This window comes from Salmo salar, chromosome 02, assembly GCF_965601325.2.
Source record: "Salmo salar chromosome 02, fSalSal1, whole genome shotgun sequence".
In the NCBI taxonomy this organism is placed as follows: domain Eukaryota; kingdom Metazoa; phylum Chordata; class Actinopteri; order Salmoniformes; family Salmonidae; genus Salmo; species Salmo salar.
The window spans coordinates 87146704-87265669 of NC_138292.1; the positions used below are offsets into that span (position 1 = coordinate 87146704).

At 41.3% G+C, this 118966-nt stretch overlaps 5 protein-coding genes and 1 long non-coding RNA gene across 7 annotated transcripts; 3 read left to right on the forward strand and 3 right to left on the reverse strand.

Moving 5' to 3' along the window:
* Positions 1-943: 943 nt before the first annotated feature.
* LOC106593838 (uncharacterized) lies at positions 944-21189 on the forward strand. The gene is made up of 2 exons (XM_082967946.1): positions 944-1578; positions 16543-21189. Exons 1-2 carry the CDS (start codon positions 1161-1163, stop codon positions 17766-17768), a joined length of 1644 nt encoding a protein of 547 aa, XP_082824072.1. The 5' UTR covers positions 944-1160; the 3' UTR covers positions 17769-21189.
* A 1845-nt stretch (positions 21190-23034) lies between these two features.
* LOC106593822 (uncharacterized) lies at positions 23035-32631 on the forward strand. Its single transcript, XM_045711564.2, has 3 exons — positions 23035-23687; positions 26685-31293; positions 31892-32631. The coding sequence occupies exons 1-2, from the start codon at positions 23255-23257 to the stop codon at positions 27284-27286; spliced, it is 1035 nt and encodes a 344-aa protein (XP_045567520.1). The 5' UTR covers positions 23035-23254; the 3' UTR covers positions 27287-31293; positions 31892-32631.
* A 301-nt stretch (positions 32632-32932) lies between these two features.
* LOC145862994 (uncharacterized) lies at positions 32933-37953 on the forward strand. Its single transcript, XR_014382308.1, has 2 exons — positions 32933-33605; positions 36273-37953. It is a non-coding gene; the product is annotated as an uncharacterized LOC145862994 (long non-coding RNA).
* On the reverse strand, positions 35478-57678 carry LOC145862983 (uncharacterized). Its single transcript, XM_082967953.1, has 2 exons — positions 57003-57678; positions 35478-37036 (listed from the first exon to the last, which is right to left on the reverse strand). The coding sequence occupies exons 1-2, from the start codon at positions 57430-57432 to the stop codon at positions 36222-36224; spliced, it is 1245 nt and encodes a 414-aa protein (XP_082824079.1). The 5' UTR covers positions 57433-57678; the 3' UTR covers positions 35478-36221.
* Positions 57679-60498: 2820 nt separating this feature from the next.
* LOC123732442 (uncharacterized) lies at positions 60499-65802 on the reverse strand. Of its 2 annotated transcripts, XM_082968001.1 has the most exons (3): positions 65153-65802; positions 61496-61640; positions 60499-61193 (listed from the first exon to the last, which is right to left on the reverse strand). In XM_082968001.1, the coding sequence occupies exons 1-2, from the start codon at positions 65475-65477 to the stop codon at positions 61531-61533; spliced, it is 435 nt and encodes a 144-aa protein (XP_082824127.1). In that variant the 5' UTR covers positions 65478-65802; the 3' UTR covers positions 60499-61193; positions 61496-61530. The 2 variants fall into 2 exon arrangements, with proteins under 2 accessions (XP_082824127.1, XP_045567537.1); XM_045711581.2 differs by lacking the exon at positions 61496-61640 and having other exon boundaries at positions 65153-65796.
* A 4151-nt stretch (positions 65803-69953) lies between these two features.
* Positions 69954-111402, reverse strand: LOC106593831 (uncharacterized). The gene is made up of 6 exons (XM_082969602.1): positions 109958-111402; positions 96939-98035; positions 89232-89266; positions 88461-89044; positions 77463-78263; positions 69954-71970 (listed from the first exon to the last, which is right to left on the reverse strand). Exons 1-6 carry the CDS (start codon positions 110382-110384, stop codon positions 71450-71452), a joined length of 3465 nt encoding a protein of 1154 aa, XP_082825728.1. The 5' UTR covers positions 110385-111402; the 3' UTR covers positions 69954-71449.
* Between the last annotated feature and the right edge of the window lie 7564 nt (positions 111403-118966).

Genomic DNA, 118966 nt, shown 5'->3' on the forward strand with positions numbered 1-118966 from the left:
CCAGATCAGAGGCAGTAGGGATGACCAGGGATGTTCTCTGTTTAGTGAGTCTGCCAGACCATAGGCAGTAGGGATGACCAGGGATGTTCTCTGTTTAGTGAGTCTGCCAGATCAGAGGCAGTAGGGATGACCAGGGATGCTCTCTGTTTAGTGAGTCTGCCAGGTCAGAGGCAGTAGGGATGACCAGGGATGTTCTCTGTTTAGTGAGTCTGCCAGATCAGAGGCAGTAGGGATGACCAGGGATGTTCTCTGTTTAGTGAGTCTGCCAGACCATAGGCAGTAGGGATGACCAGGGATGTTCTCTGTTTAGTGAGTCTGCCAGATCAGAGGCAGAAGGGATGACCAGGGATGTTCTCTGTTTAGTGAGTCCGTCAGTTCAGAGGCAGTAGAGATGATCCTGTTAAGCACTTAAAATGTAACGAGTACTTTTGGGTGTCAGGAGTAAATTTATGGAGTAAAAAGTACATACTTTTTCTTAGAAATGTAGTGCCGTAAAAGTAAAAGTTGTCAAAAAAATAAATAGTAAAGTAAAGTACAGATACCCAAAAAAACGACGTAAGTAGTATTTTAAAGTATTTTTACTTAAGTACATGTACACCTCTGTGTGTGGCTGATGCTAGCATACGACAGAGTAAATCAATATGACGTTGATAAATAGTGCATTGTGGGCGGTTTAGAAGATATTCGGAAATAAGTTAATAAATAAGTAATAACGCAAAAACATAACTGTTTATACTCATAGGAAACCAGATCGTGACTACAACTAAGCTACTAAGTAATTAACCACAGTGGGTAAAAACGAATGCTTCCTACCCTTTAACTTTTTGTCTGAAAATTAAATTATACATTTTACTCAACTGCGTTACCCACTCCAGTTAGCAGATGGCGGTCTGGGAATTTAAGGTAATGCTGCAAGTGTGACGTATAATGTAGTGGACGGAACGTTTCTTTCAACAGCAACAACAGTTAGTCAGCCACCTCGGTAGCTTGCTAGACAAAATAGCCGAACCAATAAAGCTCTTTAGACGCTTTCGTAGAGCCACTTTGTTTTAAACACACTTCTGTCGTCTAGTTAGTTATCCCATTATTACTTTGTTGTTTTTAGTCCGCTAGCGGGCTGGTTAAGTTAGCATTAGCCTAGCTAGCTAACATCCCCGACCATGAGTTCACTAAGCTACTCTCCTCCTGCTAAAGAAGAGGAGATCTCCTGGACGGAGAAAGAAGTTCTCCTGAAAGAGGAGGAAGAGGAGGCTGTTACAATACAAAAACAAGTAGAGGGCGAGGCTGTTACAGTGAAAGAAGAAGAGAAAGACATTTCAGTGAAAGAAGAGGAAGACTCGTTCAGAGTGAAAGAGGAGGAGGATGTTACAGTAAAAGAAGAGAAAGACGAGGATGCCGTTTTTGGAGTGAAAGAGGAGGAGGGGGAGATGACTGTTACATCGAAAAAGGAGGAGGAAGAAGTAGAGGAAACTGGATATCTGGACCCGGTTTCCCAAACGCATCTTAAGGCGTCCAATGGTTCTAACGATGAAGTTTCCTGTAAGATGGTTTTGAGAAACCGTTCCCTGATTAACACTAGTAAGTACTGTCTTAAATACAGAGGCACAAACTCTGCAGTTGTTTAACTGATGTTTGGTGTTAAAGGGGAAATCTGCAATTGCTACATCCATATTTGGACTTTTAAATTATTTATATATAGCCATTGATTCTTGAAGAATATCAAATAACATTTTCCAAATCATATTTATTTATAAAGCCCTTCTTACATCAGCTGATATCTCAAAGTGCTGTACAGAAACCCAGCCTAAAACCCCAAACAGCAAGCAATGCAGGTGTAGAAGCACGGAATAGAATACAACACATGAGCTTAGTTTAACTGTTGTACCCCAAATAAGCTTTTTTTACTCCAATGTTTAGAAACAATGTAAATCAACACTGTATAGCCTCAACATGGTTAAAACTATAATGTTGATATCATGGATGGTCAGTCCTTGCATCCGTAGGTCTGTCTATGAATTTGAGACTAGTTACATTTCTCCAGCCCCATCCCTCATCTTATTACCAAAACAGTGGTGGAATGACAGCTTTGTTATTGTTTGGACTGCATATTGGTTGGTTGATTGATGTGGCTTTTTTAAAAGGGCAACCTAGGATTTAAACAGCAACAAAATGGCAGCCCAGAGACTTGGTTTGGTAAACAGCTGGGGGATGGGGGCTGGAGAAATGTAACCACTCTCAAATTCATAGAGAAAGATATTGTAGCAACCTTAAGCCAAAACCTAGAGACCTCGTTAAGAAGTTCAGACATCTTGGTGTAACAGTTATAAGGTGTTGACTTGACAGTCAGTGGACCCAGGTTTGAGTCCAGCTCAGGGCTACCCCCTGAATTCACTACACTATGAATACAAAGACTGGCTATCCATGATGTCATAATGATAGTTTAACCAGATTTCTAGGCTATATAGTATATTCTAGAATTCATCCATGATGTCATAATGATAGTTTAAGCAGATTGAGGCTATACAGTGTTTGTTTATGAACAGTGGCGTTATACGAGCTCATGTTTTGGTTTCTGATGGGGGTAATACAGTCGAAACATTTGAGGCATTTATAAGTTATATTCTTCAAGAATCAATAGCTATATAGTAAATGGGTCTTTCTATAACTGACCCCATTCAGTCGACTTTCCACATTTTCTTACGTTACAGCCTTATTCTAAAATGGATTAAATCAATCCCCCCCCCGGGCCCCCCGTATCAATCTACATACAATACCCTAAAAAATACCTGATATATCACATTAACAGTATTCAGACCCTTTACTCAATACTTTGTTTTGAAGCCCCTTTGGCAGCGATTACAGCCTTGAGTTTTCTAGCCCTGAGTCTCTACTTTTATCCAATGTTAAAAACACAATTTCTAATGTTGCTACATAAGACAGAATCTAGCCGGTCGGTCACCTGTGATCCGTTACAGAAAGCTGGGTGTATTTCGCACGTCACTATTTCACAGGAGAGGCATTTGAACATAAAAAAACTACACTTTTTTTTTTTTAATGTCTCTTTTTGGCAGAAATTCCTCCTTGAACATGTGAACTTTCATGTACTTTTATAATTTCTATTCTTCAGGAATCAATGGCTATAATGGCTGACCCCATTTAGTCGATTGTTCGATCGATAGGCTGTTGGTCGAACAGTCTCAAATATATACGTATGTACGTACAGTCACTGTGGCGACGACGTCGTCCATGCACTTATTAATGAAGCCGTTGACTGATGTGGTAAACTCCTCAATGCCACCGGATGAATCCCTGAACATATTCCAGTCTGTTTTAGTGAAACAGTCCTGTAGCTGAGCATCCGCTTCATCGGACCACTTCCTTATTGAGCTGGTACTTCCTGTTTCAGGGTTTGCTTGTAGCAGGAATCAGGAGGATAGAGTTATGTTGATATTTACCAGATGGAGGGTGAGGGAGAGCTTTGTATGTGTCCCTATGTGTGGAGTAAAAGTGATCTAGATTTCCCCTCTAATCCCCCCTGATCTTACCAGACTCTGCTGTTCTGATCTAGTTTTTCCCTCTAGTCCCCCCTGATCTTACCAGACTCTGCTGTTCTGATCTAGTTTTTCCCTCTAGTCCCCCCTGATCTTACCAGACTCTGCTGTTCTGATCTATTTTTCCCTCTAGTCCCCCCTGATCTTACCAGACTCTGCTGTTCTGATCTAGTTTTTCCCTCTAGTTCCCCCTGATCTTACCAGACTCTGCTGTTCTGATGTAGTTTTTCCCTCTAGTCCCCCCTGATCTTACCAGACTCTGCTGTTCTGATCTAGTTTTCCCTCTAGTCCCCCTGATCTTACCAGACTCTGCTGTTCTGATCTAGTTTTTCCCTCTAGTTCCCCCTGATCTTACCAGACTCTGCTGTTCTGATCTAGTTTTTCCCTCTAGTCCCCCCTGATCTTACCAGACTCTGCTGTTCTGATCTAGTTTTCCCTCTAGTCCCCCTGATCTTACCAGACTCTGCTGTTCTGATCTAGTTTTTCCCTCTAGTCCCCCCTGATCTTACCAGACTCTGCTGTTCTGATCTAGTTTTTCCCTCTAGTCCCCCCTGATCTTACCAGACTCTGCTGTTCTGATCTAGTTTTTCCCTCTAGTCCCCCCTGATCTAACAGACTCTGCTGTTCTGATCTAGTTTTTCCCTCTAGTCCCCCTGATCTTACCAGACTCTGCTGTTCTGATCTAGTTTTCCCTCTAGTCCCCCTGATCTTACCAGATTCTGCTGTTCTGATCTAGTTTTCCCTCTAGTCCCCCCTGATCTTCCAGACTCTGCTGTTCTGATCTAGTTTTTCCCTCTAAGTCCCCCTGATCTTACCAGACTCTGCTGTTCTGATCTAGTTTTTCCCTCTAGTCCCCCCTGATCTTACCAGACTGCTGTTCTGATCTAGTTTTTCCCTCTAGTCCCCCCTGATCTTACCAGACTCTGCTGTTCTGATCTAGTTTTTCCCTCTAGTCCCCCTGATCTTACCAGACTCTGCTGTTCTGATCTAGTTTTCCCTCTAGTCCCCCCTGATCTTACCAGACTCTGCTGTTCTGATCTAGTTTTTCCCTCTAGTCCCCCCTGATCTTACCAGACTCTGCTGTTCTGATCTAGTTTTTCCCTCTAGTCCCCCCTGATCTTACCAGACTCTGCTGTTCTGATCTAGTTTTTCCCTCTAGTCCCCCCTGATCTTACCAGACTCTGCTGTTCTGATCTAGTTTTCCCTCTAGTCCCCCTGATCTTACCAGACTCTGCTGTTCTGATCTAGTTTTTCCCTCTAGTCCCCCCTGATCTTACCAGACTCTGCTGTTCTGATCTAGTTTTTCCCTCTAGTCCCCCCTGATCTTACCAGACTCTGCTGTTCTGATCTAGTTTTTCCCTCTAGTTCCCCCTGATCTTACCAGACTCTGCTGTTCTGATGTAGTTTTTCCCTCTAGTCCCCCCTGATCTTACCAGACTCTGCTGTTCTGATCTAGTTTTCCCTCTAGTCCCCCTGATCTTACCAGACTCTGCTGTTCTGATCTAGTTTTTCCCTCTAGTTCCCCCTGATCTTACCAGACTCTGCTGTTCTGATCTAGTTTTTCCCTCTAGTCCCCCCTGATCTTACCAGACTCTGCTGTTCTGATCTAGTTTTCCCTCTAGTCCCCCTGATCTTACCAGACTCTGCTGTTCTGATCTAGTTTTTCCCTCTAGTCCCCCCTGATCTTACCAGACTCTGCTGTTCTGATCTAGTTTTTCCCTCTAGTCCCCCCTGATCTTACCAGACTCTGCTGTTCTGATCTAGTTTTTCCCTCTAGTCCCCCCTGATCTAACAGACTCTGCTGTTCTGATCTAGTTTTTCCCTCTAGTCCCCCTGATCTTACCAGACTCTGCTGTTCTGATCTAGTTTTCCCTCTAGTCCCCCTGATCTTACCAGATTCTGCTGTTCTGATCTAGTTTTCCCTCTAGTCCCCCCTGATCTTCCAGACTCTGCTGTTCTGATCTAGTTTTTCCCTCTAAGTCCCCCTGATCTTACCAGACTCTGCTGTTCTGATCTAGTTTTTCCCTCTAGTCCCCCCTGATCTTACCAGACTGCTGTTCTGATCTAGTTTTTCCCTCTAGTCCCCCCTGATCTTACCAGACTCTGCTGTTCTGATCTAGTTTTTCCCTCTAGTCCCCCTGATCTTACCAGACTCTGCTGTTCTGATCTAGTTTTCCCTCTAGTCCCCCCTGATCTTACCAGACTCTGCTGTTCTGATCTAGTTTTTCCCTCTAGTCCCCCCTGATCTTACCAGACTCTGCTGTTCTGATCTAGTTTTTCCCTCTAGTCCCCCCTGATCTTACCAGACTCTGCTGTTCTGATCTAGTTTTTCCCTCTAGTCCCCCCTGATCTTACCAGACTCTGCTGTTCTGATCTAGTTTTCCCTCTAGTCCCCCTGATCTTACCAGACTCTGCTGTTCTGATCTAGTTTTTCCCTCTAGTCCCCCCTGATCTTACCAGACTCTGCTGTTCTGATCTAGTTTTTCCCTCTAGTCCCCCCTGATCTTACCAGACTCTGCTGTTCTGATCTAGTTTTCCCTCTAGTCCCCCTGATCTTACCAGACTCTGCTGTTCTGATCTAGTTTTTCCCTCTAGTCCCCCCTGATCTTACCAGACTCTGCTGTTCTGATCTAGTTTTTCCCTCTAGTCCCCCCTGATCTTACCAGACTGCTGTTCTGATCTAGTTTTCCCTCTAGTCCCCCTGATCTTACCAGACTCTGCTGTTCTGATCTAGTTTTTCCCTCTAGTCCCCCCTGATCTTACCAGACTCTGCTGTTCTGATCTAGTTTTTCCCTCTAGTCCCCCTGATCTTACCAGACTCTGCTGTTCTGATCTAGTTTTTCCCTCTAGTCCCCCCTGATCTTACCAGACTCTGCTGTTCTGATCTAGTTTTTCCCTCTAGTCCCCCCTGATCTTACCAGACTCTGCTGTTCTGATCTAGTTTTTCCCTCTAGTTCCCCCTGATCTTACCAGATTCTGCTGTTCTGTCCTGTTGATATATAGAAAAACCAGCTAGACGTATATTATCCTTGTTCAGCCATGACTCTGAGAAGTAGCTATATTATATTAGTATATTACAGTTCTGAATGTCCCGTTGATAGGAGAGTCTCAAGCGGACCTCGTCCAGTTTATTCTCCAGTGATTGCACATTCGCCAATAGAATTGAGGGTAGAGGCCATTTATTCACTCTAGTCTCATCAGGGTGCCCCCTGCGCTGGCCTCTATAGCGCCTTCTTCGAGTGTCGGGGATTTGGGCCTGGTCCGTGACAATCAATATGTCTTTCGCCTTTGACTTACTGAAGTAGAGTTCCTCATCCAAATCAAGGTTAGTGAAAACTGTTCTGATGTCTAGAAGCTCCTTTCGTCATAGGAAACGTTGGTGGAAACATTATGTACAAAAAAAAGTTGGGATCAGCGTAAACATTTTTTTTTAAATTGCACAATTGGTCAGGTGCCCATAAAACGTCTGCTTTCCAATGCAGCGCCATTCTAGGTAACATTCTAAATAGCATTCTAGATAACATTCTAAATAGCATTCTAGATAACATTCGAAATAACATTCTAGATAATATTCTAAATAACATTCTAGATAACATTCTAGATACCATTCTAGATAACATTCTAAATAACATTAGCATGAATTAGCCTACGTGAACAAGAAGCACAACATATTTTCAGAGATGTGAGATAATTAACTTCTCTGTAATATAGTAAAGCTTTGAAATTGTGACATTACGTACTTTCGAGGAAAATAGGTCGATTTTCTTGACTGGTTTTTAGAAGGGATTTTGTGACTATTAGCTTAGCAACCACGTGACGCAGCATGACAACGTGGACTCAATTGGTCTACTGTCTGTGGGACGGGTGTTAGTCGTTTGGAAACTTTCGGGAAAAGTTTTTCCTTTAAAACATTTTTGTTTACTAGCCTGTTAAATTTGTATCCCGTAACGCGGTTAGCCTCAATACTGTGCTTGTGGATATTTAAATGCCTTTCGTTTGTTTCGGTTTGCATCGGCTTTACGAGCTGTGCTGGCTGGAATTGCATCGAGTACCAGCGTTAGCCTACGTTGCTACCATCATGCCGCCCAAAGTTAAAGAAGGTTGGAGTAATGGAGAGGACAGTGTTTAACTATGACAGGTACGTGATCTTTTACATCAACATAAATATGTCCACAAGCAATCGTTACAGCAACAGGAAAATAGCTTCAACAGCCTTGTCCAAATACTGGTGGACTCAACTAACAACAGAAGGGACGATCTGACCAGAGAGGTCCAAGACCTTAAGAACAGTTTGCAGTTCTCCCAGGGAGAGGTTCATGTCCTGAAAGAGACTTGCAGCAAGATGGCAACAAACTGTAAGTCCCCGTGAGATGACATCATCACTGTCTGTGAATTATTATTACAGATGACTGGGGAAACAGACTATCTAGAGCACGTGTCAAACACAAGGACCACCGGCCCAATCCGGCCCGTGACACGTCTATCTGGCCCATGCACTTATTTGGGTTGGCAATTCAGTTTGGCCTGCTTCCATACTGCCCGGGATGGACTGCACTACAAGTCCCAGCAAGAACTGCCAACGTGCTACACGCCAAACATCAGTGGAATGCCACAGACACACCCCTCTTCCCAGATCCACACACGAACCAGCCAGTGTGCTGTATCATATATACAGTTGAAGTCGGAAGTTTACATACACTTGGGTTGGTAGGACATCTACTTTGTGCATGACACAAGTCATTTTTCCAACAATTGTTTACAGACAGATTATTTCACTTATAATTCACTGTATCACAATACCAGTGGGCCAGAAGTTTACTAAGTTGACTGTGCCTTTAAACAGCTTGGAAAATTCCAGAAAACGATGTCATGGCTTTAGAAGGTTCTGATAGACTAATTGACATCATTTGAATCAATTGGAGGTGTACCTGTGGATGTATTTAAAGGCCTACCTTCAACCTCAGTGCCGCTTAGCTTGACATCATGGGAAAATCAAAAGAAATCAGTCAAGACTTCAGAAAAAGAATTGTACACCTCCACAAGTCTGGTTCATCCTTGGGAGCAATTTCCAAACGCCTGAAGGTACCACGTTCATCTGTACAAACAATAGTACGCAAGTATAAACACCATGGGGCGACGCAGCCGTCATACCACTCAGGAAGGAGATGCGTTCTGTCTCCCAGAGATGAACGTACTTTGGTGCGAGAAGTGCAAATCAATCCCAGAACAACAGCAAAGGACCTTGTGAAGATGCTAGAGGAAACAGGTACAAAAGTATTTATATCCACAGTAAAACGAGGCCTATATCAATATAACGTGAAAGGCCGCTCAGCAAGGAAGAAGCCACTGCTCCAAAACTGCCATAGAAAGCCAGACTTTGCAACTGCACATGGGGACAAAGATTGTACTTTTTGGAGAAATGTCCTCTGGTCTGATGAAAACAAAATAGAACTGACCATCGTTATGTTTGGAGGAGAAAGGGGGAGGCTTGCAAGCCGAAGAATACCATCCCAACCGTGAAGCACAGGGGTGGCAGCATCATGTTGTGGGGGTGCTCTGCTGCAGGAGGGACTGGTGAACTTCACAAAATAGATGGCATCATGAGAACAATGACCCCAAGCATACTTCCAAAGTTGTGGGAAAATGGCTTAAGGACAACAAATTCAAGGTATTGGAGTGGCCATCGCAAAGCCCTGACCTCAATTCCACAGAAAATATGTGGGCAGAACTGACAAAGCGTGAGCGAGCAAGGAGGCCTAGAAACCTGACTCAGTTACACCAGCTCTGTCAGGAGGAGTGTGCCAAAATTCACCCAACCTATTGTGGGAAGCTTGTGGAAGGCTAACTAAAATGTTTAAATGTATTTGGCTAAGGTGCATGTAAACTTCAGACTTCAACTGTATATATATGTACATACACCATATGACTGTTATCTACCAGACCGAAAGTTTAAACATGTTGTAGGCTTAACAGTGAATAACAAAAAAAACAAAACTAAACTATTTTATTTTACATATTAAACCTCTTTTTTTAGGCACTACTTCTATATACTGTAGACTTCCATTCATTTATTAAACTGGTATCGGACTACCTTCAGACCAGTCTTGTCAGGCTTCTGGGCCTCCTAGAGCAAAACAACCGACATATACAGTACCAGTCAAAACTTTGGACACACCTACTCAGTTTAGGGTTTTTCTTTATTTTTTACTATTTTCTACATTGTAGAATAATATTGAAGACATCAAAACTATGAAATAACACAAATGCAGTCATGTAGTAACCCAAAAAGTTTTTAACAAATCAAAATACATTTGAGATTCTTCAAAGTTGCCACCCTTTGCATTGATGACAGCTTTGCGCACTCTTGGCATTCTCTCAACCAGCTTCACGAGGTAGTCACCTGGAATGCATTTCAATTAACAGGTGTGCCTTGTGTTAAAAGCTAATTTGTGGAATTTCTTTCCTTCTTAATGTGTTTGAGCCAATCAGTTGTGTTGTGACAAGGTAGAGGTGGTATACAGAAGATAACCCTATTTGGTGAAAGACCAAGTCAATATGGCAAGAACAGCTCAAATAGGCAAAGAGAAACGACATTCCATCATGCGCTATGATGAAACTGGCTCTCATGAGGACCGCCACAGGAAAGGAAGACCCAGAGTTACCTCTGCTGCAGAGGATAAGTTCATTAGAGTTACCAGCCTCAGAAATTGCAGCACAAATTAATGCTTCAGAGTTCAAATAACAGACACATCTGAACATCAACTGTTCAGAGGAGACTGTGTCAATTTTATTTATTTATTTATTTATTTTTTATGTCACCTTTATTTAACCAGGTAGGCAAGTTGAGAACAAGTTCTCATTTACAATTGCGACCTGGCCAAGATAAAGCAAGCAGTTTGACACATACAACAACACAGAGTTACACATGGAGTAAAACAAACATACAGTCAATAATATAGTAGAAAAATAAGTCTATATACAAAGTGAGCAAATGAGGTGAGATAAGGGAGGTAAAGGCAAAAAAAGGCCATGGTGGCAAAGTAAATACAATATAGCAAGTAAAACACTGGAATGGTAGATTTGCAGTGGAAGAAAGTGCAAAGTAGAAATACAAATAATGGGGTGCAAAGGAGCAAAATAAATAAATACAGTAGGGGAAGAGGTAGTTGTTTGGGCTAAATTGTAGATGGGCTATGTACAGGTGCAGTAATCTGTGAGCTGCTCCGACAGCTGGTGCTTAAAGCTAGTGAGGGAGATAAGTGTTTCCAGTTTTAGAGATTTTTGTAGTTCGTTCCAGTCATTGGCAGCAGAGAACTGGAAGGAGAGGCGGCCGAAGGAGGAATTGGCTTTGGGGGTGACCAGAGAGATTTACCTGCTGGAGCGCGTGCTACAGGTGGGTGCTGCTATGGTGACCAGCGAGCTGAGATAAGGGGGAACTTTACCTAGCAGGGTCTTGTAGATGACCTGGAGCCAGTGGGATTGGCGACGAGTATGAAGCGAGGGCCAGCCAACGAGAGCGTACAGGTCGCAGTGGTGGGTAGTATATGGGACTTTGGTGACAAAACGGATGGCACTGTGATAGACTACATCCAATTTATTTAGTAGGGTATTCGAGGCTATTTTGTAAATGACATCGCCGAAGTCGAGGATCGGTAGGATGGTCAGTTTTATGAGGGTATGTTTGGCAGCATGAGTGAAAGATGCTTTGCTGCGAAATAGGAAGCCAACTCTAGATTTAATTTTGGATTGGAGATGTTTGATGTGAGTCTGGAAGGAGAGTTTACAGTCTAACCAGACACCTAGGTATTTGTAGTTGTCCACATATTCTAAGTCAGAACCGTCCAGAGAAGTGATGCTGGATGGGCGGGCAGGAGCAGGCAGCGATCGGTTAAAGAGCATGCATTTAGTTTTACTTGTATTTAAGAGCAGTTGGAGGCCACGGAAGGAGAGTTGTATGGCATTGAAGCTCATCTGGAGGTTTGTTAACACAGTGTCCAAAGGAGGGCCAGAAGTAAACAGAATGGTGTCGTCTGCGTAGAGGTGGATCAGAGACTCACCAGCAGCAAGAGCGACATCATTGATTTATACAGAGAAAAGAGTCGGCCCAGGAATTGAACCCTGTGGCAGCCCCATGGAGACTGCCAGAAGCCCGGACAACAGGCCCTCCAATTTGACACACTGAACTCTATCAGAGAAGTAGTTGGTGAACCAGGCGAGGCAATCATTTGAGAAACCAAGGCTGTTGAGTCTGCCGATGAGGATGTGGTGATTGACAGAGTCGAAAGCCTTGGCCAGGTCAATGAATACGGCGTCACAATATTGTTTCTTATCGATGGCGGTTAAGATATCGTTTAGGACCTTGAGCGTGGCTGAGGTGCACCCATGACCAGCTCTGAAACCAGATTGCATAGCAGAGAATGTGCGGTGGGATTCGAAATGGTCGCTAATCTGTTTGTTGACTTGGCTTTCGAAGACTTTAGAGAGGCAGGGTAGGATAGATATAGGTCTGTAGCAGTTTGGGTCAAGAGTGTCTTCCCCCCCCCCCCCATTGAAGAGGGGGATGACCGCAGCTGCTTTCCAATCTTTGGGAATCTCAGACGACACAAAAGAGAGGTTGAACAGGCTAGTAATAGGGGTTGCAACAATTTCGGCATATAATTTTAGAAAGAAAGGGTCCAGATTGCCTAGCCCGGCTGATTTGTAGGGGTCCAGATTTTTCAGCTCTTTCAGAACATCAGCTGACTGGATTTGGGAGAAGGAGAAATGGGGAAGGCTTGGGCGAGTTGCTGTGGGGGGGGGGTGCAGTGCTGTTGACCGGGGTAGGGGTAGCCAGGTGGAAAGCATGGCCAGCCGTAGAAAAATGCTTATTGAAATTCTCAATTATAGTGGATTTATCGGTGGTGACAGAGTTTCCTATCCTCAGTGCAGTGGGCAGCTGGGAGGAGGTGCTCTTATTCTCCAAGGACTTTACAGTGTCCCAGAACATTTTTGAGTTTGTGTTGCAGGAAGCAAATTTCTGCTTGAAAAAGCTAGCCTTGGCTTTTCTAACTGCCTGTGTATATTGGTTTCTAACTTCCCTGAAAAGTTGCATATCATGGGGGGCTGTTCGATGCTAATGCTGAACGCCACAGGATGTTTTTGTGTTGGTTAACCTGTTAGGGCTAGGGGGCAGTATTGACACGGCCGGATAAAAAACGTACCCGATTTAATCTGGTTACTACTCCTGCCCAGTAACTAGAATATGCATATAATTATTGGCTTTGGATAGAAAACACCCTAAAGTTTCTAAAACTGTTTGAATGGTGTCTGTGAGAATAACAGAACTCATATGGCAGGCAAAAACCTGAGAAGATTCTGAACAGGAAGGGGCCTGTCTGACAAGTTGTTGTTCATCTTGGCTCTTTTTATTGAAGACTGAGTATCTTTGCTGTAACGTGACACTTCCTACGGCTCCCATAGGCTCTCAGAGCCCGGGAAAAAGCTGAATGATATCGAGGCAGCCCCAGGCTGAAACACATTATCGCGTTTAGATAGTGGCCGGTCAGAGTACTCTGAGACTCAGGCTCGTGCACGAGGGCACGAGATGTTTTTATTTTCTCTCTCTTTGTACGTATACATGCTTTCCCGGTCGGAATATTATCGCTTTTTTACGAGAAAAATTGCATAAAAATTGATTTTAAACAGCGGTTGACATGCTTCGAAGTACGGTAATGGAATATTTAGACATTTTTTGTCACGAAATGCGCCATGCTCGTCACCCTTATTTACCCTTTCGGATAGTGTCTTGAACGCACTAACAAAACGCCGCTATTTGGATATAACAATGGATTATTTGGGACCAAACCAACATTTGTTATTGAAGTAGAAGTCCTGGGAGTGCATTCTGACGAAGAACAGCAAAGGTAATAACATTTTTCTTATAGTAAATCTGACTTTGGTGAGTGCTAAACTTGCTGGGTGTCTAAATAGCTAGCCCTGTGATGCCGGGCTATCTACTGAGAATATTGCAAAATGTGCTTTCACCGAAAAGCTATTTTAAAATCGGACATAGCGAGTGCATAGAGGAGTTCTGTATCTATAAAATAATTGTTATGTTTTTTGTGAACGTTTATCGTGAGTAATTTAGTAAATTCACCGGCAGTATTCGGTGGGAATGCTAGTCACATGCTAGTCACATGCTAATGTAAAAAGCTGGTTTTTGATATAAATATGAACTTGATTGAACAAAACATGCATGTATTGTATAACATAATGTCCTAGGGTTGTCATCTGATGAAGATCGTCAAAGGTTAGTGCTGCATTTAGCTGTGGTTTGGGTTTATGTGACATTATATGCTAGCTTGAAAAATGGGTGTCTGATTATTTCTGGCTGGGTACTCTGCTGACATAATCTAATGTTTTGCTTTCGTTGTAAAGCCTTTTTGAAATCGGACAGTGTGGTTAGATTAACGAGAGTCTTGTCTTTAAGATGGTGTAAAATAGTCATATGTTTGAAAAATTGAAGTTTTTGCATTTTTGAGGTATTTGAATATCGCGCCACGGGATTACACTGGCTGTTGAGTAGGTGGGACGCAAGCGTCCCACCTAGCCCATAGAGGTTAAAGGCAGTCAGGTCTGGAGAGAACCAAGGGCTATATCTGTTCCTGGTTCTGAATTTCTTGAATGGGGCATGCTTATTTAAGATGGTGAGGAAGGCATTTTTTTTTTAAATAATCAGTCATCCTCTACTGAAGGGATGAGGTCAATATCCTTCCAGGATACCCGGGCCAGGTCGATTAGAAAGGCCTGCTCGCTGAAGTGTTTCAGGGAGCGTTTGACAGTGATGAGTGGAGGTCGTTTGACCGCTGACCCATTACGGATGCAGGCAATGAGGCAGTGATCGCTGAGATCATGGTTGAAAACAGCAGAGGTGTATTTAGAGGGCAAGTTGGTTAGGATGATATCTGTGAGGGTGCCCGTGTTTACGGCTTTGGGGTGGTACCTGGTAGGTTCATTGATCATTTGTGTGAGATTGAGGGCATCAAGCTTAGATTGTAGGATGGCTGGGGTGTTACGCATGTCCCAGTTTAGGTCACCTAGCAGCATGAGCTCTGAAGATAGATGGGGGGCAATCCGTTCACACATGGTGTCCAGAGCTCAGCTGGGGGCAGAGGGTGGTCTATAGCAGTGAGAGACTTGTTATTTAGAGAGGTGGATTTTTAAAAGAAGAATTGTTTGGGTCCAGACCTGGATAGTAGGACAGAACTCTGCAGGCTATCTCTGCAGTAGATTGCAACACCGCCCCCTTTGGCCGTTCTATCTTGTCTGAAAATGTTGTAATTAGGGATGGAGATTTCAGAGTTCAGAGAATCAGGCCTTCATGGACGAATTTCTGAAAAGAAACCACTACTAAAGGACACCAATAAGAAGAAGAGACTTGCTTGGTCCAAGAGACACGAGCAATGGACATTAGACCAGTGGAAATCAATCTTTTGGTCTGATGAGTCCAAATTTGAGATTTTTGTTTCCATTCGCTGTGTCTTTGTGAGATGCAGAATAGGTGAATGGATGATCTACTCATATGTAGTTACCACCGGGAAGCATGTAGGAGGAGGTGTGATGGTGTGGGGGTGCTTTGCTGGTGACACTGTCTGTGATTTATTTAGAATTCAAGGCACACTTAACCAGCATGGCTACCACAGCATTCTGAAGTGATACGCCATCCCATCTGGTTTGCGCTTAGTGGGTCTATCATTTTGTTTTCCAACAGGACAATGACCCAACACACCTCCTGTCTGTGTAAGGGCTATTTGACCAAGAATGAGAGTGATGGAGTGCTGCATCAGATGACCTGGCCTCCACAATCACCTGACCTCAACCCAATTGAGATGGTTTGGGATGAGTTGGACTGCAGAGTGAAGGAAAAGCAGCCAACAAGTGCTCAGCATATGTGGGAACTCTTTCAGGACTGTTGGAAGAGCATTCCAGGTGAAGCTGGTTGAGAGAATGCCAACAGTGTGCAAAGCTGTCATGAAGGCAAAGGGTGGCTACTTTGAAGAATCTAAAAGATATTTTGATTTGTTTAAGTTTTTTGGTTACTGCATGATTCCATATGTGTTATTTCATAGTTTTGATATCTTCACTATTGTTCTATAATGTAGAGAATAGTAAAAAATAAAGAAAAGCCCGTAACTGTGTAGGTGTGTCTCCAACTTTTGACTGGTACTGTATATATATCTATTTATTATTATATACATGGCTTAATGCATCATTACATTAGCCATTTAGCCCCAATATGAAACTCAACTAGTCCCTCACTGTTTAACTATAATAACATGAGTTGTGTCCTTTAGACTGTTAGTCCATAATCAACTGACAAGTGGTACTGTTGTGCTACTCTTGTGGTACTGTACGTGTTGGTGAGAGGGATCATATTAGAGGTTTCAATGGGGTTCAGGTCTGGAGATTGGGCTGGCCATGACAGGGTCTTGATCTGGTGGTCCTCCAGCCATACCTTGATTGACCTGGCTGTGTGGCATGGAGCATTGTCCTGCTGGAAAAAACAATCCTCAGAGTTTTGGGGAACATTGTCAGATCAGAAGGAAGCAAGTTTTCTTCCAGAACAACCTTGTATGTGGCTTGATTCATGCGTCCTTAACAAAGACATATCTGCCCGATTCCAGCCTTGCTGAAGCACCCCCAGATTATCACCGATCCTCCACCAAATTTCACAGTGGGTGCGAGACCTGGAGAGGCATACAAGCCACAGTTCTCGCACCCACTGAAATTTGGTGGGGGATTGGTGATGATCTGGGGGTGCTTCAGCAAGGCTGGGATCGGGTGTATTTGTCTTAAGACAATTGTCAAACACATTTGTAAAAGCATTTAAACATTCATTACAGATGTAAATTGTTGTACAACATCATGGGCATCACCTTTTTAGCTGAAATAAACAGTGGATTTCTGCTGTTGTGGCCCTTTAACCATCTGTCTGACTTTGTTGTTCACACAGGAGAGAGACGTGACTATCGTGGATCCTCTGGGGAGCCTCAGCAACATCATGAAGCTGACGAGGCAGAGAAGAGTCTATCCACATCAGAACCCCTCAAGAAACAGCAGCAGAGATCCACAGGGAAGAAATCTCACCGCTGCTCTGACTGTGGGAAGACCTTTTCAAGATTATTTACATTACAATCACACCAGAGAATTCACACTGGAGAGAAACCTTTCAGCTGCGATCAATGTGGGAAGAGTTTTATTACATCTGGCTGTCTGACTATACACCAGAGAACACACACAGGAGAGAAACCTTATAGCTGTGATCAATGTAAAATGAGTTTTGTTACTTCTAGCTGTCTGACTATACACCAGAGAACACACACAGGAGAGAAACCTTATAGCTGTAATCAATGTGGGAAAAGTTTTGTTTCATCTAGCCGTCTGACAATACACCAGAGAACACACACAGGAGAGAAATTTTATAACTGTGATCAATGTGGGAAGAGTTTTGTTTCATCTAGCCATCTGACTATACACCAGAGAATACACACAGGAGAGAAATCTTACCACTGCTCTGATTGTGGAAAGAGTTTTTCTATCTCAGGAAATTTTAAATCACACCAGAGAACACACACAGGAGAGAAACCTTATAGCTGTAATCAATGTGGGAAGAGTTTTGCTCAATCAAGCAACCTGATAGCACACCTGAGAATACACACTGGAGAGAAACCTCACTGCTGCTCTGAGTGTGGGAAGACCTTCTCAAAATTATATACATTACAATCACACCAGAGAATTCACACTGGAGAGAAACCTTATAGCTGCTCTGACTGTGGAAAGATCTTTTCAAAATTATATACATTACTATCACACCAGAGAACACACACAGGAGAGAGGCCTCATAGCTGTAAGCAATGTGGGAAGAGTTTTATTCGCTCAAGCTGCCTGATGGTACATCTGAGAAAACACACAGGAGAAAAATCCTTTAGCTGTGATCAATGTGGGAAGTGTTTTACAACATCTAGCCAGCTGACTGTACACCAGAGAATACACACAGGAGAGAAATGTTATAGCTGTGATCAATGTGGGAAGAGTTTTGTTTCATCTAGCCAGCTGTCTGCACACCAGAAAACACACACAGGAGAGAAACCGTATAGCTGTAATCAATGTGGGAAGAGATACTCTGGTAAAAGGTCTCTGATTAGACATCAGAAAATACATGAAGGAGTTGTTTCATGACATCAATGAAATAATGTCACAATGTAGAATGTTTTTAACATTGTAGAAGGAGTATTTTAATTAATAATGTGACAATTTAGAACCCTAATATTTTGCCCCTGTTCTATTGATTTCAGTGTGATATGGATATTAGCCTCATCAGGGGAAAAATCCAGGCTCTGAAATGAAAGTACTATTTGTGATTAACAAGAAAAAGTGTTGCGTTACACTTACTGTGTTGGCGACCCACTTGAATCAAAATGCAACACTTCAAAATGTAGCTAGCTGTTTTCTACAAATTGACCTCTAACCAGGGATGTACACATTATTCCCAGATTCCGTGTGTTTTTTTGAGCTGTTAGTTTTATCAGGACGTGCAACCTCATCTCCCCCTCTTGTGCAATTGATTTCAACGTGATATTGATGTGAGTGATGCTACAGTGAGGGGGAAAAGTATTTGATCCCCTGCTGATTTTGTACGTTTGCCCACTGACAAAGAAATGATCAGTCTATAATTTTAATGATAGGTTTATTTGAACAGTGAGAGACAGAAAAACGCATGTCAAAAATGTTATAAAATTATTTGCATTTTAATGAGGGAAATAAGTATTTGACTACTCTGCAATACATGACTTAGTACTTGGTGGCAAAACCCTTGTTGGCAATCACAGAGGTCAGACGTTTCTTGTAGTTGGCCACCAGGTTTGCACACATCTCAGGAGGGATTTTGTCCCACTCCTCTTTGCAGAGCTTCTCCAAGTCATTAAGGTTTCGAGGCTGACGTTTGGCAACTCGAACCTTCAGCTCCCTCCACAGATTTTCTATGGGATTAAGGTCTGGAGACTGGCTAGGCCACTCCAGGACCTTAATGTGCTTCTTCTTGAGCCACTCCTTTGATGCCTTAGCCGTGTGTTTTGGGTCATTGTCATGCTGGAATACCCATCCACGACCCATTTTCAATGCCCTGGCTGAGGGAAGGAGGTTCTCACCCAAGATTTGACGGTACATGGCCCTGTCCATCGTCCCTTTGATGCGGTGAAGTTGTCCTGTCCCCTTAGCAGAAAAACACCCCCAAAGCATAATGTTTCCACCTCCATGTTTGACGGTGGGGATGGTGTTCTTGGGGTCATAGGCAGCATTCCTCCTCCTCCAAACACGTTGAGTTGATGCCAAAGAGCTCCATTTTGGTCTCATCTGACCACAACACTTTCACCCAGTTGTCCTCTGAATCATTCAGATGTTCATTGGCAAACTTCAGACGGGCATGTATATGTGCTTTCTTGAGCAGGGGGACCTTGTGGGCGCTGCAGGATTTCAGTCCTTCACGGCGTAGTGTATTACCAATTGTTTTGCCTTGAGATCATTGACAAGATCCTCCCGTGTCGTTCTGGGCTGATTCCTCACTGTTCTCATGATCATTGCAACTCCACGAGGTGAGATCTTGCATGGAGCCCCAGGCCAAGGGAGATTGACAGTTCTTTTGTGTTTCTTCCATTTGCGAATAATCACACCAATTGTTGTCACCTTCTCACCAAGCTGCTTGGCGATGGTCTTGTAGCCCATTCCAGCCTTATGTAGGTCTACAATCTTTTCCCTGACATCCTTGGAGAGCTCTTTGGTCTTGGCCATGGTGGAGAGTTTGGAATCTGATTGATTGCTTCTGTTGACAGGTGTCTTTTATACAGGTAACAAGCTGAGATTAGGAGCACTCCCTTTAAGACTGTGCTCCTAATCTCAGCTCGTTACCTCAATAAAAGACACCTGGGTGCCAGAAATCTTTCTGATTGAGAGGGGGTCAAATACTTATTTCCCTCATTAAAATGCAAATCAATTTATAAAAAAATGTACGTGCTTATTTCAGGATTCTTTTGTTGTTATTCTGTCTCTCACTGTTCAAATAAACCTACCATTAAAATTATAGACTGATCATTTATTTGTCAGTGGGCAAACGTACAAAATCAGCAGGGGATCAAATACTTTGTTTACCTAACTGTAAATATCTGTTGCGTTTCCCTTCGTTCTGGGGACCCCAACATTTAAATGCAGCACTCCAAAATGTTGCTGACTGTCTTCTGCAGGTTGTCCTCTAACCAGTGAGGTAAAATATATCTCCCATTTCCATGTTTTATTTTGTTTTTGTTAGTTTCAACAGCACGTACAACCTGATTTCCCCCCTAAAAGATATCAGTGATTTATTGCCTCTTGTTGTTTCTGTCAAAACAAGTGTTTTAGATTCTTGTTTTTTATTTATTTATTTAACCTTTATTTAACCTTTTATTTAACTAGGCAGGTCAGTTAAGAACACATTTTTATTTACAATGACGGCCTTGGAACAGGGGCAGAAAGACAGATTTTTACCTTGTCGCCTCGGGGATTCAATTTTGCAACCTTTCGGTTAGTTGTCCCCCCACTCTGACCACTAGGCTACCTGCCCCCCCCCCCCACTCTGACCACTAGGCTACCTGCTCCCCCAAACTGGTTGTGCAGTTTATAAGGTGCTCGTTTTAAAAAATACAATTAATATGATTATTGTTTCAGATGTTTGTGTAGATAGTACATTTTTATGTTTAGGTTTTCAATATATCACAAACTGTTTCTGCATATTGGTTATTGATTTGGACCCATTAAAACTGTTTTGACATTGGGCCCACATAGCAAAATGTCATTGAAAAGATGACTATGTCCGACGTCCAACATTCAGTTTTGGTTGAGAGTGAAAATTGAAAATACAGATATTTATTTAGGTCGTTGAAAATAAGTATTTTTCATGTCTTTGAAAAGACTATATTATGACGTCAAGACTACGTTCGGTTTTGGTTATACATTGAAAATACCTATATTTCAAGTTGTTGTTTCAAACAACTTAAAAACAACTTAATTTCAACCTACTTGCAGCCTATAAAACTGGACGCAGTATACAAAATTGGTCTATGAACAGTTTTATTAACAATCATACATCACTCCCAATATTTACACACAGTATTTCTTTATAACATTCAATTGATACTTGTCTTTATTCCACTACTGAATAAGCAGGTCTCAAATCACCTCATATTTCAAACATACAGCCTGACAAAATATACATGTTTAATTATTCCATGCCTCACCATTAAGTGAATTATTGCCAATACATAAGGGGTGTACATTTGGTTTTGATATTTAATAATATTTCAATGTAATGTAACATTTAGTAATCACAATTATTTATGCAACCAACTGACTATTTCTTGGTACAATTATGTTATTTACTAACAACGAAGAAGCTTATATTTTGGACTGGATATCTGTTCTTACTATTTTATTCAATGCCATTTTCTTAGAATGCTCATTAGTCTTTCAGGTTTTATTATGTTTGTGTTTTTATTAGTCTTTTCCTGTGAAGCCATTGTGTTGCATCCATCTCTGAAATGTGCTGTATAAATAAAACTTGATTTGATTTAAACATATTGCAAAACAAATTAACCAATCCAGTGCCGGGGTAGTGCAGCGGCAGCTAAACTCAACAAAAAATGAAACGTCCTCTCACTGTCAACTGCGTTTATTTTCAGCAAACTTAACATGTGTAAATATTTGTATGAACATAACAAGATTCAACAACTGAGCCATAAACTGAACAAGTTCCACAGACATGTGACTAACATAAATACAATAATGTGTCCCTGAACAAAGGGGTGGGGGGGTCAAAATCAAAAGTAACAGTCATTATCTGGTGTGGCCACCAGCTGCATTAAGTACATCTCCTCCTCATGGACTGCACCAGATTTGCCAGTTCTTGCTGTGAGATGTTACCCCATTCTTCCACCAAGGCACCTGCAAGTTCCCGGACATTTCTGGGGGGAATAGCCCTAGCCCTCACCCTCCGATCCAACAGGTCCCAGACGTGCTCAATGGGATTGAGATCTGGGCTCTTCGCTGGCCATGGCAGAACACTGACATTCCTGTCTTGCAGGAAGTCACGCACAGAACGAGCAGTATGGCTGGTGGCATTGTCATGCTGGAGCGTCATGTCAGGATGAGCCTGCAGGAAGGGTACCACATGAGGGAGGAGGATGTCTTCCCTGTAATGACAACAAGCTCAGTCCGATGATGCTGTGACACACCGCCCCAGACCATGACGGTCCCTCCATCTCCAAATCGATCCCGCTCTGGAGTACAGGTCTCGGTGTAACGCTCATTCCTTCGACGATAAACGCGAATCTGACCATCACCCCTGGTGAGACAAAACCGCAACTCATTAGTGAAGATCACTTTTTGCCAGTCCTGTCTGGTCCAGCGACGGTGGGTTTGTGCCCATAGGCGACGTAGTTGCCGATGATGTCTGGTGAGACGTAGTTGCCGATGATGTCTCTCTCAGCCTGTTGTGGACAGTCTGAGCACTGTTAGAGGGATGGTGCGTTCCTGGTGTAACTCGGGCAGTTGTTGCCATCCTGTACCTGTTGCCATCCTATACTTGGAATGTATCCTGCCGAGCGGAAGGATAACATATTGGAGTGATCCAATAGCTCACATAACCATGATTACATAAGTAACCATTGTTGCTAGTTTACAGACATGGCAGAAGACATGGCAGACGCGAGGGGCAAACGACCCAGCAGCAGTAATAGAGTCCGGGCCAAGAGGAGAGAGTGAACCTCAGATTTCCCTACATCACAGTACAGAGAACAAAGGGAGTTGAAGTGATTCAAAACCCAACCCAGAATTAGCATTTATTCTGCTGAGAAGGTAAGACATAACTTAGCTAGATAATATATCTGACTAGGTATAAAGTGAAATGTTCCTTTAGTTGTAAATATGTATGCAAGTGCTATATTTTGGATTACTTGTTTTGATTGTGTTACAGCCATGCATAGTTCATATTAGCTAGCTATTAGCTTGTTAACTAACTGCAACATTGGACTGTTTTATTTGAATATACATTGTCGATTCACTAGTTAGTCGTAACTATCTAATTGATGTGTATAAAATGACTTGACCTTGTGTTATATTTATGTTTGTGCTCTGAAAACCACGCTGATATTGGCTAACTCTTTCAGTTCGAGTGTACTGCCACAGAATAGCCGTAAAGCTCAGTTCAGATGTATTTTTCCCCCCAACCATTGTCCATTGTATAAGACTGGTTGTGTTGTGGTTACTGTATATTATTTAAATGGGGAGAAAAAAGTTATTTTCCCTTATACATTTTACTCAACTGCTTTACCCACTCCAGTCAGCAGATGGCGATGTGTCTTTCAGGCCATGCTGCTAGTGTGACGTATAATCTAGTCGACGGGACGCTTCTTGAAAAACTGAAGCCACCTCGGTAGCTTGCTAGCCAACGAAGTCGGCACATTCAAGCTCTTTAGACAATTTCGTTGTTTATATGCCGCTATGTTTTAAACACACTTCTATGCGTAAAAATAAAACACTCAGTTACCCCATTTAATTTCATATTGACGTTAGTCAGCTAGCTGGCTGGTTAAGTTAGCAATAGTCTAGTCGCTAATGCTAGCTAGCTAACATCTCCGACCATGAGCTCTCTAAACTACTCTCCTCCTGCTAAAAAAGAGGAGGTCTGCTGGACGGAGAAAGAAACTCTCTTGAAAGAGGAGGAAGAGGAGGCTGTTACCGTCAAAAAAGACGTAGAGAGTGAGGCTGATACAGTGAAAGAGGAAGAAGCTTACAGAGTGAAAGAAGAGGAGGAGGATGTTACTGTGAAAGAGGAGGATGGAGTTTTTGGGGTGGAAGAGGGGGAGATGACTGTCACAGTGAAAGAAGAAGAAGACTGTTTTGGCGTGACGGAGATGACTGTCGCAGTGAAAGAAGAGGAAGACTGTTTTGGCGTGACAGAGATGACTGTCGCAGTGAAAGAAGAGGAAGACGTTTTTGGCGTGAAAGAGATGACGGTCACATTGGAAGAAGAGGAAGAGCAGGCTGGAGATCTGATGAACACCGGTACATACAGTAAGTACTATGTTAAACAGCGGTGTTGTGTTTTTTTTTTTGTAGCGCTCCTGTCAATATTGAGTAAGGACGCTCACCCATAGAATTATAAAGCTGAACCAACCAACCAAAACTATTAATCAATTTTAGCAGCACCCAATTACATCAGACCTTACCTTCCATTCCGTCCAGCCCTGGACTACACTAGCTAGTCATTCCACATTACATAAAGCTTCCACTCAACATTCCATAGCAGTCAAAGATGTAGCTACACATTTTTTTAAATAATGTACATTTGGTTTAAATAATGCAAAAACAAAGTGTTGGAGAAGAAAGTAAAAGTGCAATATGTGCCATGTAAAAAAGCTAACGTTTAAGTTCCTTGCTCAGAACATGAGAACATATGAAAGCTGGTGGTTCCTTTTAACATGAGTCTTCAATATTCCCAGGTAAGATGTTTTAGGTTGTAGTTATATTATTATAGGAATTATAGGACTATTTCTCTCTATACGATTTGTATTTCATATACCTTTGACTATTGGATGTTCTTATAGGCACTTTAGTATTGCCAGTGTAACAGTATAGCTTCCGTCCCTCTCCTCGCTCCTACCTGGGCTCGAACCAGGAACACATCGACAACAGCCACCCTCGAAGCAGCGTTACCCATGTAGAGCAAGGGGAACAACTACTCCAAGTCTCAGAGCGAGTGACGTTTGAAACGCTATTAGCGCACACCCGGCCAACTAGTTAGCCATTTCACATCGGTTACACCAGCCTCATCTTGGGAGTTGATAGGCTTGAAGTCATAAACAGCGCAATGCATTGCGAAGGGCTGCTGGCAAAACGCACGAAAATGCTATTTTGAATGAATGCTTACGAGCCTGCTGCTGCCTACCATCGCTCAGTCAGACTGCTCTATCAAATCATAGACTTAATTATAACATAATAACACACAGAAATACGAGCCTTAGGTCATTAATATGGTCGAATCCGGAAACTATCATCTCGAAAACAAAACGTTTATTCTTTCAGTGAAATACGGAACCGTTCTGTATTTTATCTAACGGGTGGCATCCATAAGTCTAAATATTCCTGTTACATTGCACCTTCAATGTTATTTCATAATTACGTAAAATTCTGGCAAATTAGTTCGCAACGAGCCAGGCGGCCCAAACTGTTGCATATACCCTGACTGCTTTCAATGAACGAAAAATGACACAATTTCACCTGGTTAATATTGCCTGCTAACCTGGATTTCTTTTAGCTAAATATGCAGGTTTAAAAATATATACTTCTGTGTATTGATTTTAAGAAAGGCATTGATGTTTATGGTTAGGTACAGTTGTGCAACGATTGTGCTTTTTTCGCAAATGCGCTTTTGTTAAATCATCCCCCGTTTGGCGAAGTTGGCTGTCTTTGTTAGGAAGAAATAGTCTTCACACAGTTCGCAACGAGCCAGGCGGCCCAAACTGCTGCATATACCCTGACTCTGTTTGCAAGAGGTGACACATTTTCCCTAGTTAAAATAAATTCATGTTAGCAGGCAATATTAACTAAATATGCAGGTTTAAAAATATATACTTGTGTATTGATTTTAAGAAAGGCATTGATGTTTATGGTTGGAGCAACGTGTACCTAAGTGATTATATGCAACGCAGGACAGGCTAGATAAACTAGTAATATCATCAACCATGTGTAGTTAACTAGTGATTATGATTGATTGATTGATTGTTTTTTATAAGTTTAATGCTAGCTAGCAACTTACCTTGGCTTCTTACTGCATTCGTGTAACAGGCAAGCTCCTTGTGGAGTGCAATGTAAAGCAGGTGGTTAGAGCGTTGGACTAGTTAACCATAAGGTTGCAAGATTGAATCCCTGAGCAGACAAGGTAAATATCTGTCGTTCTGCCCCTGAACAAGGCAGTTAACCCACCGTTCCTAGGCCATCATTGAAAATAAGAATGTGTTCTTAATTGACTTGCCTAGTTAAATAAAGGTTAAAAAAAACAATTGGCCCTAATTAATCGGCCATTCCAATTAATCGGTCGACCTCTAGTTTCAGTGGATCATTATCAACTGGGCAGACAACGGTTGTAAATGATTTAGCATAGGCTCTATGGGGCCTCCTTAGTGGGACAGGGGTCTAAGGCATCACTAGAGACCCGGGTTCGATCCCAAGCTGTGTCACCGGGAGACCCATGACGACGGCGCACAATTGGCCCAGCGTCGTCCGGGTTAGGGGAGAGTTTGGCCAGCCAGGATTTCCTTTTCCCATCGTGCTCTAGCGACTCCTTGTGATGGGCCCGGGCGCCTGCAGGCTGACTTTGGTCGCCAGTTGGACAATGTTTCCTTCGACACATTGGTGCGGCTGTATTCCGGGTTAAGCGAGCATTGTGTCAAGAAGCAGTTGCGGCTTGGCAGGGTCGTGTTTCGGAGGACGCATGGCTCTCGACCTTCGCCTCTCCCGAGTCCGTACGGGAGTTGCAGCGATGGGACAAGACTGTAACTACCAATTGAAAATCACTAAATTGGGGAGAAAAATTTGTAAAAAGTACAACAAGCAAACAAATAAGAAGAATATTATTCCTCATCACGACCCCTCCCCAAATGTATTATAATTATTTTTTAAATCCTGAACCAACACAATTACGCTTGACCCCCCCACCCCTGACTTTGCTGATAGCTACTTTATTGAGGAAAGGTGTACTTCGAATACTTGTGATGTGTGGTAGTCCCACCTAGCTATGAATGCACTAACTGTAAGTGGCTCTGGATAAGAGCGTCTGCTAAATGACTCAAATGTAAATGTCAAATTGGCTGGATGTCCTTTGGGTGGTGGACCATTCTTGATACACAGGGGAAACTGTTGAGCATGAAAAACCCAGCACCGTTGCAGTTCTGGCCTTGGGTTATTGAGGGATCTAGTCTAAATTAAACCTCATAGGAAGACAGTTTTATGATGTGGCGATTTCATTTAGGTCTTTGTTTAGTATTTAACTAAATGCTCTGTCTTTGGCAGGAGAGGGACCAGACTCTTACTCAGACAGTGGGAAGAGTCCTTCAGGGGAACCAGACCCAGAGACGTCCAAACCAGCAAGACCACACCACTGCTCCCACTGTGGAAAGAGTTTTACTAAGTTACGGAACCTAAAAGAGCATGAGAGGACACACACAGGAGAAAATACTTTTCAATGCTCCCAGTGTGAAAAGAGTTTTAAAGAGTTAGGGAACCTGAAAATACACAAGAGAACACACTCGGAAGAGAAGCCTTACCACTGCTCCCAATGTGGAATGACATTTAGGTGGTTACAAGGCCTGAAAAGACATGAGAGAATACACACAGGAGAAAAGCCCTACCACTGTTCCCAATGTGAAAATAGTTTTAGGTGGTTAGAAGGCCTGAAAAGGCATGAGAGAATACACACAGGAGAAAATCCCTTCCAATGCTCCCACTGTGGAAGGAGTTTTACTCAGTTAGCGAGCCTGAAATCACATCAGAGGATACATACACAGGAGGAGAAGACATTCCACTGCTCTAATTGTGGAAAGACATTTTCCCGGGCAGAGGACCTGAAATCACATGAGAGAATAGAGAGGCTGTGTTCTGACTTATGTTTTTGACTGAGAATTTGTGTTTTTGTTCTTGCCACATGAAATCATATTGTTTACATGAAATCATACTAAAAAATAGGCCTGTTTTTTCATCTCGAGACATGATCATGTCTAAATTCAGATTAATTATTTGTAGCTATGTATTTCATTTTCTTTGAGCTTTGATTAATTTCATACAAGTATAGTATGAGCCATGTTGTTCATAATATTATTTTGATATTGCTAATTGTAAATTATATAAGTAAGTACATAGCCTTGCACATGGCATATCTTGTCCAAAATGGCTCATAGTAGCAGGAGCCAATCTCCTGTTTCTGTTGTGTGAGGCAGCTTGATATACAGTACCAGTCAAAAGTTTGGACACACCTAGTCATTCAAGGGTTTTTCTTTATTTTCTACATTGTAGAATAATAGTGAAGACATCAAAACTATGAAATAACACATGGAATCATGTAGTAACCAAAAACGTGCTAAACAAATCAAAATATGTTATATTTTGGATTCTTCAAAGTAGCAATGTTTGCAAACACAGCAAGGGGTTTAAACATTTACATAAAGAGGGCTTGCATTTGCGTCACAAATTACCTAGCAACCGCACCAGGCGCCATGTTGGAACACCAGTCAGTCTGTTGGAAGTCCTCCAATCATGACTGGCTGCGTTTCGCTATCACCGGAAATCTTCGGGAAGACTGCCCATTATTTCGTTTTTTTCTAAGGGCCCCAGAGAACGTAGGCAGTGGGAGAACCTATTCAAGTAAGTAAATATATTTTGGAAAATGTTAGCTTGCACACAAATTCCTATAGCTAACTGAAATGAGCTGCTAACGTATTGTTCACTAGTGTTAGGTTCTGACAAACGGAGGGAAAAAAACAAACGGACAACTAGTCAAAAAGCTCAAACCAAGTTTATGTACCCACTGGGTCAAACAGCTGTTTACACAGGCACATAGAATTATACTCTTCTTCCAGCTGGACCTTTGACCTCCTTGCATCTCTGGACAGCCAATTACATCTCTGTTGCTAGGCAGGAACTTAAGTGGTGACTGTTCCTTCTCACTTCATCTGACCTCGGCCTACATTCCTCACCCTAATCCACAGCTATACAACCTTATCAGTGACTGAAAAAATGACCGTTGCCCTTCTCTCCATAGGATACATGAGATTTAACATGACTGAAATGACTGCAAAATAGAGGTCGACCGATTTATGATTTTTCAACTACAATACCGATTATTGGAGAACCAAAAAAAGCTGATACCTATTAAATCGGCCAATTTCTTTTATTTTTTATATATATTATGTTTGTAATAATGACAATTACAACAATACTGAATGAACAATGAACACTTTTATTTTAACTTTATATAATACAAATAAAATCAATTTAGTCTCAAATAAATAATGAAACATGTTCAATATGTTTTAAATAATGCAAAAACACAGTGTTGGAGAAGAAAGTAAAAGTGCAATATGTGTCATGTAAAAAAGCTAACGTTTAAGTTCCTTGCTCAGAACATGAGAACATATGAAAGCTGGTGGTTCAATATTCCCAGTTCTTCAATATTCCCAGTTAAGAAGTTTTAGGTTGTAGTTATTATAGGAATTATAGGACTATTTCTCTCTATACCATTTGTATTTCATATACCTTTGACTATTGGATATTCTTACAGGCACTTTAGTATTGCCAGCCTAATCTTGGGAGTTGATAGGCTTGAAGTCATAAACAAAGCTGTGCTTCAAGCATTGCTAAGAGCTGCTGGCAAACGCAGTAAAGTGCTGTTTGAATGAATGCTTACGAGCCTACTGCTATCTACCACTGCTCAGTCAGACTGCTCTATCAAATCATAGACTTAATTATAATAAACACACAGAAATACGAGCATTTGGTCATTAATATGGTAAAATCTGGAAACTATAATTTCGAAAACAAAACGTTTATTCTTTCAGTGAAATACAGAACCATTCCGTATTTTATCAAACGGGTGGAAACCCTAAGTCTAAATATTGTTACATTGCACAACCTTAAATGTTATGTCATAGTTATTTAATATTCTGGCAAATTAATTACGGTCTTTGTTAGGAACAAATGGTCGTCACGCAGTTCGCAACGAGCCAGGCGGCCCAAACGGCTGCATATACCCTGACTCTGCTTGCACTGAATGCAAGAGAAGTGACAATTTCCCTAGTTAATATTGCCTACTAACATGAATTTCTTTTAACTAAATATGCAGGTTTAAAAAATATATACTTCTGTGTATTGATGTTTATGGTTAGGTACATTTGTGCAACGATTGTGCTTTGTTCGCGAATGTGCTTTTGTTAAATCATCACCCGTTTGGCAAAATTGAAGAAGGCTGTGATTCGATTATAAATTAACAGGCACTACATTGATTATATGCAACGCAGGACAAGCTCGTTAACCTAGTAATATCATCAACCATGTGTAGTTAACTAGTGATTATGTGAAGATTGTTTTTTATAAGATAAGTTTAATGCTAGCTAGCAACTTACCTTGGCTCCTTGCAGCCACAAGGTCCTTTTGATGCTGCACTCGCGTAACAGGTGGTCAGCCTGCCACGCTGTCTCCTCGTGGAGTGCAATGTAATCGGCCATAATCTGCTTCCAAGTAGGCCGTTATGAAAACTTGAAATCGGCCCTAATTAATCGGCCGACCTCTACTGCAAAACTTAACAAAGAACTGCAGTTACTTTCAGATTGGGTGGCAAGGAATAAGTTGGTCCTAAATATTTCAAAAACTAAAAGCTTATTTGGGATAAATCATTCCCTAAATCTCAACTAAATCTTGTAATGCATAATGTGGAAATTGAGCAAGTTGAGGTGACTAAACAGCTTGGAGTAACTCTGGATTTTAAACTGTCATGGTCAAAACATATTGATACAACAGTGATGCTCTGCCTTCTTAACAACACTATCAACAAGGCAGGTCCTACAGGCTGTAGTTTTGTTGCACCTGGACTACTGTTCAGTCGTGTGGTCAGGTGCCACAAAAAAGGACTTCGGAAAATTGCAATTGGCTCAGAACAGGGCGGCACGGCTGGCCCTTGGATGTACACAGAGAGCTAACTTTAATAATATGCATGTCATTCTCTCCTGGCTCAAAGTGGAGGGGAGAACGACTTCATCACTACTTGTATTTATGAGAGGTATTGACATGTTTAAAGCACCGAGCTGTCTGTTTGAACTACTGGCACACAGCTCGGACATCCATGCATACCCCACAAGACATGCCACGAGGTCTCTTCACAGTTCCCAAGTCCCGAACAGACTATGGGAGGCGCACAGTACTACATAGAGCCATGACTACATGGAACTATATTGCACATCAGGTAAGTCATGCAAGCAGTAAAATTAGATTTAAAAAAACAACAGATAAATACACCTTATGGAACAGCGGGGACTGTGAACAGACACATGCATACACGATAACATACGCAACATACGCACATGGATTTTGTGTTGTAGTGTAGTAGCCTGAGGGCACACACTTAGTGTGTTGTGAAATCTGTAATGAATGTATTGTTTTTAAAATGGTATAACTGCCTTAATTTTGCTGGACCCCCAGATAGTCGTTTCTGCCTTGGCAGAACTAATGGGGATCCTTAATAAATACACGTACACATGGATGTTGCATTGTAAATATGTGGTGGTGGAGTGGTGGCCTGAGGGAACACACTGAATGTGTTGCGTAAGGTGTTATGAAATGTAACGTAATGTCTGTATTTTAAACTGGATGTAACTGTCTTATGTTGCTGGACCCCAGGAGCTGTTGATAAGGTTCCATAATAAATACAAATACAATCTGCTGATGTAAGAATCATTTTATCAAATGAATTTGACATTGGCTGTGTTTGTGTGCATGCTAATTTATCTTAGTTTTAAGGACAATACCAGGGACCCTTCCTTCCCAGACAGACGGCAGCAGGTGCAAACTGCCAGCCGTCATATACAGCATGGTGTTCATGTCGTGGGTGTAGGCATAGGCGTGAACCTATACAGTAAGTAAATACATGTTGGAAATGTTAAACGCTGTATTGTGAGCTAGCTAGCTATCTACAGCAGGCCACAGTGTGTTAGGCTAATGAGCTGCTTGTTAGCTATCTATCTACAGCAGGCCACAGTGTGTAGGCTAATGAGCTCCTTGTTAGCTAGCTATCTACAGCAGGCAACAGTGTGTAGGCTAATGAGCTGCTTGTTAGCTAGCTATCTACAGCAGGCCACAGTGTGTAGGCTAATGAGCTGCTTGTTAGCTAGCTATCTAGTCAACTTTACATACTATAGCTAAGTGAAATATCAACTAGTTAACTTCACAATAGCTTCTTATCTTGATGTAGGCCTATTTATCATTGTAAATTAAAAACTCATGCTCCAAAATAACAGCAATGGAAGCGGGTGAAAAGATGTTCTGCTCCAGCTGTCAGCAAAGGGAGTGTTGGTACTAGTTAGGCAGGGCAGGTTGTGGGAGGACATCATGAAAGGATTCTCCAGTTCTAGTCCCTAGAGAGGAAAACTATGAAGACAGACAGAGAGATAATAGTCGGGGTCTGGCTAATTCTAATAAAATGAAACCGGTTTCTTTGTGATGTCTGTCTTCAGATGTGGAGAGCTGTGAAAGCCTGTCTGCAGATGAAGAGATCCCAAGTGAATGTCCCAAGAGCATGTCTGCAGATGAAGAGATCCCAAGTGAATGTCCCAAGAGACTTGTCTGCAGATGAAGAGGTCCCAGTGAATGTCCCAAGAGCCTGTCTGCAGATGAAGAGGTCCCAGTGAATGTCCCAAGGGCCTGTCTGCAGATGAAGAGGTCCCAGTGAATGTCCCAAGAGCCTGCTGCCACATCCTTGTAAACCATGTGTTTTATGTGTACTTATGTTAACTGTATTGTTGCATACAACATGTGCTAAAAGTCACACACAATGTAGGCTACAAACATATTACAATCCTTCTCCTGGAGGTATGCTGGGTGTGCAGGCTTCTGTTCCAGCCCTGATTCAACTTATAAAACCTAATGAGTTGATTAATAATGTGTATTATTGCTGGGATGGAACAAAAGCCTGCTCACCCAGTAGATCAGGGAGTGGAGTGAGGTTGGCCACCTGTGGTATGTATTTTTTTGTTCACCTGAAATCGTGCTTCAGTAATAATAGCCTACTTACTAAAATGTCTAACATTTACAAACAATTTCGATTATTTGTACATTTGGAAATTATATTTTGATTCATTGAAGTGAAGTGTTTGAACTGGTTTTAATTGTTAACTTAAAAACATTATTCAAGATGAACTAGTCAATGTCCATTCATCACAGATCACAATTCTGCAATAAAAAGGTGTGAAGGGGATCTGTCTAATTTGTCTGTGTTTCTGTGTTGGTTTCTCAAATTAACATTAGCTTTTTGTTCAGTTGTGAGCTTTCCAATCGGTTTTATTTGATTGTCACCGTCTCAGGATATCAGCTATGTGAACCCATTTTGCATTAGCAGGGTTCGCGCCGCTCATCTTCCCACAATAGTCTGCGCATTTTTCCGCTCTGCCCCCATTGAAAATGAACGGGGGCAAAACTTCGTCTGGCGAATTCGGAATTGGCGGAGACCCCCTAGGCGATGATGCCAGTGTGACGTATAATCTAGTGGACGGGGCGCTTCTTCAACAACAGCTGGTCAGCCACCTCGGTAGCTTCCTAGCTAACATAGCTCAAACATTGTAGCTCTGTAGACGCGTTCGATGTATATTTGCCTCTGTATTTTAATTATTTCATACAGCTATTTTCCGCATTTGATATCATATTTACGTTGTTAATCCGGTTAATCGCTAGCTGGCTTCCTAAATTAGCTTAGCACGAGGCTAGTCATTAATGCTAACATCCCCGACCAAAAGCACACTAAGCTACTCTCCTCCTGCTAAAGAAGATGAGGTCTGCTGGACGGAGAAAGAAGATCTGGGGCTGAACGTTGTCGTGAAAGAAGAAGAGGAGGGGGATGTTTCAGTAAAAGGAGAGGAAGAAGCTTTCAGAATGAAAGAGGAGGATGAGGAGGCTATCAGTATCACATTGGAAGAAGAGGAGAAGAACGTTACAGTGAAAGAGAAATAACCTTTTGGAGTGAAAGATGAGGAGGGGATAGAGGCTGTCACAGTGGAAGAGGAGGAGGTAGAAGCTTTCAGAATGAAAAAGGAGGAAGAGGAGGATGTTTCAGTGAAAGAAGAGAACCTTTTAGAGTGAAAGAGGACGCAATCTTAAGAAAAGAGGAGGAGGAAGACGTTTTGGGAGATGAAGAGGAGTAGGAAGGAGAGGAGACTGAAGATCTGATTAACACCAGTGAGTACTGTCTTAAAAGCAAACTGCAGTTGTTGAATTAATGTATCGTTTTAATATATTGCTCTGGGCCTATAATCAAATCAAATAAATCACGTGCTGCCGAATACAACCTTACAGTGAAATGCTTACTTACAATCCCTTAACCAACAATGCAGTTTTAAGAAAAAAGAGTTTAACAATGAGGCAATATACAGGAGATACCCAGTCAATGTTCGGGGGGAAACAGGTTAGTCAGGTCATTGACGTAATATGTACAGTTGAAGTCAGAAGTTTACATACATTTTAGCCAAATTCATTTACACTCAGTTTTTCACAATCCCTGACATTTAATCCTAGTAAAAATTCCATGTCTTAGGTCAGTTAGGATCACCACTTTATTTTAAGAATGTGAAATGTCAGAATAATAGTAGAGAGAATTATTTATTTCAGCTTTTATTTCTTTCATCACATTCTCAGTGGGTCAGAAGTTTACATACACTCAATTAGTATTTGGTAGCATTGCCTTTAAATTGTTTAACTTGGGTCAAACGTTTCAGGTAGCCTTCCACAACCTTCCCACAATAAGTTGGGTGAATTTTGGCCCATTCCTCCTGACAGAGCTGGTGTAACTGAGTCAGGTTTATAGGCCTCCTTGCTCACACACGCTTTTTCAGTTCTGCCCACAAAATGTCTATAGGATTGAGGTCAGGGCTTTGTGATGGCCACTCCAATACCTTGACTTTGTTGTCCTTAAGCCATTTTGCCACAACTTTGGAAGTATGCTTGGGGTCATTGTCCATTTGGAAGACCCATTTGCGACCCAGCTTTAACTTCCTGACTGATGTCTTGAGATGTTACTTCAATATATCCACATAATTTTCATTCCTCATGATTACATCTATTTTGTGAAGTTCACCAGTCCCTCCTGCAGCAAAGCACCACCACAACATGATGCTGCCACCCCCGTGCTTCACAGTTGGGATGGTGTTCTTCGGCTTGCAAGCCTCCCCCTTTTTCCTCCAAACATAACGATGGTCATTATGGCCAAACAGTTCCATTTGTGTTTCATCAGACCAGAGGACATTTCTCCAAAAAGTACGATCTTTGTCCCCATGTGCAGTTGCAAACCGTAGTCTGGCTTTTTTATGGCGGTTTTGGAGCAGTGGCTTCTTCCTTGCTGAGCGGCCTTTCGGGTTATGTTGATATCGGACTCGTTTTACTGTGGATATAGCTACTTTTGTACCTGTTTCTTCCAGCATCTTCACAAGGTCCTTTGCTGTTGTTCTGGGATTGATTTGCACTTTTTGCACCAAAGTGCGTTCATCTGAAGGAGACAGAATGTGTCTTCTTCCTGAGCGGTATGACGGCTGTTTATACCTGCGTACTATTGTTTTGTGATACAGTGAATTATAAGTGAAATAATCTGTCTTTAAACAATTGTTGGAAAAATGACTTGTCATGCACAAAGTAATGTCCTAACCGACTTGCCAAAACTATAGTTTGTCAACAAGAAATTTGTGGAGTGGTTGAAAAACGAGTTTTAATGACTCCAACATAAGTGGATGTAAACTTCCGACTTCAACTGTAGATGTGACATCAGTCAAAAAACCTCCAAACGAGACATGGAGAACAAGATGAAACTAGTTTAAAGGAGCCACCTACGATTCCCCACATGACAGCTTCTTGTCATTGTTCATAGCTATCTGGCCATCCAGAATCACAACAGCACACTGACTTCTGCCCCGTGGATGCACGCACATCGTTTTCGTCATGTCAGTTTTTTTGAACAAAGAAGCATCTCGTACTCTAGATTATGTCACGCCTGAAAGATTCACATCGCCGTCTGCTGACTGGAGTGGGTAACGCAGGAAAATATTTGATTTTCAGACAAAGTTTATTTTTCATTTCTTTCAAAAGTTTAATATTATATTGAGACTTACATAGAGAAGCTTTGGTTGATCAATTAACTTTTGATTAGTGAGAATTTAAAATAAACTTTACATCTACTACACATCTGTATTCAATGCAAATTCTGATTCATTCCGTCAAACAAACAGATAATATCAAAATAAACAACTAGCTCTATACTGCTTCTACATAGTGGAATAACATTGATGGGAACACATGTTTTTCATGTTAACAACTTATCAATGTTGTTATAAAAACGTCATCACATTGTCATAGTCCTTTAGCTTGATGACTAGTAAACAAATTAACTAAATGCAACAAAAACGACTAAATTCAAGAGGTTTCAATGTTCAAAATAAAGAAATGCATATTCTATTAATCTATTTAATAATTTACATGGTGCAATATCTAAATCGTGTATTCAATCAAATTAATTTAGTGAAAAGCCAGATCATATCAAATTTAAGAGGATAAACGTTAAAATCAAGAAATCCAAAACTCCATTCATCTATATAATAATATCCCCAAATTATAATGAACAATAGAGGGTTTATAGTTGTATCCATTAAAGTTCATAATCAAAACAAAATACAAATTGTGTAGTATTTAATATGATTTTAGACATGATCAGGTCTCCAGTTAACATTTTTTTTAAAGTTAGCATATTTTTAATGATTTCATATAAACAATATGATTTCATTTGGCAAGAACAAAAACACACATTCTCAGTCAAAAACATAAGTCAGAACACAGCCTCTCTATTCTCTCATGTGATTTCAGGTCCTCTGACTGGGAAAATGTCTTTCCACAATGAGAGCAGTGGTAAGTCTTCTCCTCCTGTGTATGTATTATTTCATGCTTATTCAGATGTCTTAATCGGTTAAATGTCTTTCCACACAGGGAGCAGTGGTACGTCTTATCCCCTCCTGTGTGTGTCCTGTCATGCCTATTCAGGGACCCTAACTTGGTAAAACTCTTTCCGCACAGGGAGCATTGGTAGGGCTTTTCTTGTGTGTGTGTTGTCTCATGCTCTTTTAGGTTCCCTAAGCGGGTAAAACTCTTTCCACAAAGGGAGCATTGGAAAGGCTTTTCCCCTGTGTGTATCTTCTCATGCTCCTTCAGGCTCCCTAACTGGGTAAACCGCTTTCCACACTGGGAGCATTGGAAAGGCTTTTCTCCTGTGTGTATCTTCTCATGCTCCTTCAGGCTCCCTAACTGGGTAAAACTTTTTCCACACTGGGAACATTGGAAAGGTTTTTCCCCTGTGTGTGACCTCTCATGTGTTTTCAGGCTCCCTAACCAGGCAAAAGTCATTCCACATTGGGAACAGTGGTAAGGTTTCTCTCCAGAGTGTATTCTCTTATGCTCCCTTAGGCTTCCTAACCAGGTAAATCTCTTTCCACAGTGGGAACATTGGAAAGGCTTTTCTCCTGTGTGTTTTCTCTCATGCCGTTTTAGGTACCCTAACCAACTAAAACTCTTTCCACAGTGGGAGCAGTGATGTCGTCTCGCTGGTTTGGGTGTCACTGGTTCTGGTCTCTCTCCTGCCAAAGACAAACAGATTATTTAGTTAAACTGATTGAAATCTCCAAATTATAAAACTGTCATCCTATGAGGTTTAATCCAGACTATTTCCCTCTGTAATTGTGCTGCTTGCAACAATTTAATTATGCTTTTTTGCCGACATTTACTGACACCGGCCATATTCAACGGGTGTTGAGCATTCGAGCTGTATCACCGCCTGGTACGGCAGCTGCACCGCCCACAACCGCATGGCTCTCCAGAGGGTGGTGCAGTGTGCCCAAAGCACCATCTGGGGCAAACTACCTGCCCTCCAGGACACCGACAGCACCCGATGTCACAGGAAGGCAAAAAGATCATCAAGGACCCGAACCACTGCCTGTTCACTCCGCTTCCATCCAGAAAGCAAGGTCAGTACAGGTGCATCAAAGCTGGGACCGAGAGACTGAAAAACAGCTTCTATCTCCACGCCATCAGACTGTTAAACAGCCATCACGAGCCGGCTACCACCCTGTTACTCAACGCTGCATCTTAGAAGCTGCTGCCCTATATACATAGACATGGAATCACTGGTCACTTTAATAATGGAACACTAGTCACTTTAATAATGTTTACATACTGCTTTACTCATCTCATATGTATATCCTGTATTCTATGCTACTGTATTTTAGTCAATGCTGCTGACCAAGCTCAACCTAATATTTATATATTTCTTAATTCCATTGTTTTACGTGAATTGTTAGATACAACTGCACTGTTGAAGCTAGGAACACAAGCATTTTCTCTACACCCACAATAACATCTGCTAAATATGTCACCAATAAAATTGATTTGAAGTTATTCTACCATTTCTACTGATCTGCGTGACAGGTATGATTTTCATATGCACATTTTTCGTGGAACAGTTTCATTTAATTTATAATAAAATATTTAATCTCAATCATTGTCATGTGGTTAATCAAAATTGTATCTAAATGAAAATGATACAAACCTAAAAAATAACTTATTTTGCCAACTATGTAGAAAATAACCAACAGTGATATAACAACACTACTCCCTCCACAGTACCTGGAGCATCACAGTGATATAACCAACACTAGTCACAGTGATATAACCAACACTAGTCACAGTGATATAACCAACACTAGTCACAGTGATATAACCAACACTAGTCACCTCCTCCACAGTACCCGGAGCACCACAGTGATATACAGTGGGGGAAAAAGTATTTGATCCCCTGATGATTTTGTACGTTTGCCCACTGACAAAGAAATGATCAGTCTATAATTTTAATAGTGAGAGACAGAATAACAACAAAATAAAATCAAGAAAAACGCATGTCAAAAATGTTATAAATTGATTTGCATTTTAATGAGGGAAATATGTATTTGACCCCCTCTCAATCAGAAAGATTTCTGGCTCCCAGGTGTCTTTTATACAGGTAACGAGCTGAGATTAGGAGCACACTCTTAAAGGGTGTGCTCCTAACCGCAGCTTGTTACCTGTATAAAAGACACCTGTCCACAGAAGCAATCAATCAATCAGATTCCAAACTCTCCACCATGGCCGAGACCAAAGAGCTCTCCAAGGATGTCAGGGACAAGATTGTAGACCTACACAAGGCTGGAATGGGCTACAAGACCATCGCCAAGCAGCTTGAGCTTGGTGAGAAGGTGACAACAGTTGGTGCGATTATTCGCAAATGGAAGAAACACAAAAGAACTATCAATCTCCCTCGGGACTGGGGCTCCATGCAAGATCTCACCTCGTGGAATTGCAATGATCATGAGAACGGTGAGGAATCAGCCCAGAACTACACGGGAGGATCTTGTCAATGATCTCAAGGCAGCTGGGACCATAGTCACCAAGAAAACAATTGGTAACACACTACGCTGTGAAGAACTGAAATCCTGCAGCGCCTGCAAGGTCCCCCTGCTCAAGAAAGCACATATACATGCCCGTCTGAAGTTTGACAATGAACATCTGAATGATTCAGAGGACAACTGTGTGAAAGTGTTGTGGTCAGATGAGACCAAAATGGAGCTCTTTGGCATCAACTCAACTTGCCGTGTTTGGAGGAGGAGGAATGCTGCCTATGACCCCAAGAACACCATCCCCACCGTCAAACATGGAGGTGGAAACATTATGCTTTGGGGGTGTTCTTCTGCTAAGGGGACAGGGCAACTTCACCGCATCAAAGGGACGATGGACGGGGCCATGTACTGTCAAATCTTGGGTGAGAACCCCATTCCCTCAGCCAGGGCACTGAAAATGGGTCGTGGATGGGTATTCCAGCATGACAATGACCCAAAACACACGGCCAAGGCAACAAAGGAGTGGCTCAAGAAGAAGCACATTAAGGTCCTGGAGTGGCCTAGCCAGTCTCCAGACCTTAATCCCATAGAAAATCTGTGGAGGGAGCTGAAGGTTCGAGTTGCCAAACATCAGCCTCGAAACCTCCAGATTACAGAGACAGAGAGAGGATGGTAGAACACTGACTATGAGGAAACTGTCCAGACTACAGAGACAGAGAGAGGATGGTAGGAAACTGTCCAGACTACAGAGACGGAGAGAGGATGGTAGGAAACTGTCCAGACTACAGAGACGGAGAGAGGATGGTAGGAAACTGTCCAGACAGTAGTAACTACAGAGAGAGAGAGAGAGGCTGGTAGAACACTGACTATGAGGAAACTGTCCAGACAGTAATAACTACAGAGACAGAGTGAGGATGATAGACAATAAGTTAGAGGGTATGTTCTAAGTTGTTTGGCAAAGTGGTCAAAGTAACTGATTTGTATTTACAACAATGTTGGAAGTGATGACGTCACAATGGGCCCTTTTAGAATAGTGAGGAAGTGATGACGTCACAACGGGCCCTTTTAGAATAGTGAGGAAGTGCCGTGAAAGTGAATGAAGACAAAAACGTTTAATAGTTTAAAAAGAAGTAAAGATACCAAAAAGTTGTAGACAACCACACTATTCCAGACAGATCTGCACGTTTTAAAGTTTATATGACGTGTCCAACTTAAACGTGAAGGAGTAGCGTTCCTAATAATAATAACTACATGGTCATTTTCCATTACGAAAAATGGTGTGACTTGCTTCAGGTCTTTTGAAAGAGTTTATTTTTTATTTTTTTCGCAGTGGAAAATGTGTATAGTTATACTGTAGTTGATAAACATTTTTAAGAATTTAAAAAGTTAGAATAGCCTGAACATGTCAAAGTTGGTTTTGTGTCTCTAGCTTGAACGGTTCAAGAGTTACATTTATTGTTGGTGGGTATAAAAGGCAGGATAATGTGGACTCTGCAACTCTGAATCATTCATGCAGTGGGCTTCAGATAAAAATGCAGAATTTACTTTTGTAAAACATTTAGTGTAAATGAAGTTTGATTTTAGTTGAATAATGATGTAATGATTAGAACGTTTTAGGCTGTTATTTGGGGAGAGAAATATGATGGTGCATCGAGTGATGAGTTTAATGGTAGTTGAAGAACCCTGTAGAATAGGTTCCTATGGAGACCTACTGATTTAGCTATTTAACTATTTAGGCTAACAGTGATCGCTGAAAAGTACATTACATTTCCTGAAGAAAATGTGTTGTTTGCTAGCTTGTTTTAATGTATTCATGGCTTTGAAATACATTATAGTTATGGTAGTGACTGGTTATAGTAGTGGTAGTGTCTACAGTAGTAGTGGTAGTGACTGGTTATAGTAGTGGTAGTGTCTACAGTAGTAATGGTAGTGACTGGTTATAGTAGTGGTAGTGTCTCCGGTAGTAATGGTAGTGACTGGTTATAGTAGTGGTAGTGTCTACAGTAGTAATGGTAGTGACTGGTTATAGTTATAGTAGTGGTAGTGTCTCCAGTAGTAATGGTAGTGACTGGTTATAGTTATAGTAGTGGTAGTGTCTCCAGTAGTAATGGTAGTGACTGGTTATAGTTATAGTAGTGGTAGTGTCTCCAGTAGTAATGGTAGTGACTGGTTATAGTTATAGTAGTGGTAGTGTCTACAGTAGTAATGGTAGTGACTGGTTATAGTTATAGTAGTGGTAGTGTCTACAGTAGTAATGGTAGTGACTGGTTATAGTAGTGGTAGTGTCTACAGTAGTAATGGTAGTGACTGGTTATAGTTATAGTAGTGGTAGTGTCTACAGTAGTAATGGTAGTGACTGGTTACAGTTATAGTAGTGGTAGTGTCTACAGTAGTAATGGTAGTGACTGGTTATAGTTATAGTAGTGGTAGTGTCTACAGTAGTAATGGTAGTGACTGGTTATAGTAGTGGTAGTGTCTACAGTAGTAATGGTAGTGACTAGTTATAGTAGTGGTAGTGTCTCCAGTAGTAATGGTAGTGACTGGTTATAGTAGTGGTAGTGTCTCCGGTAGTAATGGTAGTGACTGGTTATAGTAGTGGTAGTGTCTCCAGTAGTAATGGTAGTGACTGGTTATAGTAGTGGTAGTGTCTACAGTAGTAATGGTAGTGACTGGTTATAGTTATAGTAGTGGTAGTGTCTCCAGTAGTAATGGTAGTGACTGGTTATAGTTATAGTAGTGATAGTGTCTACAGTAGTAATGGTAGTGACTGGTTATAGTTATAGTAGTGGTAGTGTCTACAGTAGTAATGGTAGTGACTGGTTATAGTTATAGTAGTGGTAGTGTCTACAGTAGTAATGGTAGTGACTGGTTATAGTTATAGTAGTGGTAGTGTCTACAGTAGTAATGGTAGTGACTGGTTATAGTAGTGGTAGTGTCTACAGTAGTAATGGTAGTGACTGGTTATAGTTATAGTAGTGGTAGTGTCTACAGTAGTAATGGTAGTGACTGGTTACAGTTATAGTAGTGGTAGTGTCTACAGTAGTAATGGTAGTGACTGGTTATAGTTATAGTAGTGGTAGTGTCTACAGTAGTAATGGTAGTGACTGGTTATAGTTATAGTAGTGGTAGTGTCTACAGTAGTAATGGTAGTGACTGGTTATAGTAGTGGTAGTGTCTACAGTAGTAATGGTGGTGACTGGTTATAGTTATAGTAGTGGTAGTGTCTACAGTAGTAATGGTAGTGACTGGTTATAGTTATAGTAGTGGTAGTGTCTACAGTAGTAATGGTAGTGACTGGTTACAGTTATAGTAGTTGTAGTGTCTACAGTAGTAATGGTAGTGACTGGTTATAGTTATAGTAGTGGTAGTGTCTACAGTAGTAATGGTAGTGACTGGTTATAGTAGTGGTAGTGTCTACAGTAGTAATGGTAGTGACTGGTTATAGTAGTGGTAGTGTCTACAGTAGTAATGGTAGTGACTGGTTATAGTTATAGTAGTGGTAGTGTCTCCAGTAGTAATGGTAGTGACTGGTTATAGTTATAGTAGTGGTAGTGTCTACAGTAGTAATGGTAGTGACTGGTTATAGTTATAGTAGTGGTAGTGTCTCCAGTAGTAATGGTAGTGACTGGTTATAGTTATAGTAGTGGTAGTGTCTACAGTAGTAATGGTAGTGACTGGTTATAGTTATAGTTATAGTAGTGGTAGTGTCTACAGTAGTAATGGTAGTGACTGGTTATAGTAGTGGTAGTGTCTACAGTAGTAATGGTAGTGACTGGTTATAGTAGTGGTAGTGTCTACAGTAGTAATGGTAGTGACTGGTTATAGTTATAGTAGTGGTAGTGTCTCCAGTAGTAATGGTAGTGACTGGTTATAGTTATAGTAGTGGTAGTGTCTACAGTAGTAATGGTAGTGACTGGTTATAGTTATAGTAGTGGTAGTGTCTACAGTAGTAATGGTAGTGACTGGTTATAGTTATAGTAGTGGTAGTGTCTACAGTAGTAATGGTAGTGACTGGTTATAGTTATAGTAGTGGTAGTGTCTCCAGTAGTAATGATAGTGACTGGTTATAGTTATAGTAGTGGTAGTGTCTACAGTAGTAATGGTAGTGACTGGTTATAGTAGTGGTAATGTCTACAGTAGTAATGGTAGTGACTGGTTATAGTTATAGTAGTGGTAGTGTCTACAGTAGTAATGGTAGTGACTGGTTATAGTAGTGGTAGTGTCTACAGTAGTAATGGTAGTGACTGGTTATAGTTATAGTAGTGGTAGTGTCTACAGTAGTAATGGTAGTGACTGGTTATAGTTATAGTAGTGGTAGTGTCTACAGTAGTAATGGTAGTGACTGGTTATAGTTATAGTAGTGGTAGTGTCTACAGTAGTAATGGTAGTGACTGGTTATAGTTATAGTAGTGGTAGTGTATCCAGTAGTAATGGTAGTGACTGGTTATAGTTATAGTAGTGGTAGTGTATCCAGTAGTAATGGTAGTGACTGGTTATAGTTATAGTAGTGGTAGTGTCTACAGTAGTAATGGTAGTGACTGGTTATAGTTATAGTAGTGGTAGTGTCTACAGTAGTAATGGTAGTGACTGGTTATAGTTATAGTAGGGGTAGTGTCTACAGTAGTAATGGTAGTGACTGGTTATAGTTATAGTAGTGGTAGTGTCTACAGTAGTAATGGTAGTGGTTGGTTATAGTTATAGTAGTGGTAGTGTCTACAGTAGTAATGGTAGTGACTGGTTATAGTTGTAGTAATGGTAGTGACTGGTTATAGTAGTGGTAGTGTCTACAGTAGTAATGGTAGTGACTGGTTATAGTTATAGTAGTGGTAGTGGTAATGTCTCCAGTAGTAATGGTAGTGACTGGTTATAGTTATAGTAGTGGTAGTGTCTCCAGTAGTAATGGTAGTGACTGGTTATAGTAGTGGTAGTGTCTCCAGTAGTAATGGTAGTGACTGGTTATAGTAGTGGTAGTGTCTACAGTAGTAATGGTAGTGACTGGTTATAGTAGTGGTAGTGTCTACAGTAGTAATGGTAGTGACTGGTTATAGTAGTGGTAGTGTCTACAGTAGTAATGGTAGTGACTGGTTATAGTAGTGGTAGTGTCTGCAGTAGTAATGGTAGTGACTGGTTATAGTTATAGTAGTGGTAGTGGTAATGTCTCCAGTAGTAATGGTAGTGACTGGTTATAGTTATAGTAGTGGTAGTGTCTCCAGTAGTAATGGTAGTGACTGGTTATAGTAGTGGTAGTGTCTCCAGTAGTAATGGTAGTGACTGGTTATAGTAGTGGTAGTGTCTACAGTAGTAATGGTAGTGACTGGTTATAGTAGTGGTAGTGTCTACAGTAGTAATGGTAGTGACTGGTTATAGTTATAGTAGTGGTAGTGTCTCCAGTAGTAATGGTAGTGACTGGTTATAGTTATAGTAGTGGTAGTGTCTACAGTAGTAATGGTAGTGACTGGTTATAGTTATAGTAGTGGTAGTGTCTACAGTAGTAATGGTAGTGACTGGTTATAGTTATAGTAGTGGTAGTGTCTACAGTAGTAATGGTAGTGACTGGTTATAGTTATAGTAGTGGTAGTGTCTACAGTAGTAATGGTAGTGACTGGTTATAGTAGTGGTAGTGTCTACAGTAGTAATGTTAGTGACTGGTTATACTTATAGTAGTGGTAGTGTCTACAGTAGTAATGGTAGTGACTGGTTATAGTTATAGTTATAGTAGTGGTAGTGTCTACAGTAGTAATGGTAGTGACTGGTTATAGTAGTGGTAGTGTCTACAGTAGTAATGGTAGTGACTGGTTATAGTAGTGGTAGTGTCTACAGTAGTAATGGTAGTGACTGGTTATAGTAGTGGTAGTGTCTACAGTAGTAATGGTAGTGACTGGTTATAGTTATAGTAGTGGTAGTGTCTCCAGTAGTAATGGTAGTGACTGGTTATAGTTATAGTAGTGGTAGTGTCTACAGTAGTAATGGTAGTGACTGGTTATAGTTATAGTAGTGGTAGTGTCTCCAGTAGTAATGGTAGTGACTGGTTATAGTTATAGTAGTGGTAGTGTCTACAGTAGTAATGGTAGTGACTGGTTATAGTTATAGTAGTGGTAGTGTCTACAGTAGTAATGGTAGTGACTGGTTATAGTAGTGGTAGTGTCTACAGTAGTAATGGTAGTGACTGGTTATAGTAGTGGTAGTGTCTACAGTAGTAATGGTAGTGACTGGTTATAGTTATAGTAGTGGTAGTGTCTACAGTAGTAATGGTAGTGACTGGTTATAGTTATAGTAGTGGTAGTGTCTACAGTAGTAATGGTAGTGACTGGTTATAGTTATAGTAGTGGTAGTGTCTACAGTAGTAATGGTAGTGACTGGTTATAGTTATAGTAGTGGTAGTGTCTACAGTAGTAATGGTAGTGACTGGTTATAGTAGTGGTAGTGTCTACAGTAGTAATGGTAGTGACTGGTTATAGTAGTGGTAGTGTCTACAGTAGTAATGGTAGTGACTGGTTATAGTTATAGTAGTGGTAGTGTCTACAGTAGTAATGATAGTGACTGGTTATAGTTAGAGTAGTGGTAATGTCTACAGTAGTAATGGTAGTGACTGGTTATAGTAGTGGTAGTGGTAGTGTCTACAGTAGTAATGGTAGTGACTGGTTATAGTTATAGTAGTGGTAGTGTCTCCAGTAGTACTGGTAGTGACTGGTTATAGTAGTGGTAGTGTCTACAGTAGTAATGGTAGTGACTGGTTATAGTTATAGTAGTGGTAGTGTCTACAGTAGTAATGGTAGTGACTGGTTACAGTTATAGTAGTGGTAGTGTCTACAGTAGTAATGGTAGTGACTGGTTATAGTTATAGTAGTGGTAGTGTCTACAGTAGTAATGGTAGTGACTGGTTATAGTAGTGGTAGTGGTAGTGTCTACAGTAGTAATGGTAGTGACTGGTTATAGTTATAGTAGTGGTAGTGACTGGTTATAGTTATAGTAGTGGTAGTGTCTCCAGTAGTAATGGTAGTGACTGGTTATAGTTATAGTAGTGGTAATGTCTCCAGTAGTAATGGTAGTGACTGGTTATAGTTATAGTAGTGGTAATGTCTACAGTAGTAATGGTAGTGACTGGTTATAGTTATAGTAGTGGTAATGTCTACAGTAGTAATGGTAGTGACTGGTTATAGTTATAGTAGTGGTAGTGTCTACAGTAGTAATGGTAGTGACTGGTTATAGTTATAGTAGTGGTAGTGTCTCCAGTAGTAATGGTAGTGACTGGTTATAGTAGTGGTAGTGTCTCCGGTAGTAATGGTAGTGACTGGTTATAGTTATAGTAGTGGTAGTGTCTCCAGTAGTAATGGTAGTGACTGGTTATAGTTATAGTAGTGGTAGTGTCTCCAATAGTAATGGTAGTGACTGGTTATAGTTATAGTAGTGGTAGTGTCTACAGTAGTAATGGTAGTGACTGGTTATAGTAGTGGTAGTGTCTACAGTAGTAATGGTAGTGACTGGTTATAGTTATAGTAGTGGTAGTGTCTACAGTAGTAATGGTAGTGACTGGTTATAGTTATAGTAGTGGTAGTGTCTCCAGTAGTAATGGTAGTGACTGGTTATAGTTATAGTAGTGGTAGTGTCTCCAGTAGTAATGGTAGTGACTGGTTATAGTTATAGTAGTGGTAGTGTCTACAGTAGTAATGGTAGTGACTGGTTATAGTTATAGTAGTGGTAGTGTCTACAGTAGTAATGGTAGTGACTGGTTATAGTTATAGTAGTGGTAGTGTCTCCAGTAGTAATGATAGTGACTGGTTATAGTTATAGTAGTGGTAGTGTCTACAGTAGTAATGGTAGTGACTGGTTATAGTAGTGGTAATGTCTACAGTAGTAATGGTAGTGACTGGTTATAGTTATAGTAGTGGTAGTGTCTACAGTAGTAATGGTAGTGACTGGTTATAGTAGTGGTAGTGTCTACAGTAGTAATGGTAGTGACTGGTTATAGTTATAGTAGTGGTAGTGTCTCCAGTAGTAATGGTAGTGACTGGTTATAGTTATAGTAGTGGTAGTGTCTCCAGTAGTAATGGTAGTGACTGGTTATAGTTATAGTAGTGGTAGTGTCTACAGTAGTAATGGTAGTGACTGGTTATAGTTATAGTAGTGGTAGTGTCTACAGTAGTAATGGTAGTGACTGGTTATAGTTATACTAGTGGTAGTGTATCCAGTAGTAATGGTAGTGACTGGTTATAGTTATAGTTGTGGTAGTGTCTACAGTAGTAATGGTAGTGACTGGTTATAGTTATAGTAGTGGTAGTGTCTACAGTAGTAATGGTAGTGACTGGTTATAGTTATAGTAGTGGTAGTGTCTACAGTAGTAATGGTAGTGACTGGTTATAGTTATAGTAGTGGTAGTGTCTACAGTAGTAATGGTAGTGGTTGGTTATAGTTATAGTAGTGGTAGTGTCTACAGTAGTAATGGTAGTGACTGGTTATAGTTAAAGTAGTGGTAGTGTCTACAGTAGTAATGGTAGTGACTGGTTATAGTTATAGTAGTGGTAGTGTCTACAGTAGTAATGGTAGTGACTGGTTATAGTTATAGTAGTGGTAGTGTCTACAGTAGTAATGGTAGTGACTGGTTATAGTTGTAGTAATGGTAGTGACTGGTTATAGTAGTGGTAGTGTCTGCAGTAGTAATGGTAGTGACTGGTTATAGTTATAGTAGTGGTAGTGGTAATGTCTCCAGTAGTAATGGTAGTGACTGGTTATAGTTATAGTAGTGGTAGTGTCTACAGTAGTAATGGTAGTGACTGGTTATAGTAGTGGTAGTGTCTACAGTAGTAATGGTAGTGACTAGTTATAGTAGTGGTAGTGTCTCCAGTAGTAATGGTAGTGACTGGTTATAGTAGTGGTAGTGTCTCCAGTAGTGGTAGTGTCTCCAGTAGTAATGGTAGTGACTGGTTATAGTAGTGGTAGTGTCTCCAGTAGTAATGGTAGTGACTGGTTATAGTAGTGGTAGTGTCTCCAGTAGTAATGGTAGTGACTGGTTATAGTAGTGGTAGTGTCTCCAGTAGTAATGGTAGTGACTGGTTATAGTAGTGGTAGTGTCTACAGTAGTAATGGTAGTGACTGGTTATAGTAGTGGTAGTGTCTACAGTAGTAATGGTAGTGACTGGTTATAGTTATAGTAGTGGTAGTGTCTCCAGTAGTAATGGTAGTGACTGGTTATAGTTATAGTAGTGGTAGTGTCTACAGTAGTAATGGTAGTGACTGGTTATAGTTATAGTAGTGGTAGTGTCTACAGTAGTAATGGTAGTGACTGGTTATAGTTATAGTAGTGGTAGTGTCTCCAGTAGTAATGGTAGTGACTGGTTATAGTTATAGTAGTGGTAGTGTCTACAGTAGTAATGGTAGTGACTGGTTACAGTTATAGTAGTTGTAGTGTCTACAGTAGTAATGGTAGTGACTGGTTATAGTTATAGTTATAGTAGTGGTAGTGTCTACAGTAGTAATGGTAGTGACTGGTTATAGTAGTGGTAGTGTCTACAGTAGTAATGGTAGTGACTGGTTATAGTAGTGGTAGTGTCTACAGTAGTAATGGTAGTGACTGGTTATAGTTATAGTAGTGGTAGTGTCTCCAGTAGTAATGGTAGTGACTGGTTATAGTTATAGTAGTGGTAGTGTCTACAGTAGTAATGGTAGTGACTGGTTATAGTAGTGGTAGTGTCTACAGTAGTAATGGTAGTGACTGGTTATAGTTATAGTAGTGGTAGTGTCTACAGTAGTAATGGTAGTGACTGGTTATAGTTATAGTAGTGGTAGTGTCTACAGTAGTAATGGTAGTGACTGGTTATAGTTATAGTAGTGGTAGTGTCTACAGTAGTAATGGTAGTGACTGGTTATAGTTATAGTAGTGGTAGTGTATCCAGTAGTAATGGTAGTGACTGGTTATAGTTATAGTAGTGGTAGTGTATCCAGTAGTAATGGTAGTGACTGGTTATAGTTATAGTAGTGGTAGTGTCTACAGTAGTAATGGTAGTGACTGGTTATAGTTATAGTAGTGGTAGTGTCTACAGTAGTAATGGTAGTGACTGGTTATAGTTATAGTAGTGGTAGTGTCTACAGTAGTAATGGTAGTGACTGGTTATAGTTATAGTAGTGGTAGTGTCTACAGTAGTAATGGTAGTGGTTGGTTATAGTTATAGTAGTGGTAGTGTCTACAGTAGTAATGGTAGTGACTGGTTATAGTTGTAGTAATGGTAGTGACTGGTTATAGTAGTGGTAGTGTCTACAGTAGTAATGGTAGTGACTGGTTATAGTAGTGGTAGTGTCTGCAGTAGTAATGGTAGTGACTGGTTATAGTTATAGTAGTGGTAGTGGTAATGTCTCCAGTAGTAATGGTAGTGACTGGTTATAGTTATAGTAGTGGTAGTGTCTCCAGTAGTAATGGTAGTGACTGGTTATAGTAGTGGTAGTGTCTCCAGTAGTAATGGTAGTGACTGGTTATAGTAGTGGTAGTGTCTACAGTAGTAATGGTAGTGACTGGTTATAGTAGTGGTAGTGTCTACAGTAGTAATGGTAGTGACTGGTTATAGTAGTGGTAGTGTCTACAGTAGTAATGGTAGTGACTGGTTATAGTAGTGGTAGTGTCTGCAGTAGTAATGGTAGTGACTGGTTATAGTTATAGTAGTGGTAGTGGTAATGTCTCCAGTAGTAATGGTAGTGACTGGTTATAGTTATAGTAGTGGTAGTGTCTCCAGTAGTAATGGTAGTGACTGGTTATAGTAGTGGTAGTGTCTCCAGTAGTAATGGTAGTGACTGGTTATAGTAGTGGTAGTGTCTACAGTAGTAATGGTAGTGACTGGTTATAGTAGTGGTAGTGTCTACAGTAGTAATGGTAGTGACTGGTTATAGTTATAGTAGTGGTAGTGTCTCCAGTAGTAATGGTAGTGACTGGTTATAGTTATAGTAGTGGTAGTGTCTACAGTAGTAATGGTAGTGACTGGTTATAGTTATAGTAGTGGTAGTGTCTACAGTAGTAATGGTAGTGACTGGTTATAGTTATAGTAGTGGTAGTGTCTACAGTAGTAATGGTAGTGACTGGTTATAGTTATAGTAGTGGTAGTGTCTACAGTAGTAATGGTAGTGACTGGTTATAGTAGTGGTAGTGTCTACAGTAGTAATGGTAGTGACTGGTTATACTTATAGTAGTGGTAGTGTCTACAGTAGTAATGGTAGTGACTGGTTACAGTTATAGTAGTGGTAGTGTCTACAGTAGTAATGGTAGTGACTGGTTATAGTTATAGTAGTGGTAGTGTCTACAGTAGTAATGGTAGTGACTGGTTATAGTTATAGTAGTGGTAGTGTCTACAGTAGTAATGGTAGTGACTGGTTATAGTAGTGGTAGTGTCTACAGTAGTAATGGTGGTGACTGGTTATAGTTATAGTAGTGGTAGTGTCTACAGTAGTAATGGTAGTGACTGGTTACAGTTATAGTAGTGGTAGTGTCTACAGTAGTAATGGTAGTGACTGGTTACAGTTATAGTAGTTGTAGTGTCTACAGTAGTAATGGTAGTGACTGGTTATAGTTATAGTTATAGTAGTGGTAGTGTCTACAGTAGTAATGGTAGTGACTGGTTATAGTAGTGGTAGTGTCTACAGTAGTAATGGTAGTGACTGGTTATAGTAGTGGTAGTGTCTACAGTAGTAATGGTAGTGACTGGTTATAGTTATAGTAGTGGTAGTGTCTCCAGTAGTAATGGTAGTGACTGGTTATAGTTATAGTAGTGGTAGTGTCTACAGTAGTAATGGTAGTGACTGGTTATAGTTATAGTAGTGGTAGTGTCTCCAGTAGTAATGGTAGTGACTGGTTATAGTTATAGTAGTGGTAGTGTCTACAGTAGTAATGGTAGTGACTGGTTATAGTTATAGTAGTGGTAGTGTCTACAGTAGTAATGGTAGTGACTGGTTATAGTAGTGGTAGTGTCTACAGTAGTAATGGTAGTGACTGGTTATAGTTATAGTAGTGGTAGTGTCTACAGTAGTAATGGTAGTGACTGGTTATAGTTATAGTAGTGGTAGTGTCTACAGTAGTAATGGTAGTGACTGGTTATAGTTATAGTAGTGGTAGTGTCTACAGTAGTAATGGTAGTGACTGGTTATAGTTATAGTAGTGGTAGTGTCTACAGTAGTAATGGTAGTGACTGGTTATAGTAGTGGTAGTGTCTACAGTAGTAATGGTAGTGACTGGTTATAGTAGTGGTAGTGTCTACAGTAGTAATGGTAGTGACTGGTTATAGTTATAGTAGTGGTAGTGTCTACAGTAGTAATGATAGTGACTGGTTATAGTTAGAGTAGTGGTAATGTCTACAGTAGTAATGGTAGTGACTGGTTATAGTAGTGGTAGTGGTAGTGTCTACAGTAGTAATGGTAGTGACTGGTTATAGTTATAGTAGTGGTAGTGTCTCCAGTAGTACTGGTAGTGACTGGTTATAGTAGTGGTAGTGTCTACAGTAGTAATGGTAGTGACTGGTTATAGTTATAGTAGTGGTAGTGTCTACAGTAGTAATGGTAGTGACTGGTTACAGTTATAGTAGTGGTAGTGTCTACAGTAGTAATGGTAGTGACTGGTTATAGTTATAGTAGTGGTAGTGTCTACAGTAGTAATGGTAGTGACTGGTTATAGTAGTGGTAGTGGTAGTGTCTACAGTAGTAATGGTAGTGACTGGTTATAGTTATAGTAGTGGTAGTGACTGGTTATAGTTATAGTAGTGGTAGTGTCTCCAGTAGTAATGGTAGTGACTGGTTATAGTTATAGTAGTGGTAATGTCTCCAGTAGTAATGGTAGTGACTGGTTATAGTTATAGTAGTGGTAATGTCTACAGTAGTAATGGTAGTGACTGGTTATAGTTATAGTAGTGGTAATGTCTACAGTAGTAATGGTAGTGACTGGTTATAGTTATAGTAGTGGTAGTGTCTACAGTAGTAATGGTAGTGACTGGTTATAGTTATAGTAGTGGTAGTGTCTCCAGTAGTAATGGTAGTGACTGGTTATAGTAGTGGTAGTGTCTCCGGTAGTAATGGTAGTGACTGGTTATAGTTATAGTAGTGGTAGTGTCTCCAGTAGTAATGGTAGTGACTGGTTATAGTTATAGTAGTGGTAGTGTCTCCAATAGTAATGGTAGTGACTGGTTATAGTTATAGTAGTGGTAGTGTCTACAGTAGTAATGGTAGTGACTGGTTATAGTAGTGGTAGTGTCTACAGTAGTAATGGTAGTGACTGGTTATAGTTATAGTAGTGGTAGTGTCTACAGTAGTAATGGTAGTGACTGGTTATAGTTATAGTAGTGGTAGTGTCTCCAGTAGTAATGGTAGTGACTGGTTATAGTTATAGTAGTGGTAGTGTCTCCAGTAGTAATGGTAGTGACTGGTTATAGTTATAGTAGTGGTAGTGTCTACAGTAGTAATGGTAGTGACTGGTTATAGTTATAGTAGTGGTAGTGTCTACAGTAGTAATGGTAGTGACTGGTTATAGTTATAGTAGTGGTAGTGTCTCCAGTAGTAATGATAGTGACTGGTTATAGTTATAGTAGTGGTAGTGTCTACAGTAGTAATGGTAGTGACTGGTTATAGTAGTGGTAATGTCTACAGTAGTAATGGTAGTGACTGGTTATAGTTATAGTAGTGGTAGTGTCTACAGTAGTAATGGTAGTGACTGGTTATAGTAGTGGTAGTGTCTACAGTAGTAATGGTAGTGACTGGTTATAGTTATAGTAGTGGTAGTGTCTCCAGTAGTAATGGTAGTGACTGGTTATAGTTATAGTAGTGGTAGTGTCTCCAGTAGTAATGGTAGTGACTGGTTATAGTTATAGTAGTGGTAGTGTCTACAGTAGTAATGGTAGTGACTGGTTATAGTTATAGTAGTGGTAGTGTCTACAGTAGTAATGGTAGTGACTGGTTATAGTTATAGTAGTGGTAGTGTCTACAGTAGTAATGGTAGTGACTGGTTATAGTTATAGTAGTGGTAGTGTCTACAGTAGTAATGGTAGTGGTTGGTTATAGTTATAGTAGTGGTAGTGTCTACAGTAGTAATGGTAGTGACTGGTTATAGTTAAAGTAGTGGTAGTGTCTACAGTAGTAATGGTAGTGACTGGTTATAGTTATAGTAGTGGTAGTGTCTACAGTAGTAATGGTAGTGACTGGTTATAGTTATAGTAGTGGTAGTGTCTACAGTAGTAATGGTAGTGACTGGTTATAGTTGTAGTAATGGTAGTGACTGGTTATAGTAGTGGTAGTGTCTGCAGTAGTAATGGTAGTGACTGGTTATAGTTATAGTAGTGGTAGTGGTAATGTCTCCAGTAGTAATGGTAGTGACTGGTTATAGTTATAGTAGTGGTAGTGTCTACAGTAGTAATGGTAGTGACTGGTTATAGTAGTGGTAGTGTCTACAGTAGTAATGGTAGTGACTAGTTATAGTAGTGGTAGTGTCTCCAGTAGTAATGGTAGTGACTGGTTATAGTAGTGGTAGTGTCTCCAGTAGTAATGGTAGTGACTGGTTATAGTAGTGGTAGTGTCTCCAGTAGTAATGGTAGTGACTGGTTATAGTAGTGGTAGTGTCTACAGTAGTAATGGTAGTGACTGGTTATAGTTATAGTAGTGGTAGTGTCTCCAGTAGTAATGGTAGTGACTGGTTATAGTTATAGTAGTGGTAGTGTCTACAGTAGTAATGGTAGTGACTGGTTATAGTTATAGTAGTGGTAGTGTCTACAGTAGTAATGGTAGTGACTGGTTATAGTTATAGTAGTGGTAGTGTCTACAGTAGTAATGGTAGTGACTGGTTATAGTTATAGTAGTGGTAGTGTCTACAGTAGTAATGGTAGTGACTGGTTATAGTAGTGGTAGTGTCTACAGTAGTAATGGTAGAGACTGGTTATAGTTATAGTAGTGGTAGTGTCTACAGTAGTAATGATAGTGACTGGTTATAGTTATAGTAGTGGTAGTGTCTACAGTAGTAATGGTAGTGACTGGTTACAGTTATAGTAGTGGTAGTGTCTACAGTAGTAATGGTAGTGACTGGTTATAGTTATAGTAGTGGTAGTGTCTACAGTAGTAATGGTAGTGACTGGTTATAGTTATAGTAGTGGTAGTGTCTACAGTAGTAATGGTAGTGACTGGTTATAGTAGTGGTAGTGGTAGTGTCTACAGTAGTAATGGTAGTGACTGGTTATAGTTATAGTAGTGGTAGTGTCTCCAGTAGTAATGGTAGTGACTGGTTGTAGTAGTGGTAGTGTCTACAGTAGTAATGGTAGTGACTGGTTATAGTTATAGTAGTGGTAGTGTCTACAGTAGTAATGGTAGTGACTGGTTACAGTTATAGTAGTGGTAGTGTCTACAGTAGTAATGGTAGTGACTGGTTATAGTTATAGTAGTGGTAGTGTCTACAGTAGTAATGGTAGTGACTGGTTATAGTTATAGTAGTGGTAGTGTCTACAGTAGTAATGGTAGTGACTGGTTATAGTAGTGGTAGTGGTAGTGTCTACAGTAGTAATGGTAGTGACTGGTTATAGTTATAGTAGTGGTAGTGACTGGTTATAGTTATAGTAGTGGTAGTGTCTCCAGTAGTAATGGTAGTGACTGGTTATAGTTATAGTAGTGGTGATGTCTCCAGTAGTAATGGTAGTGACTGGTTATAGTTATAGTAGTGGTAATGTCTACAGTAGTAATGGTAGTGACTGGTTATAGTTATAGTAGTGGTAGTGTCTACAGTAGTAATGGTAGTGACTGGTTATAGTTATAGTTATAGTAGTGGTAGTGTCTCCAGTAGTAATGGTAGTGACTGGTTATAGTAGTGGTAGTGGTAGTGTCTACAGTAGTAATGGTGGTGACTGGTTATAGTTATAGTAGTGGTAGTGTCTACAGTAGTAATGGTAGTGACTGGTTATAGTAGTGGTAGTGTCTACAGTAGTAATGGTAGTGACTGGTTATAGTTATAGTAGTGGTAGTGTCTCCAGTAGTAATGGTAGTGACTGGTTATAGTTATAGTAGTGGTAGTGTCTCCAATAGTAATGGTAGTGACTGGTTATAGTTATAGTAGTGGTAGTGTCTACAGTAGTAATGGTAGTGACTGGTTATAGTAGTGGTAGTGTCTACAGTAGTAATGGTAGTGACTGGTTATAGTTATAGTAGTGGTAGTGTCTACAGTAGTAATGGTAGTGACTGGTTATAGTTATAGTAGTGGTAGTGTCTCCAGTAGTAATGGTAGTGACTGGTTATAGTTATAGTAGTGGTAGTGTCTACCGTAGTAATGGTAGTGACTGGTTATAGTTATAGTAGTGGTAGTGTCTACAGTAGTAATGGTAGTGACTGGTTACAGTTATAGTAGTGGTAGTGTCTACAGTAGTAATGGTAGTGACTGGTTATAGTTATAGTAGTGGTAGTGTCTACAGTAGTAATGGTAGTGACTGGTTATAGTTATAGTAGTGGTAGTGTCTACAGTAGTAATGGTAGTGACTGGTTATAGTAGTGGTAGTGTCTACAGTAGTAATGGTGGTGACTGGTTATAGTTATAGTAGTGGTAGTGTCTACAGTAGTAATGGTAGTGACTGGTTACAGTTATAGTAGTGGTAGTGTCTACAGTAGTAATGGTAGTGACTGGTTACAGTTATAGTAGTTGTAGTGTCTACAGTAGTAATGGTAGTGACTGGTTATAGTTATAGTTATAGTAGTGGTAGTGTCTACAGTAGTAATGGTAGTGACTGGTTATAGTAGTGGTAGTGTCTACAGTAGTAATGGTAGTGACTGGTTATAGTAGTGGTAGTGTCTACAGTAGTAATGGTAGTGACTGGTTATAGTTATAGTAGTGGTAGTGTCTCCAGTAGTAATGGTAGTGACTGGTTATAGTTATAGTAGTGGTAGTGTCTACAGTAGTAATGGTAGTGACTGGTTATAGTTATAGTAGTGGTAGTGTCTCCAGTAGTAATGGTAGTGACTGGTTATAGTTATAGTAGTGGTAGTGTCTACAGTAGTAATGGTAGTGACTGGTTATAGTTATAGTAGTGGTAGTGTCTACAGTAGTAATGGAAGTGACTGTTTGTAGTAGTGGTAGTGTCTACAGTAGTAATGGTAGTGACTGGTTATAGTTATAGTAGTGGTAGTGTCTACAGTAGTAATGGTAGTGGTTGGTTATAGTTATAGTAGTGGTAGTGTCTACAGTAGTGATGGTAGTGATTGGTTATAGTTATAGTAGTGGTAGTGTCTACAGTAGTAATGGTAGTGACTGGTTATAGTTATAGTAGTGGTAGTGTCTACAGTAGTAATGGTAGTGACCGGTTATAGTTATAGTAGTGTTAGTGTCTACAGTAGTAATGGTAGTGACTGGTTATAGTTATAGTAGTGGTAGTGTCTACAGTAGTAATGGTAGTGGTTGGTTATAGTTATAGTAGTGGTAATGTATACAGTAGTAATGGTAGTGACTGGTTATAGTTATAGTAGTGATAGTGTCTACAGTAGTAATGGTAGTGACTGGTTATAGTTATAGTAGTGGTAGTGTCTACAGTAGTAATGATAGTGACTGGTTATAGTAGTGGTAGTGTCTACAGTAGTAATGGTAGTGACTGGTTATAGTTATAGTAGTGGTAGTGTCTACAGTCGTAATGGTAGTGACTGGTTATAGTTGGAAAAGTATGTGGATGAAAAGGATAGCTGGAACATATGAAAGTTTGTTTGGTGTATCTAGCTTGAACGGTTCAAGAGTTACTGTTGTTGAGTTATATTATGCTAATGTAGCACATTTATATAGGTATAGTTGATAATCGTTTGAAGTTAGGATAGCCTAAACATGTTTACATTGGTTTGGTGTTTGTAGCTGTACTTGTGGTGGTCAGTAGCTTTGTGGTCAGTATCTGTAGTTGTGGTAGTCAGTAGTTGTGGTCAGTATCTTTGTGGTCAGTGTCTCATGTCTCAGGTTCAGCCTAATTGAACTACCTCCATGCTTTGAGGATATAGTGTTTATTTACAATTACATTGTTTACAAACAAAGGAGTAAAATATGCTTATATTTTGGGTTCTGATGGGGTACGACAGTTTAACTAAGTTCAGTGGACATTTATAAGTTATATTCTCCAAGAATCAATGGCGAGGCCCAGAGCCATATATTAAAACGATACATTAATTCAACAAGGGCCGTTTGTGGCCCTGCTTTTAAGACGGTACTCACTGGTGTTAATCAGATCTTCAGTCTGTTCTTCCTCTTCCAAAACGTCATCCTCCTCCTCTTTTCTTAAGATAGAACCCTTTGGAGTGGAAGAGGAGGCTTTCTCTTCTTTCACTATAACATCCTCCTCTTCCTCCTTTTTCATTCTGAAAGCTTCTACCTCCTCCTCTTCTTCCACTGTGACAGCCTCTATCCCCTCTTCATCTTTCACTCTAAAAGGTTCTTTCTCTTCTTTCACTGTAACGTTCTTCTCCTCTTCTTTCAATGTGATACTGATAGCCTCCTCTTTCATTCTGAAAGCTTCTTCCTCTCCTTTTACTGTAACATCCCCCTCCTCTTCTTCTTTCATGACAATGTTCAGCCCCAGAGCTTCTTTCTCCGTCCAGCCGACGAGCTCTTCTTTAGCAGGAAGAGAGTAGTTTAGTGAGTTCATGGTCTAGGATGTTAGCTAGCTAGCGGGTTAGCATTAACGACTAGCCTGGCGCTAATCTAATTTATCCAGCCAACTAGCTACCCGATTAACAACGTAAATATGAAATTAAATGAGGTAACTAGCTATACGAAAGAAGTATGTTTTAAAACACAGAAAATATACACTGAACGCGTCTAAAGAGCGCCAATGTTTCGGCTATGTTGGCTAGCAATCTACCGAGATAGCTAAACAAGCTGTTGTTAAGAAGCGGCCCGTCCACTAGATTAGACGTCACACTTGGCAGCGTCGCCTAAAAGACAAATAACAACATCCAACATGGCGCCTGGTGCGGTTGCTAGGTGATATGTGGAGCAAGCGCAAGCCCTCTATATGTAGATGTATATACCGAATGTCTAATAATGGTGCAGGCGTTCCACATTTTATTTCTATTCAGACCAAAATATGTAACATCAATTAAATCCTTTTTTTTTTTTTTTTTTTTTTTTACAATCAGCCTATTTTACAATCTGACATGGTGGAATAATACTGATGGTAAGATTCATGAGGTGGTAAATGTTTTTTAGGTCAACAAGTTATCAATGTTGTTATCAGAACAACGGCATCATATTTTCATACACCAACTTGATGACTACAAATTAACTCAATGAAACAGAACAACTAAATTCCAGAGGTTTCAAGGTTAGAATCAAGAAATGCCCATTTTTATTCATCTATTTAAGGATTTACATTTTGATCAATACAGTATATTGTCACCCTTATCTATTCAAAAAATAACTTCATAATAAATGCCATCTATCCAAAGCGACTTAGTCATGCATGCATACATTTTACATATGGGTGGTCCCAGGAATGGAACCCACTACCCTGGCATTACAAGTGCCATGCTCTTTCAACTAAAATGTCTAGTCACTGGATTGCCAATATTGCATAACCAATTTTTAAATGTGTAAACTTAAGTTTACACATTTGAATTGTGAAAATAAAGTCAAATGGCATGGACAACATTATTAGCACCCCGGAGCTTGTACTTGGTTGCACAGCCTTTGCGTACTGACAACCCAATGACGCATTCAAAGAAATGAACACCCTCCCTACAATCAAACATGGGGGAGGTTTGATAGGGCTGTGAGGTTGCTTTGCTGCCTCTGGTACTGGGGACCTTTGAAAGTGTGCAAGACATCATGAAATCAGCAGATGATCAAGTGCAACATTCAACCCAGTGTCCAAAAACAGAGTCTTTGTTCATAGAGCACCACAGTATGAGTCATAATACCCATAAAACCTAGCGGTCAAACAAGGAAATGGTTCCAATTGTTTTTCCACCATTCATTCATGGTCAAGATTAGCTCCTAATGTGGCTATCATAAAGAACTTCAAATGCCATGATGATCTGGACGAGACTGACGAATTGAGGCAAAGGTAAGAATCTCTGGATTAACTATCTAATGTTAGCAAAATGTAGTATTGAATAAATTGGCAACATTTCTTTAAATTGACAATTCTGCGAACTGTCTTGTGAACATTTAAATTGACTCAGCTAGAGATAACGTGCAGGATCTTGCAGGGATTTGTAGTCTTGTATGATAACTACATTGATGCTCATTTGCATTTTAGTATTTGAGAGTAAATAGAGATGAATATATTGATAAACATCACCTTGTCCGAGAGAGATTTACATGGTTATCACAACTTCACCCCAGGGTAAGCCTACACAATTCACAGCCCTTATTTTAAGTGTTTCTAAAATCCCCTATAGGAAAAATGTAAAATAATTGGAACCATTTCCCTGTTTGACCGCTAGGTTTTATGGGTATTATGACACCTCCATTGTGGGGCTCTATGGTTGTGGGTCTTCCAGCAGGAGAACAACCCCAAACACACATCAAAAGCACCCTGGATTAGAATGGTTCAAGAAGAAATGCAGGAGTGTTCTGTTCTGGAGTGTTCTGTTCTGGAGTGTTCTGTTCTGGAGAGTTCTGTTCTGGAGTGTTCTGTTCTGGAGTGTTGTGTTCTGGAGTGGCCAGATCTGAATCACATCCATAATCAGAGGTGCCAATAATTTTGTCCAGGCCATTTGTCTTTATTTTCTGAATACATGTTTTAATCTTCAGTTCACAAAAATAAAATTGGTTCTGTAGTGTTGTTAATCCAATGATAAGGTGTGAAGACAACCCACTGGTTGAATCAACGTTACGTTGAACCAACGTGGAATAGACGTTGAATTTACGTCTATGCCCAGTGAGTGCAATGTTCAACCCAGTGTCAAAAAACTGTCTCTTTTGAAGGTTGTGGGTCTTCCAGCAGGACAACAACCCTAAACTCAAATCAAACACACCCTGGATTAACATGGTTCAAGAAGAAATGCTGAAGTGTTCTGTTCTGGACTGTAGTGTTCTGTTCTGGAGTGTTCTGGAGTGGCCAGCAAAGAGTCCAGATCTGAATCACATCCATAACCTATAGTGAGATCTGAAAAACATCACTTGGTGGAGGGCAACCCTCAAACACTAACAGTTTGCTGCTGAAGAGTGGGCCAAATTGCCAGTAGAAAGGTGCAGCAAGCTCATTGATGGCTATGAGAAGAGTTTGTTGGCTAAGTACTAGCTCCAGGGTGACAATTATTTAGTCTTTATTTTCTGAATAAAAATTGTAAACTTAAATTGAAAAAAATCTAATTGGTTCTGCAATGTTGAAAATCCAATAACAAGGTGTGGAGACCACCAAAATTGTTTGAGAAGAAAATTGCAATATATTTGGCTGCAACTGTATCCAATCAAATTCATTTAGCAATATCCAAATCATATATCAAATCAAATTCAAGAGGTTTCAAGGTTTGAATGAACAAAAGCAAAATTCTATCAATCTATATAATAACTCAATAGACTAGAGTCCTGTCCAGGGGAAGTACTTGTACATCAAGCTGCCTCACACTACAGAAACAGGAGATTGGCTCATTGGAGCAGGAGCCGTTCTGGATCAGACCAGCCAAGGCTTGTGAAAAGCTACATACTGACTTGTATTCAATTTTATTAATTTTAATCTGAATCGAGATGAAAAAGAAAAACAACCTATTTTTGAGGAAGCTTTAATTTAAAACAGATTTTGTGTGGCATAAACAAAAACACAAATTCTCAGTCAAAAACATAGGTCAGAACACAGCCTCTCTATTCTCTCATGTGATTTCAGATCCTCTGACCGGGAAAATGTCTTTCTACAATAAGAACAGGGGTAGGTCTTTTCTCTTGAGTGTGTCCTCTCGTGCGTTTTCAGGCTCGCTGACCAGGTAAAAGTCATTCCACATTGGGAGCAGTGGTAAGGCTTTTCTCCTGTGTGCGTTCTCTCGTGTGATTTAAGGTCCTGTGATCGTAAAAATGTCTTTCCACAGTGGGAACAGTGGTAAGGCTTCTCTCCTGTGTGTATTCGCTCATGTGTTCTCAGGCTTGCTAACCAGGTAAAAGTCATTCCACATTGAGAGCAGTGGTAAGGCTTCTCCCCTGTGTGTATTCTCTCATGCATTTTCAGGGACCTTAACTGGGTAAATCTCTTTCCACACTGGGAACATTGGAAAGGCTTTTCTCCAGTGTGTGTGGTCTCATGCTGTTTTAGGTTCCCTAACTTGGTAAAACTCTTATTACACTGGGAACATTGGTGTCGTCCTGCTGGTTTGGATGTCTCTGAGTCTGATTCTCCTGAAGGACTCTTCTCTGGGTCTGATTCCCCCGAAGGACTCTTCCCGCTGTCAAAGTGAGAGTCTGGTCTCTCTCCTGCCAAAGACCGAGTATTTAGTTAAACAGAAACCTGAATAAAAGTCTCCACATGATAAAACAGTCTTCCTATGAGGTTTAATCCAGACTAGCTCCCTTAGTAAACAGAAGCCAGTCGTCACAAAATGTTATCATTAAAAATAAACTTGGTGAGGCTAATAGAGTACTATAATGAACAAAATAAATATTTGCAACATGTAAAGTCCTGGTCCCATGTTTCATGAACTGAAATAAAAGATAACAGAAATTGTCATAAGCACAAAAAACATATTTCTTTCACATTTAGGGCACAAATACACTACCAAGAAGGAGAGTGCGGCATCAGATGACCTGGCCTCTACAATCCACCGACCACAACCAAATTGAGATGATTTGGGATGAGTTGGACAGCAGAGTGAAGGAAAAGCAGCCAACAAGTGCTCAGCATATGTGGGAACTCCTTCAAGACTGTTGGAAAAGCATTCCAGGTGAAGCTGGTTGAGAGAATGTCAAGAGTGTGCAAAGCTGTCATCAAGGCAAAGGGTGGCTATTTGAAGAATCTAAAATATATTTTGAATTGTTTAACACTTTTTTAGTTACTACATGATTCCATGTGTTATTTAATAGTTGATGTCTTCACTATTATTCTACAATGTAGAAAATAGTAAAAGTAAAGAAAAACCCTTGAATGAGTAGGTGTTCTAAAACTTTTGACCTGTAGTGTATGTTAGTGTGTGTTGCCCTGTTAGTGAGAATGTCTCTATTGCCAAGATAATCCATCCACCTGACAGGCGTGGCATATCATGAAGCTGATTAAACAGCATGATCATTACACAGGTGCACCTTGTGCTGGGGGACAATAAAAGGCCACTATAAAATTGGCAGTTTTGTCACAAAACACAATGCCACAGATCTCTCAAGTTTTGAGGGAGTGTGCAATTGGCATGCTGACTGCAGGAATTTCCAGCAGAGCTGTTGCCAAAGATTTCAATATTCAATTCTCGACCATAAGCCGCCTCCAACGTAGTTTTTAGAAAATGTGGCAGTACATCCAACAGGCCTCACAACCACAGGCCACGTGTAACCATGCCAACCCAGGACCTCCACATCGGGCTTCTTCAACTGCGGGATCGTCTGAGGAGGGGGAAGTGGAGTGCTGAGGAACATTTCTGTCTGGAGTAAAGCCCTTTTATAAGGAAAACCTCATTCTGTTTGGCAGGACCTGGTTCTCCAGTTGGTATGCCTATGCCCTCCCAGGCCCACCCATGGCTGCACCATGTATATCTGTATTCCCAGTCATGTGAAATCCATAGATTAGGGCCTACTGAATTTATATCAATTGACTGATTTCCTTATATGAACTGTAACTCAGTAACATTTTTGAAATTGTTGTATTTTTGTTCAGTATATTACAGTTGCACTCTTGTCAGCCTGCAGATGCAGTATTGAGTCACGCCTCAGTGACTTATGTGGTTAGTGTGTGTTGCCAGTTTATTGAGTCATGCCTCAGTGACTTATGTGGTTAGTGTGTGTTGCCAGTCAGTATTGAGTCATGCCTCAGTGACCTATGTGGTTAGTGTGTTGCCAGACATACAGATCTTCCTCCATTAAAAACAACATATTCAAGTGTATAACGTCAGTAGAATGCGCCTTTAAAGGGAAGATCCAGAATTATTACATACATTTTTGGACATTTAAATAAATGATAGCAATTAGTTCATGAATATAAATACATGTCCTATACAGTTGAAGTCGGAAGTTTACATACACCTTAGCCAAATACATTTAAACTCAGTTTTTCACAATTCCTGACAATTAATCCTAGTACAAATTCCCTGTCTTAGGTCAGTTAGGATCACCACTTTATTTTAAGAATGTGAAATGTCAGAATAATAGTAGAGAGAATGATTTATTTCAGCTTTTATTTCTTTCATCACATTCCCAGTGGGTCAGAAGTTTACATACACTCAATTAGTATTTGGTAGCATTGCCTTTAAATTGTTTAACTTCGGTCAAACGTTTCGGGTAGCCTTCCACAAGCTTCCCACAATAAGTTGGGTGAATTTTGGCTCATTCCTCCTGACAGAGCTGGTGTAACTGAGTCAGGTTTGTAGGCCTCCTTGCTCGCACACGCTTTTTCAGTTCTGCCCACACATTTTCTATGGGATTGAGGTCAGGGCTTTGTGATGGCCACTCCATTATCTTAACTTTGTTGTCCCTAAGCCATTTTGCCACAACTTTGGAAGTATGCTTGGGGTCATTGTCTATTTGGAAGACCCATTTGCGACCAAGCTTTAACTTCCTGACTGATGTCTTGAGATGTTGCTTCAATATATCCACATAATTTTCCTACCTCATGATGCCATCTATTTTGTGAAGTGCAGCAAAACACCCCCACAACATGATGCTGCCACCCCTGTGCTTCACGGTTGGGATGGTGTTCTTCGGCTTGCAAGCCTCCCCCTTTTTCCTCCAAACATAACGATGGTCATTATGGCCAAACAGTTCTATTTTTGTTTCATCAGACCAGAGGACATTTCTCAAAAAAGTACAATCCTTGTCCCCATGTGCAGTTGCTGAGCGGCCTTTCAGGTTATGTCGATATAGGACTCGCTTTACTGTGGATATAAATACTTTTGTACCCGATTCCTCCAGCATCTTCAAAAGGTCCTTTGCTGTTGTTCTGGGATTGATTTGCACTTTTCTCACCAAAGTATGTTCATCTCTAGGAGACAGAACGCATCTCCTTCCTGAGTGGTATGATGGCTGCGTGGTCCCATGGTGTTTATACTTGCATACTATTGTTTGTACAGATGAACGTGGTACCTTCAGGCGTTCTTGAATCCCAAAGATGAACCAGACTTGTGGAGATCTCCCATTTTTTTTCTGAGGTCTTGGCTGATTTCTTTTGATTTTCCCATGACGTCAAGCAAAGAGGCACTGAGTTTGAAGGTAGGCCTTGAAATACATCCACAGGTACATCTCCAATTGACTCAAATTATGTCAATTAGCCTATCAGAAGCCATGACATCATTTTCTGGAATTTTACAAGCTGTTTAAAGGCACAGTCAACTTAGTGTATGTAAACTTCTGACCCACTGGAATTGTGATACAGAGAATTATAAGTGAAATAATCTCTCTGTAAAGAATTGTTGGGAAAATTACTTGTATCATGCACAAAGTAGATGTCCTAACCGTCTTGCCAAAACTATAGTTTGCTAACAAGAAATTTGTGGAGTGGTTGAAAAATGAGTTTTAATGACTCCAACCCAAGTGTATGTAAACTTCCGACTTCAACTGTATTACCCCATCAGAACCGTATTACGTCACATACTTCAGCTGTCTTACCCCATCAGAAGCGTATAACGTCACATACTTCAGCTGTCTTACCCCCATCAGAACCGTATTACGTCACATACTTCAGCTGTCTTACCCCATCAGAACCGTATTACGTCACATACTTCAGCTGTCTTACCCCATCAGAACCGTATTACGTCACATACTTCAGCTGTCTTACCCCATCAGAACCGTATTACGTCACATACTTCAGCTGTCTTACCCCATCAGAACCGTATTACGTCACATACTTCAGCTGTCTTACCCCATCAGAACCGTATTACGTCACATACTTCAGCTGTCTTACCCCATCAGAACCGTATTACGTCACATACTTCAGCTGTCTTACCCCATCAGAACCGTATGTGACTGTTTGTAAAAACCTGGTTAATTACAGTATGGAATTCACAACTAAATGTTTGCATATCTGGTTATAACTGTCATTTTGATCTTATGGGTGGTCAGTCCTTGTACTCATTACTTTGTCTATGAATTTGAGTGTGGTTACATTTCTCCACCCCCATCCCTCAAATATTTACCAAAACAAGTGTCAGGGCACAGTTGTTTGAATCCCGGATTGACCCTTTAAAACCACACATCAGTTCAACTGCAGAGTTTGTGCCTGTTTTTAAGATGGTACTCACTGATGTTCATCAGATCTCCAACCTCTTCTTCTTCTTCCTCCTCCTCTTCTTCTTCTTCTTTCAATGTGACAGTAATCTCTCCCTCCTCTTTTTTTACTGTAACATCCTCCTCCTCTTTCACTCTGAACTCGTCTTCCTCTTCTTTCACTGAAACGTCTTTCTCTTCTTCTTTCACTATAACAGCCTCACCCTCTACTTGTTTTTGTGTTGTGACAGCCTCCTCTTCCTTCTCCTCTTTCACGACAATGTTCAAACCCAGAGTTTCTTTCTCCGTCCAGCAGACCTCCTCTTCTTTAGCAGGAGGAGAGTAACTTAGTGAGCTCATAGTCGGGGATGCTTGCTAGCTAGCTAGTTAGCATTAGCGAGTTGTCTGGTGCTAGATTCACATTACTAGCTAGCTGACTAACAACAACGTAAATATTACAAATCAATGAGTGGTAACTACTAGATACGTCTAATCGAAACAGTCTGAAGAGCTTAAATGTTTATGTTGTATCTTTGCTAGCAAGCTACCTAGGGGGTTGAATCCATTGAGCCGTGTTGTTGTTTAAGAAGCGTCCCGTCCACTAGATTATACGTCACACTGGCAGCGTCGCATGAAAGACCCACACATCGCCATCTGATGACTGGAGTTGGTAACGCAGTTTATGGAAACGTTTGTCTTCTATGTACTATTTTCTTTGGATTCCCTCTGGCTGTTATGTTATGTTATGTTTATGTTTTGCATGTTACTGTTATTTACAGCAAGTTAAATAAAGATTTGTGCAAACTTAAAAAATAAAAAAAAATTAAAAACTATTGATAGGTCTCCGTCTGTCCGTTCGTAGTCACACGCGATATCTCATACTCCAAGGTCACGGGAGTTTAATTTACTCAAATGTGTTCTCGGAGCAGTGAGGACTATGATTGGTTGCGTTAGGCAACCAATGGAAAGGATGCGAGAATACCAAACAGAGCAGGCAGGGGAGTAAACGTGTCGGGATTCGGGGAAAAAGTGAGGGAAGAGGAGAAATAACGAACTTCTGCAGGAGCAAGACATCAATTTGAATATAGCTAGACAGTTCTTTTATTTTGCAAGTTTAATGTCCTGTTTACAGATAGTCTAAGTAATTGATTAAATACTAAAATGTGATGCAAGCTAAAGTTAGTTAAACTAAAATGTGTTTTTCTAGCTAATCTTAGATAACCTAAAACTAAATCTGTTGACTATCAAGCTAGTTTGTTAACTTGCTAGTAAACAATTGAAGCCTGCAGGACGGTACCGAGGTAAAGAGATTCAGGTTGGATATTCAACGGATATTTGCCTGTAGATTTCCTTAAGTCCACCAACAGCAGTTAGGGACCGTCAACATAATGACAAATCTAATTTTTCAGATTTCAATAGGTCTTTAACCATTACTCCTAAAACTGGTTTTAGCTAACCAGATGGCACACATTGCATACACTTTTTTATTTTTATTTACATGTCTCACTATTTTAAATTATATATATATATATTTTTAACAATGCAATAGTGCCTTGGTCATGTGACCTAGTGACTTCAAACAAGGTTCAGAATGTCCACTCAGTGGGCCTACACATTGCACACCCTTTAGTTGGTAAATTTTCATTTCACACGACTTTACATGAATTTTGTAAACCTTCAAATTTCAATAGCTCCTTAGTCTTATGATCCACGACCCTCAAACTACTTTCAGAATATCCACTGAGTAGCCTTATTTGTAGCACATTTTGTTTGTCCATTTTCATCTCACGCGATACACAATAATTTTTCAAAGTTTCAAATTTCAATAGCTCCTTAGTCATGTGACCTACAACCCTCAAGCTACGTTCAGAACATCCACTCACTAGCCTTCTCTATTGCACACCCTTCAGTTTGTCCATTTTCATCTCACATGATTTTACATGAATTTGTCGAACTTTCACATTTCAATAGCTCCTTGACCTACAACCCTCAAACTGCTGTCAGAACTACCTATCTACCAACAATCCGCATGAACCCTTCTAGTCTGGCTAGATACTACAGAACTACCAACACTCTGCATGAACCCTTCTAGTCTGGCTGTATACAACTACAGAACTACCTCTCTACCAACACTCTGCATGAACCCTTCCAGTCTGGCTGTATACAACTACAGAACTACCTCTCTACCAACAATCTGCATGAACCCTTCCAGTCTGGCTAGATAACATCTAGCTCATTTAATCCCTACCATTGTGTTGCTTCAGCAAATGTACATTATCCCAGGGGACGTTGGAAGACACAATGTAAGTAACCTAATTTATGTCCCTCTTACTGCCCTGAATGCCTCTACTGATCCTACAGCTATTGTATACAGTAATCATGTGCCTATGAATCAGAGATATACTGTTAGAACTGAGGCAGTGTGCCCTAGTAGGAAGTCACTGTGTGTAGCTCACCCTGCACTAACATACAGTACCGTTCAAAAGTTTGGGGTCACTTAGAAATGTCCTTGTTTTTGAAAGAAAAGCACATTTTTTTGTCCATTAAAATAACATAAAATTGATCAGAAATACAGTGTATACATTGCTAATGTTGTAAATGATTATTGTAGCTGAAAACGGCAGATTTTTAATGGAATATCTACATAGGAGTACAGAGGCCCATTATCAGCAACCATCACTCCTGTGTTCCAATGGCACGTTGTGTTAGCTAATCCAAGTTTGTCATTTTAAAAGGCTAATTGATCATTAGAAAACCCTTTTACAATTATGTTAGCACAGCTGAAAACTGTTCTTCTGATTAAAGAAGCAATACAACTGGCCTTCTTTAGACTAGTTGAGTATCTGGAGTATCAGCATGTGTGGGTTCGATTACAGGCTCAAAATGGCCAGAAATAAAGAACTTTCTTTTGAAACTCGTCAGTCTATTCTTGTTCTGAGAAATGAAGGCTATTCAATGCGAGAAATTGTCAAGAAACTGAAGATCTCATACAACGCTGTGTACTACTCCCTTCACAGAACAGCGCAAACTGGCTCTAACCAGAATAGAAAGAGGAGTGGGAGGCCCCGGTGCACAACTGAGCAAGAGGACAAGTACATTAGAGTGTCTAGTTTGAGAAACAGACGCCTCACAAGTCCTCAACTGGCAGCTTCATTAAATAGTACCTGCAAAACACCAGTCTCAACGTCAACAGTGAAGAGGCGACTCTGGGATGCTGGCCTAGGCAGAGTTGCAAAGAAAAAGCCATATCTCAGACTGGCCAATAAAAAGAAAAGATTAAGATGGGCAAAAGAACACAGACACTGGACAAAGGAACTCTGCCTAGAAGGCCACAGCATCCCGGAGTCGCCTCTTCACCTCTTTGTTTTTGTCGCACTGCTTTGCTTTATCTTGGCCAGGTCGCAGTTGTAAATGAGAACTTGTTCTCTACTGGCCTACCTGTTTAAATAAAGGTTAAATAAATTAAATTAAAAAACATTCAGGTGTGTCATTATTAAGCTCAATAAACATTCAGGTGTGTCATTAGGCTCAATTAACATTCAGGTGTGTCATTAAGCTCAATGAACATTCAGGTGTGTCAATAAGATCAATTAACATTCAGGTGTGTCATTAAGCTCAATTAACATTCAGGTGTGTCATTAAGCTCAATTAACATTCAGGTGTGTCAATAAGATCAATTAACATTCAGGTGTGTCAATAAGCTCAACAAACATTCTGGTGTGTCAATAAGATCAATGAACATTCAGGTGTGACATTAAGCTCAATTAACATTCAGATGTGTTATTAAGCTCAATGAACATTCTGGTGTGTCATTAAGCCCAATTAACATTCAGGTGTGTCAATAAGATCAATGAACATTCAGGTGTGTCATTAAGCTCAATGAACATTCTGGTGTGTCATTAAGCTCAATGAACATTCTGGTGTGTCATTAAGATCAGTAGATTCGTTCCATTCCTTATTATAATACGTATTGAATCCATTCCGTTCCTTATTAAAATACGTTTTGAATTCGAGATCCGATAGAAGCGAGGTGGCACGTTTCCATAGTGAAGGACGACATTGTCCGGAGTTGATGGTTAAGACAAGGCTGATCCAATGCGTGATCGGAGGTGCTGATGGAATGAATCTTGGTGTCGGAAGTTCGGGATAGCAAAGTTGCGTTACCGATGAAACGGTATTTAAGGGAATACGTTTTATGATGTGAGAAATAGGTATACTCTCTCTCCTCTGGGTTAAAGAGGTTAGATATAGAGGTGAAAAATAGGTATACTCTCTAAGGTTGTAAGGTAACAAAATGTGGAAAAATGGCTAGGGGTCTGAATACTTTCCGATGGCATTGTATGTCATGACTGCCCTCACGGGAAAATAAATGGCAGTCAGGGTGCAGTATAACTGCAGTATGCTGCAAATACTGTGTCAAAAATCAAATTCAAGAGGTTTAAGGTTAAAAATCAAGAAATGCAAAAACTCCATTCATTTATATATTAGCAATATCCCCAAAATAAAATGAACAACATGAGAGTTTATACTTGTATGCCAATGCATTAAAGTTCATAATCAAAACACAAATTGTGTAGTATTTATCATCTTGCCGTGACGTGGCTATCATTAATCTGATGACTGTTATTTATTTGATCAAACTATGTTGAATGAAACAATTAACTCGGGAACAGTTGTTTAATGAGTTACCGTTTCCCGAATTATCTCAAGAATATAAAGATATCATAACAGTCACTAATTTAATAATTTCCTCATATCAGTCTCATTCTGAACATCGTTGACTTCGTGAAATCGGCACAAACCCAAGTCTCACTGATCATTTCCGTACCACACAAATTGATTTGATTATTTATTTACTAACAAACAAAATGATAACATAGGATACACAAACACACACACATGGTATAGGTTATTGATTGGAAACTTAATACGATGACAAGTCCCTAGTGGACTAACACAATATGAAACTTGGTACACAAGATGGAGAGTTAGAGAGAGAGAGAGACAGACAGACGCAACACTTGGATACATTTGGGAACTATGCTCACAATAGCCCTTGCCCCAAACTTCCGCTCTTCTGGGTAGGAAGTAACGCATGTATTTACGCGTTGAAGGTCTCTGTCGGGTATCTCTGTTGGACCCTTCGTGGGCCGGGTTCCCACTTGATTAGGAGGGTTCAGTTGGGCCTTCTCTGTTGGGCCCTTCGTGGGCAAGGTTCCTGCTTGATTAGGAGGGTTCAGTTGGGCCTTCTCTCTGTTGGGCCCTTCGTGGGCCGGGTTCCCGCTTGATTAGGAGGGTTCAGTTGGGCCTTCTTATTTCGGTTGGCCTTCTCCGGTCATTCTCAGGTGTAAGGCTCTGATTTGTCAACAAAATGTCACAATGTCCTTCTTCTTAGTTGTCTGTTTAGTTTGCACTCGTAGTTACCTGTAGCATTGATTGTTAAGAGGTTCCGTTGTCTTCTTCGTGTGTTGCGTTTCGGGGGGGGGGGGGGGGGGGGTCGTGACTAATCGTAGACCTCAGCTACAGCTCGTGGTCCTCCTAGTCTGATATGATCATTCTTAACTCAATCTTTTTAAACCCTCGGGTAAAACGGGGGCATTTTGTGTCATTCTGACCCGCTCTCCGGGCTCCCAGGGGCGTGGCTAGTTATGAGGCAAGGTACCAGAATTAGTATCTCGTTAGAGAACTAAAATCACAATCCTATCGTCACAAAAACATTCTCTTTATCCTTGATATTTTCTACACAATGTAAAGAATGTAAACCTGATATACACAGTGTAAAACCTCTTGCAGTTAATGCTTTCATTAAAACTTATTTCTAACAATTTTAATGACATCACAAAATAGACATTACATTTTCCATATTTCATCACTCATCGTTCCCAACATTCGGATGTTGGAATATATCATCCCAGTGTCCATTGTTTGATGTTGAAGTTTTTTGGGCGGCAAGAATCTCTCGGTAACAAAGAGACATTCCAGTCGCCCAAATTAGACCCCAAAAGGAATAGTCTGCTGCCTACAATTTACTATCGACGTGAGGTGTAATAAATGAGGTGTCATAAAACCCCCATATCCCTCCCTCCTCTATTGAATGCTGATCCACTGTAACCTGATCCTTGGATCCTCACATGAGAGTCATGACAACAGTATATCCAGAGAGAGAGCCATGATTCTGTGTAACAGAGTATGTTAGAAATCCTTGGATCCTCATAGGAGAGTCATGTCAATCTCCAGATGAAAACTAAAACAAAAAGTAGGTCTATTTCAATAATTATTTCATATAAACAACATGATTTCATTTGGCAGAAACAAAATACACAAATTCTCAGTCAAAAACACAAGTCAGAACACAGTCTCTCTATTCTCTCATGTGATTTCAGGTCCTCTGACTGGGAAAATGTCTTCTCACAATGAGAGCAGTGGTATGTCTTCTCCTCCTGTGTATGTATTCTTTCATGCTTATTCAGATGTCTTAACCGGTTAAATCTCTGTCCACACTGGGAGCAGCGGTAGGGCTTATCCCCTACTGCGTGTGTCCTGTCATGCACATTCAGGGCCCCTAACTTGGTAAAACTCATTCCACACATGGAGCATTGGTAGAGCTTTTCGTGTGTGTGTGTCCTCTCATGGTGTTTCAGAGTCGTTAACCACCTAAAACTCTTTTCACACTGGGAACAGTGGAAGGGCTTTTCTCCTGTATGTATTCTCTCATGTGATTTCAGGTGTAGTAATCGGGTAAAACTATTTCCACAGTAGGAGCAGTGGTGTCGTCTTGCTGGTTTGGGTGTTACTGGGTCTGGTCCCCCTGCAGGACTCTTTCCGCTGTCAGAGTGAGAGTCTGGTCTCTCTCCTGCCAAAGAAAAACAGATTATTTAGTTAAATACTTAGAGACCTGAATAAAGCTTCTACATGATAAAACTGGCTCCATGTTAGAGGAGGAGCCTGGTGAAGAGCTCCGGTCTGAGTAACTGACTGACGCTGCTCCCTCTGTGACATCGCTGCTCCCTCTGTGACATCGCTGCTCCCTCCTTTTAAACTACTGCCCAGCCTTTCTGAATTGCCTGGCTGAACAACACCTTATCATCTAAAGCTGTGGTAGACCATCACCAAGACCTGCCAGATCTCTACATGTGTTTTGTTAGTTTTGACAGTTTTTACAGTCTGAGATTGTCTTTGTGATGAAAAGCGCTGTATAAAATACATTATTATTATTACTATATAATTATATTTATTACTTATTGCTCCAACTGATGTCGTTGTTTATGTGACATGGACATGCTCCAACTGATGCCGTTGTTTATGTGACATGGACATGCTCCAACTGATGTCGTTGTTCATGTGACATGGACATGCTCCAACTGATGTCGTTGTTCATGTGACATGGACATGCTCCAACTGATGCCGTTGTTTATGTGACATGCTCCAACTGATGTCGTTGTTTATGTGACATGGACATGCTCCAACTGATGCCGTTGTTTATGTGACATGCTCCAACTGATGTCGTTGTTTATGTGACATGCTCCAACTGATGTCGTTGTTTATGTGACATGCTCCAACTGATGCCGTTGTTTATGTGACATGGACATGCTCCAACTGATGTCGTTGTTTATGTGACATGGACATGCTCCAACTGATGCCGTTGTTTATGTGACATGCTCCAACTGATGTCGTTGTTTATGTGACATGGACATGCTCCAACTGATGCCGTTGTTTATGTGACATGCTCCAACTGATGTCGTTGTTTATGTGACATGGACATGCTCCAACTGATGCCGTTGTTTATGTGACATGGACATGCTCCAACTGATGTCGTTGTTTATGTGACATGGACATGCTCCAACTGATGTCGTTGTTCATGTGACATGGACATGCTCCAACTGATGCCGTTGTTTATGTGACATGGACATGCTCCAACTGATGCCGTTGTTTATGTGACATGGACATGCTCCAACTGATGCCGTTGTTTATGTGACATGCTCCAACTGATGTCGTTGTTTATGTGACATGGACATGCTCCAACTGATGCCGTTGTTTATGTGACATGCTCCAACTGATGTCGTTGTTTATGTGACATGGACATGCTCCAACTGATGCCGTTGTTTATGTGACATGGACATGCTCCAACTGATGTCGTTGTTTATGTGACATGCTCCAACTGATGTCGTTGTTTATGTGACATGGACATGCTCCAACTGATGTCGTTGTTTATGTGACATGGACATGCTCCAACTGATGCCGTTGTTTATGTGACATGCTCCAACTGATGTCGTTGTTTATGTGACATGCTCCAACTGATGCCGTTGTTTATGTGACATGGACATGCTCCAACTGATGCCGTTGTTTATGTGACATGGACATGCTCCAACTGATGTCGTTGTTTATATGACATGAACATGCTCCAACTGATGTCGTTGTTTATATGACATGAACATGCTCCAACTGATGTCGTTGTTCATGTGACACCAATAAAATGGGTTGAACATGGGGGGAGGCCCTCCACCAATAAAATGGATTGATCATGCTGTTTAATCAGCTTCTTGATATGCCACACCTGTCAGGTGGATGGATTATCCTGGCAAAGGAGAAATGCTCACTAACAGAATGACTGCCCATTAACTTGAAGGAGGGTCCCCTTGAGACCCAGTGGTTCTGGTGTTAAAAATACTTGGTGGCTTTAAATAACACAGGACAGTAGATCTCCAGGAAGAGGGTTGGAATAAAAACCTACAGGACAGTAGATCTCCAGGTAGAGGGTTGGGCAGCACAGGCTTAGATCACAGACATCATTGTGCTACCTTATTTCCAGACCTTTCCAAGGCCTTCAACACTGTTGACCATCACATTTTCATTCAAAAGGTTGACTGAAAAAAAAACGTGTTTTCGCTTTGTCATTATGGGTTATTGTGTGTAGATTGATGAGGAAAAACATTTAATTTAATACATTTTTGGCGGTAACATAACTAAATGTGGGAAAAAAGTCAAGGGATCTGAATACTTTACGAATGCACTGTAAATAACATTGGTCCATCTGTTGTAACTTGTATAGTCATCTGTATGCAGAACACACTTACAGTTGAAGTCGGGAAGGTTACATACACTTAGGTTGGAGTCATTAAAACTTGTTTTTCAACCACTCCACAAATTGTTAAACTACAGTGAGAGAAAAAAGTATTTGATCCCCTGCTGATTTTGTACGTTTGCCCACTGACAAAGAAATTATCAGTCTATAATTTTAATGGTAGGTTTATTTGAACAGTGAGAGACAGAATAACAACCCAAAAAAATCCAGAAAAAAGCATATCAAAAATGTTATAAAATGATTTGCATTTTAATGAGGGAAATAAGTATTTGACCACTCTGCAAAACATGACTTAGTACTTGGTGGCAAAACCCTTGTTGGCAATCACAGAGGTCAAACGTTTCTTGTAGTTGGCCACCAGGTTTGCACACATCTCAGGAGGGATTTTGTCCCACTCCTCTTTGCAGATCTTCTCCAAGTCATTAAGGTTTCGAGGCTGACGTTTGGCAACTCGAACCTTCAGCTCCCTCCACAGATTTTCTATGGGATTAAGGTCTGGAGACTGGCTAGGCCACTCCAGGACCTTAATGCACTTCTTCTTGAGCTACTCCTTTGTTGCCTTGGCCGTGTGTTTTGGGTCATTGTCATGCTGGAATACCCATCCACGACCCATTTTCAATGCCCTGGCTGAGGGAAGGAGGTTCTCACCCAAGATTTGACGGTACATGGCCCCATCCATCGTCCATTTGATGCGGTGAAGTTGTCCTGTCCCCTTAGCAGAAAAAACACCCCCAAAGCATAATGTTTCCACCTCCATGTGTGACGGTGGGGATGGTGTCTTGGGGTCATAGGCAGCATTCCTCCTCCTCCAAACACGGCGAGTTGAGTTGATGCCAAAGAGCTCCATTTTGGTCTCATCTGACCACAACACTTTCACCCAGTTGTCCTCTGAATCATTCAGATGTTCATTGGCAAACTTCAGACGGGCATGTATATGTGCTTTCTTGAGCAGGGGGACCTTGCGGGCGCTGCAGGATTTCAGTCCTTCAAGGCGTAGTGTGTTACCAATTGTTTTCTTGGTGACTATGGTCCCAGCTGCGTTGAGATCATTGACAAGATCCTCCCGTGTAGTTCTGGGCTAATTCCTCACCGTTCTCATGATCATTGCAACTCCACGAGGTGAGATCTTGCATGGAGCCCCAGGCCGAGGGAGATTGACAGTTCTTTTGTGTTTCTTCCATTTGCGAATAATCGCACCAAATGTTGTCATCTTCTCACCAAGCTGCTTGGCGATGGTCTTGTAGCCCATTCCAGCCTTGTGTACGTATACAATCATGTCCCTGACATCCTTGGAGAGCTCTTTTGTCTTGGCCATGGTGGAGAGTTTGGAATCTGATTGATTGATTGCTTCTGTGGACAGGTGTCTTTTATACAGGTAACAAACTGAGATTAGGAGCATTCCCTTTAAGAGTGTGCTCCTAATCTCAGCTCATTACCTGTATAAAAGACAACTGGGAGCCAGAAATCTTTCTGATTGAGAGGGGGTCAAAAACGCATTTCCCTCATTAAAATGCAAATCAATTTATAACATTTTTGACATGCGTTTTTCTGGATTTATTTGTTGTTATTCTGTCTCTCACTGTTCAAATAAACCTACCATTAAAATTATAGACTTATCATTTCTTTGTCAGTGGGCAAACATCCAAAATCAGCAGGGGATCAAATACTTTTTTCCCTGACTGTATAGTTTTGGCAAGTCGGTTAGGACATCTACTTGGTGCATGACACAAGTAATTTTTTCAACAATTGTTTACAGACAGATTATTTCACTTCTAATTCACTGTATCACAATTCAATTCCAGTGGGTCAGAAGTTTACATACACTAAGTTGACTGTGCCTTTAAACAGCTTGGACAATTCCAGAAAATGATGTAATGGCTTTAGAAGCTTCTGATAGGCTAATTGACATCATTTGAGTCTTGTGAAGATGCTGGAGGAAACAGGTACAAAGGTATCTATCATTTTGGAGAAATGTCCTCTGGTCTGATGAAACAAAAATAGAGCTGTTTGGCCATAATGATCATCGTTATGTTCAGAGGGAAAAGGGGGAGGTTTGCAAGCCGAAGAACACCATCCCAACCGTGAAGCACGGGGGTGGCAGCATCATGTTGTGGGGGTGCTTTGCTGCAGGAGGGACTGGTGCACTTCACAAAATAGATGGCATCATGAGGTAGGAAAATGATGTGGATATATTGAAGCAACATCTCAAGACATCAGTCAGGAAGTTAAAGCTTGGTCGCAAATGGGTCTTCCAAATGGACAATTACCCCAAGAATACTTCCAAAGTTGTGGCAAAATGGCTTAAGGACAACAAAGTCAAGGTTTTGGAGTGGCTATCACAAAGCCCTGACCTCAATCCCATAGAAAATTTGTGGTCAGAACTGAAAAAGCGTGTGCAAGCAAGGAAGCCTATAAACCTGACTCAGTTACACCAGCTCTGTCAGGAGGAATGGGACAAATTTCACCCAACTTATTGTAGGAAGCTTGTGGAAGGCAACCCAAAAAGTTTGACCCAAGTTAAACAATTTAAAGGCAATGCTACCAAATACTAATTGAGTGTATGTAAACTTCTGACCCACTGGGAATGTGATGAAAGAAATAAAAGCTATAATAAATAATTCCCTCTACTATTATTCTGACATTTCACATTCTTAAAATAAAGTGGTGATCCTAACTGACCTAAGACAGGGAATTTGTACTAGGATTAAATGTCAGGAATTGTGAAAAACGGAGTTTAAATGTATTTGGCTAAGGTGTATGTAAACTTCCGACTTCAACTGCCATTGCCATTGCCCCAACTGTTGACCAGACTAGGTTAGAGCTGCTATCTGACCTTGTTACCTAACAGAAAGCCCTGGTTGGTTTAAAACTTGTACTTTAATGTGGACAAGACTAAATTCATGTTGTTCTGTAGTTCTCTCCAGGATGTTTCAAATGGTCTATATATTTACTCATTAGATGGTTTCCTACCTATAAATATCTGGGCATTTGGATTGACAAAGACTTAATGTTTTTTTTTTTTTAAAACATACAGATGAGAAATGTTAAAAAGCTCAGATTTAAACCGGGCTTCTTTTTTTTTTTTTAGATCTTGCCTCTCCCTAAACAGCAGAAAGCAGATTGAACAGTCAACTGTTCCTGACAGTTCTTGATTATGGTGACACTGTTTACCAGAATGCAGCAGCCACTACTCTTAAACCTTTGGATGCCATCTACCATATAGGTCTATTTGTTTTATCACTGGTGACAGTTTTGATACTCACCACTGCATCCTGTATCAGAAGGTTGGCTGGTCCATTGGTATTGGTAAGGCTTTCCCCCTGTGTGTATCTTCTCATGCTCTTTTAGGTTCCCTAACCAGGTAAAACTCTTTCCACACTGGGAACATTGGAAAGGCTTTTCCCCTGTGTGTATCCTCTCATGCTCCTTCAGGCTGCTTAACAAGCCAAAACTCTTTCCACACTGGGAACATTGGAAAGGCTTTTCCCCTGCGTGTATCTTCTCATGCCGTTTTAGATTCCCTAAACAGGTAAAACTCTTTCCACACTGGGAACATTGGAAAGGCTTTTCCCCTGTGTGTATCTTCTCATGCTGTTTTAGGTTCCTTAACCAGGTAAAACTCTTTCCACACTGGGAACATTGGAAAGGCTTTCCCCCCGTGTGTATCTTCTCATGCCGTTTTAGGTTCCCTAACCAGGTAAAAGTCTTTCCACACTGGGAACATTGGAAAGGCTTTCCCCCCGTGTGTATCTTCTCATGCCGTTTTAGGTTCCCTAACCAGGTAAAACTCTTTCCACACTGGGAACATTGGAAAGGCTTTCCCCCTGTGTGTATCTTCTCATGCTTCTTCAGGCTCCTTGACCAGTTAAAAAGCTTTCCACATTGGGAACATTGGAAAGGCTTTTCTCCTGTGTGTTTTCTCTCATGCTGTTTTAGGTCCCCTGATAGGGAAAATCTCTTTTCACATTGGGAGCAGTTGTGTCGTCTCGCTGGTTTGGGTGTCACTGGGTCTGGTTCCCCTGAAGGACTCTTACCGCTGTCAGAGTGAGAGTCTTGTCTCTCTCCTGCCAAAGAAAAACAGATTATTTAGTTAAATACTTAAGAGAGACCTGAATAAAACTTCTACATGATAAAACTTGTTCCCTCTGTGACATCGCTGCTCCCTCCGTGACGTCGCTGCTCCCTCCGTGACGTCGCTGCTCCCTCCGTGACGTCGCTGCTCCCTCCGTGACGTCGCTGCTCCCTCCGTGACATCGCTGCTCCCTCCGTGACATCGCTGCTCCCTCCTTTTAAACTACTGCCCAGCCTTTCTGAACTGCCTGGCTGAACAGTGTCATTGTTACAATCTTAATTTCACTAACAGGACTGGCGTTACCCACTTTGAGGAGGGCATAACATTTACCCACTTTGAGGAGGGCATGTCATTTATCCACTTTGAGGAGGGCATGTCATTTACCCACTTTGAGGAGGGCATGTCATTTACCCACTTTGAGGAGGGCATGTCATTTACCCACTTTGAGGAGGGCATATCATTTACCCACTTTGAGGAGGGCATGTCATTTACCCACTTTGAGGAGGGCATGTCATTTACCCACTTTGAGGAGGGCATGTCATTTACCCACTTTGAGGAGGGCATATCATTTACCCACTTTGAGGAGGGCATGTCATTTACCCACTTTGAGGAGGGCATATCATTTACCCACTTTGAGGAGGGCATATCATTTACCCACTTTGAGGAGGGCATATCATTTACCCACTTTGAGGAGGGCATATCATTTACCCACTTTGAGGAGGGCATGTCATTTACCCACTTTGAGGAGGGCATGTCATTTATCCACTTTGAGGAGGGCATGTCATTTACCCACTTTGAGGAGGGCATATCATTTACCCACTTTGTTATTCAGATAGTACTTACTGGTGGTAATCAATAGCTCCTCTCCTTCTCCTGACAGGTTAAAGTCCATTATTGGGCTAACAGAGGTTCCTGTTATTCAGGTAGTACTTACTGGTGGTAATCAATAGCTCCTCTCCTTCTCCTGACAGGTTAAAGTCCATTATTGGGCTAACAGAGGTTCCTGTTATTCAGATAGTACTTACTGGTGGTAATCAATAGCTCCTCTCCTTCTCCTGACAGGTTAAAGTCCATTATTGGGCTAACAGAGGTTCCTGTTATTCAGATAGTACTTACTGGTGGTAATCAATAGCTCCTCTCCTTCTCCTGACAGGTTAAAGTCCATTATTGGGCTAACAGAGGTTCCTGTTATTCAGATAGTACTTACTGGTGGTAATCAATAGCTCCTCTCCTTCTCCTGACAGGTTAAAGTCCATTATTGGGCTAACAGAGGTTCCTGTTATTCAGATAGTACTTACTGGTGGTAATCAATAGCTCCTCTCCTTCTCCTGACAGGTTAAAGTCCATTATTGGGCTAACAGAGGTTCCTGTTATTCAGATAGTACTTACTGGTGGTAATCAATAGCTCCTCTCCTCCTCCTGACAGGTTAAAGGGCCTCTCTTCTTTCACTGTAACATCCTCACCCTCTACTTATTTTGCTACTGTGACATCCTCCTCTTCCTCCTCCTCTTTCAAAACAACGTTCAGCCACAGGCCCGCTTTCTCCATCCAGCAGACCTCCTCTTTTTTAGCAGGAGGAGAGTAGCCTAGTTGGGGATGTTAGCTAGCTAGCATGAGCCACTAACCTAGTGCTGGCTAACTTATCAAGCCAGCTAGCTGAGTAACAATGTAAATATAACATGAAATATGGAAAAAAGCTAAACGACAAAACTGTGTTTAAAACACAGAGACAGTCTAAAGAGCTTCAATATTTTGGCTATGTTGGCGAGCAAGCTACCGAGGTGTCTGACCAGCTGTTGTTGTTGAAGAAACGTCCCGTCCACTAGATTATACGTCACAATGGCAGCATCGCCTGAAAGACGCTCATCGCCATCTGTTGACTGGAGTTGGTAATGCAGTTGAGAGAAAAGTGTATTTTATTTCATTTAAAACACGTATCTGACTGCATTTAAGGAAATGTCATTTTAATTCTGTCAAACAAACAATCTATACCGTGGTTTAACAGTGATCTACGTTCTATGAAAGCGGCTGGGAGCAAACTGGAGAATAGCTAGAGGAAAACAAAGCTAACTGTGCATCCCCAGGCCCTGGTATATCATCAGACTGCATACAAACCTAACTGCATCCCCAGGCCCTGGTATATCACCATACTGCATACAAACCTAACTGCATCACCAGGCCCTGGTATATCACCAAACTGTACAAACCTAACTGCATCCCCAGGCCCTGGTATATCACCAGACTGCATATAAACCTAACTGCATCCCCAGGCCCTGGTATATCACCAGACTGCATACAAACCTAACTACATCCCCAGTCCCTGGTATATCACCAGACTGTATACAAACCTAACTGCATCCCCAGTCCCTGGTATATCACCATACTACATACAAACCTAACTGCATCCCCAGGCCCTGGTATATCACCATACTACATACAAACCTAACTGCATCCCCAGTCCCTGGTATATCACCATACTACATACAAACCTAACTACATCCCCAGTCCCTGGTATATCACCATACTACATACAAACCTAACTACATCCCCAGTCCCTGGTATATCACCATACTACATCCAAACCTAACTGCATCCCCAAGCCCTGGTATATCACCAGACTGTACAAACCTAACTGCATGCCCAGGCTCTGGTATATCACCATACTACATCCAAACCTAACTGCATCCCCAAGCCCTGGTATATCACCAGACTGCATACAAACCTAACTGCATCCCCAGTCCCTGGTATATCACCAGACTGCATACAAACCTAACTGCATCCCCAGTCCCTGGTATATCACCAGACTGCATACAAACCTAACTGCATCCCCAGTCCCTGGTATATCACCAGACTGCATACAAACCTAACTGCATCCCCAGTCCCTGGTATATCACCAGACTGTACAAACCAAACTGCATCCCCAGTCCCTGGTATATCACCAGACTGTACAAACCTAACTACATGCCCAGTCCCTGGTATATCACCATAATACATACAACGAGGCACTGAACACTGCACACAAGTTATACTTTACCAATCTCGTTGCAAGTGTTGAGGGGAACCCCAGAATTCTATTTTCTGTTATAAAGAAATGAGTTCAACCACCAGTTAACTCCTCCTTTACCCACTCCATTGAGTAAAGTAAAAGCCAATGGCCAGTATACAGTCTCCCTTCTCTATGTTTGACAAGTTGTAGCTGTGGCTAGGAGTGTTATTTATTCATTATTATTATATCATATATAATTAATACAGTGAATTTGGTGGTGTTTTTTCTCCTGTTCAGATCATTTAGAAGTCGCTTGCATTTTGCCCCATAAATAAGTGTGAAAGTACCCCGTTTTTCCCACTAGATGCCGCTGTTCCTGCTATTGCCACACGTTTTTTTTAATCAATTTTGCTGTGTTTATTAAATGGCTCACAACAATTTCTTTCCAACTTTGGGTAGAAAACCAATAGCTTTTTTCTCACAATGAAAATACACTGCTCAAAAAAATAAAGGGAACACTAAAATAACATCCTAGAGCTGAATGAAATAATCTTATTAAATACTTTTTTCTTTACATAGTTGAATGTGCTGACAACAAACTCACACAAAAATAATAAATGGAAATCCAATTTATCAACCCATGGAGGTCTGGATTTGGAGTCACACTCAAAATTAAAGTGGAAAACCACACTACAGGCTGATCCAACTTTGATGTAATGTCCTTAAAACATGTCAAAATGAGGCTCAGTAGTGTGTGTGACCTCCACGTGCCTGTATGACCTCCCTACAATGCCTAAGCATGCTCCTGATGAGGTGGTGGATGGTCTCCTGAGGGATCTCCTCCCAGACCTGGACTAAAGCAACCGCCAACTCCTGGACAGTCTGTGGTGCAACGTGGCGTTGGTGGATGGAGCGAGACATGATGTCCCAGATGTGCTCAATTGGATTCAGGTCTGGGGAACGGGCAGGCCAGTCCATAGCATCAATGCCTTCCTCTTGCAGGAACTGCTGACACACTCCAGCCACATGAGGTCTAGCATTGTCTTGCATTAGGAGGAACCCAGGGCCAACCGCACCAGCATATGGTCTCACAAGGGGTCTGAGGATCTCATCTCGGTACCTAATGGCAGTCAGGCTACCTCTGGCGAGCACATGGAGGGCTGTGCGGCCCCCCAAAGAAATGCCACCCCACACCATGACTGACCCACCGCCAAACCGGTCATGCTGGAGGATGTTGCAGGCAGCAGAACGTTCTCCACGGCGTCTCCAGACTCTGTCACATGTGCTCAGTGTGAACCTGCTTCATCTGTGAAGAGCACAGGGCGCCAGTGGCGAATTTGCCAATCTTGGTGTTCTCTGGCAAATGCCAAACGTCCTGCACGGTGTTGGGCTGTAAGCACAACCCCCACCTGTGGACGTCGGGCCCTCATACCACCCTCATGGAATCTGTTTCTGACCGTTTGAGCAGACACATGCACATTTGTGGCCTGCTGGAGGTCATTTTGCAGGGCTCTGGCAGTGCTCCTCCTGCTCCTCCTTGCACAAAGGCGGAGGTAGCGGTCCTGCTGCTGGGTTGTTGCCCTCCTACGGCCTCCTCCACGTCTCCTGATGTACTGGCCTGTCTCCTGGTAGCGCCTCCATGCTCTGGACACTACGCTGACAGACACAGCAAACCTTCTTGCCACAGCTCGCATTGATGTGCCATCCTGGATGAGCTGCACTACCTGAGCCACTTGTGTGGGTTGTAGACTCCGTCTCATGCTACCACTAGAGTGAAAGCACCGCCAGCATTCAAAAGTGACCAAAACATCAGCCAGGAAGCATAGGAACTGAGAAGTGGTCTGTGGTCACCACCCTGCTTTATTGGGGGTGTCTTGCTAATTGCCTATAATTTCCACCTGTTGTCTATTCCATTTGCACAACAGCATGTGAAATTTATTGTCAATCAGTGTTGCTTCCTAAGTGGACAGTTTGATTTCACAGAAGTGTGATTGACTTGGAGTTACATTGTGTTGTTTAAGTGTTCCCTTTATTTTTTTGAGCAGTGTATATTGTCCTCCGATTCAGTCCTCCATGAAAGCAATTCAGTCCTTCTCTTAGGCTTAATCTGTGTCCAGGAAACGGCGTGTGGTCTATTCCCTTCAAAGAAGGGATCTGGATTAGTTAAGACCATTCCTGGTTGGTGGGGGGTCCATGGGAAGCTTTTGACCATTTAACTGGATTCCTCATGTCTTACTCAAGTGTTGGAAGGAGTTTGATACTATATATATATATATACCGTAATTTCCGGACTATAAGCCGCAACTTTTTCCCCAGGCTTTGAACGTCGCGGCTTAAACAATGACGCGGCTAATATATGGATTTTTCCCGCTTTCAATTTTTTTTTTCCAAAAAAACACATTGTGAGGTGCTCAGTTTTTTGCTGGCATGAAGCTTTCATTAGACCAATGAAATTGCCGAACAGGTTACGGTCAAACAACTTTTTTGTTTAGATTAAATCGAGCGCTCTCAAACTTCCCATCATTCTGATTACGGTAGTCATTTTGTCACCCTGATTCCTGGGGGCACAACAAAGTATTTGCAGCCACTCGACATCAGTGTAAATCGTGCATTTAAGGTGGCGCTCCGTGTTCAGTGGGAGGCTTGGATGACAAGTGGGGAGAAGTCCTTCACTAAAACGGGCCGCATGCGAAGAGCAACTTATGGTCAAGTCTGCCAGTGGGTCCTGACAGCGTGGAGCATTGTCAAAAAATCCACTATCATCAACGGGTTTCGAAAGGCTGGACTGCTGCGTGTTGAAGAGGGCTCAGCGGGGGATTTGCCTCCGGATGAAAGTGACGAGAGCGACAATGAAAACGATCCAATATCGGATGAAGCAATTCTGAGTCTATTCAACTCCGATACCGAAGGAGATGGTTTCAGTGCACAGGAGGAGGAAGATAGTGACCAATGACTTTCTTGATAGGCTACTGTTTACTGCTAATTTTTTATTTTTTGTTACAAGCCGTGTTTCGTTAAAGCCTATTTATTTTTGTTACAAGCCGTGTTTCGTTAAAGCCTGTGTAAAGTTAATTTGTTTCAATGTACCGGTAGGCACCTGCGGCTTATAGACATGTGCGGCTTATTTATGTTCAAAATAAACATTTTAAAAAAGTTCAGTGGGTGCGGCTTATATTCAGGTGCGCTTAATAGTCCGGAAATTACGGTATATATATATATATATATTGAATATTATGAATCAAAAGGGCCAATTTGGGTGCTATCAATTAGCTTCATTTCTCAGATCAAATTAAATGGCAACAAAATAATGTTGCTGAAATGACATGAAACGACTTAGCTGTTTTTCCATCCCTGTGATTGGGTATGGTAACTCCTACTCCTATAGGTTAGTAAAGAGGTCAGGTAATATGGGAGTTTTTGCAATAGGGTTTATAAATGAATAAAATGCAGTGTTTCAACCTACGTGAGGTCAAAGAGGGTCATCCTACTTTCTGATAGAGCGAGCGGTGGAGTGCAAAACCTGTCACCCGTTATGAAACGAAGAGCGCTTTGATAAACTGCATCTAACGGCTTTAATGAAGTGGAAGCTGCATTCATGTAGATCAGGTTGTCATACCTGTGGTATATGGACCTTATTGCTTAAATAAACTATTTATACTTCCCTACGTATTTATCTGGACAGGGAAGATAAACCGTTTAATGTGGCTCTGTACTCCCCTACGTATTTATCTGGACAGGGAAGATAAACCGTTTAATGTGGCTCTGTACTTCCCTACGTATTTATCTGGACAGGGAAGATAAACCGTTTAATGTGGCTCTGTACTTCCCTACGTATTTATCTGGACAGGGAAGATAAACCGTTTAATGTGGCTCTGTACTTCCCTACGTATTTATCTGGACAGGGAAGATAAACCGTTTAATGTGGCTCTGTACTCCCCTACGTATTTATCTGGACAGGGAAGGTAAACCGTTTAATGTGGCTCTGTACTCCCCTATGTATTTATCTGGACAGGGAAGATAAACCGTTTAATGTGGCTCTGTACTCCCCTATGTATTTATCTGGACAGGGAAGATAAACCGTTTAATGTGGCTCTGTACTCCCCTATGTATTTATCTGGACAGGGAAGATAAACCGTTTAATGTGGCTCTGTACTTCCCTACGTATTTATCTGGACAGGGAAGATAAACCGTTTAATGTGGCTCTGTACTCCCCTACGTATTTATCTGGACAGGGAAGAGTGACTCTACTCCAGCATTTTAGATTTGAGAACAAATGTTTCATATGAGACAGTACAGAACGTCACCTTTTATTTGAGGGTATTTTCAGGGTATCTGTTTTACCATTTAGAAATAAAATCACTTCATGTATCTAGTCCCCCCACTTATATGTGTATTAAAGTATTTGGTCCCATATTCCTATAACGCAATGACTACATCAAGCTTGTGACTCTTCAAACTTGTTGGATACATTTGCAGTTTGTTTTGGTTGTGTTTCAGATGATGTTGTACCCAATAGAAATGAATGGTGTTGGGTTCTGAGAGTATGAAATATACTTATTCATGAACATGTGGGCGAGAGGGTAATGTATAACGTTTACATTATATCAGGGACCCTACTGAAAGACTGAGTGCAGGGAAGCGGTCACATGTGGCAGGCATTGATAAGGGGAGAGAGCCACGGATTAGTGATGAAGGGGGGTCGAGGTCAGGTCACGTTAAGGGAGGAAGAAAAGTTTATGGCCCATATTATTTAGTGTCCAGCAATGTGAAGTAAAGTGCAGTAAAGTGCAGTAAAGATACAATGTTTGTACAGATGTGTAGGAGGCGGTTTTTTGTCTAATCCAGCTGGATTGACCATCTGGGAAGAATAAACTGGTTCAGCTTTTACCGTTGGGTTTTCACTCTGAGAATTAGAACCTAACAACGGTAAATAATGTACAGTGAGGGAAAAAAGTATTTGATCCCCTGCTGATTTTGTACATTTGCCCACTGACAAATTAATGATCAGTCTATCATTTTAATGGTAGGTTTATTTGAACAGTGAGAGACAGAATAACAACAAAAAAATCCTGAAAAACGCATGTCAAAAATGTTATAAATTGATTTGCATTTTAATGAGGGAAATAAGTATTTGACCCCCTCTCAATCAGAAAGATTTCTGGCTCCCAGGTGTCTTTTATACAGGTAACGAGCTGAGATTAGGAGCACACTCTTAAAGGGAGTGCTCCTAATCTCAGTTTGTAACCTGTATAAAAGACACCTGTCCACATAAGCACTCAATAAATCAGATTCCAAACTCTCCACCATGGCCAAGACCAAAGAGCTCTCCAAGGATGTAAGGGACAAGATTGTAGACCTACACAAGGCTGGAATGGGCTACAAGACCATCGCCAAGCAGCTTGGTGAGAAGGTGACAACAGTTGGTGCGATTATTCGCAAATGGAAGAAACACAAAAGAACTGCCAATCTCCCTCGGCCTGGGGCTCCATGCAAGATCTCACCTCGTGGAGTTGCAATGATTATGAGAACGGTGAGGAATCAACCCAGAACTACACAGGAGGATCTTGTCAATGATCTCAAGGTAGCTGGGACCATAGTCACCAAGAAAACAATTGGTAACACACGATGCCGTGAAGGACTGAAATCCTGCAGTGCCCGCAAGGTCCCCCTGCTCAAGAAAGCATATATACATGCCCGTCTGAAGTTTGCCAATGAACATCTGAATGATTCAGAGGACAACTGGGTGAAAGTGTTGTGGTCAGATGAGACCAAAATGGAGCTCTTTGGCATCAACTCAACTCGCCGTGTTTGGAGGAGGAGGAATGCTGCCTATGACCCCAAGAACACCATCCCCACCATCAAACATGGAGGTGGAAACATTATGCTTTGGGGGGGGGTTTTCTGCTAAGGGGACAGGACAACTTCACCGCATCAAAGGGACGATGGACGGGGCCATGTACTGTCAAATCTTGGGTGAGCACCTCCTTCCCTCAGCCAGGGCATTGAAAATGGGTCGTGGATGGGTATTCCAGCATGACAATGACCCAAAACACACGGCCAAGGCAACAAAGGAGTGGTTCAAGAAGAAGCACATTAAGGTCCTGGAGTGGCCTTGCCAGTCTCCAGACCTTAATCCCATAGAAAATCTGTGGAGGAAGCTGAAGGTTCGAGTTGCCAAACGTCAGCCTCGAAACCTTAATGACTTGGAGAAGATCTGCAAAGAGGAGTGGGACAAAATCCCTCCTGAGATGTGTGCAAACCTGGTGGCCAACTACAAGAAACGTTTGACCTCTGTGATTGCCAACAAGGGTTTTGCCATCACGTACTAGGTCATGTTTTGCAGAGGGGTCAAATACTTATTTCCCTCAATCATTTTATAACATTTTTGACATGTGTTTTTCTGGATTTTTTTGTTGTTATTCTGTCTCTCACTGTTCAAATAAACCTACCATAAAAATTATAGACTGATCATTTCTTTGTCAGTGGGCAAACGTACAAAATCAGCAGGGGATCAAACACTTTTTCCCCTCACTGTATTGTGTCATATGAGTCACACAAGAATAGAATATGTTTCTTAACACTTTGTGGATGCTAACATGATGGGTTCGGTAGGTAGCCTAGTGGTTAGAGCGTTGGGCCAATAACCAAAATGTTGCTGGGTCGAATCCCCGAGCTGACAAGTTAAAGATCTGTCGTTCTGCCCTTGAACAACCCACTGTTCCCCGGTAGGCCCCAATTGTAAATAAGAATATGTTCTTAACTGACTTGCCTGGTTAAATAAAATAAAAAAATGTTGGGGGGGGGATAATCATGAATGGATCATAAATAATAATGAGTGAGAAAGGTAGAGCCATAAATATCATACACCTTATTGGTACTTAAGCGTTTTATATCTCGACAGTCCTAATAAACAGATAGGGAAGAGTAGCTGAGGTTTGAAGAAATGGAACAACTCTAATTCATAGTCAGAGTTGTGATGCAAGGACCGACCATGAGATCAAAATGATTGTTTTAACCACGTTTTGAGTCAAATACAGTGTTTGTTTACATTTGCATTGTTTACACACAACGAGAGTTTTACAAGCTTATATTTGGGGTTCTGGTGAGGAGCACATTTCAGTGCAATGACCCTTTGGCTTTCAAACCACACATTAGTTCAACAACTGCAGAGTTTCTAGACGTGTTTTTAAGACAGTACTTACTGGTTTTAATCAGATCTTCAGTCTCCTCTTCCTCTCCCAAAACATCCTCCTCTTCTTCTATCAATGTTATGGCCTCCTCTTCCTCCTTTTTCATCCTGAAAGCTTCTACCTCCTCCTCTTCTTCCACTGTGACAGCCTCTATCCCCTCTTCATCTTTCACTCTAAAATGTTCTTTCTCTTCTTTCACTAAAACATCATCCTCTTCCTCCTTTTTCATTCTGAAAGCTTCTACCTCCTCCTCTTTCACTGTGACAGCCTCTATCCTCTCTTCATCTTTCACTCTAAAATGTTCTCTCTCTTCTTTCATTGTAACATCCTCTTCTTTCAATGTGATACTGATAGCCTCTTCTTCTTCCTCTTTCATTCTGAAAGCTTCTTCCTCTCCTTTTACTGTAACATCCCCCTCCTCTTCTTCTTTCATGACAATGTTCAGCCCCAGAGCTTCTTTCTCCGTCCAGCCGACCTCTTCTTTATCAGGAGCAGAGTAGCTTAGTGCCCTCATGGTCGGGCTAGCTAGCATTAGCGATAAGCTTAGTGCTAGACTTAGTATAATCAACACATTTGTACATTTAACATGCAAATTACTTTAAGTTAAATAGTAGATACGTAAAGAGGATTGTGTTAAAAACACCGAGATCAACATACACAAAAATGGTCCAAAGAGCTTTTTTTCGTTTGTATGTTGGCTACCAGGCTACGGAGGTGGTTGAATGAGTCAGTATCCGTGTTGTTGAAACAGCATCCGGTGTCGATTAGTCCACTAGATATGACGTCACCATCTGAAGACGCATATCGCCGTCAGCTGACTGGAATGGGTAACGCAGTATAGAAAAAATATTCACTACATTGTTTATTCATTTAAAGATGAGGAAATATGTTTTGTCTGACTTCTTAAAGCCAAAACTTTCGTCTATGCAGACCTGTAGCTACATGTGAATATGTACATTATGAATACATACTGTTAGAATAGTTTAATGCAGACCTGTAGCTACATGTGAATATGTACATTATGAATACATACTGTTAGAATAGTTTAATGCAGACCTGTAGCTTCATGTGAATATGAACATTATGAATACATACTGTTAGAATAGTTGAATGCAGACCTGTAGCTACATGTGAATATGTACATTATGAATACATACTGTTAGAATAGTTTAATGCAGACCTGTAGCTACATGTGAATATGTACATTATGAATACATACTGTTAGAATTGTTCCGTGTAGCTCAGTTGGTAAAGCATGGCGCACGCAACGCGAGGGTTGTTGGTTTGATAGCTGACTAGCTGCTGTTGTTGAAGAAGCGTCCTGTCTACTAGATTACATGTCACGCTGGTTTTCTGTACAAAAGGTATATTTGGTGTACTAATAGAGAATCGAAAAGACATTTGAATTTCACTGCATTAAATTATATTTCATTTAATTCAAAGTCGAATTGCAATCTGCATGAACCCTTCCAGTCTGGCTGTATACAACTACAGAACTACCTCTCTACCAACACTCTGCATGAACCCTTCCAGTCTGGCTGTATACAACTACAGAACTACCTCTCTACCAACAATCTGCATGAACCCTTCTAGTCTGGCTAGATACAACTACAGAACTACCTCTCTACCAACAGTGTGCAAAGCTGTCAAGGCAAAGGGTGGCTACTTTGAAGAATCTGAAATATAAAATATATTTTGATTAGTTTAGTTTTTTGGTTACTAAATGATTCCATATGGGTTATTTCATAGGTTTGATGTCTTCACTATTATTCTACAATGTAGAAAATAGTAAAAAATTAACAAAAATCCTACAACGAATAGGTGTGTCCAAACTTTTGACTGGTACTGTAAGTATTCAGACCTCTTGCTATGAGACTCAAAATTGAGTTTAAATGCCTCCTGTTTCCATTGATCATTTTTGAGATGTTTCTACAACTTGATTGTCTGTATAAGGTCCCACAGTTGACAGTGCATAAAAACAAGCCATGAGGTCGAAGGAATTGTCCGTAGGGCTCCGAGACAGGATTGTGTCGAAGCATAGATCTGGGGAAGGGTACCAAAACATTTCGGCAGTATTGAAGGTATCCAAGACCACAGTGGCCTCCATCATTCTTAAATGGAAGAAGTTTGGAACCACCAAGACTCTTCCTAGAGCTGGCTGCCCGGCCAAACTGACCAATTGGAGGAGAAGGGCCTTGGTCAGCGAGGTGACCAAGAACCCGATGGTCACTCTGACAGCTCCAGAGCGCTCAGGACCTCAGACTGGGGTGAAGGTTAATTTTTCCAACAGGACAACGGCCCTAAGCACACAGCCAATACAACACAGGAGTGGCTTCAGCACAAGTCTCTGAATGTCCTTGAGTGGCCCAGCCAGAGCCCGGACTTGAACCCAATCTAAAATCTCTGGAGACCTGAAAATAGCTGTGCAGCAACAGAGAAGAATGTGAGAACTCCCCAAATACAGATGTGCCAAGCTTGAAGCGTCATTCCCAAGAAGACTCGAGGCCGTAATCACTGCCAAAGGTGCTTCAACAAAGTACTGAGTAAAAGGGTCTGAATACTTATGTAAATATACTGCTCAAAAAAATAAAGGGAACACTTAAACAACACAATGTAACTCCAAGTCAATCACACTTCTGTGAAATCAAACTGTCCACTGATTGACAATAAATTGCACATGCTGTTGTGCAAATGAAATAGACAACAGGTGGAAATTATAGGCAATTAGCAAGACACCCCCAATAAAGGAGTGGTTCTGCAGGTGGTAACCACAGACCACTTCTCAGTTCCTATGCTTCCTGGCTGATGTTTTGGTCACTTTTGAATGCTGGCGGTGCTTTCACTCTAGTGGTAGCATGAGACGGAGTCTACAACCCACACAAGTGGCTCAGGTAGTGCAGCTCATCCAGGATGGCACATCAATGCGAGCTGTGGCAAGAAGGTTTGCTGTGTCTGTCAGCGTAGTGTCCAGAGCATGGAGGCGCTACCAGGAGACAGGCCAGTACATCAGGAGACGTGGAGGAGGCCGTAAGAGGGCAACAACCCAGCAGCAGGACCGCTACCTCCGCCTTTGTGCAAGGAGGAGCAGGAGGAGCACTGCCAGAGCCCTGCAAAATGACCTCCAGCAGGCCACAAATGTGCATGTGTCTGCTCAAACGGTCAGAAACAGACTCCATGAGGTTGGTATGAGGGCCCGACGTCCACAGGTGGGGGTTGTGCTTACAGCCCAACACCGTGCAGGACGTTTGGCATTTGCCAGAGAACACCAAGATTGGCAAATTCGCCACTGGCGCCCTGTGCTCTTCACAGATGAAAGCAGGTTCACACTGAGCACATGTGACAGACGTGACAGTCTGGAGACGCCGTGGAGAACGTTCTGCTGCCTGCAACATCCTCCAGCATGACCGGTTTGGCGGTGGGTCAGTCATGGTGTGGGGTGGCATTTCTTTGGGGGGCCGCATAGCCCTCCATGTGCTCGCCAGAGGTAGCCTGACTGCCATTAGGTACCGAGATGAGATCCTCAGACCCCTTGTGAGACCATATGCTGGTGCGGTTGGCCCTGGGTTCCTCCTAATGCAAGACAATGCTAGACCTCATGTGGCTGGAGTGTGTCAGCAGTTCCTGCAAGAGGAAGGCATTGATGCTATGGACTGGCCTGCCCGTTCCCCAGACCTGAATCCAATTGAGCACATCTGGGACATCATGTCTCGCTCCATCCACCAATGCCACGTTGCACCACAGACTGTCCAGGAGTTGGTGGATGCTTTAGTCCAGGTCTGGGAGGAGATCCCTCAGGAGACCATCCGCCACCTCATCAGGAGCATGCCCAGGCGTTGTAGGGAGGTCATACAGGCACGTGGAGGCCACACACACTACTGAGCCTCATTTTGAGTTATTTTAAGGACATTACATCAAAGTTGGATCAGCCTGTAGTGTGGTTTTCCACTTTAATTTTGAGTGTGACTCCAAATCCAGACCTCCATGGATTGATAAATGTAAAGAAAAAAGTATTTAATAAGATTATTTCATTCATTCAGATCTAGGATGTGTTATTTTAGTGTTCCCTTTATTTTTTTGAGCAGTGTATGATATTTCAGTTTTTTATTTTTAATACATTTGCAAAAATATCTAAAAACTGTTTTTGCTTTGTCATTATGGGGTATTGTGTGTAGATTGATAAGGGAAAAAACAATTTAATCCATTTTAGTATAAGGCTGTAACGTAACAAAATGTGGAAAAAGTCAAATGGTCTGAATACTTTCCGAATGCACTGTAAATTCAGTACGGTATATAATTGATTGTACCATGAAATAAATGAAGCTTCCTTCCTGGTGTAAAACAAAATAAATAATATTAATTTAAATGGTGTTTCTTTGTTGATGAGGTTGGTGACCCCCTCTGCTCTTAGAGTTAAAGGAAGAACAATACATCAGGCCTATCCACTTTATTTGTAATTTTTCATGTTCAAGATCAGTTCGATGTGTTACTTGTAATAAACATATATCTGACAACATTTTTTGTAGTTCAGTTTATTCCTCTCACGTTTCAAGAGGATACAGCTGTATCAGTCATTAGAGTTTCAGTTGACATTCAAATATATGTGGTATTATGACATCATTATTAACCCTTCCACTCTGGTATTATGACATCATTATTAACCCTTCCACTCTGGTATTATGACATCGTTATTAACCCTTCCACTCTGGTATTATGACATCACTATTAACCCTTCCATTCTGGTATTATGACATCATTATTAACCCTTCCAGTCTGGTATTATAACATCATTATTAACTCTTCCAGTCTGGTATTATTACACTATTGTACTTGTGTCTATGAGTGTCGATGTAAATGTTACTGAGAATATGACATAACAAGGAGCCCATTAAGCTAACAGACAGTTTGATCAGGCAGCAGCTAGAAAGGATTTACCTTCAGAACATGACACACAACACAAAACCAATGAAGCGCACACATTCAGTATGCAGGACAACAGAGAACATATCAAGGAACAACTCATCAATGTTATCAGAACAACGTCGTCACATTTTAATACACCTTTAGCTTGACGACACCAAACAACAAAATGAAAGAGTTTCCAAGGTTAGAATCAAGAAATGCACATTCTATTCATATATTTAAGGGGAAAAGACAGGAACAGGGTTGTCTACTGTTACGGCTGTCATACGAAGGAGACCAAGGCGCAGCGTGTGTATCGTTCCAACTCTCCGAGTTGGGCATCTCCGGCGCGGCCCACGCTTGGATTGCGTCCTACCTGACAGGTCACTCCTACCAGGTGGCGTGGCGAGAATCTGTCTCCGCACCATGCGCTCTCACCACTGGTGTCCCCCAGGGCTCTGTTCTAGGCCCTCTCCTATTCTCGCTATACACCAAGTCACTTGGCTCTGTCATATCCTCACATGGTCTCTCCTATCATTGCTATGCAGACGACACACAATTAATCTTCTCCTTTCCCCCTTCTGATAACCAGGCGGCGAATCGCATCTCTGCATGTCTGTCAGACATATCAGTGTGGATGACGGATCACCAGCTCAAGCTGAACCTCGGCAAGACGGAGCTGCTCTTCCTCCCGGGGAAGGACTGCCCGTTCCATGATCTCGCCATCACGGTTGACAACTCCCTTGTGTCCTCCTCCCAGAGTGCTAAGAACCTTGGCGTGATCCTGGACAACACCCTGTCGTTCTCCACTAACATCAAGGCGGTGACCCGATCCTGTAGGTTCATGCTGGTGTTCAACCTTCCCAAGTTCTCTCACGTCACCCCGCTCCTCCGCTCTCTCCACTGGCTTCCAGTTGAAGCTCGCATCCGCTACAAGACCATGGTGATTGCCTACGGAGCTGTGAAGGGAACGGCACCTCCATACCTTCAGGCTCTGATCAGGCCCTACACCCAAACAAGGGCACTGCGTTCATCCACCTCTGGCCTGCTGGCCCCCCTACCTCTGAGGAAGCACAGTTCCCGCTCAGCCCAGTCAAAACTGTTCGCTGCTCTGGCACCCCAATGGTGGAACAAGCTCCCTCACGACGCTAGGACAGCGGAGTCAATCACCACCTTCCGGAGACACCTTAAACCCCACCTCTTTAAGGAATACCTAGGATAGGATAAAGTAATCCTTCTAACCCCCCCCCCCCTTAAAATATTTAGATGCACTATTGTAAAGTGGTTGTTCCACTGGATATCATAAGGTGAATGCACCAATTTGTAAGTCGCTCTGGATAAGAGCGTCTGCTAAATGACTTAAATGTAAATGTAAATGTTCCACATTTTATTATAACTATGAAACTATGCAAGACAAACAAATAAACTACTAGACAAAAACAACAAACCGTGACGAAGAGGTGCAACATACACTAACTCAAAATAATCTCCTACAAAACCTAGTGGGAAAAACAACAACTTAAATATGATCCCCAATTAGAGACAACGATGACCAGCTGCCTCTAATTGGAGATCATCCCCAAAAAACCAACATAGAAATACAGAAACTAGAACCCCACATAGAAATACATAAACTAGACAAAAACCCCAACATAGAAAAAAGAAACTTGAACCAACATAGACATAAATAAACTAGACAAAACCCCCAGTCACGCCCTGACCTACTCTATCATAGAAAATAAAAGCTTTCTATGGTCAGGACGTGACATCTACCCCTGGTCTATTTAATCATTTCCATTAAAAAATATATATAAATAATCAAATTAACATTATGGGATTATACTTGTATCCAATATATGAACGTGTATAAACAAAACACACATTTTATATTCAAAAATGTATTAAAAAATGTACAAAAGTATGTGAATCCTTTAGAATTACCTGGTTTTCTGCATAAATTGGTCATCAAATTTGATCTTATCTTCATCTCAGTCACAATAGACAAACACAGTGTGATTAAGCTAATAACACACAAATTGTATTTTTCTTGTCTATATTGAATACATAATTTAAACATTCACAGTGTAGGTTGGAAAAAGTATGTGAACCCCGAGGCTAATTACTTTTACAAAAGCTAATTGGAGTCTGGAGTCAGCTAACCTGGAGTCCAATCAAGACGAGATTGAAGATGTTGGTTAGAGCTGACTTGCCCTATAAAAAATACTCACAAAATATGAGTTTGCTATTCACAAGAAGCATTGCCTGATGTGACCATGCCTCGAACAAAAGAGATCTCAAAAGACCTAAGATTGAGTTCTTGACTTGCATAAAGCTGGAAAGGGTTACAAAAGTATCTCTAAAAGCCTTAATGTTCATCAGTCCACGGTAAGACAAATTGTCTATAAACAGAAAAAGTTCAGCACTGTTGCTACTCTCCCTAGGAGTGGCCGTCCTGCAAAGATGACTGCAAGAGCATAGCACAGAATGCTCAATGAGGTTAAGAAGAATCCTAGTGTCAGCTAAAGACTTACAGAAATCTATGGAACATGCTAACATCTCTGTTGATGAGTCTATGATACGTAAAACACTAAACAAGAATGGTGTTCATGGGAGGACACCACAGAAGAAGACACTGCTGTCCAAAAAAAACCATTGCTTCACATCTGAAGTTTGCAAAAGTGCACCTGGATGTTCCACAAAGCTACTGGCAAAATATTCTGTGGACAGATGAAACTACAGTTGAGTTGTTTGGAAGGAACACACAACACTGTGTGTGGAGAAAAAAGACACAGCACATCAACATCAAAACTCCATCCCAACTGTAACGTATGGTGGAGGGAGCATCATGGTTTGGGGCTGCTTTGCTGCCTCAGGGCCTGGACAGCTTGCTATCATCGACGGAAAAATGAATTCCCAAGTTTATCAAGACATTTTGCAGGAGAATGTTAGGCTATCTGTCCCCCAATTGAAGCTCAACGGAAGTTCGGTGATGGAACAGGACAACAACCCAAAATGCAGAAGTAAATTAACAACAGAATGGCTTCAACAGAAGAAAATACGCCTTCTGGAGTGGCCCAGTCAGAGTCCTGACCTCAACCCGATTCAGATGCTGTGGCATGACCTTAAGAGAGCAGTTCACACCAGACATCCCAAGAATTTCGCTGAACTGAAACAGTTTTGTAAAGACGAATGGTCCAAAATTCCTCCTGACTGTTGTGCAGGTCTGATCCGCAACTACAGAAAACGTTTGGTTGAGGTTATTGCTGCCAAAGGAGGCTCAACCAGTTATTAAATCCAAGGGTTCACATACTTTTTCCACCCTGCACTGTGAATGTTTACACGGTGTGTTCAAACTAGACATGAAAACATAATTGTTTGTGTGTTATTAGTTTAAGCAGACTGTGTTTGTCTATTGTTGTGACCTACATGAAGATCAGATCAAATTTTATGACCAATTTATGCAGAAATCAAGGTATTTCCCAAAGGGTTCACATACTTTTTCTTGCCACTGTAAGCCTATTTTTAAGTAAGCTTTCATGTGGCATAAACAAAAACACAAATTCTCAGTCAAAAACATAAGTCAGAACACAGCCTCTCTATTCTCTCATGTGATTGCAGGTCCTCTGACTGGGAAAATGTCTTTCCACAATTAGAGCAGTGGTATGTCTTCTTCTCGAGTGTATTTGTATGTATTGTTTCATGCTCTTTCAGGTACATTAACCGGGTAAATGTCTTTCCACACTGGGAGCAGTGGTAGGTCTTATCTCCTCCTGTGTGTGTCCTGTCATGCTTATTTAGGCCAACTAACTTGGTAAAACTCTTTCCACACAGAGAGCATTGGTAGGGCTTTTCTTGTGTGTGTGTCCTCTCATGCACTTTTAGGTTCCCCAAAAGGGTAAAATACTTTCCACACAGGTTGCATTGGTATGGCTTCTCTCCTGTGTGCACTCTCTCATGCTGTTTCAGGTTCACTAACCCACTAAAGCTCTTTCCACAGTGGGAACAGTGGTAAGACCTTTCTCCTGTATGTATTCTCTCGTGTGTTTTCAGGCTCGCTAACCAAGTAAAATTAATTCCACATTGGGAGCAGTAATAAGGCTTCTCTCCTGTGTGTATTCTATTATGTATTTTCAGGGACCCTAACTCTGTAAATCTCTTTCCACACAGGGAGCATTGGTAGGGCTTTTCTTTTGTGTGTGTCCTTTCATGTGTTTTCAGGCTCCCTGACCACCTAAAACTCTCTCCACAGTGGGAACAGTTGTAAGGCATATCTCCTGTGTGTATTCTCTCATGCGTTGTCAGGGTGCCTAACGACCTAAAGCGCTTTCCACAATGGGAACAATGGTAAGGCTTCTCCCCTCTGTGTATTCTATCATGCTGTTTCAGGTTCTCTAAACGGGTAAACTTCTTTCCACACTGAGAGCAGTGGAAAGGCTTTTCTCCTCTGTGTGTCCTCTCATGCACTCTTAGGTTCTGTAACTTAGTAAAACTCTTTCCACAGAGGGAACAGTGGTATAGTCCTGTTGGTTTGGATGTCTCTGGGTTTGGTTCCCCTGATGGACTCTTCTTTGGGTCTGGTTCCCCTGAAGGACCCGTCTCTGGGTCTGGTTCTCCTGAAAGACTCTTCTCTGGGTCTGGTTCCCCTGAAGGACTCTTCCCGCTGTCAAAGTGAGAATCTGGTCTCTCTCCTGCCAAAGAAAAACAGAGTATTTAGTAAAACAGAAAGACCTGAATGAAACTTCAAAATGATAAAATGGCAGTGGTGGAAAAAGTACCCAATTGTGATACTTGAGTAAAACTATAGATACCTTAATAGAAAGTTACTCAAGTAAAAGTGAAAGTCACCCAGTAAAATACTACTGGAGTAAAACTATAGATACCTTAATAGAAAGTTACTCAAGTAAAAGTGAAAGTCACCCAGTAAAATACTACTGGAGTAAAACTATAGATACCTTAATAGAAAGTCACCTGGAGTACTACTGGAGTAAAAGTCTAAAAGTATTTGGTTCTAAATACACTTAAGTATCAAAAGGGAAAGTATGAATCACTTCAAATTCCTTCTATTACGCAAAGCAGACACCACCATTTTCTTGTTTTTCAAATGTACAGATAGCCAGGGGCTATATAAATTATGCATTTTTGTTTAGTGAGTCCGCCAGATCAGAGGCAGTAGGGATGGCCACGTGTTCTCTTGATAAGTGCGTGAATTGGACCATTTTCCTGTCCTGCAACTTTTGGGTGTCAGGGAAAATGTATGGAGTAAAATGTACATTATTTTCTTTAGGAATGTAGTGGCGTAAAAGTCTTCCGGTACAGCTGGTGCTCTCATGCATTTTTCAGTGTTATTTGCCTCGAAGCAAGCATATAATTAGTTTAGCTCGTCCGGTAGGCTCGTGTCACTGGGCAGCTCTCGGCTGTGCTTCCCTTTGTAGTCTGTAATGGTTTGCAGGCCCTGCCACATCCGACAAGCGTTTGCCTGTTTGATGGTTCGTCGGAGGGCATAGCGGGATTTCTTATAAGTTTCCGGGTTAGAGTCCCGCTCCTTGAAAGCGGCAGCTCTAGCCTTTAGCTCAGTGCGGATGCTGTCTGTAATCCATGGCTTCTGGTTGGGGTATGTACGTACGGTCACTGTGTGGACGACGTCATCGATGCACTTATTGATGAAGCCAATGACAGATGTGGTGTACTCCTCAATGCTATTGGAGGAATCCCGGAACATATTCCAGTCTGTGCTAGCAAAACAGTCGTGTAGCTTAGCATCTGCTTCCTCTGACCACTTTTTTATTGATCTAGTCACTGGTGCTTCCCGCTTAAATTTTTGCCTGTAAGCAGGAATCAGGAGGATGGAATTATGGTCAGATTTTGTAAAATGGAGGGCGGAGGAGAGCTTTGTATGCTTCTCTGTGTGTGGAGTATAGATGGTCCAGAGTTATTTTCCCTCTGGTTGCACATTTAACATGCTGATAGAAATTTGGTAAAACTGATTTAAGTTTCCCTGCATTAAAGTCCCCGGCCACTAGGAGCGCCGCTTCTGGGTGAGCGTTTTCTTGTTTGCTTATGGCAGAATACAGCTCATTCAATCCTATCTTAGTGCCAGCCTCTGACTGTGGTGGTATGTAAACAGCTACAAAGAATATAGATGAAAACTCTCTTGGTAGGTAATGTGGTCTGCAGCTTATCATGAGAAACTCTTCCTCAAGCGAGCAATAGCTCAGGACTTCCTTAGACACCGTGCACCAGCTGTTATTTATAAAAATACATAGACCGCCGCCCCTTATCTTACCAGACGCAGCTGTTCTATCCTGCTGGTACAGCAGCGTATAACCAGCCAGCTGTATGTTGATATTGTCGTCGTTCAGCCACGACTCCGTGAAGCATAGGATGTTACAGTTTTTAATGTCCCGTTGGTCGTTTAATCTTCCCAATAACTTGTCCATTTTATTGTCCAAAGATTGCATGTTTGCGAGCAGAATTGAGAGGAGTGGGGGTTTATTCGATCGCCTCCGACTTCTCAGAAGGCAGCCCGTCCTCCGGTCTCTCTTTTTCTGCCTCCTCTTCACGCAGATCACTGGGGTCGGGGCCTGTTCCCGAGGGAGTCGTATATCCTCTGCCTCGGGCTCGTCAGAGTGGTGAAAGAAGAAAAATGATTCTGCTAGTCCGTAGTGAGTAACCGAGGTCCTGATGTCTAGAAGTTACTTTCGGTCATAAGAGACGATAGCAGCAACATTATGTACAAAAATAGTAAAAAAATAAAGTTACAAACAACGCAGATAAACAAACAAAAAAACACATTCGCTTGGGGGAATGTAAAGCCTTCTGCTCCATCTTACACGGCGCAACTAGAGAACATTACCAACCCTGGCTGCCTCACCACAGAAAGCACTGAGCTAGGCTGAAACACCTGCATTTTGGAAAGAAGAGCTGAAACACCTGCATTTTGGAGCTGCCTCACTCAAGAAAGCAAAAATGTTTGTATGCGGCTTTATTAACGCAATATTTATTCATTCATTTTTTTTTTTTTTACATCGTTTGCAAACTGATGTGACATGTATTAACGCCAAAAATAACATGCAAAACAAGCAACCACAAAATATATATATATATTAGAGGTCGACCGATTATGATTTTTCAACGCCAATACCGATTATTGGAGGGTCAAAAAAACCGATTAATCGGACGATTTTTTTATTTATTTGTAATAATGACAATTACAACAATACTGAATGAACACTTATTTTAACATAATATAAAACATAAATAAAATCAATTTAGCCTCAAATAAATAATGAAACATGTTCAATTTGGTTTCAATAATGCAAAAACAAAGTGTTGGAGAAGACAGTAAAAGTGCAATATGTGCCATGTAAGAAAGCTAACGTTTAAGTGCCTTGCTCAGAACATGAGAACATATGAAAGCTGGTGGTTCCTTTTAACATGAGTCTTCAATATTCCCAGGTAAGAAGTTTTAGGTTGTAGTTATTATAGGAATTATAGGACTATTTCTCTCTATACGATTTGTATTTCATATACCTTTGACTATTGGATGTTCTTATAGGCACTTTAGTATTGCCAGTGTAACAGTATAGCTTCCGTCCCTCTCCTTGCCCCTACCTGGGCTCAAACCAGGAACACGTCGACAACAGCCACCCTTGAAGCAGCATGACCCATGCAGAGCAAGGGGAACAACTACTCTAAGTCTCAGAGCGAGTGACGTTTGAAACGCTATTAGCGCGCACCCGCTAACTAGCTATCCATTTCACATCGGTTACACCAGCCTAATCTTGGGAGTTGACAGGCTTGAAGTCATAAACAGCGCAATGCATTGCGAAGAGCTGCTAGCAAAATGCACGAAAGTGCTGTTTGAATGAATGCTTACGAGCCTGCTGGTGCCTACCACCGCTCAGTCAGACTGCTCTATCAAATCATAGACTTAATTATAATATAATAAACACACAGAAATACGAGCCTTAGGTCATTAATATGGTCGAATCCGGAAACTATCATCTCGAAAACAAAACGTTTTTTCTTTCAGTGAAATACGGAACCGGTCCGTATTTTATCTAACGGGTGGCATCCCTAAGTCTAAATATTCCTGTTACATTGCACAACCTTCAATGGTATGTCATAATTACGTACAATTCTGGCAAATTAGTTTGCAACGAGCCAGGCAATGAACGCAAGAGCAGTGACACAATTTCATGTTAGCAGGCAATATTAACTAAATATGCAGGTTTAAAAATATATACTTGTGTATTAATTTTAAAGAAAGGCATTGATGTTTATGGTTAGGTACACTGGTGCAACGACAGTGCTTTTTTCACAAATGTGCTTGTTAAATCATCACCCGTTTGTCGAAGTAGGCTGTGATTCGATGAGAAATTAACAGGCACCGCATCGATTATATGCAACGCAGGACACGTTAGATAAACTAGTAATATCATCAACCATGTGTAGTTAACTAGTGATTATGTTAAGATTGATCGTTTTTTGTAAGATAAGTTTAATGCTAGCTAGCAACTTACCTTGGTTTCTTGCTGCCCTCGCGTAACAGGTAGTCAGCCTGCCATGCAGGCTCCTCGTGGAGTGCAATGTAAGGCAGGTGGTTAGAGCGTTGGACTAGTAACCAGAAGGTTGCAAAAACGAATCCCCGAATCCCCCCTGAACAAGGCAGTTAACCCCCGTTCCTAGTCCATCATTGAAAATAAGAATGTGTTCTTAATCTGACTTGCCTAGTTAAATAAAGGTGTAAAAAAATAAAATAAAAAATAATTTAAAAAAATAAATAAATAAGAAACGGCAAATCGGTGGCCAAAAATACCGATTACCGATTTTTATGAAAACTTGAAATTGGCCCTAATTAATCGGCCATTCCGATTAATCGGTCGACCTCATATATATATATATACATACATACACACACACACACACACATCATATATCAATATATAACAATAGATTAGCTAAACAGGTGGGAATTCCTGTAAACCTTTTTTGAGTATGATTTAATGTGGTATTAAACAAAACCCCAAATTCTCAGTCAAAAACATAAGACAGAACACAGCGTCTCTATTCTCTCATGTGTTTTCAGGTCCTCTGACTGGGAAAATGTCTTTCCACAAATCAGAGCAGTGGTATGTCTTCTCCTCCTGTGTATTTGTATGAATTCTTTCATGGTCTTTCAGGTTACATAACCGGGTAAATCTTATTCCACACTGAGAACAGTGGTAGATGTGTGTCCTCTCAATGTTTTCAGGATCCCTAACAAGGTAAAAGTCTTTCCACATCGAGAGCAGTGGTCAGGTGTGTCCTCTCATGTGATGTAAGGTCCTGTAATCGTGAAAATCTCTTTCCTCACTGGGAGAATTGGTAAGGCTTTTCTCCTGTGTGTATTCCTTTATGCCTTTTCAGGCTCGCTAAATGGGTAAAACTCTTTCCACAGAGGGAACACTTAAAAGGCTTTTCTCCCGTGTGTGTCCTCTCATGCTCTTTTAGATTTCCCAAAGTGGTCAAACTCTTTCCACACAGGGAGCAGTGGTGAGGCTTCTCTCCTGTATGTATTCTCTTATGTATTTTCAGGGTCTCTAAATGAGAAAAATACTTGCCACACTGGGAGCAGTAATAAGGCTTCTCTCCTGTGTGCATTCTCTCATGTGTTTTCAGGCTCCCTATCTGGGTAAAACTCTTTCCACACAGGGAACAGTGGTACGGCTTCTCTCCTGAGTGTATTTTCTCATGCTTTTTAAGATTGCCTAACATGGTAAAACTCTTTCCGCATAGGGAGCAGTGGTAAGGCTTCTCTCCTGTATGGATTCTCTCATGTATTTTCAGGCTTCCTAACTGAGTAAAACTCTTTCCACACTGGGAGCATTGGTAGGTCTTCCTCCCTTCTGTATGTATTTCTTCATGCCTATTCAGGGCCCTTAACCAGGTAAAACTCTTTCCACACTGGGAACATTGAAAAGGCTTCTCTCCTGTGTGCATCGTCTCATGCTGTTTTAGGTTCCAGAACCGGGTAAAACTCTTTCCACAGTGGGAGCAGTGATGTGGTCTTGCTGGTTTGGACGTCTCTGGGTCTGGTTCCCCTGAAGGACTCTTCCTGCTGTCAGAGTGAGAGTCTGGTCCCTCTCCTGCCAAAGACAGAGTATTTAGTGAAACTGAGACCTGAATGAAACCACCACATGATAAAACTGTCTTCCTATGAGGTTTAATCCAGAATAGATCCCTCAATAACTAATAAAGAGTGGCTGTTGTGATTTATAGGCCAATAAAAACACTATTTAACTTTATGGTTGTTATGCATGCATTAGACCTAATGGATAAATAGACTAGTCAGTATAGGATACATGTATTAGACCTAATGGATAAATAGACTAGTCAGTACAGGATACATGTATTAGACCTAACAGATAAATAGACTAGTCAGTATAGGATACATGTATAGAATAAAGCTGTAACGTAACAAAATGTGGAAAAAGTCAAAGGGTCTGAATACTTTCTGAATGCACTGTATATCACTGACGCTTTTCTAGGAACAGGTTTCTGATATTCTATTGATGATATTAATTGAGAACATGTTTTATTTTGGATCTATGATTTCATAACTCGTTTTAATCATATTGTGGATTATTTTAATTATATTGAGGGGCTGTGTTAGTGTGTACCACCATCTCTATTTAAACTATATTGAGGGGCTGTGTTAGTGTGTACCACCATCTCTATTTAAATTATATTGAGGGGCTGTGTTAGTGTGTACCACCATCTCTATTTAAACTATATTGAGGGGCTGTGTTAGTGTGTACCACCATCTTTATTTAAACTATATTGAGGGGCTGTGTTAGTGTGTACCACCATCTCTATTTAAATTATATTGAGGGGATGTGTTAGTGTGTACCACCATCTCTATTTAAACTATATTGAGGGGCTGTGTTATTGTGTACCACCATCTCTATTTGCAGTAATTCATAGTCCATTATATTGTGAAAGGTTTGTCTCATTGAGTCATTTTATATCATTAATTCATATTATTTTAATCTACTCATATTTCAACATTGGTATCTTATTCTATTCTACTGTATTAGCGACCTTGGAGCCTTATTCTATTCTAATGTATTAGCTACCATGGAGCCTTATTCTAATGTATTAGCTACCATGGAGCCTTATTCTATTCTAATGTATTAGCTACCATGGAGCCTTATTCTATTCTAATGTATTAGCTACCATGGACCTTATTCTATTCTAATGTATTAGCTACCATGGACCTTATTCTATTCTAATGTATTAGCTACCATGGAGCCTTATTCTATTCTAATGTATTAGCTACCATGGAGCCTTATTCTATTCTAATGTATTAGCTACCATGGACCTTATTCTATTCTAATGTATTAGCTACCATGGTGCCTTATTCTATTATAATGTATTAGCTACCATGGAGCCTTATTCTATTCTAATGTATTAGCTACCATGGTGCCTTATTCTATTCTAATGTATTAGCTACCATGGAGCCTTATTATATTCTAATGTATTAGCTACCATGGAGCCTTATTATATTCTAATGTATTAGCTACCATGGAGCCTTATTATATTCTAATGTATTAGCTACCATGGACCTTATTCTATTCTAATGTATTAGCTACCATGGAGCCTTATTATATTCTAATGTATTAGCTACCTTGGAGCCTTATTATATTATAATGTATTAGCTACCATGGACCTTATTCTATTCTAATGTATTAGCTACCATGGAGCCTTATTCTATTCTAATGTATTACCTACCATGGACCTTATTCTATTCTAATGTATTAGCTACCATGGACCTTATTCTATTCTAATGTATTAGCTACCATGGACCTTATTCTATTCTAATGTATTAGCTACCATGGAGCCTTATTCTATTCTAATGTATTAGCTACCATGGAGCCTTATTCTATTCTAATGTATTAGCTACCATGGACCTTATTCTATTCTAATGTATTAGTTACCATGGTGCCTTATTCTATTCTAATGTATTAGCTACCATGGTGCCTTATTCTATTCTAATGTATTAGCTACCATGGAGCCTTATTCTAATGTATTAGCTACCATGGTGCCTTATTCTATTCTAATGTATTAGCTACCATGGTGCCTTATTCTATTCTAATGTATTAGCGACCTTGGAGCCTTATTCTATTCTAATGTATTAGCTACCATGGAGCCTTATTCTATTCTAATGTATTAGCTACCATGGACCTTATTCTATTCTAATGTATTAGCTACCATGGAGCCTTATTCTATTCTAATGTATTAGCTACCATGGACCTTATTCTATTCTAATGTATTAGCTACCATGGAGCCTTATTCTATTCTAATGTATTAGCTACCATGGACCTTATTCTATTCTAATGTATTAGCTACCATGGAGCCTTATTCTAATGTATTATCTACCATGGTGCCTTATTCTATTCTATTGTATTAGCTACCATGGAGCCTTATTCTATTCTAATGTATTAGCTACCATGGAGCCTTAATCTATTCTAATGTATTAGCTACCATGGAGCCTTATTCTATTCTAATGTATTAGCTACCATGGAGCCTTATTCTATTCTAATGTATTAGCTACCATGGAGCCTTATTATATTCTAATGTATTAGCTACCATGGAGCATTATTATAATGTATTAGCTACCATGGAGCCTTATTCTATTCTATTGAATTAGCTACCATGGTGCCTTATTCTATTCTAATGTAGTAGCTACCATGGTGCCTTATTCTATTCTAATGTATTAGCTACCATGGTGCCTTATTCTATTCTAATGTAGTAGCTACCATGGTGCCTTATTCTATTCTAATGTATTAGCGACCTTGGAGCCTTATTCTATTCTAATGTAGTAGCTACCATGGTGCCTTATTCTATTCTAATGTATTACAGTGAATAAAGCCAACCCTCAGACTCCTCTTTCCTTTTCCCCATGTGAACCATATTGAATAAAGACAATATTCAACATTCTAAATAAGAAGCCCAACTGTATTACATTTCTATAGCGCTTTTAGATGTATCAATCTGATGTCTCAGGTTCAGCCTAATGAATAGATTCCCTTTAATCTGATGTCTCAGGTTCAGCCTAATGAATAGGTTCCCTTTAATCTGATGTCTCAGGTTCAGCCTAATGAATAGGTTCCCTTTAATCTGATGTCTCAGGTTCAGCCTAATGAATGTTCCCTTTAATCTGATGTCTCAGGTTCAGCCTAATGAATAGGTTCCCTTTAATCTGATGTCTCAGGTTCAGCCTAATGAATAGGTTCCCTTTAATCTGATGTCTCAGGTTCAGCCTAATGAATGTTCCCTTTAATCTGATGTCTCAGGTTCAGCCTAATGAATAGGTTCCCTTTAATCTGATGTCTCAGGTTCAGCCTAATGAATAGATTCCCTTTAATCTGATGTCTCAGGTTCAGCCTAATGAATAGGTTCCCTTTAATCTGATGTCTCAGGTTCAGCCTAATGAATAGGTTCCCTTTAATCTGATGTCTCAGGTTCAGCCTAATGAATAGGTTCCCTTTAATCTGATGTCTCAGGTTCAGCCTAATGAATAGGTTCCCTTTAATCTGATGTCTCAGGTTCAGCCTAATGAATAGGTTCCCTTTAATCTGATGTCTCAGGTTCACCCTAATGAATGTTCCCTTTAATTTTGCACGTTGCACACCTCAGGCGAGCAATACCTTGAGACTTCTTTAATATTAGACATCGCGCACCAGCTGTTATTGACAAATAGACACACACCCCCAGCCCTCGTCTTACCAGACATAACTTCTCTGTCCTACCGATGCACAGTAAACCCAGCCAGCTCTATATTATCTATGTCGTTGTTCAGCTACGGTGAAACATAATATTACAGTTTTTAATGTCCCGTTGGTAGGATATACGTGCGTTTTGTTTTCAAACAACGTTGGCCAATAGAACGGTTGGTAGTGTAGGTTTACTCACTCGCCCGACCTCCGCCCCCCTTTTTCTCCGTCTTTTCTTCACGCAAATGACGGGGATTTGGGCTTGTTCTCGAGAAAGCAGTATATCTTAGGGCTCATCTTTAGGCCTGGTCGGGTATCTGCAGTATATCCTTCGCCTCGGACTTGTTAAAGAAAAAATCTTTGTTCAGTTCGAGGTGAGCAATCGCTGTTCTGATATCCAGAAGTTATTTTTGGTCATAAGAAACGGTAGCAGCAACAACATGTACAAAATACATTCAAAGATAAGTTTTAAAAAATGACAAAATAGCACAATTGGTTAGGAGCCCGTAAAATGGCAACCATCCTCCCCGGCGCCATTAAGTACAATAACTTATCAATGACCCAAGCCCAGCTCATAATGCTTCAGCAAATGTACATTATCCCATGGGTGTTGGCAGACACAATATAAGTAACCTAATTTATGTCCCTCTAACCAGTGGTGTAAAGTACTTAAGTAAAAATACTTCAAAGTACTACTTAAGTCCTTTTTTGGGGCATCTGTACTTTATTTCTTTTTTGGACAACTTTTACTTTTACTTCACAACATCCCTTAAGAAAATAATGTACTTTTTTACAACATACATTTTCCTTGACACCCAAAAGTACTCGTTACATTTTGAACGCTTAGCAGGACAGGAAAGTGGTCCAATTCACACACTTATCAAGAGAACACGTGGGCATCCCTACTGCCTATGGTCTGGAGGACTCACTAAACACATGCTTCGTTTGTAAATGATGTCTGAGTGTCGGAGTGTGCCACTGCTTATCTGTACATTTTTAAAACAAGAAAAATGTGCTATCTGCTTTGCTTAATACTTTTACTGTTGATAGTTATGTATATTTTAGCCATTCCATTTACTTTTGATACTTAAGTATTTTTAGAACCAAGTAGTATTTTACTGGCTAATAATGCTTGATTATGTGTGTGATATTAACAGAGGTATATTTTCTTGATGATTTAAATATTGACTTTAATATCAACAAGCTGCCCACTCAAGAAAAAGCCTCAAACTGTAACCAGTGCCTGCAACCTGGTTCAGGTTATCAGTAACCCTGGATTGTAAACTGTCATGGTGAAAACATGTTGATACAACAGTAGCTAAGATGGGGAGAAGTCTGTCCATAATAAAGCACTGCTCTGCCTTCTTAAACAACACTATCAACAAGGCAGGTCCTACAGGCCCTAGTTTTGTTGCACCTGGTCTACTGTTCAGTCGTGTGGTCAGGTGCAACAAAGAGGGACCTAGGAACATTTAAATTGGCTCAGAACAGGGCGGCACAGCTGGCCCTTGGATGTACATGGAGAGCTAACATTAATGATATGCATATCAATCTCTCATGGCTAAAGGTGGAGGAGAGATTGACTTCATCACTACTTGTTTTTGTAAGAAGTGTTGACATGCTGAATGTACCGAGCTGTCTGTTTGAACTACTGGCACACAGCTCGGACACCCATGCCTACCCCACAAGACATGTCACCAGAGGTCTCTTCACAATCCCCAGGTACAGAACAGAATATGGGAGGCGCACAGTACTACATAGAGCCATGACTACATGGAACTCTATTCCAAATCATGTAACTGATGCAAGTACAAGTACAGTAGAATCAGATTTGGGGAAAAAAATGATAAAAATACACATTATGGAACAGTGGGGACTGTGAAGAGACACATAGACACATGCATGCACATGATAATATGCACACTACACACCTACACATGGACTATGTATTGTAGATATGTGGTGGTAGAGTAGTGGCCTGATGGAACACACTTAATGTGTTGTGAAAAGCATTATGAAATATAATGTCATGTAAAAAAAAAAAAAAATCATATATAACTGCCTTAATTTAGCGGGACACCAGGAAGAATAGCTGCTGCCTTGGAAGGAACTAATGGGGATCCATAATAAACCCCAGGAAGAATAGCTGCTGCCTTGGAAGGAACTAATGGGGATCCATAATAAACCCCAGGAAGAGTAGCTGCTGCCTTGGAAGGAACTAATGGGGATCCATAATAAACCCCAGGAAAAGTAGCTGCTGCCTTGACAGGAACTAATGGGGATCCATAATAAACCCCAGGAAGAGTAGCTGCTGCCTTGACAGGAACTAATGGGGATCCATAATAAACCCCAGGAAGAACAGCTGCTGCCTTGGCAGGAACTAATTGGGATCCATAATAAACCACAGGAAGAGTAGCTGCTGCCTTGACAGGAACTAATGGGGATCCATAATAAACCCCAGGAAGAACAGCTGCTGCCTTGGCAGGAACTAATGGGGACCCATAATAAACCCCAGGAAGAACAGCTGCTGCCTTGGCAGGAACTAATGGGGATCCATAATAAACCCCAGGAAGAGTAGCTGCTGTAATGCACAACCTAAAAGGGATCCTTAATAAATACAAAGGGAACTACCTCCACGTTTTGAGGATATATAGTGTTAATTTACAATTCCATTGTTTACAAGCAATGGAGTAAAACAAGCTTATATTTTGGGTTCTGATGGAGTACAACAGTTGAACTAAGTTCAATGAACTAAGTTCAATGAATCAATGGCGAGGCCCAGAGCCATATATTAAAACGATACATTAATTCAACAAGGGCAGTTTGTGACCCTGCTTTTAAGACAGTACTCACTGGTATTAATCAGATCTTCAGTCTCCTCTTCCACTCCCAAAACGTCTTCCTCCTCCTCTTTTCTTAAGGAAGCCTCCTCTGACACCCCAAAAGGTTCTTTCTCTTCTTTCACTATAACATCCTCCTCTTCCTCCTTTTTAATTCTGAAAGCTTCTACCTCCTCTTCCACTGTGACAGCCTCTATCCCCTCTTCATCTTTCACTCTAAAAGTTTCTTTCTCTTCTTTCATTCTAACATTATCAGCCTCTTCTTCCAATGTGATACTGATAACCTCCTCATCCTCCTCTTTCATTCTGAAAGCTTCTTCCTCTCCTTTTACTGAAACATCCTCCGCTTCTTCTTTCACGACAATGTTCAGTCCCAGAGCTTCTTTCTCCATCCAGCCGACCTCTTCTTTAGCAGGAGGAGAGTAGCTTAGTGAGCTCATGGTCGGGGATGTTAGCTAGTTAGCATTAACGACTAGCCTGGTTCTAAGCTAATTTAGCAATCCAGCTAGCTACTAACTTAACAACGTATATATTTAATTAAATGGGGAAACTAGCTATACGAAATAAGTATGTTTAAAACACAGGGACCAATATACACCGAAACAGTCTAAAGAGCTAATACGTCTCGGCTATATCGGCTAACAAGCTACGGAGGTGGCTGACAACTTCCCGTCCCGTCCACTAGATTATACGTCACGCTGGTAGCAACGCCTTAAAGACTCACATCGCCATCTGCGGACTGGAGTGGGGAAGTTGATTGATTAGTGCATATTTGTAATGAGTATACAATCAAAACATATTTTACATTTGCTACACACAGTGGTGTAAAGTACTTAGGTAAAAAAAATACTTCAAAGTTCTACTTAAGTCGTGTTTTGGGGGTATCTGTATTTTACTATTCTTATTTTTGACAACTTTTACTTGTACTTCAATACATTCCTAAAGGAAATTACTCCATACATTTTCCCTGACACCCAAAAGTACTCATTACATGTTTAAATGCTTAGCAGGACAGGAAAATGGTCTAATTCACACACTTATCAAGAGAACATCCCTGGTCATCCCTACTGCCTCATCTAGCGGACTCACTAAACACAAATGCTTTGTTTGTAAATGATGTCTGAGTGTTTAAGTAAAAAAAATTTAATCCGTCTGGCTAGCAGTCCTCTGGATGACGACTGCTAGCTAGCTAGCCTTTTAACTCCCACTGGTTGACGACTGCTAGCTAGCCTTTTAGCTCCCTCTGGTTGATGACTGTTAGCTGGCCTTTTAGCTCCCTCTGGATGACGACTGCTAGCTAGCTAGCCTTTTAGCTCCCTCTGGATGACGACTGTTAGCTAGCGAGCCCTTTAACTCCCTCTGGTTGATGACTGCTAGCTGGCCTTTTAGCTCCCTCTGGATGACGACTGCTAGCTAGCTAGCCTTTTAGTTCCCTCTGGTTGATGACTGCTAGCTAGCCTTTTAGCTCCCTCTGGATAACGACCGCTAACTAGCTAGCCTTTTAGCTACACACCCCAGGAAGAGTAGCTGCTGCCTTGGCAACAGCTAATGGGGATCCATAATAAATACAAATACCCTTGGTTTTGCTGTTTAGATTTAGCAGTTTTTCTTATTCACAATAAAGAGTACCATAATGATAGTCACTTCATACTTGTGTTGTTTCATGTATTTTGGGAGGCTAGACCCTCAAGACATTTACCTAACCTTTCAGGCTGTAGTAACTAGTGACAACCTTGTTGTTGTAAAGAAGCTGTCATGTCCACCAGATTATACATCACACTGGCAGCATTGCCTGAAAGACCGGGTAACGCACTTGAAGAAAATCTTTTATTTAATTTTCATTTCTTTCAATAAAGTGTAATATTATACAGGGGCGGAAATCCCGGGGGGGCGGGGGGGACACGACCCCCCCATCCTGGGAAAAATATGATTTGTCCCCCCCAATATATCACTGAAACATAACTATGTCATTTAAATAATATTAATAATACGCAATGAAAGCAATTGTGCTGATTATAGACACTTAATAGCGCGTTTTTAAGTTTCAAAAGATTGCAACCCCCCACCCTTTGCCTCACAATGGTTTGATCCACTGCCAGTTCCTTAGCTTGCTAGGTAACAGAGAGGTCGTATCTACTGTCTGAAAGGCACTCAATGCACGTAACTGACGGGAGGTTCATCCAGTCAATCGCGCACACACACTAGCTGAATATGCAGAGCTAGCGCGCAAATATTAACTATTAAGCTAGCTAGTACCTATTCCATTTATGTGGCCTCGTCAAAGATGGAATCAGCATGCAGATGATGTAAGTTAGTGCTTCAAAGTCCCTGTGATAAGGTTAGCGATAAACTGAAATCCAAACTGAACAGAACTACACTCTCTTCTACCATTGTCTTAAATATATTTAATGGTCTCGTTGCAAAAGCTAAATTGTCGCAAGTGAACTTTTATTTATTTATTTTATTTCACCTTTATTTAACCCGGGTAGCAAAGATTATAGCAAACACCACTGAAACTGAATTGGTGCTCGCTAGCTTTGCAAATTCAGCTATTGTTGGAAGCCAGCCAATATGAAACAAACTATTAAAATTACAAAAGGTTGCAGCATATATTGTGTAAATGGTGAACTCATACAGCTGTCAACTCTTGTCATTTTAATCCGTTTCACATTTGCTAGCTACCTTTTAGATCTAAGCCCAAATAGAATGATTGAAGATGATAGAAGCCCATCTCCTACTGTAAATAACCTACACACTGTGTGTGTAGCCAGCCAGCCAGCCAGGTAGAAAAATGGCAGAAAAATAAAAGACGGACATCAGAGTATTTTTCAGTACACCAAAACGCAAAGTAAGAACCCTAGTAGCCTAATATCTCAAAGACTAGTTGATAAAATGTTCATAAGAAAGAAATGAAATTCTAATGGAAATGTTTCACAATGATGTCATTAGGCAGAGCAGGCAACAGATGGCACACAGACAGCAGAGTTGGGGACAGATATGCAGGGACAGACTGGCAGAAACAGGGAGTCTCAGGTAAGTTTGTTGAGTCTTTGTTTGGCAATATTATGAAAGGTTCTCCATTTTTTTGACTTGTAAAATAGGAACATAATTGGAAAATGCCATGGATACCCCCACTCTCAACTTAAACTGGTGACTGAACTAAGATTTGTTAAAGGCAATGGTATTGCTGTTGTGATTAGTTGTGTAGTTTTGGGTACCGGTAGTTAGGAGTACGGCAAACACCTTATTTCTTTGGTTCCTCAATATACATTTACCATATTACAATGTAGGCTATGTGTTACAGCACTACTTTTGGTGTCCCCCTCAGGAATTGCTCTTGAGAAAATTTCATGTAATTGTCCCCTCCAAAGTTGATATCAGAGTTTCGCCCCTGATATTATATTGAGGCGTACAAAGAGAAACATATGTTAATTTATTCGTTTTTGATTAATTTAAAACAAACTTTACATCTACTACACAATCAGTCAAATAAACAGTTAATATTAACAATGCTATTCAAATGAGCCACTAGCTATATACATGGTGTTAGAATACATATATACCCATATATACAGTACCAGTCAAAAGTTTGGACACATGTACTCATTCAGTTTTTCTTTATTTTTACTATTTTCTACATTGTAGAATAATAGTGAAGACATCAAAACTACAAAATGACCTATATACTAGGGATGCATCGATATTACATTTTTGGCCGATAGCGATAACTGATATTTAAAATTTTTGCTGCCTTTTAAGCATTCTAGTACAGTAAAATAGTTGAAACACACACACATACACACACACAGACTGACCAAAAAGTTATTTTGTTGGCATTTACGTATGTTCCCATTACCAGTAAAACATAATCAAAACCTATTTCTTTCACTTATGTGCTATGCTGTTTCGTTTTTCAATTGTTCAGTCATTTCATTCTCAACAAGGATTTCATCATACATGTCAAGCAGTGAAGTTTCAGCTCTGTCTGTCGTGGGTCCTCTTCCTCGGTGCGCACTGTCACTGTGTCCGTTTCCATCTTGTCCAGCTGTGTCTAACATTTCACGTTAAGCCTCTTTCTTGTCTGCATTGAAGTAGCGGTCCTTGTACCTAGCATCGAGCACGGTGGCGACACAGTAAAGAGGCTCAGAGACAATGCCACCGAATCGCTTGTTCACAGCCTCTAGTAGAGTACTTTTGCAAGTTTTAATCCTCTACCTTCTCCCTCTACCTTCTTGCCCTTTGTGCTCTTGTCTGTGCCCAATAATGTTTGTACCATGATTTGTGCTGCTGTCATGTTGTGCTGCTACCATGTTGTGTTGCTGCCATGCTGTGTTGTCATGTGTTGTTGCCATGCTGTGTTGCTACCATGCTGTGTTGTCATGTGTTGCTGCCCTGCTATGTTGTTTTCTTAGGTCTCTCTTTATGTAGTGTTGTGTTGTGTCTCTTTATGTAGTGTTGTCTCTCTTTATGTAGTGTTGTCTCTCTTTATGTAGTGTTGTGTTGTCTCTCTTTTCGTGATGTGTGTTTTGTCCTATATTTATATAAATTTTTAATTTTTGTATTTTTAATCCCAGCCCCCGTCCCCGCAGGAGGCCTTTTGCCTTTTGGTAGGCCGTCATTGTAAATAAGAATTTGTTCTTAACTGACTTGCCTAGTTAAAAAAAGGTTAAATTAAATGTGAAAAAAAATTCAAATAAAACTCCACGGTCGGCAGTTTGGTTGAGCGTTTCATGACAGAGGATATCACGTCTGCTGCAGATGCAGTTGATGAGCTTATTTCTCGAGTCAGTTGTTCGAATGGCGCTAGGAATGTGTTCATGTTTCCAAGTTTCAAACATGTTCTCAAATGCAGCAGCGGTATGAGAACCAGCTTTCCTAAGTACGAAATCCTCGTCAACCCACTGTGCAGCATGCTCATGGGGCTGACATCCCTGGTCCAAATGTCAGTCGCGAAGCTAATAACAGTGACACCCATAGCAAGTAGCTCATGGATGTGTTTCAATAATACTGTGTAACACCGGTAGGGCAACATCTGAAAAATAGCTTCTACTTGGTAGTGTGTACTGCGGTTTGAGGTGCTCGACCAGTCGGCGAAAGCAAACATCTTCCATGACAGAGAATGGTTGATTGTCAAGGGCAATGAATTCCATTATTTACATTTACATTTACGTCATTTAGCAGACGCTCTTATCCAGAGCGACTTACAAATTGGTGCATTCACCATATGATATCCAGTGGAACAACCACTTTACAATAGTACATCTATATCTTTTTTGGGGGGGGAGGGTAGGGAGGGAGGGTTAGAAGGAATACTTAATCCTATCCCAGGTATTCCTTAAAGAGGTGGGGTTTCAGGTGTCTCCGGAAGGTGGTGATTGACTCCGCTGTCCTGAAGTCGTGAGGGAGCTTGTTCCACCATTGGGGTGCCAGAGCAGCGAACAGTTTTGACTGGGCTGAGCGGGAACTACAGTGCCTTGCGAAAGTATTCGGAAAGTATTCGGCCCCCTTGAACTTTTCGACCTTTTGCCACATTTCAGGCTTCAAACATAAAGATATAAAACTGTAATTTTTTGTGAAGAATCAACAACAAGTGGGACACAATTATGAAGTGGAACGAAATTTATTGGATATTTCAAACTTTTTTAACAAATAAAAAACGGAAAAATTGGCCGTGCAAAATTATTCGAATACTTTCGCAAGGCACTGTATGCTTCCGCAGAGGTAGGTCGGCGAGCAGGCCAGAGGTGGATGAACGCAATGCCCTTCTTTAGGTGTAGGGACTGATCAGAGCCTGAAGGTACGGAGGTGCCGTTTCCTTCACAGCTCCGTAGGCAAGCACCATGGTCTTGTAGCAGATGCGAGCTTCAACTGGAAGCCAGTGGAGTGTGCGGAGGAGCAGGGTGACGTGAGAGAACTTGGGAAGGTTGAACACCAGACAGGCTGCGGCGTTCTGGATGAGTTGTAGGGGTTTAGTGGCACAGGCAGGGAGCCCCGCCAACAGCAAGTTGCAGTAATCCAGACGGGAGATGACAAGTGCCTGGATTAGGACCTGCGCCGCTTCCTGTGTGAGGCAGGGTCGTACTCTGCGAATGTTGTAGAGCATGTACCTACAGGATCGGGTCACCGCCTTGATGTTAGCAGAGAACGACAGGGTGTTGTCCAGGGTCACGCCAAGGCTCTTAGCACTCTGGGAGGAGGACACAATGGAGTTGTCAACCGTGATGGCGAGATCATGGAACGGGCAGTCCTTCCCCGGGAGGAAGAGCAGCTCCGTCTTGCCGAGGTTCAGCTTGAGGTGGTGATCCGTCATCCACACTGATATGTCTGCCAGACATGCAGAGATGCGATTCGTCACCTGGTTATCAGAAGGGGGAAAGGAGAAGATTAATTGTGTGTCGTCTGCGTAGCAATGATAGGAGAGACCATGTGAGGATATGACAGAGCTAAGTGACTTGGTGTATAGTGAGAATAGGAGAGGGCCTAGAACTGAGCCCTGGGGGACACCAGTGGTGAGAGCACGTGGTGCAGAGACAGATTCTCGCCACGCCACCTGGTAGGAGCGACCTGTCAGGTAGGACGCAATCCAAGAGTGAGCCGCGCCGGAGATGCCCAACTCGGAGAGGGTGGAGAGGAGGATCTGATGGTTCACAGTATCAAAGGCAGCAGATAGGTCTAGAAGGATGAGAGCAGAGGAGAGAGAGTTAGCTTTAGCAGTGCGGAGAGCCTCCGTGACACAGAGAAGAGCAGTCTCAGTTGAATGACCAGTCTTGAAACCTGACTGATTTGGATCAAGAAGGTCATTCTGAGAGAGATAACAAGAGAACTGGCCAAGGACGGCACGCTCAAGAGTTTTGGAGAGAAAAGAAAGAAGGGATACTGGTCTGTAGTTGTTGACATTGGATGGATCGAGTGTAGGTTTTTTGAGAAGGGGTGCAACTCTCGCTCTCTTGAAGACGGAAGGGACGTAGCCAGCGGTCAAGGATGAGTTGATGAGCGAGATGAGGTAAAGGAGAAGGTCTCCGGAAATGGTCTGGAGAAGAGAGGAGGGGATAGGGTCAAGCGGGCAGGTTGTTGGGCGGCCGGCCGTCACAAGTCGCAAGATTTCATCTGAAGAGAGAGGGGAGAAAGAGGTCAAAGCATAGGGTAGGGCAATGTGAGCAGGACCAGCGGTCGGATGTCGTCAACCTTCTTTTCAAAATGGTTGACAAAGTCATCCACAGAGAGGGAGGAGGGGGGAGGGGGAGGAGGATTCAGGAGGGAGGAGAAGGTGGCAAAGAGCTTCCTAGGGTTAGAGGCAGATGCTTGGAATTTAGAGTGGTAGAAAGTGGCTTTAGCAGCAGAAACAGAGGAAGAAAATATGGAGAGGAGGGAGTGAAAAGATGCCAGGTCCGCAGGGAGGCTAGTTTTCCTCCATTTCCGCTCGGCTGCCCGGAGCCCTGTTCCGTGAGCTTGCAATGAGTCGTTAAGCCACGGAGCAGGAGGGGAGGACCGAGCCGGCCAGGATGATAGGGGACATAGAGAGTCAAAGGATGCAGAAAGGTAGGAGAGGAGGGTTGAGGAGGTAGAATCAGGAGATTGGTTGGAGAAGGATTGAGCAGAGGGAAGAGATGATAGGATGGAAGAGGAGAGAGTAGCAGGAGTGAGAGAGCGAAGGTTGCGACGGCGCAATACCATCTGAGTAGGGGCAGAGTGAGTAGTGTTGGATGAGAGCGAGAGGGAAAAGGATACAAGGTAGTGGTCGGAGACTTGGAGGGGAGTTGCAGTGAGATTAGTAGAAGAACAGCATCCAGAAAAGATGAGGTCAAGCGTATTGCCTGCCTTGTGAGTAGGGGGGGACGGTGAGAGGGTGAGGTCAAAAGAGGAGAGGAGTGGAAAGGAGGCAGAGAGAAATGAGTCAAAGGTAGACGTAGGGAGGTCACCCAGAATTGTGAGGGGTGAGCCATCCTCAGGAAAGGAACTTATCAAGGCGTCAAGCTCATTGATGAACTCTCCAAGGGAACCTGGAGGGCGATAAATGATAAGGATGTTAAGCTTGAATGTGCTAGTGACTGTGACAGCATGGAATTCAAAGGAGGAGATAGACAGATGGGTCAGGGGAGAAAGAGAGAATGTTCTCTTGGGAGAGAAGAGGATTCCAGTGCCACCACCCCCCTGACCAGATGCTCTCGTGGTATGCGAGAACTCTTGGTCAGACGAGGAGAGAGCAGTAGGAGTAGCAGTGTTTTCTGTGGTAATCCATGTTTCCGTCAGCGCCAAGAACTCGATGGACTGGAGGGTAGCATAGGCTGAGATGAACTCTGCCTTGTTGGCCGCAGACCGGCAGTTCCAGAGGCTGCCGGAGACCTGGAACTCCACGTGGGTCGTGCGCGCTGGGACCACCAGGTTAGAGTGGCAGCAGCCATGCGGTGTGAAGCGTTTGTGTGGCCTGTGCAGAGAGGAGAGAACAGGGATAGACAGACACATAGTTGACAGGCTACAGGAGAGGCTACGCTAATGCAAAGGAGATTGGAATGAAAATTAACTAAACAACTGGGGAAGCGAGAGAGCAGGGCCTCCCTCACTAACCATTCACTGAAACACTCAAATATATCTTTTCCAACTTCCACTTTAGAAATTATAATTGATGTAAACTACACTGGTTCAATGTTTCCAGGAATAGGCTCAAACTTCATTTATTCAGCTAGATAACTTGGTACAGTATTCTTCCGTGAAACCCACCCAGTGCACCGTGTCCTATGACGCCGTAGCTAACTAGAATGCTAGCATCCAATAACACACGGTTAGCACCAATACACAATGTTAGCACCAATACTTGGTTACAACAAACTACCAATGGATCATTCGTGTCCGTGTCTAGTTACTTTCATAACGCAGAAGTAATTAAACGTTGGCTAGCTAACACAAAGTTAGTCCTGCTAGCTACACAAGTGGACTACACAACTCGAAAGTTCAGAAAGTTAAGCTTACGTTGCAAAAATCTTATTGACTGAAAATGATACAGTACTGCTAGCTGTAGAGTTGG

Excerpts from the sequence above, each read along its gene's own strand:
- LOC145862983 (XM_082967953.1), bottom strand. The coding sequence starts at position 57,432 with ATGAACTCACTAAACTACTCTCTTCCTGCTAAAGAAGAGCTCGTCGGC. Across the intron at positions 37,037-57,002 it reads TGAAGATCTGATTAACACCA|GAGAGAGACCAGAACCAGTG; the intron begins GTGAGTACCGTC and ends TGTCTTTGGCAG.
- LOC106593838 (XM_082967946.1), top strand. The coding sequence starts at position 1,161 with ATGAGTTCACTAAGCTACTCTCCTCCTGCTAAAGAAGAGGAGATCTCC. Across the intron at positions 1,579-16,542 it reads CCGTTCCCTGATTAACACTA|GAGAGAGACGTGACTATCGT; the intron begins GTAAGTACTGTC and ends TTGTTCACACAG.
- LOC106593831 (XM_082969602.1), bottom strand. The coding sequence starts at position 110,384 with ATGAGCTCACTAAGCTACTCTCCTCCTGCTAAAGAAGAGGTCGGCTGG. Across the intron at positions 89,045-89,231 it reads ATGCGTCTTCAGATGGTGAC|TAATTTGCATGTTAAATGTA; the intron begins GTCATATCTAGT and ends TTTAACTTAAAG. Across the intron at positions 78,264-88,460 it reads TGAAGATCTGATTAAAACCA|GAGAGAGACAAGACTCTCAC; the intron begins GTAAGTACTGTC and ends TTTCTTTGGCAG.
- LOC106593822 (XM_045711564.2), top strand. The coding sequence starts at position 23,255 with ATGAGCTCTCTAAACTACTCTCCTCCTGCTAAAAAAGAGGAGGTCTGC. Across the intron at positions 23,688-26,684 it reads GATGAACACCGGTACATACA|GAGAGGGACCAGACTCTTAC; the intron begins GTAAGTACTATG and ends TGTCTTTGGCAG.
- LOC123732442 (XM_045711581.2), bottom strand. The coding sequence starts at position 65,477 with ATGAGCTCACTAAGTTACTCTCCTCCTGCTAAAGAAGAGGAGGTCTGC. Across the intron at positions 61,194-65,152 it reads TGGAGATCTGATGAACATCA|GAGAGAGACCAGACTCTCAC; the intron begins GTGAGTACCATC and ends GGTCTTTGGCAG.